This window comes from Carettochelys insculpta, chromosome 22 (genome assembly GCF_033958435.1).
Source record: "Carettochelys insculpta isolate YL-2023 chromosome 22, ASM3395843v1, whole genome shotgun sequence".
NCBI lineage: Eukaryota > Metazoa > Chordata > Testudines > Carettochelyidae > Carettochelys > Carettochelys insculpta.
In genome coordinates, this window is record NC_134158.1 from 7,453,650 (window position 1) to 7,557,680 (window position 104,031).

At 53.9% G+C, this 104,031-nt stretch overlaps 2 protein-coding genes across 4 annotated transcripts; both read right to left on the reverse strand.

Moving 5' to 3' along the window:
* Positions 1-4,940: 4,940 nt before the first annotated feature.
* Positions 4,941-29,673, reverse strand: LOC142024839 (butyrophilin subfamily 1 member A1-like). The gene is made up of 8 exons (XM_075017110.1): positions 29,461-29,673; positions 28,878-28,994; positions 26,629-26,976; positions 25,805-26,086; positions 22,050-22,166; positions 20,819-20,839; positions 20,690-20,716; positions 4,941-6,865 (listed from the first exon to the last, which is right to left on the reverse strand). The coding sequence occupies exons 1-8, from the start codon at positions 29,462-29,464 to the stop codon at positions 6,267-6,269; spliced, it is 1,515 nt and encodes a 504-aa protein (XP_074873211.1). The 5' UTR covers positions 29,465-29,673; the 3' UTR covers positions 4,941-6,266.
* Positions 29,674-45,547: 15,874 nt separating this feature from the next.
* LOC142024810 (butyrophilin subfamily 1 member A1-like) lies at positions 45,548-94,407 on the reverse strand. Of its 3 annotated transcripts, none has more exons than XM_075017057.1 (13): positions 94,193-94,407; positions 92,901-93,017; positions 73,956-74,303; positions 64,494-64,775; positions 63,278-63,394; positions 61,452-61,484; positions 61,326-61,358; positions 61,200-61,232; positions 61,074-61,106; positions 54,551-54,571; positions 54,422-54,448; positions 54,251-54,277; positions 45,549-47,812 (listed from the first exon to the last, which is right to left on the reverse strand). In XM_075017057.1, the coding sequence occupies exons 2-13, from the start codon at positions 93,004-93,006 to the stop codon at positions 47,214-47,216; spliced, it is 1,659 nt and encodes a 552-aa protein (XP_074873158.1). In that variant the 5' UTR covers positions 93,007-93,017; positions 94,193-94,407; the 3' UTR covers positions 45,549-47,213. The 3 variants fall into 3 exon arrangements, with proteins under 3 accessions (XP_074873159.1, XP_074873158.1, XP_074873157.1); XM_075017056.1 differs by having other exon boundaries at positions 92,901-93,103; XM_075017058.1 differs by lacking the exon at positions 61,326-61,358 and having other exon boundaries at positions 45,548-47,812; positions 92,901-93,103.
* Between the last annotated feature and the right edge of the window lie 9,624 nt (positions 94,408-104,031).

Genomic DNA, 104,031 nt, shown 5'->3' on the forward strand with positions numbered 1-104,031 from the left:
CCTTCCACGTTACACATCACCATTTCCTCCAAGTCCAGGATCCCTGGGGGCCTGAGCCCCTTTGCCAAGCCAGCGCCAGGCTCCCGGACCTCCCTGTAGTGTCTGCAGGAACCCAGCAGCACTTGTCCCTGTGCGACAGCCAGTGAGTGGGGCAGCGTCTGCACCTGCCGTCCCCTGCATGGGGAGACAGGAAGGGGCTTGTCATTTGGCTTGTCCATAGGAGTTTTGGGGCCTGTTTTAACTCGCGTTGATTGGCTGTGAGTTAATGTGTTAATCACCACAGCGGTCAGCGCTGGGGCTTGGCCACAAACTCACTCGCACCATTGTAACTAGAGGGGCTGTTTCCAAACTAGTGGGAGTGACCACACACACAACCACGCACCCAAACGCACACCCGGCACAGAGGCCGTTAGCTCCGTGTGTCTGTCAGTGCAGCTGTTCCCTGAGAGGGCAGTGACTCATCTCTACTAGGAGGCGTCGCTGTTGTACTGGTAGCCGTGCGGCTGCGCTATGGGCCGTGGGGCTAGAACTATGGAGTTGAGAAGTCACAACTTGGACCACAACAGCAACACTGGGACAGATGCTGTCTGCAGCCCAGGCCTGAGTGCGGCTCCCAGCAACTCGGCTGCAGTAGATTTCTCAGTGGCTGAACCCGTACCAGAATTAGCCCCTCTGCACCCAGCTGCGTCTGTCCAGGGCGGGTTTCACACGCCTTAAACTAAACTAGCGAACTTGTACTCTGGGCACAACCTCCGGCTTCATCTGCATCAGAGCGTCACTAGCGTCACTGAAATTGTTGTTAATCCAGTACAGTTAACCCAGAGCAAACCCCCGTGTGGCTTCTCCTCTTACTTCCTTTTCAGTTCGTCTTATGGAGCTTGGGACTGACCTAATTCCTCGTGGACTTGAGCTGAACTGAACTAAACCTGCTGGGGCTGAAATCAGGTGTCCGCACAGCCTGTTCCCCAGGTGGACTTCCTGGATCAATTAACTTATTTGCGGCTCGTCTCTAGGCCAGTTGTGTGTCTGGCTGAAGTCGGGCAGAGCTGGGTTTGGAGGCTTGGCCCCATCCCACACCAGACATGGGTTTGTCGGGTGTCGTTAGGGCAGACACCAATTAACAGAGCTTGTCGCCCGGCTCCTGCCAGCGGAAGCTCAGACACGCGGGTGGGGGCAGGCGGCGCAAGCTGCCAACCGGCATCCTCGGCACAGCCTGATCTCACACGTATGGCTCCGGCAAAGGGGAGGTGGGACGGGCGGGCGGCAGAGGGGCCTTGGCTGGGCCCCTCCAGGCAAGTGGGTTCAGAGGGGCCGGGGCAGTTCTCCACCCCAGGACCAGCCCTGGCTGTGCTGCTGACCCAGGCCAGGAGACAGAGTCACCTCCTAGACGGCTGGTGAGAGGGGCTGGGCGGCAGGGTGCGGGGCAGTGGGGCTTTGCGGGGGAGGGGGGGTGGGGCAGGGCAGAGCTGTGTGTGTTGGGCACTGGGCAGTGGAGGGCCTGTGTGGGGTGCTGGGCAGTTGTATGGCTGTGGGAATGGGGTGCTGGGTGCTGTACATTTATGGCAAGGTCTGGGGGGAGGCTGGGCACAGTGGGGCTGTTAGGCCAGAGGGAACGGGGGGGTCGTTCTGGTGGGGGGGGCTGTGTGGTGCGGTGCCCCCCCCGGGGGAGCGGCAGTACAGGCCATTGTGCACCTGACACCTGCTGGTGGGTAGGTAGAGCCCTGCCACCGAGCTGGGTGAGGTGGGGGCCTCACCTGCCATACCAGACCCCTGGCCAGCCCCTGGCTCCAGCGACCAACCCACCCGCCATGCTCCATTGCCCACGAATATGTCAGGGTTCAGGCCCACATGAGGTGAACATGGCCGCCATCCCTGCCCCAGCCGTGGCCCAGTCCCACCCTGCCGGGCAGGGGCTGTGACAGGAAGCCCAGGGCAGTGCTGGAGCATCCCAGGGCGGTGGGGGAGGGAGCAGTGGGGGAGGGGCCGGCTGTGGGTAGTGGGGGAGGGGTTTTGGTGGGGTGTTAAAAATGGTTTCTGTCTCTCATGGGCGGCTTGGCCCATTCCCAGGTCGCACCCAATGGGGTCGGTTGGCCCCTGTGACTGGGACCCCAGTGGGACGCTGGTGTGCAGGGAGGTCGGGCGCTGGTGGTTGGAACCGGAACAAACCGGTTTTTCCCGCCCTTTTCCCTGAGCATTCCGTCCCCTCAGCGCTGTTTGCCCCCCAGGGCGCCAGGGGCAGGTTCCCCCACAGGCGTCTGTCAGAGCCGGTGATGGACGGATGGACGTCCCTGGGCTGCTGTCCGGCACTGCCCCCCCACAGCAGCAGAACTGTCTGGCCCAGGGCAGAGCCAGCGCGGGCGTCGCGCTGCCCAGTGCCAGCCGGCTGCTGCCTGCCAAGGGAGGGGAAGGAGGAGCTCATCCTCCCACCCGCCCGTCTGTCCCCTCACGCCCCAGCCGCACCCCTGCCAGCGCTGCCCAGCCGCTGCCTCCCTCAGCTCCCACCGCCCAGGGACTCCTCAGTGCCCCCGAGGGCTCCCCGCAGTCCAACGGCCACAGGTCTTGAGCACCCGCCACCCTGACGGACGCCACCCGGCGCTCCCCGAGGGCAGAGCTCTCCAGCCAGGGGCTGAGCGTATGGGGTGTGCAGGGCGCTGGGCTGGGGCTGAGCTTCCTGCCCACTGGGACGTCCCTGTTTGATTCCATTGACTGTTGGGAGCTAATTCTCTTCCCCGCCGTAGACTAAATTAACCCTTCGGACACTGAATTCTGGCTGCATCCTATGTCTGACCCCTCGTTCCTGGGGACGGATGAAGGAGGGAACCGCCGGGGGGGCCCCACCGGGACAGACCCTAAGTTGGGGGTTTCACACACTCCCACACGTCCACCTCCCACTCCTGAGCTGCCTCTGAGCGGAGCTGGGCTGGGGGCAGCAAGCAGGAGGGGTCGCCTGGGGCGGGGCAGTTTCAGTTGGGGGGTTGTGGGGGTGGGGCAGAACCTGAGGGGGTGACAGCTCTGTACCCCTCGATGCCAGGGGGGACAAACGTGGCTCTCCTGACAATCTGCCCTGTCCCAACGCAGCCGGAGGGAATCTCTGTCCCCGACAGTGACCCCACGGCACAGACTGGCCCCTCCTGCCCCAAAGCTCACCCCGAGGCTGGGCCAGTGCCCTGGAGATGGGGCTGGTCCAGGGAAGACCCCTCTGGCTCACCCTGGGACTAGGGCCAGCACCATGCCCCAGCCACGGCCCCCCCACCCAGAGACTCAGTGATCAACGGCTTGGTGTCGGGATGGCGGTTGATTTCTAGTCGAGTGCCCCAAGATTCGGTTCTGGGTCCTCTTCTGTTCAACATGTTTATCAATGACCTGGATGAGGGGTTGGATTGCACCCTCAGCAAGTTTGCGGATGACACTAAGCTCGGGGGAGAGGTAGATACGCTGGAGGGTAGGGACAGGGTCCAGAGTGACGTAGACAAATTGGAAGACTGGGCTGCAAGAAATCTGATGAGGTTCAATAAGGACAAGTGCAGAGTCCTGCACTTGGGCTGGAAGAATCCCAAGCGTTGTTACAGGCTGGGGTCCGAGTGGCTCGGTAGTAGTTTTGCAGAAAAGGATCTGGGAGTTGTAGTGGACGAGAAGCTGGACATGAGTCAACACTGTGCCGGTGTAGCCAAGAAGGCTAATGGCATATTAGGTTGCATCATGAGAAGCGTTGCCAGTAGATTCAGAGAACTGATTGTTCCTCTTTATTCGGCTTTGGTGAGGCCGCATCTGGAGTACTGTGTCCAGTTCTGGGCCCCCAGTTATAGGAAGGATGCGGATACACTGGAGAGGGTCCAGAGGAGGGTGATCAAAATAATAAGGGAGCTGGAGCGTATGACGTATGAAGAAAGGTTGAGGGAATTGGGACTGTTTAGTCTGCAGAAGAGAAGACTGAGGGGGGACTTGATAACAGTCTTCAACTCACTGAAGGGAGGCTGCAAAGAGGCTGGAGAGAGGCTGCTCACAGTGGTCACGGATGGCAGAACACGGAACAATGGTCTCAAGTTGCGGTTGGGAAGGTCCAGGTTGAACATGAGGAAAAACTTTTTCACAAGGAGGGTGGTGAAGCACTGGAATGGTCCACCCAGGGAAGTGGTGGAGTCTCCATCCCTGGAGGTGTTTAAGTCTCACCTCGACAAAGCCCTGGCGGGACTGATCTGATGGGTTTGGTCCTGCTTAGAGCAGGGGGCTGGACTCAATGGCTTTTTCAGGTCTCTTCCAGCTCTATTGTTCTAGGATTCTATGACCAGCCCCCCACAAACCTGGGGCCAGCTCCCCACCCCAAAGCTGTGGCCAACCCCCACCCAAGAGCTGGAACCTGGGCCCCCAGCTCACCCCAGGGCTGGGCTCAATGCTGCAGGCTGGCCCAAGCCCCCAGACCACCTCCTCCTCCTCCCAGAGCTGGGCCGGCCCCAACAGCCCCCCACTCCAAAGTTGCAGATGGCCCCCCAGTAGCAGGTGCCAGCTGGCCCCCAAAGTAGGGCTGAAGTTGGCACCACCAGCTCACCCCAGGGCCGTGGCCAGTGCTGTGGCCTGTCCCTTTTCCGCAGACTGTGAAAGACGCCTCCCTGCAAGGAGCTCAGCCTGGGGCTGCAGAACCCAGCCGGGCCCAGCCGGCCTCCCCAGAGATGCTGGTGTCAGAAACCACGACATGGACCACCCCCAGCCCACACACATGAGGAGACGCCCCACTCCTGGTCAAATCCTGAGATCTCACCCCCTTCCCTGCACCAAACTCTCTGCCCTGAGTCCTCCACCCCTACCCTCACCCCACCAACCTCCACCCCTGGCCTGACCCCCCACGCCCAACCCCTGCTGTGAGGGCTCCCCCCTACACACACCAAACCCCAGGCCAACACGGCACACGAGCGAGAGTGAGGCACACAGAGACACTCGGTGGATCACTCTCGGGTTTATTGGTACAAACTCTGCTCCCGCATTTCCCAAAATCCCCTCAGTGACCTGGAGCAGCGACGTTTTCCACAACAGGACGTAACACCCACCAGCCACGCCGGGGAAATTGGCTGGTGGCGCTGCACAGCCCAGGCAAACGGCCCTGGGGTTTGGAGTGAACGAGCAATGTCGATGAGCCCGTTTACAAGACGTGCCTGGCGGGTGCGTGTAAAACCCAGTGAAGTGGGAATGAGAAGAGCGCTGGGGATGCACCTGGCACTGCTGGAGTAGAACAATTGCTCAGTTTTGTCCCCCCCGGACGTCACACGGAGATGTCGCAGGGCAGGAATTGGGACAGGAGCGACTCCCCCGCCCGGCGCCGTCTGCTGCCCCTGGGCTGGGGGCTGGGCGAGTCCCAGGGGCAGCACCAGGCACTCGGTGTGTGTCGGTATTTCCCACCCGCCTCGCCCGGCGCTGGGGCCCTTTGTCACCGCGCACGGGAGGGGCAAACCCACGGGAAGAGCCAGTGGGTTCTGCACGGCCCAGCTGGGCCCCTGGTCACACACCCTGGGGCTGGGCTCACACCCCCCCGGCTGGCCCAGCTGCTGAGCGCCTTCCCCAGCCCCCCGCATACACACCCAGCTGAGGCTGCAGCGCAGAGGGGCCGTACGCACAGCAGGGCCCCGGTGCTCTCACCTGCCCAGCGCTGCCCCTGGGGCCGCTCCTCCCCCCTCCGCAGGCAGAGACTCCCCCAGAGCAGGACATGTGCCACGTACCCAGGCCCCTCTCTGGGCCTCTCCCCCCTCCCTGGGCTCCTCTCCCGCCACCCTTTATCTCACAGGCTCTTCCTCCTGGGGCCTCTCACACGGTGGGGCCGGGAGAGGAGGTACAGAGGGGTCTGGTGGTGACCTGGCTCAGGGATTGGGGTGCAGGCCCAGGAGGGCGGCTGGGTGCAGGAGAGGGTGCTGGTGTGGGGGAGGGGTGCGGGGTGCGGCAGGGAGTTATGACTGAGGGGAGGGGGGCTGCAGAGGGGCTGGTGTGTGGGGTGCAGCTGGTGACCTGAGGCAGGAGGTTGGGGTGCGGGAGGGGTGGGGGCAGGAGCATCAGGCTCTGCCCTTTACTGACCTGCCTTTGAGTCACACCCAGGGAGCTGGAAGTGGAGCTGGGGGTGGGGGGAACAATTAACACATTTCCCACACTGCCCTGCCCCCCACAGCCCTGCAGCTGCTCCCCTGACTCCCTCCCCCCACAGCGCACAGGCCTGGGCACTGACGGTGGTGGGGGCAGGGGGGTGATGCCCTTAGACGTCCCCGTGGGAGCCGGGCTGGGGTGTGTCAGCGCTGGGAGGGGCCAGTCTGTGCCGCAGGGTCCCTGTCGGGGACAGAGATTCCCTGCGGCTGCGCTGGGACGGGGCAGATTGTCAGGGGAGCCGCGTTTGTCCCCCAGTATCTGTGACCAGGACAGAAATAAGGGCGGAGGGGCCCGGAGAAGGTGTCGGTGAAAGTGAAGAGATGGGACCTGTCGGTCACATTGTAAAATGAGACCTCGCCCGCCTCGTAGTCCAGGAAAATCCCCACCCGGCCAGGCCTGGCGCTCACGGGGAGGGGGGTCGTGGGGTCGGTGCGGGCCGAGTATTCCCTGTAACACAGACACACGGCCCAGTAGCCGTTCCCAGGTGAGAGTGTGACATCCCCCTTCCTGCGCACAGATTCCCTGCACACCCCCAGCTCCCACCTAGTCTTGTCTCCCACCTCCACCTCCCAGTAACACCTCCCGCCCGTGAGCCGCTCCGCGCCCAGCACACAGAGCCAAGGATCAAATCTCTCGGGGTTGTCGGGCAGATCCTGGCGGGTGCCTCCGTCGCTCACACGTTTCCGATCCTCAGACAGGACGAGTTGGGGATTTGCCGTGTCTGGATCCAGAGTCACGTCCACTGGGGAGAGTCACAGAGTCAGTGCGGGGGCAGGGGCTGGTCCCTGGGGTCAGAGGGAAATGAACCTGTGCCCCAGTGATCACTCTGGGGGTGTTGTCTGAGGGGGGTCAGGGCCCCTCTGCCTGTGAGGAGACACTGAGGGGGGAGGGCAGAGAGAGCGGGGGAGGGGCAGGGACCGGCTGACAGTTGGAGAGGAGAGGGGAGGGGCAGGTGATGGGAGGGTGAAGGTGGAGAGGGGAGGGGCAGGTGGTGGAGAGGGAAGGGGCAGGTGAAGAGGGAGGGTGAAGGGGAGGGGGGCAGGTGAAGGGAAGTGGTGAAGGTGGAGAAGGGAGGGTCAGGTGAAGGGGAGGGTTGAAAGGGAGAAGGGAGAGGCAGGTGGTGGAGGGGGAGGAGCAGGTGGAGAAGGGAGGGGCAGGTGAAGAAGGAGGGTGAAGGGGGGCAGGTGAAAAGAAGGGGTGAAGGGAGAGGGAAGGGGCAGGTGAAGGGGAGGGATGAAGAGGAGAGGGGAGGGACAAGTGATTGGGGGTGAAGGTGGAGAGGGCAAGGGCAGGTGAAGGGGAGGGATGAAGAGGAGAGGGGAGGGACAAGTGATTGGGGGTGAAGGGGAGAAGGGAGGTGCAGGTGAAGAGGGAGGGTGAAGGGGAGGGGAGGTGAAAAGGGATGGTGAGGGGCAGAGGGGAGGGGAAGATGAAGGGGAGGGGTGAATGGGAGAAGGGACAGGTAGGATGGGGGGTGAAGGGGAGGGGTAGATGAGGGGTGAAGGGGAGAGGGGAGAGGCAGGTGATGGGGAAGGGTGAAGGAGAGAAGAGAGGGGTAGCTGATGGGGAGGGGTGAAGATGGAGAGGGGAGGGGCAGGTGATGGGAGAGAGGTGAAGGGGAGAGGGGAGGGGTGAAGGGGAGAAGGGAGGGGCAGGTGATGGGGTGAAGGTGGAGATGGGAGGGGCAGGGGAAGAGGAGGGCTGAAGGTGGAGAGGGGACGGGCAGGTGAAGGGGAGGGGTGAAGGTGGAGGGGGGAGGGGCAGGTGAAGAGGAGGGGTGAAGGGGAGAAGGGAGAGGCAGGTGATGGGGAGGGGTGAAGGGCAGAGGGGAGGGGCAGGTGAAGGGAGGGGTGAAGGGGAGAAGGGAGGGTCAGGTGATGGGGAGGGGTGAAGGGGAAAAGGGAGGGTCAGGTGATGGGGAGGGGTGAAGGGGAAAAGGGAGGGGCAGGTGATGGGGAGGGGTGAAGGAGAAAGGGAAGGGTCCGGTGATGGGGAGGGGTGAAGGGGAGAAGGGAGGGGCAGGTGATGGAGAGGGATGAAGGTGGAGATGGGAGGAGAAGGTGTAGGGGAGGGTTGGAGGTGGAAGGGGAGGGGCAGGTGAAGAGGAAGGGTGAAGGTGGAGGGGGCAGGTGAAGAGAGGAGTGAAGGTGGAGAGGGGAGGGGCAGGTGATGGGGAGGGTGAAGGTGGAGAGGGAAGAGGCAGGTGAAGAGGTGTGAAGGGGAAAGGGTACGGTCAGGTGATGGGGGGGTGAAGGGGAGAGAGGAGGGGCAGATGAAGATGGAGGGGTGAAGGTGGCGAGGGGAGGGGCAGGTGATGGGAGAGAGGTGAAGGGGAGAAGGAAGGGGCAGGTGATGGGGGGTGAAGGTGGAGATGGGAGGGGCAGTTGAAGGGGAGGGGGGAAGGTGGAGACGGAAGGGGCAGGTGAAGGGGAGGGGTGAAGGGGAAGGGTTAAAGGGAGAGGGGAGGGGCAGGTGATGGAGGGGTGAAATAGAGAAGGGAGGGGCAGGTGATAGGGAGGGGTGAAGGGAAAAAAGGAGGGGGAGGTGATGGGAAGGGGTGAAGGTGGAGAGGTGAGGGGCAGGTGAAGGGGGGTGAAGGGGAGAGGAGGGGGCAGGTGAAAAAGGAGGGTGAAGGGCAGAGTGGAAGGGCAGCTGATGGGGAGGGGTGAAGGTGCAAGAGGGAGGGGCAGGTTATGGGGAGGGTGAAGGGGAAAAGGGAGGGGCAGGTGGTGGAGAGGGGAGGGGCAGGTGAAGAGGGTGGGTGAAGGGGGGCAGGTGAAGGGAAGGGACGAAGGGGAGAGGAAAGGGGCAGGTGATGGGGGGGTTGAAGGTGGAGAGGGGAGGGGCAGGTGAAGGGGAGGGATGAAGAGGAGAGGGGAGGGGCAAGTGATGGGGAGGGGTGAAGGGGAGACAGGAGGGGCAGGTGAAGAGGGAGGAGTGAAGGGGGAGGGGAGGGGCATATGAAAGGTGGGGTGAAAGGGAGAGGGGAGGGGCAGGTGATGGGGAGGGGTGAAGGGAAGAAGGGGGAAAGGTGATGGGGAAGGGTGGAGAGGGGACGGGCAGGTGAACAGGAGGGGTTAAGGGGAAAGGGAGGGGTAGGTGATGGGGGGTGAAGGTGGAGAGGGGAGGGGCAGGTCATGGGGAGGGGTAAAGGGGAAAGGGAAGGGTCAGGTGATGGGGAGGAGTGAAGGGGGTATGGGTGGGGTAGGTGATGGGGAGGGATGAAGGTGGAGAGGGGAGGGGCAGGTGAAGGGGAGGGGTGAAGATGGGGGTGGCAAGTGATGGGGAGGGGTGAAAGGGAGAAGGGAAGGGCAGGTGATGGAGAGGGGTGAAGGTGGAGATGGGAGGGGCAGGTGATGGGGGGCAGGTGAAAGGGAGGGGTGAAGGTGGAGCAGGGAGGGGGAGGGTGAACGGTAGAAAGGAGGGGTAGGTGATGGGGAGGAGTGAAGGTGGAGAGGGAAGGGACAGGTGATGGGGAGCAGGGAGGGGCAGGTGATGAGGGGTGAAGGTGGAGAGGGGAGGGGCAGGTGGTGGAGAGGGGCAGGGCAGGTGAAGAGGGAGGGTGAAGGGGAGGGGGGAGGTGAAGGGGAGGGGTGAAGGTGGAGAGGGGAGGGGCAGGTGAAGGGGAAGGGTGAAAGGGAGAGGGGAGGGGCACGTGATGGGGAGGGGTGAAGGTGGAGAAGGGAGGCACATGTGATGGGGAGGGTGAAGGGGAGAAGGGAGGGGCAGGTGGTGGAGAGGGGCAGGGCAGGTGAAGAGGGAGGGTGAAGGGGAGGGGAGCAGGTGAAGGGGAGGGGTGAAGGTGAAGAAGGGAGGGGCAGGTGAAGGGGAGGGGTGAAGGGGAGAATGGAGGAGCAGGTGAAGAGGGAGGGGTGAAGGGGAGAAGGGAAGCAGGTGATGGGGAGGGGTGAATGTGGAGAGGGGAGGGGCAGGTGAAGTGGAGGGCTGAAGCGGGGAAGGGAGTGGAAGGTGATGGGGAGGTGTAAAGGTGAAAGGGAAGGGTCAGGTGATGGGGAGGGGTGAAGGGGAGAAGGGAGGGGCAGGTGATGGGGAGGGGTGAAGGTAGAGATGGGAGGGGGACCTGTAGGGGAGAGGTGAAGGTGGAGATGGGAGGGGCAGGTGAAGGGGAGGGGTGAAGGTGGAGTGGGAGGGGCAGGTGAAGAGGAGGGGTGAAAGTGGAGGGGGGCAGGTGAAGAGGGAGGGTGAAGGGCAGAGGAGAAGGGCAGGTGAACGGAAGAGTGAAGGTGGAGAGGGGATGGGTAGGTGATGGGGAGGGGTGAAGGGGAGACAGGACGGGCAGGTGAACAGGGAGGTGTGAAGGGGAGAGGGGAGGGGCAGATGAAGGTTGGGGTGAAGGGGAGAAGGGAGGGGTAGGTGATGGGGAGGGATGAAGGTGGAGAGAGGAGGGGCAGGTGATGGGGAGGGGTAAAGGGGAAAGGGAAGGGTCAGGTGATGGGGAGGGGTGAAGTGGAGAAGGGGGTAGGTGATGGGGAGGGATGAAGGTGGAGAGGGGAGGGGCAGGTGAAGGGGAGGGGTGAAGGGGAAAGGGAAGGGTCAGGTGATGGGGAGGGGAGAAGGGGGTAGGTGATGGGGAGGGATAAAGGTGGAGAGGGGAGGGGCAGGTGAAGGGGAGGGGTGAAGGGGAAAGGGAATTGTCCGGTGATGGGGAGGGGTGAAGTGGAGAAGGGAGGGGCAGTTGATGGGGAGGGATGAAGGTGGGGATGGGAGGGGAAGGTGTAGGGGAGGGGTGAAGGTGTAGAGGGGAGGGGCAGGTGAAGAGGAAGGTTGAAGGTGGAGGGGGGAGGGGCAGGTGTAGGGGAGGGGTGAAGCTGTAGAGGGGAGGGGCAGGTGAAGGGAGCAGTGAAGGTGGAGAGGGCAGGGACATGTGATGGGGAGGGGTGAAGGTAGAGAGGGGAGGGGCAGGTGATAGGGAGGGGTGAAAGTGAGAGTGGAGGGGCAGGTGATGGTGGGGTGAAGGTGGAGAGTGGAGGGGCAGGTGATGGGGGTGAAGGGGAGAAGGGACAGGTGATGGTATGGGGTGAAGGGGAGTGGGGAGGGGCAGGTGAAGGTGAAGGGGGGCCGGTGAAGAGGGAGGGTGAAGTGCAGAGGGGAGGGGCAGGTGAAGCGAGGAGTGAAGGTAGAGGGGGAGGGGTAGGTGATAGGGAAGGGTGCAGGTGGAGAGGGGAGGGGCAGGTGAAGAGGAGGGGTGAAGGTGGAGGGGGAGGGGTGAAGGGTAATGGGGAGCAGCAGGTGATGGGGGAGGGGGGAAGGCCGGTGATGGGAGGGGCAGGTTCCCACAGGGATTTCCTAGACCCCCCAATTGGGTTATACACCCCACACCCCCGACTCCCCTCACCCCCAGCCCCAGGCAGCGCTGCCTGTTCAGTGGTGGGCTGGAAACGTGAATGGAAATTGGCTGGGTCAGACCCTGTCACAGAGCAGCAGAAAACCCTTGTGCCGGGGACGCAGACGGGGGACCCAGAGGGGCTCTCACCCGGCTGGTGTCTCTGCCAGTGTCGGGCGGTTGGGTCGGTGCATCGGCCGACTTGCCCCTGGCAGACGATGGGGGTGAGTAGAGGGGAAGGAGCTCTCCCCTCACCGCTCCAGAGGAGCCCGGCCTGGGGGAGGCGCCAGGCCCAGACTGGACGTCCAGGAACCCTCCTGCCCTGCTGGGACCCAGCAGACGGAGCTGTGTTGCCAGGGAGCCAGTCTGGCTGGTGCCGGGTCACACATCGCTGCGGTACTGATGGGGTCAGGAAGTGTCGCTCTCCTTGTGCGGGTAACGGGCAGCAGAGCGGAACTGAGCCGGCCTGAGTGAGGGGATCCCTCAGAGCTAATCTGTGCTGGGGCCGGCCAGGCTGAGCCCCGGCGCCTCTGCCACTGCAAAGGGAGCCCTGGTCACCCCACTGAGCTGCACCCCCGCAGCAGAAGGGGTGGGGGCCGTGTCCTAGTGAGGCGGGAGATGCGGGCGCGGGGGTTTTGCTGACACTCACAGGCACTGTCTGACCTGCCCCTCTCCCCTGGGTACAGATGGAGCTGATCAGGCCCCAGGGAGTCGCTGGGTTTGTTCAATGACCTCTAGAGCTGAGGTCCCTGCTGGGCAGGTGTAAGGTGTAAGTGCTCAGCCCGGCTGAGTTAACTCGTGTTGAGGGAAGGGATAAATAACAATTCTTCGTTCATTTTCTCCACAACTGTCAAGATTTTGTACGTTTCTATCATATTCCCTCTTCGTTGTCTCTTTTCCAAGCTGGAACGTCCTCGTCTGTTTCACCTCTCCTCACACGGAATTGGGTCCGTACCCCGAATTAGTTCTCTTGCCTTCTCTGTACCGTCTCCAACTCCAAAGAGTCTTTTTAGAGACCGGCTGACTAGCACCACACACAGGATTCGACATGTGGCCTCTCCTGGGTTTATAGCATGAAAGGGGAGTAACTTTGGTTGGCAGATGGATGAGCCAGGATGTGCCACGGGGACAGAAGGGTGTGAGGAGAGCGGGGTCAGTGGAGCAGAGGGGGGAACCATGTTCCCTGAAAGCTCAGCACTTGGGCGACCGCTCAGCAGAGATTCAGGTGCCGCCGAGCTGAATGGCAGAGCACCCACAGCCGGCAGCCCGTGTTTCTAGGAGTGGTGCACGTCCGTACACACCTCGGTGCACAGAACTAAATTCATTCCGCACATGGATGGACGAAATCAGAGGGACCCCTGGTGGTGAGGGGCTCGACACAAGGAGGGCGCAGTGGGGTGAGGGAAGGTGTCAGGGGGATTGAGAGGGTGGAGAATGGGGCAGACACAAGGAGGGCACGGGTGGGGGTAAGAGACAGGCCGATGGGGGGCAAAGGGGGCTGTCAGGGAGGGTGGGGCAGCACCACAGTCAGGGTGGCACTGAGGGCTGACTGCCCTTGGCCCCGCCTCTTCCTGGCACAGAGCCAGTCCCCCCCACATTGCCCCAGGGCCCGGGGTGCCCATCAGCACTGCTGGTAATGGGGGTAGGGAGGGGCGAGGAGAGAGGTGGGACCAGGGGCAGAAATGTGAGGAGAGCTCAGTGGGGAGCATGGGGCAGAGGGGTGAGGAGCGGGGCAGGAGCCAGGACAGCTCAGAAGGGGAGGTGGGGGCAGCGAGGGGCAGAGGGTGGGGGCTGTGCCAGGGTCTGGGGGACGGAGGAGGTGGGAGACAGGGCAGCAGAGGGGAAAGGGGCGAAGTGGCTGCCAGGCAGCAGAAGGGGTGAACTGGCGATGGCGTGAAGGGCGTGAGGGTGCCATCAGCAGGAGAGAGGGAGCCCTAAATCAGACCCCCACGGCCAAGTGGCACCAGACGATGGCGCAGGGCTGGGCCAATGGCAGGACGGGCACATGAGATGGGGCTGCCTCCCGGGATGAGGATGGGCCAACTGTCCGGGTTTACAAGAACTTGGAGAACAGGGGAGTCCAGGTTATTAGATGAAGTGAGTCTGTGCTCACGAAAGCTCATGCTCAAAACTTTTCTGTTAGTTTATAAGGTGCCACAGGACCCTTCATTGCTGTTACAGGTTATTGGAGATGCTCTGCCGGAGCTGGGAGGGGGATCAGGCCCAGGCTGCTGTTCAGTCAGAGGACTGCAGGAACCCCCTTTGGGGCAGGGAAGAGTGAGCCTCACCAGGGTCATTTGTTCCATCTGCAGGGAAAAGGGACATGTCAAATGTTGCTGCCCTGTGAGAACTTTGGATCGTGGGCACAGGGGTTGTTGCTATGGGGCAGTGAGTGTTTCTAGTGCTGCGTATGGTGGGTAGCTAGGAGAGCAGGCCCTGGGGTATAAGCATCACAGGGAGAGGCCTGCCACGGGCTCTGCTTACCAGGGACACCCTAGCTTGGGAGTCTGGGGAATTGGAGTTGTTTCCCCCGAGAGCCTGAAAGGACTCCTCTGCCAAAGGATCTCACCAGCCACTCTAGGGACAGCCGGCTGTCTGGGCCAGGCGGGCTGGGGCAGAGCTAAATGGGGTTCAGTATTTCTGAGTCCCAGCAGATGGGTGTGACACGAGCTCGGACAGTCCCGGGTGCCTGTTTTCTTACTGAAACTGGCCAAGCGACAGGAGCAGCCCAGCGACCAGAAGACAGGCCGAAAGAGCTACTCGCAGAGCAGGAGAGCAGCCACCAGGCTGTGACTACAGAGAGCAAATGGGTCACGGCACTGAAAAAGGAACAGAGCCTTGGGCAGATTAAATTCTGTTCTAGCTCTGGAGGAGCCCAGCAGACACTGAATACAAAGCTGCACCACCTGCGTAAGTCACGGACTGATGATCTTATCAAGGATCAAGGATCTTCATCAATGATGGATCACGGCACAGAGAGAACTAGTCTTGTGGATAAGGGAGAAGTGGTGCATGTGCTCTACCGAGTCTTTAGTGAGACATTCAATACAGTCTCACAGGATCTTCTTCCCAATAACCTCGGCAAATACAACTTAGATGGGGCAAGTAGAAGGTGCATCACTCGCTGGACAGCCATTCTCAGAGAGTAGTTCGTAACAGGTCACAGTTATGCACACTAATGATACTGCGAGGTGTGACGCTGAGCAGGTCAAGAGTGACTTCAGGGCTCTGGGGGCCCGGGTCAGGGAGTTTGGGGCGCAGGTGGTATTCTCTTCAATCCTGCCTGTCAGAGGTAGGGGCCCAGGCAGACACAGTTGTATCCTAGAGGTGGATGCTTGGTTGCGTAGATGGTGTCGCCAGGAAGGGTTTGGTTTCGTTGACCACGGGATCCTTTTCCGGGAAGGACTGCTAGGCAGAGATGGCGTTCACCTTTCGAGGAGGGGGAAGACCATATTCGGACACAGCCTGGCTAACCTAGTGAGGAGGGCTTTAAACTAGGTTCGACGGGGGCAGGGGAGCAAAGCCTGCAACTAAGTGGAGAGCATGGATACCTGGGAGATGAACTTGAAATGGGACGGAGTATGGGCTACACTGGGAGAGTAAAAAGAGGGCCAGGGCAAAACTGGGAGGCAAGACCAAATCAATGTCTGAGATGCCTATATGCAAATGCAAGAAGTATGGGAAATAAACAAGAAGAATTGGAAGTACTAATAAATGAATACAACTATGATATCGTTGGCAACACAGAAACCCGGTGGGATAATACTCGTGATTGGAATGTTGGTATTGAAGGGTACAGCCTGCTTCGGAAGGACAGACAGGGAAAGAAGGGAGGAGGTGTTGCCTTGTATATTAAAAATGTACACACTTGGACAGAGGTGGAGATGGACATAGGAGATGGACAGGTTGAAAGTCTCTGGGTTAGACTCAGAGGAGTAAAAAACAAGGATGAGGTCCTACTAGGTGTCTACTACAGGCCCCCTAGCCAGGTGGAAGAGGTGGATGAGGCTTTCTTTAAACAGCTAACAAAATCATCCAGGGCCCAGAATTTGGTGGTGATGGGGGACTTCAACTAGCCAGGTATATGTTGGGAAACTAATACAGCAGGGGACAGACTGTCCAATAAATTCTTGGATTGCATTGCAGACAACTTTTTATTCCAAAAGGCTGAAAAAGCTACCAGGGGGAAGCTGTTCTAGATTTAATTTTAACAAATAGGGAGGAAATTATTGAGAATTTGAAAGTGGAAGGATGCGTGGGTGAAAGTGATCATGAAATCATAGAGTTCACAGTTCTAAGGAAGGGTAGAAGGGAAAACAGTACAATAGAGATAATGGATTTCAGGAAGGCAGATTTTGGTAAACTCAGACAGCTGGTAGGTAAGGTCCCATGGGAAGCTAAACTGAGGGGAAAAACGGCTGAGGAGAATTGGCAGTTTTGCAAAGGGACATTATTAAGGGCCCAAAAGCAAGCTATCCTGCTGCATAGGAAAGATAGAAAACATGGCAAAATACTGCCTTGGCTTAACGAGATCTTGCACGATCTCAAAATAAAAAAGGAATCGTATAAGAAATGGAAGCTAGGACAAATTACAAAGGACAAATATAGGCAAACAACACAAGCATGCAGGAGCAAGATTAGAAAGGCTAAGGCACAAAATGAGCTCAAACTAGCTACAAGCATAAAGGGAAACAAGAAGGCTTTTTACAAATACATTGGTAACAAGAGGAAGACCAAGGAGAGGGTAGGGCCGTTGGTCAGTGAGGAGGGAGAAACAGTAACAGGGAATTTGGAAATGGCAGAGATGTTTAATGATTTCTTTGTTTCGGTCTTCACTGAGAAATCTGAAGGAATACCTGACATAGAGAATGCTAGTGAAAAAGGGGTAGGTTTAGAAGTTGAAAGAAGAAAAGAACAAATTAAAATTTACTTAGAAAAATTAGATGTCTGCAAATCACCAGGGCCTGATGGAATGCGTCCTAGAATCCTCAAGGAGCTGATAGAAGAGGTATCTGAGCCTTTAGCAATCATTTTTGGAAAATTGTGGGAGACGGGAAAGATTCCAGACGACTGGAAAAGGGCAAATATAGTACCCATTTATAAAAAGGGGAACAAGAATAACCCAGGAAACTACAGGCCAGTCAGCTTAACTTCTGTGCCAGGAAAGATAATGGAGCAGGTCATTAAAGAAATCATCTGCAAGCATTTGGAAGGTGGTAAGGTAATAGGAAACAGCCAATATGGTTTTGTTAAAAACAGATCATGTCAAACCAATCTAATAGCTTTCTTTGACAGAATAACGAGTCTTGTGGATAAGGGAGAAGCGGTGGATGTGGTATACCTAGACTTTAGTGAAGCATTTGACACGGTCTCACATAACATACTTATCAATAAACTACGCAAATACAACTTAGATGGGGCTACTATAAGGTGGGTGAACAACTGGCTGGATAACCATACCCAGAGAGTAGTTATTAATGGTTTTCAATCCTGCTGGAAAAGTATAACTAGTGGGGTTCTGCAGGGGTCTGTTTTAGGACCGGTTCTGTTCAATATCTTCATTAACGATTTAGATATTGACATAGAAAGTACACTTATTAAGTTTGCAGATGATACCAAGCTGGGAGGGGTTGCGACTTCTTTGGAGGATAGGGTCATAATTCAAAAGGATCTGGATAAACTGGAGAAATGCGCTGAGGTAAACAGGATGAAGTCTAATAAGGACAAATTCAAAGTGCTGCACTTAGTAAGGAACAATCAGTGTCACACATACAGAATGGGAAAGGACTGCCTAGGAATGAGTACAGCAGAAAGGGATCTGGGGGTTATAGTGGACCACAAGCTAAATATGAGTCAACAGTGTGATGCTGTTGCAAAAAAAGCAAACATGATTCTAGGATGCATTAACAGGTGTGTTGTGAACAAGACACGAGAAGTCATTCTGCCGCTCTCCTCTGCGCTGGTTGGGCCTCAGCTGGAGTATTGTGTCCAGTTCTGGGCACCGCAGTTCAGGAAGGATGTGGAGAAATTGGAGAGGGTCCAGAGGAGAGCGACGAGAATGATCAAAGGTCTAGAGAACCTGACCTATGAAGAAAGGCTGAAAGAATTGGGCTTGTTTAGTTTGGAAAAGAGAAGATCGAGGGGGGACATGATAGCAGTTTTCAGGTATCTAAAAGGGTGTCATAAGGCAGAGGGAGGGAACTTGTTCTTTCTTGCCTCTGAGGATAGAACAAGAGGCAATAGACTTAAATTGCAGCAGGGGAGGTTCAGGTTGGACATTAGGAAAAAGTTCCTAACTGTCAGGGTGATCAAACACTGGAACGAATTGCCAAGGGAGGTGGTAGAATCTCCACCACTAGAGATATTTAAGATGAGGTTAGATAGATGGCTTGCAGGGATGGTCTAGAAAGTGCTTGGTCCTGCCATGAGGGCGGGGGGCTGGACTCGATGGCCTCTCGAGGTCCCTTCCAGTCCTACTCTTCTATGATTCTATGCTGAAATGGCAGAACAAGTGGGGCTCCACAGGGGTCAATTCTGGGACCAGTTCTGTTCCGTATCTTCATCAACTATTGAGCTCCTGGCATAGAAAGTGCCCTAAGTAAGTCTGCAGATGACACCAAGCCGGGAGGGGTTTCAACTGCTTTGGAGGACAAGGTCAGAGTCCAAAATGGTCTGGAGAAACTGGAGAAATGGTCTGAGGAAAACAGGATGAAGCAGAATAAGGACAACTGCAAAGTGCTCCACTTGGGGAGGAAGAATCAGTTTCATGCTTCCAAAATGGGAAGAGACTCCCTCGGATGGAGCCTTGCAGAAAGGGAGCTGGGGGTCAGAGTGGACCACAAGCTGAGTATGAGTCAACAGTGTGATGCTGCTGCAAAAAGAGCCAATGTGATTCTAGGCTGCATTAACAGGAGTGTTGTGAGCAAGACACGAGAAGTTGTTCTTCTGCTCTGCTCTGCACGGATTAGGCTTCAACTGGAGCACTGTGCCCAGCACCACAGTTTAGGAAAGATGTGGAGGAACTGGAGAGGGTCCAGAGAAGAGCAAATAAAATGATTCAAGTTCTAGAAAACTTGTCTTATGGGAGAAGATTAAAAGAACTGGGTTGGTTTGGCTTGGAAAAGAGACGGCTGAGAGGGGACATGACAGCACCTTTCACGTATTTAAAAGGAGGTTACAAGGAGGACAGAGAAAAATTAGAAAAATTGTTCTCCTGGGCCTCTTAGGACAGGACAAGGAGCAATGGGCTTGAACTGCAGCAAGGGAGATTGAGGCTGGACATTAGGAAAAGCTTTTTGCCAGGGTGGTTAAACACTGGAATAAATTGCGTTGGCAGGTTGAAGAATCTCCATCACTGGAGATATTTAACAGCAAGTTGGATAAATATCTAGCAGGGATGATCTATAGGGTGCTTGGTCCTGCCATGAGGGCAGGGGACTGAACTCAATGACCTCTTCAGGTCCCTTCCAGTTCCATTGGTCGCGGGACAGCTGCGTACTCACGTCTCAAGTGTCCCAACTGTTTCTGGAAAACGGGTGAATTGTCCCACATGTTCCGTCACCCCCCACCCCGCCCCGCCCCTGCTTAACTGCCCTGCCCTGCCCAGCGCAGAGCCTCCTGCATGCAGCTGAAGTTCAGCCATTAGCAGGAGGCGCTGCACTGCCCAGGGAAGGAACACTCAGCTGGGGGGAGAAAGCAGCCAGGCTCCAGCACTACTGACTGGCCGGCAGCAGGAGAAGGAGCCAGCTCAGCCCAGAGGCCCGAGCAGCGTGTGTTGGGAGGCAGTGTCACCCCACCCATGTCCAAGGTGCCTAAGGGCAGTGGGGAGTTTGGAGCCAGCCTGCAGAGTGGCAGCCCCATTGCTGGTTCCTGCAGATGGGAAATGAAAGTCTCCAGGCTGCCAAGGCAGAAAATGAGCCCGGCAAGAGGAAAGCTGCCTGGGACCCAGAAGAGAAAGGACTTGAACAAGCCCAGGGCTTTGGGAACAAGGGGCCCTGGGAAGGGCTACAGGATGTCAGTATCTGCCCAGAAACCTAGAGATGGGTTTGCTGGGACCCAGGAACCTGCCACACGCAGCTGTTCTGGGCCTGGGCCAGTTCCCTGGGGCTCTAAGCATGGTGTGTGGCCACACGACTGAGTTAACACTGTTCAGGACGTGGCAGCTGGCAGCTCCAACTCCCTGCCAGTGGTCAGGGCTGGCATGTGGCTGCCTGTACCCGATTCGGCTGAGTGTTACGGGCCTGTGTGGGCAGGACCTGGGCTGGCACCTGCCCAGGTTTCTCAGGATGGTCCCTTTGCTCAGGTGACTGTCGTGGGAATTCTGTGAGCCTGCCCAGCCCACTGCAACCCTGGGTGTGTCAATGGCTGTAGCAGGGGAGCTGTCGGGAGTGGTGCATACACACAGGGAGCTCTGGCTCCAGAGTGTCTGGGAGCTCTTAGGATAGGGAAGCTTGTGGGCAGTGAGTGAGATGGGGAGCTTGGGGCAGCCCAGTCACACTGATCAGGTACCGGCTGTGGGACTCACCGCTGGGGATGTGGGGGCAGACCTGGCACCAGGCCCTGCTTGGTGAGGATGGTGCCTGAGGCAGCCCTAGGAACAGAAGCCCGTGTTCTGCCATCGCCATGTGGGGGGAATGTGCTCTGGGTGGGGGCAACAGGCACTGGGCACAAAGCATGCAGATATTCTGGGCTTTTTGCACCTCCGAGGTGGTGACGCTCCCAGGACCCCCAGTGGTGTTGGTGCCACTGCCCTGGGTGTTCCCCACCCCCCAGGTCTGTGCTATAAACTACCCCACAGAACAGGGACTGCTGGGCTAGTGGTGCTGCAGGATGTGTGCAGGGCCCCAGGTGCTCTGATCCCTGCCAGAGCTGCCCAAGCTCTCCCAGCATACACCAGGATAAACAGTCAGGCAGCAAGCTGGGAGCAAACTCACACACAGCTCAGCCAGGGCTGTGTGGCGGAAAATCTGCCCCAAGGGACAGTTTGGTGTAAGTGACAGTGCAAATGATGGACAGGTGAGAATGTCCATCCTGCAGAACCCACGTACCTCTCTGAAAAGGTGACATCGGAGGACATCAGTCCCTGGGCTGCAATAAACCTGGGGTGTCGTAGACTGAGAGTGAAGGTCATCGGAAAATGACCTGTGCAGGGAAAGGAGCAGAGAGCTCCCGGGAGGAGGTGGGGTCGTACTATAGATAAAATACCAGCGGTATGTACAGTACCTGCGTACAGCTGGGCACATCTCCACCCTGCAACCAAACACAGAGAGAAGGGTGAGAACGCCCCTGAGCACAGCCCCACTGAGCAGGAGACAATGTCACACAAGGGCTGTACCGGGGGATGGAACTTACTGAGCTCTGCCTGGAGTTTGTCTGAAAATAAAACACAGAGAAATGAGTCAGTGCCACATTATCCTGCGAAGGGAAGTGACTCCAAAAGCAGCTGGAAAGTACCTAAAAACTACATCAACAACAGAGCCTGACACCTCCTGAGCAAGTGTAAGGGGAAAAACAGTAACCCCACCTGGCCAGGTGCAAGGGGCTCTTAGAGCCAAACAGGGACCCTTCAGCGAATGGAAAATACTAATCCTGTGAAGCCAGGAGAAAGGAGCACAAAGCACATGGGGTGAGGTGTTTGATGGGAATTTATAGGCTAAAATGAAATCAGTAGAGTGAAGGCCAAATATTCATATTTCCTTTTCTGGTGCACGTCTCCAGCGCCATGAAGAACGATACTACAGGAGTCGCCCTGTATCGCTTGCTATTTGGATGAGAACCAAGACTGCCCACAGACGTGTGTGCTTTGGCAGATGTCAGGATGGAGCTGGCTGAGACACACCAGCACTGTGCTTTCTGGCAGAGAAAAAATCTGCAAGTCACTTATTGCTTAGCTGCAACAAAGGGTCCTGTGGCACCTTATAGACTAACAAAAAAGTTTTGAGCATGAGGCCACAGGACCCTTCGTTGCTGTTACAGATCCAGACTAACACGGCTACCCCTCAATAGTTATTGCTTAGCTGTGGCTTCTGCCTAAGTGAATTCAGAAAGCAATGTTGGTATGAAGCCAGGGTATGTTTGCAGGATCTCCAGCGAAGGGAAAAGGTTCTGCTGCAAAATGTGTGCTCCTGGCAATCACAAGCAGGGGCGGCTCATGTGGATGGATATAAGGGGGCACTTGCCATCTCACTGCCCCCCAGTGTGATTCCTCCCAATGCCACCTCTATCCCAGGAGAGGGCCGAGACAACCTCCCTCTGCTCCAAGCCCTGTCTCTGCCCCGATTATCCTCTTCCCAACCCCTGCTCCACCTCCTGCCTCTCTCCCACCCCTCCTCTGTCACTCACGGCCTCGGCTCCATCCTTTCCCTGCCTCTTCCTCTTCTGCTGGGCAACGGCCCAGGGGACTAGCAGGGGTCTGGTGTTAGAAAACTAATTAACTCAACCCCTTATTCTTCTTCAGCCTCTGCCCATCACCTAGTGTTCTAAGCTCATGGAATTAAGTAACTGAATTAGTTCCTTCCTGTGATTTGTTTTTAATTAAATTGCCCCTCTGGTCACACTCAGTTCACTCCACTCATAACTTTACCTTTTGTTCTGCGCTGCTGCCAGACACAGTAACTGGCCAGAGGGATGAGAACAGCCAGGAGAGCCAGGATCACAGTCAGAGCCACCAGCCAGGGACTGACCCTGGGGAAAAACTGCTCTGCAAGAGAAGATGATGTTAGTTTGGAGATACCGAGGCCCAGATTCACAATGATATTTAGGCACCTAAACCCCAATTTTAAGCACCACTGCAAATTAGAACTGTTCTCAAACCTGCAGCTGCGGCTGCCGAGATGCCAGTACTCAGTACTGGCAAGTACCAGCACAAAAAAAAGCACTGTGTATATATGACTTAGACGATTACAGTAATTAGATACATGAACTCTGCACAACTCTCTTCTTGCTCTTTTAAACCAAATCTTAAGGTTTAGATACCAAAGCATTGGCTGTCCGACTGGTGGTCTGGGTAAGATACAAACGAGCATTGATCAGACGATGTGGCTGGTACTTTGGGGTTGGAAGAACCCTCTGCATATTGAATAGTGTTGTACAGAACTTCTCACTTAATTAGCCTGAGGTGTTGACTGGAAGTCAAAGAACAGGATGGCAACAAATGGGCCTGTGTCATTTCTTTTTTCCAACTTTTGATAACCAGTAAAAACAACAAGAAATCCCGTGGCACCCTAAAGGCTTTCAGATTTATTGGAGCATAAGAGTTTGTGGGCTGAAGTTCATTTCATCAGGTGCATGAAGTGAAAGATTCAGATGACAAGGACTGTCAAAGCACATGTTCAGAGAGGGGAGTTTTACATCAATGCTCCTGAGGTTGAATCAGGTGGATGTGGCCCACTTCCAACAGTGATAAGAAGGTGATCCACCCTCCAGAAAAACTCAATGAATTCTTTGATTCTTTGATTCCCGGGAGGAGGTGGGGTCGTACTAAAGATAAAATACCAGCGGTATGTACAGTATTCTTTGATTCTTCATGGCTGAGGATGCTAGGGAGATTCCCAAATCTGAGCTCTCCTTTGTAGGTGACAAATCTGAGGAATTGTCCAAGGCTGAGGTGTCGTTAGAGGAGGTTTCGGAACTGACTGACCAACTTAAGAGTAACGTCACCGGGACCATATGGCATTCACCCAAGAGTTCTGAAATAACTCAAATATGACATTGTAGAACTGTTAATTGTCCTTTGTAACCTGTCCTATATATCAGCTTCTGTACCCAATGACTGGACAGTAGCTAATGTAACACCAATATTTAAAAAAGGCTCTAGAGGCAATCCTGGCAATTACAGACCAGTAAGTCTAACATTGGTACTGGGTAAATTAATTGAAAGCATAGTCAAGAATAAAATTCTCAGACACATAGAAGAACATAATTTGTTGGGTGAAAATCAACATGGTTTCTGTACAGGGAAATCATGTTTTACTGATCTATTCAAGTTCTTTGAAGGGGTCAACAAATGTGATTAAGGGAGACCCAGTAGATGTAGTGTACTTGGATTTCCAGAAAGCCTTTGGCAAAGTCCCTCACCAAAGGCTCTAATGTAAATTAAATTGTCATGAGGTAAAAGGGAAGATTCTTTCATGGATTGGGAATTGGTTAAAAGGCAGGAAGCAGGATACAAATAAATGGTAAATTTTCAGAATGGAAAAGGGTAACGTGGCGTTCCCCCAGGGTCAGTCCTAGGACCAATCCTATTCACCTTATTCATAAATGATCTGGAAAAAGGGGTAAACTGTGAGGTGACAAAGTTTGCAGACGACACTAAGCTTCTGAACATAGTTAAGACCAAAGCAGACTGAGAAGAACGTGAAAAAGATCTCACAAAACTGAGTGACTGGGCAACAAAAGGGCAAATTAAATTTAATGTGGATAAAAGCCAAGTAATGCAGATTGGAAGAAATAACCCTAACTATAAATACAGTATGTGAGGGGCTAATTTAGCTAGAAGTCATCAGGAAAGAGACCTTGGAGTCATCGTGGGTACTTTTCTGAAAACATCCATGCAGTGTGCAGCAGCAGTCAAAAAGCAAACAGGATGTTAGGAATCATTAAAAAAGGGATCGAGAATAAGACACAGGATATCTTCTTGCGATCATCTTGATATTAGAAAAGATTCAGAAAAGGGCAAGTCAAATGATTGGGGGTTCGGAAGAGGTCCCATATGAAGAGAGATTAACAAGACTTGGACTTTCAGCTTAGAAAAGAGGAGGCTAACGGGAGATATGATCGAGGTCTATAAAGTTATGAGAGGTGTGGGGAAAGTGAAGAAGGAACGTATTTTTTCTTGTTCCCATAACATAAGAACTAGGGGACACCAAATGAAATTAATGGGTAGCAGGTTTAAAACAAATAAAAGGAAGTTCTTCCTCCTTTTGGAACAGAACAGGACGAAAACCAACTGACATTCAAATGAAGAGCAGAAAGGTTGTCCTGGGGTCATCTAGAAGTTTTGTCCAGAGGCAGAGTGAAGTGGAAGAGACTTGTTGATGACCCATGCTCCATTCACAGTACAAGGGTTACGTAGTAGTAGTTTTCTTCACCCAGCATGCTTTCAACCTGTGGAACTCCTTGCCAGAGGAGGCTGTGAAGGCCAGGACTGTAACAGGGTTTTGAAAAGAGCGAGATAAATTCATGGAGCTTAGGTCCACTAATGGCTATTAGCCACGATGGGTAAGGAACGGTGTCCCTGGCCTCTGCTTCTCAGAGGTTGGAAACGGACGGCAGGAGAGAGATCACTTGACATGCCTGTTTGGTTCATTCACTCTTGGGCACTTGGCATTGGCCGCTGTCGGCCAACAGGATGCTGGGCTGGATGGACCTTTGGTCTGACAAAGTGTGGCCGTTCTTGTGTCTGAATTCACCTCACTAGCACTGATGTGACACTGCCATCTCTGCATGTATGTATAATTCCCCACCACCTGAATCTTTCGCTTCATGCATGTGACGAAGTGAGCTGTGGACCATGAAAGCTTATGAATATATTTGTATCTATGTTTGTTATAAGCGTATAAATAAATCAGTAAGTCTGTAAGGCGCCACAGGACTTTCTGTTTCCGTTGAGACAGACTGACACGACTCCCTCTCTGAACAGGGCAACCGCATCTCCCTGTCCCAAATACGGGACAGGTAGATATGCAGGGGAGGGACAGCTCCTCCAAGTCCTGGGGAGCCAGGAAGGAGGCAGCAGCTGCCAGCGCTCCCCGGGAGCCCCAGGGAAGAGGCAGCCACTGGCGCTCCCCTAGAGCCCCTGGGGAAGCTGCAGCCGCCCACGCTCACCCTGCTTCCTCGAGGCTCGTGGGGGGCAAATACGGGACAATTCGTCCCTTTCATAAAAAGAGTGGTGACTCGTTTTTGGTGTCCCAAATACGGAACCGTCCCACCCAATATGGGATGGATGGTCACCCTATCTCCGAATCTTGATAACCAGTGGGGGCCGTCAGGAACATATCTGGGTGGCTGGTTACTGAAATGTATTACAGTGTTAACCACCAGTTCTGGAAGACTCTGATCTCCTTTTTGCAGCCTGCCCTGACCGGGGCTTCCCTAGGCACCTCAGGTCACAAATATAATAGTGACAGTCGATTACTCAGAGCTCTCAGCTCAGCCAGTGGGAGCGTTGCCTACGTTTGGACAGCAGGCCTGGCTCCTTGGCCGTTCTGATTTAGTTTCTTGGCATTCACTACTTGAAGCCCACCTAGGAGCACATCTAGCAAATAAATATGCCTCAAAAATACACCTCCCCCCACCTGACTTCTGCCACATCCATTCCATCTCCGGACAGGCACTGACCTGCTTTGGAAATTGTTGATATTTTCTTTTCGTTGAGGATGAGGTTCCTGACAGAACAGGACAAGTTCTGGTTGGAATCTTTTGTTACAACAAGAGAAATCTGGCTTTGAAACAGTCCATTGTTGTTCTTGAATATTTTTTCAGAGGCAGATGGCAGCAGCTGCCCATGGGCATCTCTCCACTGAGCCTCGGGCTCTGGGTGCCAGCCAGCTGATTGACACGTAATCCTGATCCCTCCATCCTGGTGATCTTCAACACTGATGTGGGGGTCAGAGCCTGACACTGGAGAAAAATGGAATGAAGCTGTATTAATTCCATATAATCAGCAAAGAGAACAAGAGGAGGAGAAATTAATTTGATTTCATTGGCATCCAGAATTATCCGCCAGTGTCCCCCAATGTCTCTGTTCTGACCATTGCTTTCACCTCCACTGCTCCCACAAGCCACGCGCGACCGAAATGCAGCACTTTCGAAGTGCCATGGCTGGCAGCATGCTAATGAGGTGCTGAATATTCATTTCAGTGCCTCATTAGTATTCTCCAATTTGGCCATTAGGAAGGCCATTTCGAAGCTTTCCCCCAGCCTAGACACGGCCCTTCTGTTTAAAACAAAGCCAGTTTAGGAAAATAAGAATGAACAGTATGTGTGTAAAATTCCTCCAGTTCACTCTCAGAGAGCAGCCCCTGCCCCTGCTGTTCAGTAACTGGAGGCTCAAAGAGAATTCGGTGTCAAGATGTATGAGTGAGAAATATCCAGGGTGCTCTCACAGTGAGCTCTCCTGACCCATTTATTACACTGCTAGGAAGATAAAACAAGCTACAGACCTCCCACCTGCAGTTCCAGTTTGGCTTCTTCATAGGAATCTCCAGATTGAAACAAACACGTGTATTTTCCATGGTCAGAAAGCTGAACATTGTGTATTCTCAGGGAAACACTCCCACGGGTGATGTTGTCTTTCAGCAGCTCTGTCCTTCCCTGATATCCTGGCATCTGCTCGTCACGCTGATCCCGTCCATCCTTATACCGGTGCACAATTGCAGAGAACTTGAATCGGAACCATCGCACCTCCATGGTCTCAGCGCTCACCCTGGGGGAGAGGTGGCAGGGCAGGACGGCTTCCCCACCAAGAGAGACAACGATTGGGTGGTCAGGTCCAGCCACTGTGAACTGTGCTGTGAAAGGTATCAGAAGGTATCACAACTCAGCCTCAGTCCTTCCCCTCAAATCACGAGAGTGGAATGAAAAAAAATTAAAAAAAAAATCATAACACTGGCGTAGTTCTCTGCCTTCTGAGGTGTGAATCTTTAGAGTTGACGTGGGTCACATTCTAAGTTCCAACTTCCTCGTAAGCTGCCTGGTTCACAGCTGCCCACTAAATCTCTGCAGGGGCTCAGGGCTGCAGCTGGCAGAGATAGCTCTGCCTCAGCCCTCCAGCTGCTGGATCTGGCAGGAAGACACCACTCCCTGCCAGCCCTAGCATGGAGCCGCTGCAGCCAGGGCAAAGAGGCTCCTCCTTGCCTTCCCCATCAGGGAGCCACCCAGGTAAGCCCAAGCCCCAAGCCCCTGCCTCACCTGGAGCAGCGCCCATCAGCCCTAGGTCCATATTTCAGGAGGATGCTCATGCTGCTGTGGTACCTCATCAGTCTATAGCAGGACAGTCTGAGCACAGCTAACACAGGTACCCACCGGAGAGAGCCAGGAGCAGCATAAGGCACAGGGCAGGGGGCCAGGAGGAGGGGCTCAGGACAGGAGCTGGGGGCTCAGAGCAGGTGGAACATGGGGGAGGAAGGACTCAGGGCAGGGGCTGGGTGAGGGTGGGAGTGGGGGCTGAAGTCACACATACCAGTCCCTGGGTGTTGCTTCCTGTTTGCTGGGACTAGGGAGGGAGGGAAAAGCGCAGCTAATACCTTCTACACAGCGCTCACTTGCTGCTCCAGAAACTAGGGAAGTCCCTGAACACATTGTTGCTAATACAGCCTTGCGGTCCCCAGCGTATCTCGGGTCTGTCCAGAAAAGTCCGAGTTCTGAGCACCAGCAGATGCAGTGTTAATGGCCAAGCCAGAGAAACACCAACTCCCTGCCTTTTGTTAGAGTTAAGTTAAAATGTTACAGCTTCGTGCAGTCTCTTTACACAGACATCCGTTTCGCATTCTGTTTCAAAATGGATTCCCTGTGTGGTTTCCATTTTTAAAGATGGCCGAGAGCTCGTCTCCTTCCCCCAGGCAAGGCGGGGAGATTAAGGCGCGAAAATTAAGCGAGGGAAGTGATTTTAATGAGCCCGGAGAAAAGAGCGTACGTAAAGGGTAGGAGCCCTCCCTTCAGGGCCTTTTGCCTCAGCGTGGCAGCTTGCCCCGGGGCACTCACTGGGGCCCCCTGTCAGGGCTGGTAACTAGGGCTGCTAGGCCTCGTGGGCCAGTCTGAAAGGGAGAGCTAGAGAGAGGCCGGCTGATGGCTAGGGCAGCAACCTGCAGATTGCTAGGCCTCGTAGCTCAGTCTGCTTTGATATTCACTATATTTTATTTCCGAGTTAGAGACAATTTATACACACACACATCCATCCTGGAAGGTCATTTTCTTTCGGTATTCTGCACACAGGACCATGAGCCAAGAGCTGAACAAAGAGGGAAGAAGATCACGTCCTCACTCGGCAGTTCCTGTCTGCAGCCTGGAACATCCCTGAAGGCTAATTCCTGAACTCTCCTGTCACCTGGGAAAGGTCCTGTCCGATCCATCCTTACCCTGTGCTTTTCTTTCAAAGGTTAATTGAGCTGACAACCGATATTTTGTCTGCTCTAGGGAATCCTATTTTCTGTTACTGTATTGTATTAGAGTCAAATAAAACACCGTTATCTTTACTCCACGACCTTGTCATAACTACACATAAACCGATGATAGAGGCGGAGGTGGTAGAGCCTTGCAGAGCAGCTCATTGTCTGGCAGCAGGTGTGCCGGGGGGCGGAGGTCCCAGGAAGGGGCGGTATGGTTAGCTCTCTGTACGGGCCGGGAGCTGCAGGGCAGCTGGGCTCTGTGTGAGAGGAGGCAGCAAACCCAGTGAGGAGGTCGGAGCGCCTACCTGAGTCCAGCCTGGGAACCTGCAGCGCGAGGCAGAGGGCGAGGTAGCCGCGCAGAGCAGAGCTCACTGCGGAGCCGGGGGAGAAGGAGGGAACCGTCTCCGTCATTGTCACTGGGGCTGGGGAAGAGGAGAAACAACAAACCAGACAGTGTGTGAGCGGGAGGCAGTGCCAGTGTTGTACTGAGAAGTCCTGCACGGGATCTCTTTGGGGGAAAAGGCAAAACATCACATTCATTGGTCATAACCACATAGCAATCAGCACGTATCCTGCGGAGATGAGATACTGCACAAACACTCACACTCTCTCACACACACACACACACACACACACACACACACACACACACACACACACACACACACACACACACACACACACACACACACACAACGTCTTGGTGCTGTTACCAATAGTTGCCCCCCCCTGCCTGCACTGGCCAGGTGAGTTCGATGGGGGAGGGGTGGAGCCAGGCTCCGGCCGATCCAGTTCGATGCTCCAGTGCTGACAAGATGAGACCCGGGGTCCCCCGCAAAATGCCGTAGATTGAGTGTCCCCCCTCCCGTGCAGGTCGACACCAGTTACCCATCACATGCGTATGCAAGTCGACATCTGCGGTGTCCTCTTCTGGGTGGTGTCTCCTTCAACCTCAGCGAGTGTGCTGCTTCCAAAAGCAGGCGCCTGCTGGTGACTCCCAAGGCGTCCCTACGTCCAGTCTTCTCTCAGTGGGGCTGCGTCACAGGTCCCACTGCTCTTCTCATTGGTTTTGGATCTGGCTTTCACCCCTTCCCCAGCTAGAGCGACCATCTCTCCCTGTCCCAAATACATGACATGGAGATGTGGGGGGAGGGGCAGCTCCGTCAATCCCTGGGGAGCCAGGAAGGAGGCGGCAGCTGCCAGCACCCACAAGAGCCCTGGGGAAGTGGCAGCCACCGGCCCTGCCTGAGAGCCCCAGGGAAGCCACAGCCACCCACACTCCTCCCACTTCCTCAAGACTCAGCAGTTGCCTTTGCACAGCTGCTGGTGGAAAAGGTCAGGGCGGATGGCCGAAGTACGGGACAATTAGGCCCTTTTTAAAAATAAGTTGGGAGGCCTTTTTGGTGTCCAGCCCAGTACGGGATGGATGGTCGCCCTCTCTCCAACGCTTGCAAGTCCCTGGAGGTGCTGGCCTTCCACGACTCATCCATTCAAACCTCATTCTCTCAGCAGGGGAAGCAATCGAGCAAAAAAGGACAAAGGAAAAGGCAGGCTGCAGTGGGGCAAGACTTCTCTTTACCTTACTGAGTTCTAGGACCTGTCCTAAAGACACAACACTTCTGTGTAAAAAGACTTAACAGAAGGTTTCTGTGTTCAGGGACAGAGGCCCCCCACCTTCTGTATCCTGCAGGGGCACTTCCAAGCAGGGTCAGGGCCCAGGGGTGATCTCAGGTTTTCCATCATCCACAGGCATCCCCTGGGGAAAGTTCCTGGGTTTTCTGCTTTGCTGAGGCGGCTTTGTCCATTCGGCACAGGGGTCACACGGCCAAGGAGCGGGACTCTGTCCTCCTCATTTCTGTCTGTCTGTAGCTGAACCGGCTTGCTGCTATTTCTGCTGCACCCAGCAGCTTCAGAAATGAAAGTAACAACACAGCCAGTGCCGTTAGGATGGGAGGAGCCCTTCTCACACAGTGACTAAGCAGCAGGGACCAAAGCCCTCTTAAAGAAACCTGCTCTGCAGTGATAGCCAGCGACAAACATGGTGCCAACCCGCTCCTTTGGGCAGCTTTCGCTCAGTTCTTCCCTGTTTCTCCTGCTCTCTAAGAATCAGTAACATAAGAGGAGTAGCTGTGTTAGTCTGAATCTGCAAAAGCAACGCGGAGTCCTGTGGCACCTCATAGACTAACAGAAATGTATGAGCATCAGCTTGCATGGGCAAAGACCCACTTCATCAGATGCAGAAAGCTGATGCTCATACATTTCCGTTAGTCTATAAGGTGCCACGGGACCCTTCATTGCTTTTCCAGTAACATAAGAGACATGGTATTTAAAATCACCAAGTGCTCAGGCCCCAGTTCAACCAGTTCGGAAGCAATAGCCACTCCCACTTATTCTACACCTCACATTACTCTGAAATTATATTTATTGTTCTAGCCAACTAGCCACATGCCACCGGCCAAGTAGCCACCTGTGGCCAGTAGCTGGCATGTTGGGCACCATATCTGTCAGGCATCCAATGTGTGTAAGGGAAAGAAAGCCTCCATCAAATCATGAAAGCCCAGGGAATGCTGAAGACAAGCCATTAACCCCTCTGTGCCTCAGTTTCCCCTTCTGAAGTTTGGGATTAGAATGTTCATCCTCCTGTGAAAGCACTTTAGGGTTTGCTGTTGAAAAGCCTGACTGCCAGGGCTACAGGCAGTGATGCTTGCTGGGTTGCTTGGCAGTGCTCATTATTAGATCTTGTTTTCGATTTCTGACAACCCTGACAAACATTTACAGTTAGGTTGAAAAATCTCCCTGCTGGGTGTCTGCCTCAGGCTGAGCATTACTGGAGAATTTCAGCAAAAACGGTTCAGGCACTTATGAGAATAAGAACAGGGGCAATGCGAGTTACAAAACCTGACCTGGGAGGGGAGGTTTAAAAACAAGGGACGTGTTTCATCTTCAGGCTGTCTGTGGGCCTCTCCTTGGGTGAGGGGCAGAGAGCTTCAGGACACTGCCTCCTGGGTCTCAGTGCCTATCACCATCCTCTTCTCCGTGCGCTGGGTCCCACTTCCGGGCAATTGGTGTCTGTGGGTGGGTGACTGGGTGGGGAAGGAGGGAAAAGGGGAAGAGGCCGTACCAGAGGGACAGGGTGGAAATCTTGCACTTGTCCTGTACACACTCTGTCCAGCTCCAGCCAGAGCTCTTGCCCTCAACCTCCTCCCATCTTACAGGAATGTGCCAGCAGGAACTCAATGCTGCTGAAGACTGGGCGGAATGTGTCTCCCAGAGATCGTTTGCATGGGGATGAAAAGGTGTGCGTATGTGGTGCCTTGCAAACAAAGCCTGATGGGTAGCAAGGAGCAGTGAGATTTTGTCGTTTGTAAACACACTGCTGCAAAATCACAATTTATGCTACACTCAGTGTAAGAATTGTGAAATCTCATCAATGCCCCAAGTCCTTGTGGGGGACAGGGCAGTCCTCATAACTGAGTAAGACGTGGATTATAGAGGGTGTAAAGCATTTTAAAGCAAAAGAAGAGGGATATGAGTAGGATCAGCTAGTTTAATGTTTTTTTCCCTGCTTAGGTTTTGGCCATCTAGCTATAAGCCTGGTTTGATTAGTATTCTCCATCTATTAAAAAGTAGAGCTGGATGCTGGCGTTTGTATCTTGTCTCAGCAACGAAGGGTCCTGTGGCACATCATAGACCAACAGAAAAAGTTTTGAGCGTGAGCTTTTCTGAGCACAGACTCACTTCATCAGATGTATCTGATGTGCATCTGATGAAGTGAGTCTGTGCTCACGAAAGCTCATGCTCAAAACTTTTCTCTTAGTCTATAAAGTGCCACAGGACCCTTCGTTGCTGTTACAGATCCAGACTAACACGGCTACCCCTCCGATACTTGTATCTTGTATGGGACTCAACTTTGGTAGATGCTGTGAGCTGAAATGCCAGGATGGCAGCGAAGGCCACTAAGAGCTGAAATCCCAGAGTTGTGCTTCAGGCCAAATCCACAGTGGACAGCATGACTGGCAGATGGCTGGTAGGAACAGTGGGTGGCTGGGGCGGCCGGTCAGTGTGGCAGCTGGCAAGGAGCTATCGAGGATGTGAGTGACGTAAGAATAAATTTGAATATTGATTAGGCCAAGTCAGTCACACCAGAGCAATGGACTGGACTAAAACTGAGTCCTTACCAATGCTCCCAGGATTTTACCCCGCGACCCTGCTCGCCGTCTACGGTGGGTCTAATCACAACGGGGTTTCAGGGTGTGTGAACTGCGCTGCTGCGCTGTGTTTACCCAAGGAAGAAATACCAACAAGATGTCAGGTTCAAACAGGGAGAAAGGGTTTATTTTATAACACCAAAGTGTGCATTGTGGTAAGCTAAGCAACACAAAATATATGGACCCTTGTTTTTCTGAAATAAGCACAGGATTTGAATACTAATTGGCTTATAGCCTTAAACAATAGGTAACTGCTGTAACAACACTGCTATCTAACCCCTCAGCTACTTACTGCGCTTCCGGGACGGGCCGTGCAGCCTTCGATGCGTGCTGTAAAATGGAAAGATTAACTTCAGAGCTGAATATTGTATTTATTCATTCCTGGATCTTCCTGAGGTTCACCAGGTCACTCAACCCTTGGCCGACTACCGCGGGGAGCAGATTTTACTTAGAATAAGAATTTGCCTGCGCTAAGCTAGGTCAATTCTCTAGTTAAGTGGGTTGCCCTGCTGGCCAAGCAGGGGAGAGCCCAGTATATGTGGGGTTTCCTTCAGAGAGGTTATTCCCTTAGTTAAATAGTGGGGTTTTCCTACTTAAAGGTTATCCCCTCAAAAATGGCACTGCCTATTTCGACCACCTTGTTGTGGTAGCCCTTTATTGCAGACCTTTATTACCCTTAAAGGGTTACTAAGAACATCAGGTTTTCCCTTTATAGGGTTATCCCTGACCACTCTACCCTCCTAAATAGGGGGGAGCTTATAGCTCTGGATTATAATTATAAAGCAGTTTACCTAACTACCCTTTTGTGTGCATGTAATAGTTTTAGGCTAGACCAATAGCATTGGCCTCCTGTGCCTTTACAAAGAGACAAGGAGTACAAAATTTAAGATGCAGATCATGGACTTGGGGAAGTCCCAATCCACCTCCTGTTACAAAACTATATAAAAACATTAACTGTTTACCTAATTATTTATATTAACCTTAAACCCAGACCATAAATACCTCCTAATTCCTGCTCTGTGATCCAGGCGCTGGGCCTGTAGTTCTCTTCGAACTAGGAAGTTATGACCCTCACGGCGCGCTTGTACGGCAGCCGCGTCAGGTCAGATAGTAAAGGAGGAAGAAAAAGAGAGCCAGGAGGAAAACCGGCTTGGTTAACAAAACCTCCTGTGTTTTTTAGGAAGGACCGTGATATTTCAGACACCGGCCTGAGCTAAGGTCGGCAACTGGAAGGGCAGGGTCGCTGCTGCGGTTTCCCTGTGCAGGGCACCGTTGTTTAGGCGGTGCGGTCTGCCAGGCAAACCCTCCGGATAAAAGAACCGGAGCCTTACTAGTGATTTTCGCTCTGTATAGGCTGGAACTCTTCTGTTCTTCGTCAGCCCACGGTGGCTACCGAGCGATGACTGACACGCAGGTCAGCTTCAGCTCTTCCACCAGCGATGTCCAGCTCTTAGCTCAGTCCTTCTCTGTAGTCTTCTTTCTTTTGCTCTCCTCCGAGGTCTGGTCTGGAATGCCCCAAGCAGGGCTGCTCTCCTGAATATATGCAGCCTGGGTGGACCTGTTTGACAACTTCTGCCTGCTAGGTCCTCCCCAGTGCCACAATGTATCAAAGGGGCATTTGACTATTACATATGTATAAGGATTCTAAATTGACCAATCAGTTTGAAACATTTCAAACCATAACTTCATACATATTCATAGCCCGCCGAATATTAATTGCAACTGTCATTCTCTAACTGTCATTTTCCAGCGGCCATTTTGTGTATTTAAACACCATTTTAACAGTAAATATATTTTTTAATTTATCTAGTTTTGATGTGGTTTGTGAGGGAAATATGTCACCACTGCTGGTAAAGCAGATTATAAGTTTGAATGCTTAGCTTAAGAGCTGTTTGGTAAGGATGCAGGGCAACCACACAGACACCACAGCTCATGGACAGGGACATATAAATCACCTCAGAAGAGGATATTTCTACAGGAGCAAGCAGAACGCCTGACCAGCGCAAAGGTGTCATTGCCTCAGGTTCCATGAGGGGACGTGTCAGAGCCCACACACACCGGACTGAGTTGTAAGGGGGGCATTTGAATTGGGGGTGCAGAGAAAGTTGGGTGTGTGGATTGGCTGTTTACAGTATTGGACTGGTGAGCCTGAGAGGCCAAGGACATTGCTCAATGCAATTGAGCTGGGACAGTTACTTGAGGGTTGGTTATGAAAGGAGACGCCACCCAGAAGAAGGCGCCACAGATGTCTACTTGCGTATTCATGTGATGGCTAACTGGTGTCGACCTGCACGGGAGGGGGGACACTCAATCTAAGGCATCTTGAGGGGGACCCTGGGTCTCATCTTGTCAGCACTGGAGCATCGATCTGGATGGGGCAGACATTGGGACAGTGTGTGCTACCCCATGTCATGGAGAGCTTCTATTGTAAGCTCAGATGATTTCCTGGGGAAGAGGAGTTTGCACCCTGGCCAGAACACACCACTGAAATGCTGGAGCACTGGGCTGTATCAGACAGAGAGAAGCGAAGATGTTTAATAGAGAGTCTCAGGGGCCCAGCATTAGATGTGATTCACACCTTGAAGCTCACTAACCTCAAGCCGGTGTAAAGGATTGTCTAGATGCCCTCACTCCTGCCTTTGGGAGCGTAGAGAGCCCTGAAGACAGTTATTGTACCTTCCTTAATGCTAAGCAACACCAGGGAGAGAAGGTTTCGGCCTATACCAAAGGCTGGAGAGACTGTTACAGAGTCTCATTAAAATTAACTGGACCAATTTTACACACATACTGTTCATATCATTAGGGGAGCAGTTACTGTGGAGCAGATGGACCAGGCCAGACTGGCTCATACTGAAAGAGGAACTCAGTATTACAGCCCGATTCTACGTCATCTCGGGTTAAGAGAACAACAGGAGCCACCACCAAGCTACTCCCAGCTGATTAAAGAGGTCAGAGAGGAGGAAACCAGAGAAGCTGTCAGTGAGTTTTGGGAAGCCCACGTGCCTGAGCCAGCCAGCACAGCACCCCAACCTACAGCCAGTGTACTGATGGTGAACACCAGAGAAGACCTTGCTCAACAAATTCAGGTCCCGACAGGACAGATGGCTGAGTTGCAAAGCGCCATTCACCAGGCTAGGATTTACAGGGATGAGGAGCCACAGGCTGTGGTGATGGACATGTCGGTATCTGGAGCCACCGCCCCACCCAGGCGGAGGAGGAGAGGACAGTTTTTCTGCTACCGGTGTGGTCAAGATGGGCACCGTGCTGCCAATTGCCAAAATGAGGAAAATCTCGGCTTAGTTTACGGGAAGCTGAGGATTAGTTGGGAAAAAGTTGGGAAATGGCCACAGAGTTAGGACAAAGAGCTCACAGGAACTGGAGGCTCCCCTAGAAGAGACAGACCCACTTCAATCTCACAAGGACTGATAGGGTCACGAGCGGAGGTCACTGTGAATACAGAAAGGATGGAATGTAGAGCTGTGCTGGATACAGGATCTCAAATGACTGTTATATTCCAGTCATTCTACCAACAAATGTTTGGGCACCTGCACATTCGACCTCTGACGGGTCTCAGTCTATGTGGACTCAGCATGAATGAATATCCATATGCGGGATATATCATAGTGCACCTAGAATTCCTGGAGAAGGTGGCCAGGGTAAAACAGGAGGTAGACACAGCCGCCTTAATATGCCCTGACCCCAAGGGGATCCATGATGTGTCCGTACTAATAACCACCATCTCCAGTCTCTTTAAGGTACTGGCGGAATACTGCAGATGACGGGCTGGGGACCAATACCTGACCACCCTGATGATTCATACAATTTGTGCTGAAGCCTACAAGAAGATTGAGGATGCTAAACAGGAGTCACCTGAACTACCAATGGGTGCTCTCAGGTACGCGGGCACAACTCCCTTAGTAGTGCCTGCAAGGATACTACTAAGAGGTGCCTGCCCGGAGTAGCTGGCTGACAAGCGGTGGAGGAACTCTAGCCATAGGAGAGCATCCAATTGAAGGAGGTCTCCCTGAAGGACGGCTGGTTCCAGAGGAATCACAGTCTTACCCACTGAAGCCCAGGAGAAGGTGACTGTACTGACAGCTAATGAAACAAGTCATGACATTGTTGTGAAGCAAGGACAAAAGATATGTGTCATAAACACCACAGTGACCACGTGTGCAGCTGCTCTCTCGTTCTCTTGCCCTGACTGGTTCTCTCTGCAAGGCAAGGCACAAACACCCTCTCTTGCGCTCCAGCTTTGAAAATTCAGTGCTGAAAGAGTTATAGAATTAACCAACCAATATATTGAAATTAATCACAAGATTACATAATGCTCTTTGAACTTCTGCCATCATTTATTCATGTGATTTTTCATTTTCTCGCTACATATAATTGGTAATAAAGATATGACCCTTTCTTCTTGCATTGGCAACATTCCCCACCCATGAATGCTATTAACAGACATAGAAATATTCTCTTTGATACCCTTTTTTAGTTTGTTTTTCTTTAGAAATATTATTTGCAGTCAATGGCTTGTCAATGTCCCCAGCTGATCTCAGTGTGGACTCAGGCTATGTGCTTGGCTATAAAGATACCGCAGCTGTACAGAAATAAAGAGGGTTTGTGGGCTTTATGGAGTCATCACAAATTAACTTACTTGCGTTAAAGATGCTGGCACTGAATGACCCATAACATAAAATTTGGTGAAGCTTCCTTTATTCTCAGCCATAAATCAATCGAAGGGGTGAGATTTTTTTGGTGTCGTGTGAGGTTTAGAATGCAAAGAAAATAAATTTCCTCCAGGAAATTCAACTCTATTCCTCTGGGTTCTGGAATGCTCTGTAAAAATGGTGACTGGTTGGTCTAATTCCTTGAAATCAGTGATTTAATCTGGTTTCTTTAGTACCTCGCTGAGTGGAGTAAGGGGTCAGGGGTCACATCACAGGGCACTTCTCTGGCTGCTTTTTTTAAAAAAAAAAATGTGAAGTTCTACGAAAGTTTCCAATGTAATCATTCAATTTTGAAGATGTTTTCACTATATCCCATTCATGACAACGTGTCCTGAACTTACCTTGAGTCTCTGAACATAAAAGTCCTAAACTTACCTGTGATGAACTCAGCTGGGTATTTACCAGGCTGCTGCTGTGTGGATGGCAGGGCTGCTGAAGCTGTGTGGTTTTCCGAGTTTTTACACACAGGGAAATGTTAAATATAAGAATAAATTCTCCCTTCCGATTTCCTCAGAAATGTTTCTGTTTCTGTCCCAATTTCTCGCGAAAAGATGTATAATTGCTGTGATTGCTTATGCAACCTCATTGCGTTGTTACACAGGAAAGTATGTTGGCAAATATCCACTAGGGTATTTACTATTAAATTTTTGTATATTTACATATTATCACTAACAGTTTACATCCCAAACTGTCATCCTGAGAGCGCAGGGAAGGTTGACTTTTACATTTCTAACTACAACTGGGCAGGTGCCTGGGCTAGAACCCAGAATGAGTGGGTGGGGACTGGATTCCCCCCAGACTACCCCATCCTAGCAGGGGAATGGGGCCCTTCATTAGGGACAGTGAACTGAATAAGGGCCTGGAGCCCAGGAATGAGACTGACTGTACCAGAGAACCTAGAGATGATTTCTCAAAACAGGGAGACTAATATCCCCCCAGCGCTATGACACACAGGGAGGTGAAGAAGAAAATGTGTAAAATAATAGTCCAGCATGGCTGTCGAGAGCAGAGTTGGGTTCTGAACTGTCTAATGGGATAACAATTTACATTTGGTGTTAATTGTCACTAGATGGACCATTACACAACCATGGCTGTGTTACAGGGACAGGGACCAGCTAAGAACTGACGACACCTGGTTACTGAACATTCAGGGTGCCGTTAGCGTCGGAGGGGTTGAGTAACTTGGGTTTGGGAGGTTTAGAGAAGATCTTTTTCACCTTCTCAGCTCTGAGCTCAGAGCCCCAGGGAATCAGCAGCTGCCGGCCCTCACCCAGGTAAGGGGCAGCCACCAGTGCTCCCCAAGCCCCAGGGAAATCACAGCTACAGGGGCAGGGTGAGGGGCAGTGGGGCTTTGCGGGGGAGGGGGGGGGAGGGTAGAGCTGTGTGTGTTGGGCACTGGGCAGTGGAGGGCCTGTGTGGGGTGCTGGGCAGTTGTGGGGCTGTGGGAAAGGGGTGCTGGGTGCTGTACATTTATGGCAAGGTCTGGGGGGAGGCTGGGCACAGTGGGGCTGTTAGGCCAGAGGGAACGGGGGGGTCGTTCTGGTGGGGGGGGCTGTGTGGTGCGGTGTGCCCCCCCCGGGGGAGCGGCAGTGCAGGCCATTGTGCACCTGACACCTGCTGGTGGATAAGTAGAGCCCTGCCACCGAGCTGGGTGAGGTGGGGGCCTCACCTGCCATGCCAGCCCCCTGGCCAGCCCCTGGCTCCAGGGACCAACCCCCACCCACCCCATGCTCCATTGCCCACGAATATGTCAGGGTTCAGGCCCACATGAGGTGAACATGGCCGCCGTCCCTGCCCCAGCCGTGGCCCAGTCCCACCATGCCGGGCAGGGGCTGTGACAGGAAGCTCAGGGCAGTGCTGGAGCATCCCAGGGTGGTGGGGGAGGGAGCAGTGGGGGAGGGGCGGGCTGTGGGTAGTGGGGGAGGGGTTTTGGCGGGGGGTGTTAAACACGGTTTCAGTCTCTCATGGGCGGCTTGGCCGATTCCCAGGTCGCACCCAATGGGGTCAGTTGGCCCCTGTGACTGGGACCCCAGTGGGACGCTGCTGTGCAGGCAGGTCGGGCGCTGGTGGTTGGAACCGGAACAAACCGGTTTTTCCCGCCCTTTTCCCTGAGCATTCCGTCCCCTCAGAGCTGTTTGCCCCCCAGGGCGCCAGGGGCAGGTTCCCCCCAAGGCGTCTGTCAGAGCCGGTGACAGACGGACGGACGGACGGACGGACGTCCCAGGGCTGCTGTCCGGCACTGCCCCCCCGCAGCAGCAGCGCTGTCTAGCCCAGGGCAGAGCCAGCGCGGTCGTCACGCTGCCCAGCACCGGCCGGCTGCTGCCTGCCAAGGGAGGGGAAGGAGGAGATCGACCTCCCACCCGCCCGTCTGTCCCCTCACGCCCCATCCGCACCCCTGCCAGCGCTGCCCAGCCGCTGCCTCCCTCAGCTCCCACCGCCCAGGGACTCCTCAGTGCCCCCGAGGGCTCCCCGCAGTCCAACGGCCGCAGGTCCTGAGCACCCGCCGCCCTGACAGACACCACCCGGCGCTCCCCGAGGGCAGGGCTCTCCAGCCAGGGGCTGAGCGTATGGGGGGTGCAGGGCGCTGGGCTGGGACTGGGCTTCCTGCCCACTGGGACGTCCCTGTTTGATTCCATTGACTGTTGGGAGCTAATTCTCTTCCCCGCCATAGACTAAATTAACCCTTCGGACACTGAATTCTGGCTGGATCCTATGTCTGACCCCTCGTTCCTGGGGACGGGAGAAGGAGGGAACCGCCGGGGGGGCCCCACCGGGGACAGACCCTAAGTCGGGGGTTTCACACACTCCCACACGTCCACCTCCCACTCCTGAGCTGCCTCTGAGAGGAGCTGGGCTGGGGGCAGCAAGCGGGAGGGGTTGCCTGGGGCGGGGCAGTTTCAGCTGGGGGTGGGGCAGAACCTGAGGGGGTGACAGCTCTGTACCCCTCGATGCCAAGGGGGGGACAAACACGCATCCCCTGACAATCTGCCCTGTCCCAGCGCAGCTGGAGGGAATCTCTGTCCCCGACAGTGACCCCATGGCACAGACTGGCCCCTCCTGCCCCAAAGCTCACCCCGAGGCTGGGCCAGTGCCCTGGAGACGGGGCTGGTCCAGGGAAGACCCCTCTGGCTCACCCTGGGACTAGGGCCAGCACCATGCCCCAGCCACAGCCCCCCCACCCAGAGGCTCAGTGATCAACGGCTGGATGGTGGGATGGTGGTTGATTTCTAGTCGAGTGCCCCAAGGTTCAGTTCTGGGTCCTGTTCTGTTCAACATATTTATCAATGACCTGGATGAGGGGTTGGATTGCACCCTCAGCAAGTTTGCGGATGACACTAAGCTAGGGGGAGAGGTAGATACGCTGGAGGGTAGGGACAGGGTCCAGAGTGACTTAGACAAATTGGAAGACTGGGCTGCAAGAAATCTGATGAGGTTCAATAAGGACAAGTGCTGAGTCCTGCACTTGGGCTGGAAGAATCCCAAGCGTTGTTACAGGCTGGGGTCCGACTGGCTCGGTAGTAGTTTTGCAGAAAAGGATCTGGGAGTTGTAGTGGATGAGAAGCTGGACATGAGTCAACACTGTGCCGGTGTAGCCAAGAAGGCTCATGGCATATTAGGTTGCATCATGAGAAGCGTTGCCAGTAGATCCAGAGAAGTGATTATTTCTCTTTATTCGGCTTTGGTGTCCAGTTCTGGGCCCCCAGTTATAGGAAGGATGTGGGTACACTGGAAAGGGTCCAGCGGAGGGCGATCAAAATAATTAGGGGGCTGGAGCATATGACTTATGAAGAAAGGTTGAGGGAATTGGGACTGTTTAGTCTGCAGAAGAGAAGACTGAGGGGGGACTTGATAACAGCCTTCAGCTGACTGAAGGGAGGCTGCAAAGAGGCTGGAGAGAGGCTGCTCACAGTGGTTGTGGATGGCAGAACACGGAACAATGGTCTCAAGTTGCGGTTGGGAAGGTCCAGGTTGAACATTAGGAAAAGCTTTTTTACAAGGAGGGTGGTGAAGCATTGGAATGGTCCACCCAGGGAAGTGGTGGAGTCTCCATCCCTGGAGGTGTTTAAGTCTCGCCTTGACAAAGCCCTGGCGGGGCTGATCTGATGGGTTTGGTCCTGCTTAGAGCAGGGAGCTGGACTCAATGGCTTTTTCAGGTCTCTTCCAGCTCTATTGTTCTAGGATTCTATGACCAGCCCCCCACAAACCTGGGGCCAGCTCCCCACCCCAAAGCTGTGGCCAACCCCCACCCAAGAGCTGGAACCTGGGCCCCCAGCTCACCCCAGGGCTGGGCTCAATGCTGCAGGCTGGCCCAAGCCCCCAGACCACCTCCTCCCCCTCCCAGAGCTGGGCCGGCCCCAACAGCCCCCGACCCCAAAGTTGCAGATGGCCACCCCGTAGCAGGTGCCAGCTGGCCCCCAAAGTGGGGCTGAAGTTGGCACCCCCAGCTCACCCCAGGGCCGTGGCCAGTGCTGTGGCCTGTCCCTTTTCCCCAGACTGTGAAAGACGCCTCCCTGCAAGGAGCTCAGCCTGGGGCTGCAGAACCCAGCCGGGCCCAGCCGGCCTCCCCAGAGATGCTGGTGCCAGAAACCGCGACATGGACCACCCCCAGCCCACACACATGAGGAGACGTCCCACTCCCGGTCAAATCCTGAGATCTCACCCCCTTCCCTGCACCAAACTCTCTGCCCTGAGTCCTCCACCCCTACCCTCACCCAACCAACCTCCACCCCTGGCCTGACCCCCCACGCCCAACCCCTGCTGTGAGGGCTCCCCCCTACGCACACCAAACCCCAGGCCAACACGGCACACGAGCGAGAGTGAGGCACAGAGACACTCGGTGGATCACTCTCGGGTTTATTGGTACAAACTCTGCTCCCGCATTTCCCAAAACCCCCTCAGTGACCCGAAGCAGCGACGTTTTCCACAACAGGACGTAACACCCGCCAGCGACGCCGCGGAAATTGGCTGGTGGTGCTGCACAGCCCAGGCAAACGGCCCTGGGGTTTGGAGCGACCCAGCAATGTCGATGAGCCCGTTTACAAGACGTGCCTGGCGGGTGCGTGTAAAACGCAGTGAAGTGGGAATGAGAAGAGCGCTGGGGATGCACCTGGCACTGCTGGAGTAGAACAATTGCTCAGTTTTGTCCCCCCCGGACGTCACACGGAGATGTCGCAGGGCAGGAATTGGGACAGGAGCGACTCCCCCGCCCGGCGCCGTCTGCTGCCCCTGGGCTGGGGGCTGGGCGAGTCCCAGGGGCAGCACCAGGCACTCGGTGTGTGTCGGTATTTCCCACCCGCCTCGCCCGGCGCTGGGGCCCTTCGTCACCGCGCACGGGAGGGGCAAACCCACGGGAAGAGCCAGTGGGTTCTGCACGGCCCAGCTGGGCCCCTGGTCACACGCCCTGGGGCTGGGCTCGTACCCCCCCGGCTGGCCCAGCTGCTGAGCCCCTTCCCCAGCCCCCCGCATACACACCCAGCTGAGGCTGCAGCGCAGAGGGGCCGTACGCACAGCAGGGCCCCGGTGCTCTCACCTGCCCAGCGCTGCCCCTGGGGCCACTTCTCCCCACTCCGCAGGCAGAGACTCCCCCAGAGCAGGACATGTGCCACGTACCCAGGCCCCTCCCTGGGCCTCTCCCCCCTCCCTTTATCTCACAGGCTCTTCCTCCTGGGGCCTCTCACACGGTGGGGCTGGGAGAGGAGGTACAGAGGGGACTGGTGGTGACCTGGCTCAGGTATTGGGGTGCAGGCCCAGGAGGGCGGCTGGGTGCAGGAGAGGATGCTGGTACATAAGAACATAAGAACGGCCATACTGGGTCAGACCAAAGGTCCATCCAGCCCAGCATCCCATCTGCCGACGGTGGCCAATGCCAGGTGCCCCAGAGAAGGAGAACAGAAGACAAGTGATTTATCTCCTGCCATCCATCTCCTGCCCTTGTTCTGAAGGCTAGGGGCACCATACTTTATCCCTGGCTAATAGCCATTTATGGACCTAACCTGCAAAAATTTATCAAGCTCTTTTTTAAACCCTAATAGAGTCCTGGCCTTCACAGCCTCCTCGGGCAAGGAGTTCCACAGGTTGACTGAGCGCTGTGTGAAGAAAAATTTCCTTTTATTAGTTTTGAACCTACTACCCATCAATTTCATTTGGTGTCCCCTAGTTCTTGTATTATGGGAAAAGGTAAATAATTTTTCTATATTCACTTTCTCCACACCATTCATGATTTTATATACCTCTATCATATCGCCCCTCAATCGCCTCTTTTCCAAACTGAAAAGTCCCAGTCTCTCTAGCCTCTCCCCATATGGGACCCGTTCCAAGCCCCTAATCATCTTAGTCGCCCTTTTCTGAACCTTTTCTAATGCCAATATATCTTTTTTGAGGTGAGGAGACCACATCTGCATGCAGTACTCAAGATGTGGGCGTACCATAGTTTTATATAGGGGAAGTATGATATCTTTTGTCTTATTATCGATCCCTTTTTTAATAATTCCTAACATCCTATTTGCCTTACTAACTGCCGCTGCACACTGCGTGGATGTCTTCAGAGAACTATCCACTATAACTCCAAGATCCCTTTCCTGATCTGTCGTAGCTAAATTTGACCCCATCATGTAGTACGTGTAATTTGGGTTATTTTTTCCAACGTGCATTACCTTACACTTACCCACATTAAATTTCATTTGCCATTTTGCTGCCCAATCACTCAGTTTGCTGAGATCTTTTTGTAGTTCTTCACAATCCCTTTTGGTTTTGACTGTCCTGAACAACTTGGTGTCATCTGCAAACTTTGCCACCTCACTGCTTACCTCATTTTCTAGATCATTGATGAACAAGTTGAACAGGATTGGTCCCAGGACTGACCCCTGGGGAACACCACTAGTTACCCTCCTCCATTGTGAAAATTTACCATTTATTCCCACCCTTTGTTTTCTGTCTTTTAACCAATTCCCGATCCATGAAAGGATCCTTCCTCCTATCCCATGACCACCTAATTTACATAAAAGCCTTTGGTGTGGGACCTTGTCAAAGGCTTTCTGGAAATCTAGGTATATTATGTCCACTGGGTGCCCCTTGTCCGCATGTTTATTAACCTCTTCAAAGAATTCTAACAGATTAGTTAGACACGACTTCCCTCTGCAGAAACCATGCTGACTTTTGCCCAACAATTCGTGCTCTTCTACGTGCCTTGCAATTTTATTCTTTACTAGTGTTTCTACTAATTTGCCTGGTACTGATGTTAAACTTATCGGTCTATAATTGCCAGGGTCTCCTCTAGAGCCTTTTTTAAATATTGGCGTTATATTGGCCGTCTTCCAGTCATTTGGTACCAAAGTGGATTTAAAGGATAGGTTACAAACCACTGTTAATAACTCCGCAATTTCACATTTGAGTTCTTTCAGAACCCTTGGGTGAATGCCATCTGGTCCTGGAGACTTGTTACTCTTCAGCTTATCAATTAACTCCAGAACCTCCTCTAATGTCACTTCAATCTGAGTGAGTTCCTCAGATTTGTCACCTAAAAAGGCTGGCTCAGATTTAGGAACCTCTGTAACATCCTCAGCCGTGAAGACTGAAGCAAAGAAATCATTTAATCGCTCCGCAATGGCACTGTCTTCCTTGATCGCTCCTTTTATATCTTTATCATCCAAGGGCCCCACTGCTTTTTTAGCGGGCTTCCTGCTTCTAATGTATTTAAAAAACATTTTACTATCGTTTTTTGAATTTTTGGCTAGCTGTTCCTCAAAATCTTTTTTGGCTTTTCTTACTACATTATGACACTTAATTTGGGAGTGTTTTTGTTCCTTTCTATTTTCCTCACTAGGATTTGACTTCCACTTTTTAAAAGCTGCCCTTTTCTCTCTCACTGCCTTTTTAACATGGCTGTTTAGCCATGGTGGTTCTTTGTTAGGTCTCTTACTGTGTTTTTTTATTTGGGGTATACATTTAAGTTGGGCCTCTAGTATGGTGTCTTTAAACAGTTTCCATGCAGCTTCCAGGGATTTTAGTTTAATTACTCTACCTTTTAGTTTCTGTTTAACTAGCTTCCTCATTTTAGTGTAATTCCCCTTTTTGAAATTAAATGCCAGAGTGTTTGACCGCTGCGGTGTTCTTCCCAACACAGGAATATTAAAAGTTATTATATTGTGGTCACTATTTCCAAGCGGTCCAGTAACAGTTACCTCTTGGACCAGATCCTGCGTTCCAGTCAAGACTAGATCGAGAATTGACTCTCCCCTTGTGGGTTCCTGTACTAGCTGCTCCAAGAAGCAGTCATTTAAGGCATCAAGAAATTTAATCTCTGAATCCCGTCCTGAGGTGACATGCACCCAATCAATATGGGGATAATTGAAATCTCCTATTATTACTGTGTTTTTTATTTTGATAGCCTCTCTAATCTCCCTTAACATTTCAGCATCACTATCACTGTCCTGGTTAGGTGGTCGGTAGTATATTCCTAATGCCATATTCATATTAGAGGAATGAATTGTTATCCATAATGATTCTATGGGACATTTTGATTCCTTTAGGATTTTTACTTCATTTGATTCTATATTATCCTTCACATATAGTACCACTCCGCCACCCGCACGACCTGTTCTGTCTTTCCGAAAATGTCCCGGAAAGTCTCATCAACAAACACCTCTGCCTTCCTTAGCTCCTCCAGTTCAGCCACCCTGGCCTCCAAAGCACGCACTCGGTCTCTGACGGCCAGGAGCTCCTTGCATCGCACGCACACATACGCCACCCACCCACAGGGTAGGTAGTCATACATGCTGCACTCGACACAATAAACAGGATAGCCCCCACTCTGCTGCTGGGCTTCTGCCTCCATTTCCTACTCTAATTATATATGAGGGTTAATTAAATGTTTCACATAGAGGTTGTTATAAAGGATTTAAAGTTTAAGGGCAATAGAAGTCACTGGCTCCCTCCAAACTCCCCTCTCAAAACTCCCTCCTGTTAGTACGCACCCTGTTCGCGAGCACCCGGTCGCAAAGCTCCCTGGTCGCTTACTAGCGGGGTTTAAGTGCTCGGCCTCCCTGATAGCTCCTCCCTCTGCCTACAGCTCAGCCAATCAGCACACGGTGTTTCGATTCAAACCTAATCAAGACTCACAGCTTCCAACTGCCTGCCTGAGCACACGGCCTTTCAAACAAACACTCAGCTCAGCACTCCAAACTCCAAACAAACAAACACACACAAGCCCAAACCCCCAAATATAAGCAGCCACTTACCCCAAGGTGCTTTACTTTGCTCCTTCCTTCTCCTCCTCCAGGAGAGCCTCTCAAAACTCCCTCCTGTTAGCACGTACCCTGTTCGCGAGCACCCAGTGTGGGGGAGGGGTGCGGGGTGCGGCAGGGAGTTATGACCGAGGGGAGGGGGGATGCAGAGGGGCTGGTGTGTGGGGTGCGGCTGGAGGGGCTGGTGACCTGAGGCAGGAGGTTGGGGTGCGGGAGGGGTGGGGGCAGGAGCATCAGGCTCTGCCCTTTACTGACCTGCCTTTGAGTCACACCCAGGGAGCTGGAAGCGGAGCTGGGGGTGGGGGGAACAATTCACACATTTCCCACACTTCCCTGCCCCCCACAGCCCTGCAGCTGCTCCCCTGACTCCCTCCCCCCACAGCGCACAGGCCTGGGCACTGACGGGGGTGGGGGCAGGGGGGTGATGCCCTTAGATGTGCCCATGGGAGCCGGGCTGGGGGGTGTCAGCGCTGGGAGGGGCCAGTCTGTGCCGCAGGGTCCCTGTCAGGGACAGAGATTCCCTGCGGCTGCACTGGGACGGGGCAGATTATCAGGGGAGCCGCGTTTGTCCCCCCAGTGTTGAGGCCAGGACAGAAGAAAGGGCGGAGGGGCCCGGAGAAGGTGTCGGTGAAAGTGAAGAGATGAGACCCGTCAGTCACATTGTAAAATGAGACCTCGCCCGCCTCATAGTCCAGGAAAATCCCCACCCGGCCGGGCCTGGTGCTCACGGGGAGGGGGGTCAGTGGGGAGGTGCAGGTCGAGTATTCCCCGTCCCACAGCCGCACGGCCCAGTAGCCGTTCCCAGGTGTTCGTGTGAGCCACCACTTCCTGCGCACAGATTCCCTGCACACCCCCAGCTCCCACCCAGTCTTGTCTCCCACCTCCACCTCCCAGTAACTCCTCCCGCCCGTGAGCCGCTCCGCGCCCAGCACATCGATATAGTTCTCAAATCTCTCGGGGTTGTCGGGCAGACTCTGCCATGTGCCTCCGTCTCTCACACGTTTCCGATCCTCAGACAGGGCGAGTCGGGGATTTGCCGTGTCTGGATCCAGAGTCACGTCCACTGGGGAGAGTCACAGAGTCAGTGCGGGGGCAGGGCTGGTCCCTGGGGTCAGAGGCAAATGAACCTGCGCCCCAGTGATCACTCTGGGGGTGTTGTCTGAGGGGGGGTCACGGCCCCTCTGCCTGAGAGGAGACACTGAGGGGGGAGGGCAGAGAAAGCGGGGGAGGGGCAGGGACCGGCTGACAGTTGGAGAGGAGAGGGGAGGGGCAGGTGATGGGGAGGGAGTGAAGGGGAGAAGGGAGGGGCAGGTGATGGAGAGGGGTGAAGGTGGAGATGGGAGGAGAAGGTGTAGGGGAGGGGTGAAGGTGGTGAGGGGAGGGACAGATGAAGACGGAGGGGTGAAGGTGGGGAGGGGAGGGGCAGGTGAAGGGGAGGGGTGAAGGGGAGAAGGAAGGGGCAGGTGATGGGGGGTGAACATGGAGAGGGGAGGGCCAGGTGAAGGGAAGTGGTGAAGGTGAAGAAGGGAGGGGCAGGTGATGGGGGTGAAGGGGAGAAGCGAGGAGCAGGTGATGGGGAGGGGTGAAGGTGGAGGGGGGCAGGTGATGGGGAGGGTGAAGGGGAGAAGGGAGGGGCAGGTGGTGGAGAGGGAAGGGGCAGGTGAAAAGGGAGGGTGAAGGGGAGGGGGGCAGGTGAGGGGAAGTGGTGAAGGTGAAGAAGGGAGGGGCAGATGATGGGGGGGTAAAGGGGAGAAGGGAGGGTCAGGTGGTGGAGAGGGGTGAAGGGGAGAAGGGAGGGTCAGGTGAAGGGGAGAAAGGAGGGTCAGGTGAAGGGGAGGGGGGCAGGTGAAGGGGAGGGGTGCAGGTGGAGAAGAGAGGGGCAGGTGATGGGGAGGGTTGAAAGGGAGAAGGGAGGGGCAGGTGGTGGAGAGGGGAGGAGCAGGTGCAGAAGGGAGGGGCAGGTGAAGAGGGAGGGTGAAGGGGGGGCAGGTGAAAAGAAGGGGTGAGGGGAGAGGGAAGGGGCAGGTGATGGGGGGTGAAGGTGGAGAGGGGAAGGGCAGGTGAAGGGGAGGGATGAAGAGGAGGGGGAGGAACAAGTGATTGGGGGTGAAGGGGAGAAGGGACGGGCAGGTGAAGAGGAGGAGTGAAGGTGGGGAGGGGAGGTGAAAAGGGATGGTGAGGGGCAGAGGGGAGGGGCAGATGAAGGGGAGGGGTGAATGGGAGAAGGGAGGGGTAGGATGGGGGGTGAAGGGGAGGGGTAGATGGGGGTGAAGGGGAGAGGAGGGAGGCAGGTGATGGGGAAGGGTGAAGGAGAGAAGGGAGGGGCAGCTGATGGGGAGGGGTGAAGATGGAGAGGGGACGGGCAGGTGATGGGGGAGAGGTGAAGGGGAGAGGGGAGGGGTGAAGGGGAGAAGGGAGGGGCAGGGGAAGGGGAGGGGTGAAGGTGGAGAGGGGAGGGGAAGGTGAAGGGGAGGGGTGAAGGGCAGAGGGGAGGGTCAGGTGATGAAGGGGGGGAAGGTGGAGAGGGGAGGGGCAGGTGAAGAGGAGGGGTGAAGGGCAGAGGGGAGGGGCATGTGAAGGGAGGGGTGAAGGGGAAAAGGGAGGGTCAGGTGATGGGGAGGTGTGAAGGGGAAAGGGAAGTGTCCGGTGATGGGGAGGGGTGAAGGGGAGAAGGGAGGGGCAGGTGATGGAGAGGGATGAAGGTGGAGATGGGAGGAGAAGGTGTAGGGGAGGTTTGGAGGTGGAAGGGGAAGGGCAGGTGAAGAGGAAGGGTGAAGGTGGAGGGGGGGAGGTGAAGAGGGAGGGTGAAGGGCAGAGGGGAGGGTCAGGTGATGAAGAGGGGGGAAGGTGGAGAGGGGATGGGCAGGTGAAGAGGAGGGGTGAAGGGGAGAAGGGAGAGGCAGGTGATGGGGAGGGGTGAAGGGGAGAAGGGAGGGGCAGGTGAAGGGAGGGGTGAAGGGGAGAAGGGAGGGGCAGGTGATGGGGAGGGGTGAAGGGGAGAAGGGAGGGGCAGGTGAAGGGAGGGGTGAAGGGGAGAAGGGAGGGGCAGGTGATGGGGAGGGGTGAAAGGGAGAAGGGAGGGGCAGGTGATGGAGAGGGGTGAAGGTGGAGATGGGAGGAGAAGGTGTAGGGGAGGGGTGAATGTGGAGTGGGGAGGGGCAGGTGAAGAGGAGGGGGGAGGTGAAGAGGGAGGGTGAAGGGCAGAGGGGAGGGGCAGGTGAAGAGAGGAGTGAAGGTGGAGGGGGAGGGTCAGGTGATGGGGGGGTGAAGGTGGAGAGGGGAGGGGCAGGTGAAGAGGGAGGGGTGAAGGGGAGAGAGGAGGGGCAGATGAAGACGGAGGGGTGAAGGTGGTGAGGAGAGGGGCAGGTGATGGGAGAGAGGTGAAGGGGAGAAGGAAGGGGCAGGTGATGGGGGTGAAGGTGGAGATGGGAGGGGCAGGTGAAGAGGGAGGGTGAAGGGCAGAGGGGAGGGGCAGGTGATGGGGAGGGGGGAAGGTGGAGAGGGGAGGGGCAGGTGAAGGGGAGGGGTGAAGGTGGAGAGGGAAGGGGCAGGTGAAGGGGAGGGGTGAAGGGGAAGGGTTAAAGGGAGAGGGGAGGGGCAGGTGATGGAGGGGTGAAATAGAGAAGGGAGGGGCAGGTGATAGGGAGGGGTGAAGGGAAAAGAGGAGGGGGAGGTGATGGGAAGGGGTGAAGGTGGAGAGGGGAGGGGCAGGTGAAAAAGGAGCGTGAAGGGCAGAGTGGAAGGGCAGCTGATGGGGAGGGGTGAAGGTGGAACAGAGAGGGGCAGGTTATGGGGAGGGTGAAGGGGAAAAGGGAGGGGCAGGTGGTGGAGAGGGGAGGGGCAGGTGAAGAGGGTGGGTGAAGGGGAGGGGGCAGGTGAAGGAAAGGGATGAAGGTGGAGAATGGAGGGGCAGGTGATGGGGAGGGTGAAGGGGAGAAGGGAGGGGCAGGTGAAGGGGAGGGGTGGAGGTGGAGAAGGGAGGGGCAGGTGAAGCGAGGAGTGAAGGTAGAGAGGGGAGGGGCAGGTGATGGGGAGGGGTGAAGGGTAGTGGGGAGCAGCAGGTGATGGGGGAGGGGGGAAGGGCAGTGATGGGAGGGGCAGGTTCCCACAGGGATTTCCTAGACCCCCCAGTTGGGTTATACCTCCCACACCCCCCGACTCCCCTCACCCCCAGCCCCAGGCAGCGCTGCCTGTTCAGTGGCGGGCTGGAAACGTGAATGGAAATTGGCTGGGTCAGACCCTGTCACAGAGCAGGAGAAAACCCTTGTGCCGGGGACGCAGACGGGGGAGACGGGGGACCCAGAGGGGCTCTCACCCGGCTGGTGTCTGTGCCAGTGTCGGGCGGTTGGGTCGGTGCATCGGCCGACCTGCCCCTGGCAGACGATGGGGGTGAGCAGGGGGGAGGGAGCTCTCCCCTCACCGCTCCTGAGGAGCCCGGCCTGGGGGAGGCGCCAGGCCCAGAATGGACGTCCAGGAACCCTCCTGCCCTGCTGGGACCCAGCAGACGGAGCTGTGCTGCCAGGGAGCCAGTCTGGCTGGTGCCGGGTCACACATCGCTGCGGTACTGATGGGGTCAGGAAATGTCGTCTCCTTGTGCGGGTAACGGGCAGCAGAGCTGAACTGAGCCGGCCTGAGTGAGGGGATCCCTCAGCGCTAATCAGTGCTGGGGCCGGCCAGGCTGAGCCCCAGCGCCTCTGCCACCGCAAAGGGAGCTCTGGTCATCCCACTGAGCTGCACCCCTGCAGCAGGAGGGGTGGGGGCCGTGTCCTAGTGAGGAGGGAGATGGGGGCGCGGGGGTTTTGCTGACACTCACAGGCACTGTCTGACCTGCCCCTCTCCCCTGGGTACAGACGGAGCTGATCAGGCCCCAGGGAGTCGCTGGGTTTGTTCAGTGACCGCTGGAGCTGAGGTCCCTGCTGGACAGGTGTAAGTGCTCAGCCCAGCTGCAGGACAGGGTCTCTGGCACACAGCCCAGCAGCACCAGCAGTTCCCCTCCGCAGCTGATATGACTGGGAGCTGGTGGAACCTCAAGACTCGCAGGGGTCACTGGGGCAGGTGGCAGCAGCAGGAGGGTTCAAGGCCATTGGGGACGGAGCAGGGGAGTGAACGGTGGCACAACAAACAGCAGCCAGGACACGTGTGTGTTGGACAATGTTCCAGTGGCTGCGCTCCAGCACACTAGGTCTGTGACTGGGAAGCCCATAAACACGTTTCCTTATAGCCCAAGAGTTTCAAAACGCATCATTTGGCAGGACTGTTCTTGCACACCCTCCCTGTCCCCAGAGGTCGTTATCTAGGGGAGTTTTTCCACTAAACCTTTTCATTCGTATAATTAAATAGTTTGCAAAAATGGCCATATTGGGCAAGACCAATGGTCCATCTTCCCCAGTGTCCTGCCTTCCAGCCCTGGCTACTGCAGCTGCTTCAGAGGGAATGGACAGAACAGGGAACTGTCTTCTCATCCATGCCCTGTCATCCACTCCCAGCTCCTGGTGCAGGGAGGCTGGGGACAAAAGGGGTTTGCATCCCTGCCCAGCCTGGCTAACAGCCATGTACGGACCTGCGCTCCACACACACGTCTCGCTCTAGTGCTTGTTTGAGCCATGTTAAGCTCTTGGCCTTCACAACAGCCCGGGCAGAGCGTTCTGCAGGTTGCCTCCGTGTGGTGTGAAGAGAGGCCGTCGTGTTTGTTTGAAGCTCACTGCCTACTAACCTCTTTGGGTGACCCCTGCTTTGTGCGCTGAATGAAGGGGAACGCTGCCCGGCTCATTTCTCCACACCTGGCAAGATTTTAGGAGCCCCTTTGACCAGGGCTGGCAACCCCAGCATGGGTGCCAAAAGTGGCACATGATCCGATTTTCACTGGGAGCTCAGCCCTGCCCCTCCTGCCCTGCACAGCTGGGAGTTTGGTCACAGGCATCTGCAGTATTTCCTCTGGCCCCTTGCTGGGAAAGCCCCAGCTCTGTGCTGGGAAATGCAAGGGAGTGTGCATAAAGAACAGATCCAGGTTGGAAGACAATTAAGGCCTCTATTGTCTTTGAAATTGGTTCAGCACTTTGTGCACGCTCCCTTGTATTTTCGTGCCCAGAGCTGAGACTTTTGCAGCAGCCCTCACACCCAGCTTCACATGAGCTCAGGGGCACCAGGCCCCCCACTAATCCTCCAGACCAAGGAGCCGGGGGCTGGAGCAGGCCCCTTGTCCCATGCAGGGGAGCCTACAGGAACACTGGGCCCCTGTGCAATGTATGGGGGGGTTTGACGTTATCACCCCTATTTTGAGAACAGCAGGTATCGGTACCAGTTAGAAAGTTTACGTTAGTTTCACCCCTAGACTGGAGAGCAAACGAGGACAAGGCAAATCATGTGTCTGGGGACAGGCTCTTAAGTGGGAAGGGGCAATGTTTGAATCAACCCTCCAAACACCACCCCCCATTCCCAGATTCTGCCCCCTTGCCCCACAAACTGGCCCCCATCTCCAGGCTTAACCCCTCTCAGCCCCAAGCCCGAAGATTAACTCCTCCTAGCTCCAACCCTACCCTCCTCCACCCCCCATCCCCAGGATTAACCCCACTCAGCTCCAAATCCTCCCCCATCCTCAGGCTTTATCCCCCAGGCCCATGATCTCCTCCAGCTCCCTGCACTGCTGCTGCTCCATCCACCAATAGCCCCCCCGACCCCACCTCCTGCCCCTCTCCCCCTCCTTTCAGCAGGGCTGTGGGGCTCCAGCGGGGGCAGACTCGGCCTCCCCTCCCCCCAGCTCTCCTGCAGGCTTAGCACTTCTCCCATCCGCAGCCACTGAAATACTGGCACTCGATGTAATTGGTTTCCTGGCTGAGTATCTCCTGCCGGCCGTTAAACCAATTAAATTTAGATCCATTATTTCAGTGCGGCCGGGCCAGGAGCCACAAAAGGAGTCGGCAGCAGCAGCACCGGGATCTGCAACTGACTCCTTAAAGAGCCACATGTGGCTCTGGAGCCGCATGTGGCCAACCCCAGCCTGGTCCCAGGTCTCACCTCCACCTGGGAATGTCCCTGCTGAGAGCAGCCTGGGGTGGGGGTGGGGAAATCCACACTGAGCATGTAGCTAAGGCATCACACCCCCGGCTGCTCCAGCTGTCCAGTGTCCTACGTGGCTGTGTGTTAAGGGTTGATAGGGTCACCCTTATTGAACCATCTGCCCCAGCAGCGGGGACCCTCCTCACCCAGCTCAATAGAGACACTGAACAGCTCTTAACCCTTCATGTTATCGTAGAGGGAAATTGCACGTTTCATGGTGTGCAGACCCTGCTGTGGGGAGGGGAGGGTTCAGCCGTTCAATGCCTACTAAGGGCACATGAGATGAAGTGTATCGGGCAGCACCCAGGTGCCTGAGAAGGTGAAGCCATCGAAAATAATCTTTCACTACTAAGCACTTTTCTAATGCCAAGGAGCAGAGAGCTTTCAGGGACTAGGGGGTGCGGATTGACAGATCACATTTCAGTGGAGTTTACAGCACAGTTACCTGCGTATTGTCGGACTTTCTCCCAACCTGAAATGAAGCAAATATGGGAGGTGAAAATTGCCCTGAGCACAGACTTGTTGAACAGAAAACTCTTTTAATAAAGTTTATAACAACAGCAAACATATAATCCACACGGTAACTGTCAATTGGGGAAAATGCGTATTTATTTACCTGCATTTAATAAGGCTCTTCTCCACTCTGCAACCAAACACAGACCGAGAGGTGAGACTTGAACACGGACACCTCAAATAGGAGACAAGTTTGTAGCCAGGTTTACATTAGCAATAAAAGACGACTTACCGAGTTCACCCTGCAGCTTCTCTAAAAGCAAAGAAACGAGAAACAAGTGAATGTGTGAAAAGAATAAAGAGGCTGTTCAGTAAGATCCCACCCAACCCACATTGACTCTCGGTTCATAGGGGCTGCGTCTACACGTGCACGCTACTTCGAAGTAGCGGCGCCAACTTCGAAATAGCGCCCGTCACGGCTACACGTGTTGGGCGCTATTTCGAAGTTGAAATCGCCGTTAGGCGGCGAGATGTCGAAGTCGCTAACCCCATGAGGGGATGGGAATAGCGCCCTACTTCGACGTTCAACATCGAAGTAGGGAACGTGTAGACGATCAGCGTCCCGCAACATCGAAATAGCGGGGTCCTCCATGGTGGCCATCAGCTGGGGGGTTGAGAGATACTCTCTCTCCAGCCCTTGCGGGGCTCTGTGGTCACCGTGTGCAGCAGCCCTTAGCCCAGGGCTTCTGGTTGCTGCTGCGGCAGCTGGGGACCCATGCTGCATGCCCAGGGTCTGCAACTAGTTCTCGGCTCTGTGTATCTTGCACTGTTTAATAAAAGTGTGTCTGGGAGGGGCCCTTTAAGGGAGCGACTTGCTGTTGAGTCTGCCCTGTGACCCTGTCTGCAGCTGTGCCTGGCACCCTTATTTCGATGTGTGCTACTTTGGCGTGTAGACGTTCCCTCGCTGTGCCTATTTCGATGTTGGGCTGCGCAACGTCGAAGTTGAACATCGACGTTGCCGGCCCTGGAGGACGTGTAGACGCTATTCATCGAAATAGCCTATTTCGATGTCGCTACTTCGAAATTAGCTACTTCGATGTAGCGTGCACGTGTAGACATAGCCAGGGAGAGCTCTGAACATCTCCCATGGGGGTCTGTGACAGGGCGGTTGATCTGCACTGGTGAAGACAGGTTAAAACAGACCATGGGCAAGGGTTGTCCCGGGAATCAACCAGGGAAGTCTTGTGGCGGCCAGTCAGAGCTGGGGGACCACATCTCCCCTGGCCAAATACAGGACATAGGGAATGACCCCCATCCTTGCCAAAGCAGGACGGATGGTCGCCCTATCTGGGGCACCGGGAACAGGGCTGCTGCCCCACCAGTGAAACTCCTGGCTTCCCCGAGCTGTGGGTGGCAGCCCCCACCACTGCACAGTCAACCCCCACACTCAACCCCCGAGGCTGCGGCTCCAGCCCCCCGGGCCCTGGCCCCAGCTCTGGCAGCCCTGCTCCACACCCCCGACCCCTGCTCCGGCCCCTGCTCCAACCTCCGCAGCCTGGTTCAAACCCGCCATAGCTCCAGCTCTGCCTCCCGCCGTCCCCATCCCCGTCCCTGTCCCCGGCTCCAGTAGCCCCACTGCAATCCCACCTCCCCCGCCCTGGGCTCCTGCTCCAACCTCCACAGCCCCCTCAACCCCCCATGGCTCTGACTCCACTCCCGGCTCCCGCTCTAACCCCTGACACCCAGGCCCTGGATCCAACACACTGAAGCCCCAGTTCACACCCTCCGCAGCTCCCGCTACAACTCCAGCAGCCCCGGCTCAGCTCCAGCCCCCGCTGGCGGAAACCCGGCAGCAGCGGAGTTACCGCGCACTCTGGCTCCCAGCTCCCTTAGGTGGGGGAGGCCAATGAACCCTGTGAAATACGGGGCAGTTAGCTCCTTGTGCAAAATAAATCAGAATGGCACCCGAATTACAGGGCTGTCCCGCTGAAAACGGGACGGATGGTCGCCCCAGTCCGAGCCCAGGCGGGCCGTATAAAAGAGATGGCTGGCCAGGGTGAACACGCTCTCGGCTCCAGCCCTGGCTGGAGGGGCGTCTACCTGTTTGCTGGAGCTGGGTATTGTGGACAGAGCAGCACTGGGGAAGGGCAGGTGAGCCGGGGGCATTCTGATCAGGCGAGCTCTAGGCCACCTCTCTGCCCATACGAGCAGCCACTTCACACTGCAGTGTGCCCCGGAGGTAAGGGCTAGATGAAGACTATCCGTGGGTCACTGAGACAAAGTGAGGAAAAGGGGCTTGAGGGTCCCTGGGAGGGGAGGACCCCAGAGTGAGGCAGTAGCAGAGAGCCAGGCTCTGTGGTCAGGGAAGGACGTGGGTCTGAATGGAAGGTGAGCTGCGGGCCAGAAGAAGGCTCTCGGAAGCTGGGTGAGCTGATTCCCATGCCACCAGCTAGAGATGCTACACTGGCGAGTTCTCCCCATTACAGGGTCTACTTGTTATAAAATCTGGGATTCTCCCTTCCAGTGCATGAACACAGGGGCCTCACAGCTCGGCGTGCGGCTGGAAGTGAATGACAGCACAGGGGAGTTACAAGGCAGAAGATTTAATTCTATTATTGCAAATTCGTTGGAGTCATTGTTCTACCGGCAGAAAGCAACACACACACTGGGGCGCTCGGCTGAGCTCTTTCATGGCCAGTGTTGTACTGGGGACATAGAAATCCTGAGTAAGCTAAAGGGGCTGTCTCCCTTCCCTTTCCCCTGAGTGAAGGGGACCCCCCCACCAACTGAACTCAGTGATGTTCCTGTCCCTCTGTCTGCACCAGGATAGCTACTGACAATCAGGTACATCAGCCCCAGCATTTGAACGCACGTTCTAGACATCAGTGGCAGAAACCTCCTGGCTTTGTGACAAGTATAGAAGCCTGACTGCCCCTGCAATCTCCATTTGATCCCTCAGGACCCAGGCCGAGGCAGTGATCTCAGGCAGAGGATTTAGGGGTAAGGGTGTGGTTGGAGTCGGGGTTAGCAGTCCCTCGCCACGCTTCAGTGAGCCAGGCTTCTTGCTTACTCTTCAGCCAGCTGCTGCCATCAGGGTTCTCACCCTCCCATCCCATCCCAGGCCAGCCCCAGTCTGGTCAGAACCCTGTTGGGTCAGTTGGGTGAATAGCCAGAGTACGTGTTTGGAGTGGGGAGGGGGAAGGAAGGGGGCTGGAGGCATTTGAAAGTGGTGGTGATTGCGATCCCTGCTGGATACAGCATGAGCTGTATGAAAGGAAAGCAACATGTGAACCTGTAGTTACACATTCCATGATGGCAGTGAGTTTTCCTCATTTAGCTGATGCCTTTAGTTACAGCAGCCTTTCCCTGGGTGCCTGTTAGCAGCAGCCCAGCCCAGAATCTCAGCAGTGCTGGCATGTGTGGCCCTGCCCTGACATATCCTCTTTGTTCCCAGACCATCTCCTTGTATAACCCCTGCAACAGTGGTTCTCAAACTTGTGGGCCAAACATGCTCCATGGAAACCTTTCGGTGTCCCGCTCAAGATGACAAAAATGCCTCCTCCTACCTCTAAATACCTAAATACTCGTATTGGGTTACTGGAGTTACAACGTAAGGAAACACAGATAACCGGTAAGAGAGGAAATATTGTTCAGCAAAATGATTAAACAGAGTAAGAGCTTTAACTTCATCCTGTTGGCTACCAAACTTCCTTTTTAATTAAAGTAAAATATTAATGTGTGCCCCAAACCAGGTTTCAATGTTCTATTTATGGCAGGGGTGGGGAATCTTTTTTGGGTTGGGGGCCACTCCTCTCTACTGATGTGGGCTAGTACTGATTCACCTCACTCCCTGGTGCTCCAGCCTCACGGGAGGGGACGCAGGGACAGGAGGGAGGGAAGAACAAGGTCCATGGCTTCCCACAGGCCTGAAACTCTTTAGCTGTGTCTACACGTGCACACTACTTCGAAGTAGCGGCACTAACTTCGAAATAGCGCCCGTCGCGGCTACACGCGTCGGGCGCTATTTCGAAGTTAACTTCGACGTTAGGCAGCGAGACGTCGAAGTCGCTAACCTCTTGAGGGGATCGGAATAGCGCCCTACTTCGACGTTCAACGTCGAAGTAGGGACCGTGTAGACGATCCGCGTCCCGCAACGTCGAAATTGTGGGGTCCTCCATGGCAGCCATCAGCTGGGGGGTTGAGAGACGCTGTCACTCCAGCCCGTGCGGGGCTCTATGGTCACCCTGTGCAGCAGCCCTTAGCCCAGGGCTTCTGGCTGCTGCTGCTGCAGCGGGGAATTCATGCTGCATGCACAGCGTCTGCAACTCGTTGTCGGCTCTGTGGATCTTGTGCTGTTTAGTGCAAGTGTGTCTGGGAGAGGCCCTTTAAGGGAGCGGCTGGCTGTTGAGTCCGCCCTGTGACCCTGTCTGCAGCTGTGCCTGGCACCCTTATTTCGATGTGTGCTACTGTGGCGTGTAGATGTTCCCTCGCTGCGCCTATTTCGATGTGGTGCTGCGCAACGTCGATGTTGAACATCGACGTTGCCAGCCCTGGAGGACGTGTAGACGTTATTCATCGAAATAGCCTATTTCGATGTCGCCACATCGAAATAGGCTACTTCGATGTAGGCTTCACGTGTAGACGTAGCCTTTGGGTCCCAGGTCAGATTTTGTGGGCCTCTGGGATGAGGCCAGCAACGAGGGGTTCGGTGCCTGGGAGTGGAATGGGGAGGGAGGCTGAGTGCTGCAGGGGGTGTCTGGCCAGAAGGGCCGGCGCAGGAGAGCACTGAGGGTGGGAAGGGGAGAAATGTGCAGCTGTGGGCTGGGCAGAGGGTGTATGGCAGGAGGAGGGTGCTGGAGCAGGCTGGAGGTTGGGGCTTTGGCCAGGGCGGGTGGGTGCAGGAGCAGGCTGGAGGTTGGGGCTTTGGCCAGGGTGGGTGGGTGCAGGAGCAGGCTGGAGGTTGGGGATTTGGCCAGGGTGGGTGGGTGCAGGAGCAGGCTGGAGGTTGGGGATTTGGCCAGGGCGGGTGGGTGCAGGAGCAGGCTGGAGGTTGGGGATTTGGCCAGGGTGGGTGGGTGCAGGAGCAGGCTGGAGGTCGGGGCTTTGGCCAGGGTGGGTGGGTGCAGGAGCAGGCTGGAGGTCGGGGCTTTGGCCAGGGTGGGTGGGTGCAGGAGCAGGCTGGAGGTCGGGGCTTTGGCCAGGGTGGGCAGGTGCAGGAGCAGGCTGGAGGTTGGGGATTTGGCCAGGGTGGGCGGGTGCAGGAGCAGGCTGGAGGTTGGGGATTTGGCCAGGGTGGGTGGGTGCAGGAGCAGGCTGGAGGTCGGGGCTTTGGCCAGGGTGGGTGGGTGCAGGAGCAGGCTGGAGGTTGGTGCTTTGGCCAGGGTGGGTGGGTGCAGGAGCAGGCTGGAGGTCGGGGCTTTGGCCAGGGTGGGCACGTGCAGGAGCAGACGGGTAGCAAGTCTGGCGGGGGGAGGGGAGGCTGTGGGAGTGAGGGGGGAGCACAGTCTGGCGGGGGGAGGGGAGGCTGTGGGAGTAAGGGGGGAGCACAGTCTGGTGGGGGGAGGGTATAGACACGGGCTGGGAGGCAGGGGCTCAGTGGGAGGGGTGTACATCAGGAGGATGGAGGTGCAGGGTCTGGGCACAAGGGGGATGGGGGAGCACCTACCTGGCATCACACCCCCCTGCTATTCCCAGGCACCGTGTCCCAGGCATGGACTCCCGCTGTTCCTATTGGTTGTGAGTCCAGAACTGCAGCCAATGGGAGCAATGGGGAAAGCCTCCAGGCTGCACATCTGTGCCTGCTGCTCCCCTAGCGGGGTGAGGGGCACTGGCAGTGCACAGAGCTGCTTGCTCCCGCCATGACCTGAATCCAGCCAGGCTCAGGGCTGTTTACACGCCTCCCACACCCCAGCAGGAGGCCACTGCTGGCGCTCTAAGCTCACAGGGCCGGGGCCCAAGGCTGAAGTGCCAGTGCAGGTTCTCCATTGTTGGGGGCAGGGGGAATCCCTGAGCTCACGGCCCACTTGCAAGGTGGCTGTGGACCATTAGTGGTGCCAGGACTGAAGTTTGAGACCCCTGAGCTACAAAAGGGCTTGAGGGGGATCTCAGAGGGCAGCCGGCAGCAGTTTTCTGCTCTGCCTGCAGAGGAGGAGTCTGCCCCCGGCTGGAGCCTGTTACACTGCTCTGGGCCTTCAACCCAACACAAAAGTGTGCAGCCTCTCTGGGTCTGAGGAGGACACTGAGCAAGTGATCTGGGTGTAGCCAGTGCACCAGCCCAGGGAGATCTGCCTGAGTCTGCAGGCAGTGACGCTGGCTGCTCACACTCAGCACGGTGAGGTTGGGATGGTGACACTGAAACCTTTCCCAGGACAATTTGTCACTATTTGCACTTTTGTCAATCAGAGTTGTTAAGAAAAACACACACTCCCGAACCAGAGACATTTTGCCAATGGAAAGCACTGGTGCCACAGCCCTTTGTCAGCAGAAAAGCCTCCTGCTGCCAAAGCCGCTGCAGCTAGTTGGGGATGGAAGTTTCTGACTGGCAGGTGAGCTCTCTCCTGCCAGCTAACAGCAGACACGCTGCCTTCCTTTCAGCGGCAGAGCTGTAGCACAGCCTCTAAGGCCATGGGTTCAACCTTTGCTCATTTCCAGACCCCTAACTTTGAACAGAGATGCAGACCCCTTTGGAAATCTTCAGCACAGTCGCAGGGGCCCCATGGACCCACAGGCTGCACATCACCGAACTGTGCTGAGAAGTGTGTTATGTTTACACGGATAACTTAATAGCAGTTACTGTAAGTGGTCCAGACACTGACCTTTCTCTCTCCTGTGCTCAGACAGCAGGGTCTCTAGAAAAAGAAAAGCAGGAGAGGTAAGATTTCACAGTCGGGTTTATGGCAACCACCCCTGCATCAGTTAATATAACTGGCCCAGACACTGACCTTTCTCTCTCTTGTGCTCAGACAGCAGGGTCTCTAGAAAAAGAAAAGCAGGAGAGGTGAGATTTCACAGTCATATTTATGGCAACCACCCCTGCATCAGTTAATGTAACTGGCCCAGACACTGACCTTTCTCTCTCTTGTGCTCAAACAGCAGGGTCTCTAGAAAAAGAAAAGCAGGAGAGGTGAGATTTCACAGTCATATTTATGGCAATCACCCCTGCATCAGTTAATGTAAGTGGCCCAGACACTGACCTTTCTCTCTCTTGTGCTCAGACAGCAGGGTCTCTAGAAAAAGAAAAGCAGGAGAGGTGAGATTGCACAGAGTCATATTTATGGCAACCACCCCTGCATCAGTTCATGTAACTGGCCCAGACACTGAGCTTTCTAGCCCTCCCATTCAAATTGCAGAGTCTCTAGAACAAGAAGGGTGAGAGGTGAGATTTCATTGCATCTTCTTGATGGTGAGGTTTACGTTACTGTTTCATGCAGCTCTGCTGTAGCTGTGAAATACAGAAGCAATAGATGGGCAAATGAAGAGACGTGGTCAGGTCCATCTGTGGAGGTCTCTGCACCCCCAGCCCAGGCCAGTTCCCAGCCTTGTGGGTGGTACATGCTCCTTGGGAAAGTGAAAGCTAGGAAGAAACAGGTCCCCCGCCATGTACCCAGCACAGCCTGAGCTAAACCATCGTGTGTCCAGACTGACCAGCATCCCCGATCAGTTGTGCAGTTCCTATGTGTGTTTGTGTTACAGCAATGCAAGCCACAGCGCTCACCAGTACAGGTGGGGTGGAGAATTCCCCGAAAAGTCCAGGGACCAAGACAGTGACAGTTCATTGTTCTGAGTGCTTAGTGTTCGGAAATGAGCCCAACCTGGTTCTCTAGGCACAGACACAAACTTTACACACCACTCAAAATGAGTGAGTCCTGGTACCTAAAGTTGGACTCAACCCAAATACTGTATTTGTAAAGCCTCCAATAGACCTGTCCAATTCTGGTGCTGACAGGATGAATAGGTGACAATTCTAAAGGTACCAAACCCAGTTCCCCCGTTCACAGGCACAAAGCACAGCTCCTCTCTGCTCCTCTGAATTACCTGCTTTCGTCTTCACGGGGAAATCCTTGTAACAGGCACTTCCCCTTCCCAGTCCTGCCGACAGTGGTACATTTTGACATAAAGCTCACAGTGCTTCAGGAAAGAGAATCCTCTGGGTAGGACTTTCACAGCTGCCTTAGGGAGTTTCTATATTCGGTGCCAATGAAGTTAAACAGAAATTGCATCCAGACCCCTAAACCAACTTTCAAACCCCAGCTCCCTATAAACACCCAGATCACTAAAGGCCAATTTCTGGCCTCTGTGAGTTAAAAAACCCGCATCTGAGCACTTATGCTGCAGCAGAGAGTTCATTGTCCTACTCCTGTCGCAGGTGTAACCCAGGTAACTCCTAACCTTTGCATGGGCACAGCCACTGCTTTCCTCACTCACAGCTCCTAGCTGCAAGCCAAATGGGGGAGTGGGGCTGGGCCCTAAGAAACACATCTTACACTTTCTGGCTTCCTGCAAGAACTTAAGTTCCACATGTTAGTGCTCCAAGCACTGTTTCCGCTGACTTTTTCCATCCCTGGGTGGAAGAAATTTTGTTCTGTGCACCAAGGTGTGAGTGGATGTGCACCACCCATACCAACAAAGGCTGGTGACTGTGAGCACTCTGCTAATCAGCTGCGTGGCACCTGACTCTCACCTGAGAGGCCACCCAAGTGCTCAGCATACAGGCAACACCAGCTCCAAGCCCAGCCCACTGGGCCCAGCACAGCATTTCACACTCAGCAATGCTGATCCCCAGGGAACAGTTCACACTCACATTCAGTTGGACTCTCCAGTGAGAGCTGAGGGGTGAAACCACTTGATTCAGTTCAGACAAAGTCATAATTTATTCAGGTCCCCCATCACCCTCAGCCCAGCTCCTGCTGCCTGCAACTCCTCCGAACAACATCAAAACCCACTAATCCCAACGCCGCTACTAATCTCTCTCGCCCCCCACACGTTCACCCTCCTGCCTGCCCGACTCTCCTTACTTCACCTTTTGCTCTGTGCTGTCTCCAGAAGCAGTAACTGGCCAGGGAGATGAGAACAGCCAGCAGAGGCAGGATCACAGCCAGAGCCACCAGCCAGGGATTGATCCTTGGGAAAAACAGCTCTGCAAGAGAGAGTGCCCTTGACTTGGGAGCAAATATGTGCAGCATGAAGGCAGGACACTGGGCCAGTGGGGACTCTGACTACACAGGAAAATACACAGGTAGATGTGACACCTTTATGTTATTAATCCAACATGGTTCCTCAATGGGCGGGGGCGTGTTAGGGGGACAGGAGAGGACTCTGCTGTGCCAAACCTACCTCCAACTGGTGTCAATTCGAACATCCCCGAGGCCAGGGATAGACAGTAGGTGGAGTGTGAACCAAATGTGGGTGACCAGAAACTTTTGAATACACCCCACACTCTTTATTTACTTATTTTACCTTATGATATTCTCTGGAGTCTGGACTGTAACTCCTCCTGGACCAAGAAATTTGGAATTTGACAAAAAATAATGTACCTCGCACTACTCTGCTGTGCACTACCTGGGTGCAGGGACCCTGCAGTAGTGATCGAACACTTCGCTGGTGCATGTTGATCAGTTCGGGTTTCAAAGCAGGGTGGACTGAAGCCCAAGACAGAACTGTCGGTGCAGGCAGCAGTGCCCAGCAGGCCAGTGAGAGGCAGAGTTACACCCCAAATTGCCATGAATTGACCAGTGGACCAGCCCTGATCCTGATCGCTTTGCTGCAGAGCCCGCTAGTCTGCAAACACGACCTGAAAATCCCACCCCTAAACAGACGCGGGTTTGCTCAGAACTTTACCAGACATGCTCAGCACCTTGAAGATTCAGGCTACTAACGAGGAGACATGATGATAAATACAGGCTGCACCCCCTAAAACCAGCACGTTCTGGTTTGACAACATTGCTCCTGCACCAGAGAGCCCAGGCAGGAGGGCAAGCTGGGGCTGCAGCCAGAGCCAGAGCCAGCAGCCACATGGGTTCAGACGGCTGGGAAGCCAGTGGGAGCCGGGATCTGTGACCACAAGGGCAGCCAGGGAGTGGGAATCAGAGGACATTAACCTCCCTTGGTCGAGCAAAACACCTGGCTTGGGACCATGCAGGTCCCAAGGGTGCTGGACCAGGGAGGTGCAACCTGTACTCTCGGCTCCTGTCTGCAGCATCTCAGTCTATCTATACACAGCGCGGATGGCAACTGACCTGCTAAGGAAATCGCTGACTCTTTCTCCTGGTTGACACGGTGGTTCCTCACACAGCAGGACAGTTTCTGATTGGACTCTTCTGCTATAACAATGGCAATCTCTGTTTGAAACAGGCCGCTGTCCTTGGGGGAGATAGTTTCAGAGGCCGATGGTAAGCGCTGCCCCTGGTGATCTCTCCACTCAGCCTCAGGCTCTGGGTACCATCCGGATGATCGACACACCAGCCGGATCCCTCCCTCCTGATGTCCCTCCACAGAAATGACAGGAGCAGGGCCCAAACCTACGGAAGAAATAAATAAACTTCTGATAATTCTACAGTGTCCAGTGTTGAGCCAAAAGCTTTATTATACTGTTATCAAAAGCCATTTCCTGTTAAACAGAGACCTGAATGTGATTTCATGCATGTGTTTGATTAGTTACACTAGGTGGGTTCCAATCTGATAGAATTAATCTTAATGTTGGGGCTGTTGTATGCACAAACTTGGTCCAATTTAGTTGAGTGGTTCAGTAAATCCAGTGCAAATCCCTGTGTAGACACTCTGAATTCAAGCAATCGACTCAAGTAAAACTAAGGTAAGTTATTTGCAAACCTTTTAAGACTGTGCATACAGGGTCTGCACTATTTCATGAAACCTCTGGCACTTCTACCTACAGACAAATCATACATTAATTCACAAGGAAAACCAGACACTAGGGAGTTCAATGTCATCTCCATTGGAACATGGAACATCCGAACACTGTGGGCAACTGGAACGTAGAGCTGCTGCGGAAGGATATGGAGAGATACCAATGTGATACACTTGGACCGGCAGAGATGCGTTGGACGGCATCAGGAGAGATATGTGGTTGCAAAGTCATTTGGTCAGGAAACTAAACGCAGCATAAAGCAGGAGTTGGTTTCCCTCTTAGCAAAACAGCTAGAAGAGCATTATTAGGATACAAACCAGTGAGTGCAAGAATGATAGTCGTGCAATTCGAAGCAAAAACCATTCAACATCTCAGTCATTCAGAACAAAAAGCAGTCAAGTAGCACTTTAAAGACTAGCAAAATAGTTTATTAGGTGAGCTTTCATGGGATAGACCCACTTCTTCAGACTCAGTCATTCAGGTGTATGCACCCAAGTCAGACAGGACGGAGGAAGAGATTGAGCTATTTTATAAAGACTTGACAAAGACGGTGGGGGAGATACCGAAGAAAGATGTGCTGATCATCGAAGGAGATTGGAACGTGAAGATTGGAACAGATAATGAAGGTTGGGAGAGAGTCACGGGAAGGTTTGGATGTGGAGAAAGAAATGAACCAGGTGAGAAACTGTTACAGTTTGCTACAGAGCATGAGATGGTGATTTGCAACATGAGATTCCAACAAAAGGACTGTAGGAAGTGGACCTAGTGATCGAATGAGGGGAAGTCCAAGAACATGAGAGATAGGATTTTGATAAGAAGATGGATAACATCAGTACAGCAGTGCCGAACTTTCCAAGGAGTGGATATAGACTCAGACCACAGTCTAGTGGTCGCAAACATCAAGATAAAACTCAAAAGAAAATGTAAGACACAGTGTAAGAAAAGAAGAGATGTGGTGAGGCTACGTGAGGAAGAGACAGGGAATGCATACAGAGCAGTGCTCGAAGAGAAGAATAAGAATATCGGCACAGAGAAAGAGCTACATAAGAGAGTCGCAGGGATAGTCACTGCTATAGAAGAGGCAATTGAGCAGACTGTTCCAGAGGAAGAAAAGATCAATAAGAAGTGGATTACCCAGAAGACACTGAAGTTGGTTCAAGAGAAAAGAGCGTTGAAGATCAGAAGAGATGTGTCTGAGATGGCAGAACATCAATATAGAATGAAATGCAAAGAGGTAAGGAAAGCAGCCAGAAAGGATAAGAAGAAATGGTTAGAGGAGCAATGCGAAGATATCGAGAGGTATTACGGCGAGTGTAAGAGCAGGGAGGTGTATAAGACAATTAGGAATATTAATAGGAAATGGAACCGAAGCAGATGGCGATCAAAGATGAGAACGAAGAAGTGCTCATGAACAGAGAGAAGATTGTGCAGCGATGGACGAGATATTGCACTGATCTATACAAAGAACAGTTGGACCCGAGTGACTCAGAAGAGACTCACTGAAGAATTGAAAGAGAGATCTCCCCCGAGCATCGAGAATGAAACGAATATTTCAAAGGAGGAAGTAGAAAAAGCAGTGAAATGACTAAGAAAGGAAGTACATTGGAGTGCAAGAACTACAGAACGATTGCCCTAACGAGTCATCTAGGTAAGGTGCTGATGATCATACTGACTGAGAGATTAAGATCGCAGATAGGAGAACAGATAGAAGATGAGTAAGTGGGTTTCAGAAAAGACAGAAGTATCATATAGCAGATATTGGCACTCAGACTGATAGCAGAGAAAGCTTGACGAAAGAACAAAAACGTACACGCTCGCTTCGTTGATTTTCAAAAGGTATTTGACAGTGTAGATCAGAAAGTGACTTGCGCGGTGTTGGAGTCATACGGAGTGGATAGCAGACTAATATGGTTGTTGGAGTATATCAATGATAATGCGGAGGCAGTGGTGAAAACATGCAGGGAGTTAGGAAGTTGGTTTAACACAAGTGGAGGTACGAGACAAGGAGATCCAATATGGCCAAGTATCTTCATCGCACATCTGGAGAGAGTGACGGGCAAGATCAAGGAAGAGGTAGAAGGGATATCTGTGCACAGGAAAAGAATTAACAACTTGAGGTTCGCGGATGATATAGTTATCATTGAGGAAGACGAGGAGAAGCTAGCGAAAACAGTGCAGGTACTAAACAAAGAAGAGAAGTGGTACAGACTGATTGTGATCATCAATAAAACAAAAACAATGGTATTTGCAGATAAGGAAATAGGAAGGAAGATTAGTGTGGATGGTATTCAACTAGAAACTGAAGAGAAGTTCACATATCTGGGGAGCAACATAAGGTATGATCTAGACTGGAAGAAGGAAATAGCGACTAGAATAGCGAAAGCAAGAGCGAGTTTGAAGGCGATGGATAAGATCTGGAAAACCAAAGCGATTTGCTTAAGAATGAAGCTGAACATTTTGAAAACGTGTGTATTCAGCAGCATGTTGTACGGATGTGAGACGGGTGACAATGAAAGATTGGAAGAGAGGAATATTGGCATTCAAAACGAGTTGTTATGGAAAGATTCTGAGAATAGGATGGATGCAGAAGGTCACCAATGAGGAATTATATAGAAGATACGCCAAAAGAGAACCTGCTGCAGAAGGTTATAAAACAGAAGCTACAACTATTTGGACACATTTGCAGAATGGACGACGAACGAAAAATCAAGACCCTGGTATCCGGCATAATGGAAGGTTCGAATAGGAGAGGCAGACCCCACAGAGAATGGGTAGATGATGTAGTAGATTGGTGCGGAGCTAGTCTACAGAAACTAAGCCACTCGGCACTGGACAGGGAAAGATGGAAGGCAATAGTGAGAGAGACATCAGACACCAACGGGCGCTGAGCCCATGGTTATTGATGATAATGATATACGACTGCCAAGGGCGACAGCGAAAAACTCTCACTCCTCTGAGAGCCAGGAAATACATCTACACCCACAAAATACTAGAGCTTAGATAACAAGGAAATCCAGGGTTAAGGTAATGCCTTCTACAGCAGGCCACACCTTTACTGATGAGCTACACTGAAGTGAAATGAACTTAATGTGGAAAAAGAGGCTTCAATTTATCCCAGTCTGTGAAGTCAAAGTGATTGTTATTTTGATTGTGGCTGCTGTGCAGAGAAGGCCTTACACTGTTTGGAAATTTAACACAGAAGATCCTCCATGGGGTGGGAGAGAAGGGGCAGCTGTCTGGAGCCTTCTCTTGTCAGGATTCTGTTTTTAAAAACTCAGATTTGGTTGTCTTTATATAAAATGTAAATCCATAACAAACAAAACATATGCAATCAAATGATGCAAAAACATGCACTTCATTGAAGTTGCATGTAAATAACAAATACAACATGCATTCTCATCAAAATCAGAACAAAAGCAAAACAGAAATAAACAAAAAGCCTGACCCACAGAAGTCACACAGGGCATCAGTTATGAAAGTGACTCATAGCATAGGGGATATGGCCATCTGCTAGGCCAGACAGAAAAGAACTGCAACATACCCCCTTGGTGTGTGGAGCCAGGAAAGCCATGCTCACCCCACTGGAAGCAGAGGGGTGGGGCACAAGGTTTAAAAGACGGGCCTTCATTTCACTTGGGCAGGAGCCAGCAAAGGAGACAGATGCCTCCCGTTCTCTGCAGGGACTTGTGCCCAAGAGGGTCCTCTGTAGCACTGAGGATTGAAAGTCACTGCCAGGGCTGCCAACCAACAAGGACACTGAAGAGCTGCTGGGACTGCCAATAGCTGGGCAGCCTGGGAAGATGGAGGATACCCACAGGATAAAGGTGGGTGGCCACTTACCCATCTTAGGTCAAGAGGCCTGTGTTTGCTTGGCCTCAGCCTCAGCCATGACAACAGGCAACAGACTCTTCCATCCTGCCTATGGGCCCAAGCCCCTGATACTTATGTTCTGCCCTTCCCAGAGGGCTTGAGCTCCAGTGACTGCTCAATTCTCATTAAGGGAATTAACCTTTACAGACACATGGTAGCAGGGGATGTGTCCTCACTCCAAGGCTGATGGGGAGGGATGTCCATCGATGCTTACTTGACTACACAGATAAATAAGGGAGAATAGAATCGAAGCAAACAAGGAGATTACTGTATACTGCAGGTTGAATCTCTCTAGTCAGGCACCCGCGGGACTTGACTGGTGCTAAACCAGAGAATTTGCCAAACCATAGGGGATCAATGTTGTCTAGCAGCATTACCAACACTTCCACTGCTTCCTGGGCTCTTAAAAGACATTTAGAGGAAAAGTAGAGCTAAGTAACAGCAAAGGGCACTGGGAGTCAGGACTGGTGGCTGTCAAGAAACTTTATGGGACTGCTGGAAACTTGGCCACAGCCAGGAGAAGTGGGCATCTGGCTACTTAAAACTATGCTGGACCATAGATGTTGCCAGACCAGAGTGTGCAGGATCAGAGATGTTTACCCTGTAAACTGTGTCATCAAGAATGCTGGTCTATACAGAAAGTGACTGAAAAACAAGTACATTCTTTCTGCACCAGATGATTCCAGTGATGAATTCCGACAGGCCTATAGGAGCCTGGGAAACTGAGCCTTCCCCATTCTACCAAGGCTCATGAAGCCTTACATGGAAAACCTGGACAGCAGTAGACAAGGATTTGACACTAAGGCTATCAGCTGCAGCATGACCTGGAATGAGCCTTTGGCAGATCAAGGGTGTGCTGGTGCTGCCTTTGTGGCAGTTTAGCCATAAATGAGGAAAATATTCCCATGGTCATGGCAGACTGCTGTGTGCACCATAATATTTGTGAAGGCAAGGGTAAAAAGTTTCCCTGGGGTGGAGCACTGACACAAATCGTACGAGTGCTGAATCTGAGTAACAGAGACAACTGCTAGTAGAGGGGCACAAGGAAGGACTGGGAGAATCAGGGAGGTTTTGAAGCAATATTTGAGCAATGAACAACAGTAATATGTATTATACATCACACTGCCATGATTAACTCATTTCAGTTATCTTGTTTGGTCTCAACATTCTAGATTAAACTACTTCTGTGGTATTTCTACCAGCATCAATGACTTCAAGTAGGATGCAAATGACGAGTGGTTCTCCTGCAGAGACTGCTTTTACTAAACAACAATTAACACACACAGAAGGATTGGTGGGAAGGGAGATAACAGGGAAGGGCAGTGGAGACTCTCAGAGCTCTGCGTAAGTCCAGTTGTCCTTCTGAAAGTTGTGCAAATGGATGGGGTGAACAGGGCACAGAGAGATGCAGGAAGTTGTAAGGAATGTGTGAGCAGAACTAGTGGAGGGCACGGAGAGTCATTTTGCGTTGGCAGCAGGGGAAGGCAAGCATGCACATGCTCCAACTGAAGTGTGAGTAGGGATTTCAGCATCTCCGCTTGCTCCTCCATCACATTAATGGCTCACTCCTGTCCCTTTAGGATGTCCTCCTTACTTTCTCTCCTGCCTTTCCCTTTCACTCCACTTCCTGCCTTCCCTTTTCTCTGCTCCTGAGGACTGGAGCACTGCCTGGAACACGTCCTCCTCGCTACGCCTCGGTCATTTCCTTAGCTGGTGCTGGTGTGCTGCCAGTGTGAAAAGGAATCCCCCGAAAGGCCTCGTCAGCATTAGCACGGGAAACAGTACCAAAAAGTGTGATGATTAGTTCACACACAGCATCAATCCCTTCAGAAAAATTCACCTGCTGGTACATATCTCTAGAGGGTTCCTGTGAAATCTCAGTGTGAATTAACATACTCCTGTACCACACTTCTTCTCTTCACTGGGAAATGTGGAGCCCACTGCAACACAGCTAATCTTGCAGATTTGTATCCCTTCATCCACTTCTACAATACACAGACCAAAGAAGAGCTGAACAGCACAGAATGGAGCGGCACGACCTCAGAAGATCAGTTGCCTGGGCTTTCCTTTCCTGCATCATGCACACCAGAGACAACCTGCTGGACTGGCTGAATCTCTGAAAAAGAGAAGCTTTCTTGCCATGTCACTGGCAACCCTGCTGTGCGCTCCAAATCATCCTCCGCCTCCTTGACCATGACCTTGTCACCATGTTTGAGCCTGGTGTCCGATGTCTCCAGCCCCACCAAAGTAAGAACCAGGCACTTGCAGGTGGAAGCGGGGCCACTGCTGAGGATGGCGCCTAGCTCCTAATAGAAGTGGCAGGTCTTTGGTGCAGCACTGGAGACATGGTTTCCCCCGATGCCTTTTGGAATACCTGCCTCAGCTCCTTCATCTTTGCTTTGTGCTCTACTGTGTTGTATTCATAGCCTTGTCCTTCTGGTGCCCTTGCACTGCAGTTCTGGGGAGAGCTCTGCACACAGCTCCAGGAAGGTGGCTTTCCCCATCTGAAAGTTCAGCAACCACTGCCCATCATCCCAAAAGTGCACAGCAGTGTGACCCCACCACTGAGTGCTTGTTCCCCGAACCCCAAAACGCCGGCCCATTGAGCACTGCTGCTCCTCGAACGCCAACAGTAATCTGGTGTTTCTTCCACTACCACGCACAACATTGGCAGCTCTGATTCCTGCTCAGATATGGTGCTCAGGACATACTGCACGACTGTCCACAAGAGTGGCCTCAGCAGAGCAGAGCAATGCAGGTTCCATCCTTTCCGGCCGAGATGGGAGACTCTCAGTAAACTGGGCCCATTCAGAAATGCCCTGAATTGCAGTCCAGAGCCCATGGACCGCTGAGGCAAAAAATGCATCATGTGACGTTGACACCACACCACTGATACTCTGCGACCGACTCGGCCGTCTCACGCCGCTTAGCTACAGAGGGTGATGACGAGCACAGTGGGATAGTTACCCCCATTGCACTGCTTGAATGACTGATGCGAAAGCACCAGCTGTGCACGCCTCCTGCTGCCAGAGGGCGCGTGCTGTGAAAATGCACTGCCGAAGTTACCACAGCACTTCTCCGTCACTGGCAGAACTTTTGGTGACGGACGTGACATTTGTTGATCCTGCGCCTGTGTTGGCCACAGTACGATTACGACAGGATTGCACAATCACGATGCATTTCGTACTAGATGCTCTCAGAAGGCGTCGTTTTCCAAGTTGTAAGTATCCCATGTGTGTGCATGGAGTGGTCTGAGCCGGGGGAAGGTCACAGCACCCAACTAAAGTCTCCGTGGTCTGTAAGTTCAGTGCTTTTCAGCAGGGCTGCAGACTGGGTATAAGCCCTGGCCCTAGGGCAGGATGGGGCATCCGTTAATGAGGTCCAGCTCCCTTTCGGATGGCTCAGCAGTCAAACAGTACACCAGTGGCTGCCCCGAAGCAGGGCAGAGCAGCAGGCACGCCCAGGGCCATAACGAGCGTGAGGAAAATGAGGCGCTCACCTGAGGTGCCACACCTCAAAGCCGACTGGGTTACACAGCTGAGCAGCTCCCTCTGAGCTCCATGTTGTCCTTTAAGAGCCATTTGCAGCTCATTTAGCTGCTGGCAGTGGCAGCTGCTGCTCCTGCTGCTGCGGGGGCCGGGGGCAGATAACACAGAATAAGCTGCATGTGGCTAATTACACCCCTGCAGCTGCTGTGGGTGCTCATGCAGTGCCCCCTCCCCTGCCTGGGGACTTGCCAGCTGGGATTGTGACGGTGTCAGGGGGGCTGCAGGGTGAGTGGGACTCTGGGGACAAGTTGGATTTGAGGGCCTGGGGTGGACGTGGAGGGGCGGAGCAGGCTGGGGTCAGTCTGCCTCCTGCCCCTTCCTCCTCTTTATCTCTGCTACCTGTTCCCCTGGCTACTGCTCCCTGCCCTGATCCATGTTGGGGGGCAGGGTGAAGCCCTCCCAGCTGCTGGGTGCCAATCTGTGCAGCAGGCGTGAGGGGGAAGCAGGCACCAGGGTCACCTGAGCTGCCTCCTGCTGGGTGTGGCTGATGCCTCTTCCCGTCACTCACTTTCCCTCCCTGCCTCCTCACCTTTGTCCTCCAGCAGCAGCTGCCACCTTACGAGCCATGTACAGCTGGGACACAGATGTGCCCTGAGGTGAGTGCGTCGTCGCCCCACCCTTATTACAGCAGGTTGTGTCAGGAGCAGAGAACAGACTCCCTGCCATGGAGACTGGCAGAACCCTTGGGTCAGACATGACAGTGATCACCAGGGTGTGTGAAGGTGACAGCCCAGGCCACCCACAGAACAAGGGTGATGGGATGAGAACAGTTGGGAAGTCAGGGATGGTTCGTGAGGACCAAACTCAGTGTTTGAGCATAAGGCAGCTGTTCGCTTCACCGGCTCTAAACCTCAGGTCCTGGTTACAGAACTAGCTGTGCCTCTCCTGATCTCTCTGACAGCACCTGCAGGGCTCAGGCCTCCTGCCTCTACCTGTCCTGGGGGTGGGAATGTCTCAATTGTCCCTCACACAGACCAGGGCTCTGTGTATCAACATCTGTTACCCTGAACGGGCCAGAGGTGAGCCCAGATCAATCCGTCAGGGCGGGTGGGATCACAGCCACTGTTTGAGCCCCAAGTGCACACAAAACAGTTGTAATTACCCCAACATCTTCATGCCACCTGACTGTTGGAGGTATTTGTGTGTCTCTTTAACCCCTTGCTCAAATTACCTCACCTTTGGGCCACTAAACCCACCCGACTCCAATGAGTCACAGCAGTTTTTAGGATAATTGAGCGCACGTCCGGAGCTTAGAAAATTGAGAAAAAAAAGGATATTAAACAATAAACTAGAATCAAACTTGACCAGAGCTACTGCCCCAGGATGAGAAAAATCAGGTGTCATCTCACAATGAGCCCTCTGAATCCCCTCATTACCCGGTTGCAGATGTCAAAGTATCAGAACAAGTTACTGACCTGCCACCTGCAGTTCCAATAAAGCTTCTTCATAAAAGTCACTGGACCGAAAAAAACAGGTGTACCGCCCATCATCTGATAGCCGTATGTTGCGTATTCTCAGGGAAACTCTCCCACTGGTGATGTCGTCTTTGAAGAGCTCAGTTCTCCCTCGATATTCCAGCATCTGTTCTCCGTACTGATCCTGCCCGTCACCATAGAGGTGCACAACTGATGAATACCTGGATCGGAACCATCTCACCTCCATGGTCTCAGCGCTCATGTTGGGGGAGAGGTGGCAGGGCAGGACGGCCTCCACGCCTACCAAGGCAACGACTGGATGGTCAGGTCCAATCACTGTGAATTGTGCTGTGAAATATACAACGGAAATTAAATCAGCGAGAGTCTGGGGGCAGGTGATAGGAATAAGGGGATTTCAACGTTCTCAGGATCATTTCGAAAAGGACCTCAGTGTAAAGAAGCCATGCGCAAGCAAACCATGGCACTTTTGAAGTGTCGTTGCTGGCGGCATGCTAATGAGGCACTGAATATTCATTTCAGCATGTCATTAATATTCTTCGATATGGCCATTAGCATGGCCTTTTCAAAGTTTTCAGTTCGTGTGGACACAGCCACAGTGAAGCCTTGTCTATACTACCACCGGCCGTTAACCTACGTTACACAACGTCAGCTGCACAAACAATATAGCTGATGTAGACATGCCAGATTTGATTTTAACAAATAGGGAGGAAGTGATTGAGAATGTGAAAGTGGAAGGCAGCTTGGATGAGAGTGATCATGAAATCAGAGAGTTCTCAATTTAAGGAAGGGTAGAAAGGAGAACAGCAAAATAGAGACAATGGATTTCAGGAAGGTGGATTTTAGTAAACTCAGAGAGCTGGTAGGTAGGATCCTGTGGGACGCAAGACTGAGGAGAAAAGCAATGAAGGAGAGTTGGCAGTTTTTCAAAGGGACATTGTTAAGGGCCCAGAAACAAGCTATTCCACTGCGTAGGTGTGATGGAGTGGGGGATACCTGTGTGTGTGTGTGTGGCTCACAGAGGGTGTGAGGCTCCTGCTGAGGGTAACCCTGACGACCAGGTAACACCTTTGTACTGCAGACAAAGGAGGAGGTGGAGCCTGAGGGGTTTGAATTGGAACTGGGAGTTGGAAAGCAGTTAGTCTGGGCTGAGGGAGAGAGAGACAAAGGAGGGGGCAAGGCCCCAGCTCTGGGGGCCCCTCGGGGCCTCCTCTCCTCAACATGGATTGGACTGGCTGTCTCTGCCTGCTGTACTGACTCCTCTGCACGATGCTGTGTCCTGTCAGCTAATAAACCCGCTGTTTTCCTGCTGAGTGAGAGACTCTCCTGCCTGCAGACAGGGTGCAGAGCTTGGGGGACCCCAGAACCCTATCACACTGGTGTCAGGAGTGGGATGTTCTGCACCCCGAGGATGGAGCATCCATTAGTAAGTGACGGGCACCACGGAAGAAGAAGAGGGGCCTGTGAGACCCAGGTGTGCTGACGGGCAGTGAGGTGCAGTTTCCCAAGGTGGAGGGGCCTGCGGCCGAACCCAAGCAACTGTGGTCATGGTTCTCAAGAGGGGGTGCCGCACCCGAGCAGGGGTTACTCCTGGGAATCTGTTGGAGTCGGTCCCAGAAGGTGGAGGGGCCGAGGGCCCAACCCCAGAAACAAGTGACCCACAAGGAGGCTGACGCTGAATGAGTTCTTCCCAAGACAGTGTGCTCATGGTCCTTGAGAGCGGGTGTCACACTGAAGAAGGGGTTCCTCTGAGAGTCTGTTGGAGTCGGTCCCAGAGGGCAGAGGGGCCTACGGCCTAACCCCAGGGAGCTTGTGATCCGCAAGGAGCCTGGCACACTGAAGGGATTCTTCCAGGAATCGTGGGGTGCAGAGGGCATCAGCCTGAGAGCCTGCGACCACGCTCAGCAACTCCGCTGTGAAGTGGCAGCACCTGGAAACCGAATCGAGATTAAAGAAGCTGGACAAGGCAGCGTGGATGTGCAGTGGCGGAGCTGAGGGTTGGGGACAATCCTGCAGAGGTGAGCCCGGATCGGGGCAGGGAACCCTGGACTGCATGGAGCTCTGAACCGAGTGGCCTGCCAGAGCTCAAGGAGGGAAGGAGCGATTCCAACCCATCATCTACTAGTGGCCAAGACAGACCTGCGAAGAGTTTTCCAGGCCTGGGCCGAGGAAGGTGCCTGTGTGTCTGTACAGGAAAGCAGCTGATCCACTGGGAATGGCAAGTTCTCTGTGAGAGAAGCTGCTTCACCTTCTGTGTGTGTGTGGAGACCAGCCGGGGAGCTGGGGCAGGGACAAAGGAGAGAGTGTCTCCCATTGTCTATCTGTGTTGAACAGCAGCAGCAGCCTGGGGAGAGAGCAGAGCCTGCATTTGGAAAAGGTGCCAATGAGGAAACTAGCCCATTGTCTGAGGAAGACTTCCCCAGCCTAGGGTGGCTGGAGAAGGAACCACCAGGAAAGAGCATTCCAGGTGTGTCTCTGAATCCAGCCATGGGGGCTGGAGCAGAGGGAATGGCTCTGGGATGGGCAGTGGTATCCCTGCTAAGGACACTGGTTCTTGGTGCAAGAAAAGTGCTTCTGCTTCTGGGGAAGTGAATCCTTTGCCTGAGCCTGTGGGGGCTCGAGATGGGGCCAAGATCCCAGAGCTGGATCTGAGGGCAGATGAAGCCCAGATGGGAAGTGGGCCTACCTCTGTGTCTCTCAGGGGGGATGATGCATTAACTTGGTCTAATCCAGTTAGTATCATCAGGGAATCCCAGAGACCAGACGATTCTGGTACTTGTTCTTTGCCTGATGCTGAGGTGTTACTGGGAGGGGGTGAGAGGACTCTGTCCTACCAGAGTCATCCTCTCGCCAGGACACAAGAACAGACGGGCAATGGAGTTCCGCTGACTGATGAAGATAAAGGAGCTGGTAGCAGAAGGGAGGAAAGGGATCCTAACCTTCTGTCCAGTGGTACTGGCTGTCTGCCTGGAGGGGGATTACGTGGGAATCTGCCTGATGGGCCAGAAGTGATCCTGGGTGTAGGTGAACCCCAGAAGCTGGTTGTGGCTCAAGGGAGCAGTGCCCCCGTGGAGGCAGACGGGTGAGTTGCTGTTTGGGGGAGCTCTTGAGGAAGAGAATTTCCCTGAAACTTTTCCTGAACCGTCTGTGGGGACTGCAGAAAATGGGAGTGAGGTGAAGGAGAGTGAACAGGAAAGGTGCTTGTCGTGAGAGCCGGAGCAGCCCTTTGCCTGGGGAGAAGTTTGTTTCAGCTCCTGATGGCCAGGATCTGCCTGAGTGTGAAACCACTGGCTGTGCTCTGGAAGGGTCCAAAGCAGGCAGGGTAAAAGTTTCTCAGGAACTGGAAGTTGGTGCAAGTAAAGTGAAAACTATCAGGGAATATGAGCAGCCCTGTAAGAACCAAGTAAAAACAGCTGCACAATCAGTCTCTGTAGGATGCAGGAGAGCGCCAGCAATTCCCCATCTCCAGATGGTGGAAACACTTATATTCTCATACTGGATTCGACTTCTGATTCCATGGGGAGGCAGTAGTTGGAGGTGGAAGGACAAAGGAGCTGTGGGCCTGGTGGGCCAGTAAGGGATAAACAGGGATTCCTCCATGTGGATTCTGTGTCTGGGACTCACAAAACAACTTTCAGAAAGCAGTTTGGTTTGCAAATTTCCAGGCTGGCTGGGAGGGGGAAGTCTCCCTGAGATCATCAATGGCCCAGCTCTTGTTAGAAGGGAGGGCACAGACAGAGAGATCAGATTTCCACCCCAGGGGGCAAGGGAGAAGATTAGAATTTGATGGTGCTAAGAAAGGCCTCAGCCATTTATCCCCAAAATACCAGATTCTCAAGGATGTTGCACAAAGGTTGTGGTCTACCAAAGAGCAACGTAAATGTACAGTTGCAATGGGTTTGTTCTGTTACTCACGCTGACTGCTGTAACCAAGGGGTGCTGCTACCAAAAGCTGTAGAATTGTACCATGTACTGAATGTTTGGAAAGAGCCATTTGACATGATGACATTGATGTAGAAGCATGAATTGTATGTTGAAGGAGTCTGTAACTCTGAAATGTCACCATTGTTCCCTGTAACTAGTCTTGCAACCTCTCACATGAGGAGGAACATTCCAAACCTATTGTGTGGCATGGAAGGGGAAACTGAGGCACACAACCATTTTGGTGGTCTGGTTAAATGTCAAGGGTGGAAAGCATTTGTACCTTCTTTTACTGGACTGTAACTGAATTCCAGATATTGGCCGGCGCAGCTGTATGGGCTGGTGGTCAGACAGGGGAAGGCCCAGACCAGAAAAGAACCATTTGATCTGTTGGTGCTGCAGCATCTGTATGGGCTCTGCCTGCCTGACTTGAGAACGTGGCTGATGGACCAGAGACAGAGGCAGGGAGACCGACCAGCCTGAGGGAACTAAAGGGACTTGTCCGGCTGCATCACATGAAAAGGGCCAATTCCACGCTCCTGAGTTGAAGCCTCCTCCAGCAGGATTATGACATGGAGGTGGTGCACATCAAGGGGAGCACTGAGGGTACAGCCAATGCCCAATCACGAGGGGAGGGCCCCGAACTTCCCCAGGTCACTGGCTGAGTGACCCCGCTCAGTTCGGTCTGGAAGGGGGGAGAGATGTGATGGAGTGGGGGATACCTGTGTGTGTGTGTGTGGCTCACAAAGGGTGTGAGGCTCCTGCTGAGGGTAACCCTGACGACCAGGTAACACCTTTGTACTGCAGACAAAGGAGGAGGTGGAGCCTGAGGGGTTTGAATTGGAACTGGGAGTTGGAAAGCAGTTAGTCTGGGCTGAGGGAGAGAGAGACAAAGGAGGGGGCAAGGCCCCAGCTCTGGGGGCCCCTCGGGGCCTCCTCTCCTCAACATGGATTGGACTGGCTGTCTCTGCCTGCTGTACTGACTCCTCTGCACGATGCTGTGTCCTGTCAGCTAATAAACCCGCTGTTTTCCTGCTGAGTGAGAGACTCTCCTGCCTGCGGACAGGGTGCAGAGCTTGGGGGACCCGAGAACCCCATCACAGTAGGAAAGATAGAAAATGTGGCAAAAGATCACCTTGGCTTCACCAGGAGACCTTGCATGATCTCAAAATCAAAATGAAATCGCATAAAAAATGGAAACTAGCACAAATTACAAAGGATGAATATAGGCAAACACCACAGAAATGCAGGGGCAAGATTAGAAAGGCAAAGGCACAAAATGAACTCAAATTAGCTCTAGGCATAAAGGGAAACAAGAAGACTTTTAAAAAATATGTTAAAAGCAAGAGGAAGACCAAGGATAGGGTAGGCCCATTGCTCAGTGAGGGGAGAGAAACAGTAATAGGAAACTTGGAAATGGCAGAGATGACTGCTTTGTTTCGGTCTTCACCGAGAGGGCTGAAGAAGGAATGCCTAACATAGTGAATGCTAGTGGGAAAGGGGTAGGGTTAGAAGATAAAATAAAAAAAGGACAAGTTAAAAATCACTTAGAAAATTTACTCGTCTGCAGGTCACCAGGGCCTGATGAAATGCATCCTAGAATACTCAAGGAGCTGATGGAGGCGGTATCTGAATCATTAGCTATCATCTTTCGAAAATCATGGGAGACAGGAGAGATTCCAAAAGACTGCAAAAAGGGCAAATATAGTGCCCATTTATAAAAAGGGGAACTAGAGACCAGTCAGTTTAACTTCTGTGGCAGGAAAGATAATGGAACAAGTAATTAAGAAAATCATCTGCAAACACTTGGAATGTGGTAAGCTGATAGGGAACAGCCAGGATGGATTTGCAAAGAACAAATCATGTCAAACCAATCTGATAGCTTTCTTTGATAGGATAATGAGCCTTGTGGATAAGGGAGACGCGGTAGATGTGGTGTACCTCGACTTTCTTAAGACATTTGATATGGTCTCGCATGATAGTCTTATCAATAAACTAGGCAAATATGACAGGTGGGGCAACTATAAGGTGGGTGCAAATCTGGCTGGGTAACCTTACTCAGAGAGTAGTTATTAATGGCTTTCAATCCTGCTGGAAAGGTATAACAAGTGGGGTTCTCCAGGGGTCTGTATTGGGACCAGTTCTGTTCAATATCTTCATCAACAATTTAGATATTGGCATAGAAAATAGGTTTATTAAAGTTTGCAGATGATACCAAGCTAGGAGGGGTTGAAACTGCTGTGGAGGATAGGGTCAAAATTCAAAATGATCTGGACAAATTGGAGAAATGTTCTGAGGTAAACAGGATGAAGTTTAATAAAGACAAATACAAAGTGCTCCATTTCGAAAGGCACAATCAGTTTCACACATACAGAACGGGAAGCGACTGTCTAGGAAGGAATATGACAGAAAGGGATCTAGGGGTTATAGTGGACCATAAGTTACATATGAGTCAACAGTGTGATGCTGTTGCAAAATAGGCAAACGTGATTCTGGGATGCATTAACAGGTGTGTTGTGAACAAGACACAAGAAATCATTCTTCCGTTCTACTCTGTGCTGGTCAGGCCTCAGTTGGAGTATTGTGTCCAGTTCTGGGCACTGCATTTCAAGAAAGATGTGGAGAAGTTGGAAAGGGTCCAGAAAAGAGCAACAAGAATGATCAAAGGTCTAGAGAACATGACCTATGAAGAAAGGCTGAAAGAATTGGGCTTGTTTAGTTTGGAAAAGAGAAGATTGAGGGGGGACATGATAGCGGTTTTCAGGTATCTAAAAGGGTGTCATAAGGAGGAGGGAGAAAACTTGTTCATCTTGGCCTCTGAGGATACAACAAGAAGCAAGGCAGCTTAAACTGGGCTTAAACTGCAGCAAGGGAGGTTTTGGTTGGACATTAGGAAAAAGTTCCTAAGTGTCAGGAGCTGCGTCTACACGTGCACGCTACTTCGAAGTAGCGGCACCAACTTCGAAATAGCGCCCGTCGCGGCTACACGCGTCGGGCGCTATTTCGAAGTTAACTTCGACGTTAGGCGGCAAGACGTCGAAGTCGCTAACCTCATGAGGAGATAGGAATAGCGCCCTACTTCGACGTTCAACGTCGAAGTAGGGACCGTGTAGACGATCCGCGTCCCGCAACGTCGAAATTCCTGGGTCCTCCATGGCGGCCATCAGCTGGGGGGTTGAGAGATGCTCTCTCTCCAGCCCCTGCGGGGCTCTATGGTCACCGTGGGCAGCAGCCCTTAGCCCAGGGCTTCTGGCAGCTTCTGCGGCAGCTGGGGATCTATGCTGCAGGCACAGGGTCTGCAACCAGTTGTCAGCTCTGTGTATCTTGTGTTGTTTAGTGCAACTGTGTCTGGGAGGGGCCCTTTAAGGGAGCGGCTGGCTGTTGAGTCCGCCCTGTGACCCTGTCTGCAGCTGTGCCTGGCATCCCTATTTCGATGTGTGCTACTTTGACGTGTAGACGTTCCCTCGCTGCGCCTATTTCGATGTTGGGCTGAGCAACGTCGAAGTTGAACATCGACGTTGCCGGCCCTGGAGGACGTGTAGACGTTATTCATCGAAATAGCCTATTTCGATGTCGCAACTTCGAAATAAGCTATTTCGATGTTGGCTGCACGTGTAGACGTAGCCAGGGTGGTCAAACAGTGGAATAAATTGCCTGGGGAGGTTGTGGAATCTCCATCTGTGGAGATATTTAAGAACAGCTTAGATAAATGTCTATCAGGGATTGTCTAGACAGTACTTGGTCCTGCCTAGAGGGCAGGGGGCTGGACTCGATGACCTCTCAAGATTCCTTCCAGTCCTAGTGTTCTATGATTCTATGATTCTACAGTGGTAAGTGAACGGCTGAGGCTCTCGTTTTGACTCTTCTGATTTTGGTAGGCTACCAGAGTCAACGGGAGAGTGCTCGGCATTTGATTTTTCTCATCTATGACTATGTCTGTACTGCAGCATAAAGTCAATTTTAAGGCACTTAGCTTGATTTTAAAATTGGACTCTCTTCACTGCAAAAGCCATGAGGTCAATTTTAAGGAGAGCTAAGGCTGACATTCTTGCATCCACCACCCAATAAGGCGTAACACCAAGTTCAACTTTAAAATGTCAGATTAATGCTAGTGTGGAAACAGCTCCTACGCATGAAAGGGATTTCCATGAGAACCTCCGTCTTCACTGACAGGTGCAAGAGGGAGCACATTGCCACTGGTTCAAATGGCTTTCCCATGACAGCTATTAGAACAAGATTTAGTTCCCATGCTGAGGTGGGGGATCTAATGGGTGGGAAGGTATTCTGTAGTCCCTTCAGGAATTTAACAGCTCAGTGCTTAAAAATGGAAGAGCTGGTGCTTGGAGGGTCTCATGCTCTGATATTTGCTAAATGAACTTTTACAGAGCTGAGGGAGAGGCCTGACTTCTTTAGATGGAGGAGGTACTGTAGGATTTCTGAAACTGAAGTAAACGCAGGAGAGAGATGTCGAGAACTGTGCTAGGTAGTGAAGCAAAGTCATTTCTGATGATAGGTTTTTTCTCATAGGTTCTCTACAAGAGTTGAGAAGAATCTGCTGTATCTCGGGTGAGAATGTACTGTGTAATGAGCCATCTAGGAGCCAAGCCATGAGGTATTACTTGTGCTTCTCTGGAATCTGTGGATTGGATGCTGGGAAGAGGAGCAGAGCAGTGACCGGAAGGAACCTCCAGAATGGGTCTATTTCTAGAATGTAAGAGTACCAGGGTTGTCTGGGCCAGGTGGGAGTTCTGGAGATAACTTTGCCTGCCTCCTGCCTTATTTTTACAAGGTTGCAGAGAATGAGTGGGATTGGAGAAAATGCGTAGAACAATGGGGCTGCCCATAGAATGGAGAAGGCATCCCCTCGGGAGCCCAGGCCCAGTCCCACTCTCAAGCAGCCGAGGCAGCATTTGGCATTGTAGCAGGATGCAAGCAGGTCTGTGGTGGGGTATCCCCACCTCTTCAACACAGGTTTGAGATAGCTTGTGTTGATCCCCCACGAGAAGAAGTGGAAACTACAGCTGAGATTATCAACAAGAGTTTTCACCTTGCCTAGAAGGTAGTTGGCAAAGAGAGTAACGTGGTACGGGACGCACCGTGGTCCAAGTCAGGTTATCTCCATGCACAGTGGGAAGGATCAGGCTCCGCTCTGTCTGTTGATGTAAAACACTTTAGAAATGTTGTTGGTTAACACCTGTACCGTCTTTTTTTAAGACGTAAGGGATAAGACGTGCTGGCATGCTCTGCGCACCAGGAGATTTATGTGGATCCTAGACTCCTCTGGAGTCCACAGGCCTGGGGCAGTGTGTTCTGGGAGGTGAGCTTCCCAGACAAGGAGGGATACAACTGTTGTTAACGTTCTAGCTGGAGTCAGTTTTCGAAAAGGTAGGCCCCGAGTAGGTTGTGGGGTGATAGCCACCATGAGAGAACATGTATGACCTGGAGGGAAACACTGAGGCATGTGGGAGCACGAGCACCTGGTGGCCGGGCCTCACTCGCAAGGCAGAATGACCATACACTCCATCTTGGAACGCTATCATACAACGGCGGGAAGGTCTGAAGTCAGGCCAGGAGAAAGAAATCAGAAAGTTGACAAGTAGTTGGAGAGTCCCCAAACAGAACATCCTGACAAGCAGATAGCAGCCCCCAAAGAGAACAGCTGGGGCTAGTAGCTGGAAGCCCCCCAAAGAGAACATCTTGGTTGTACAACATCAGAGGGTCCCAGGGGAGGTTCAGAAAAAGACCAAGGACAGAGGAAATCTTGTAACACGTTCTGACAGGCCGGGAGGATAGAAAGCCCAAATTAGGTAACAAACGCTTTAATTGGCCAGGTATCGAACCCCCAAGTAAGAAACAGTATAAAAGGTGATTTAGCAGGAATAAGGGGGTGGGCTCCTGGACACAAGGCGGAAGCCAGCAACTTCCAGTCCAGACAGCAGACCCCGGCCTGATCACCCGGACGTCACCACCACGAAAAGTCCCAACCCAGCCGTATCTCTGACTTGAAGGGCCGCTGTAACGTAGTTGTTGGTGAGATGTGGGAGCATTGGATGTTATTGGTAAGTCACATGTAATTATATACAGCTATATGTAACCTAAGCTGCGTCTACACGTGCACGCTACTTCGAAGTAGCAGCAGTAACTTCGAAATAGCGCCTGTCGTGGCTACACATGTTGGGCGCTATTTCGAAGTTGAAATCGACATTAGGCGGCGAGACGTCGAAGTCGCTAACCCCATGAGGGGATGGGAATAGCGCCCTACTTCGACGTTCAACATCGAAGTAGGGACGTGCAGACGACCCGCGTCCCGCAACATCGAAAGAGCGGGGTCCTCCATGGCGGCCATCAGCTGGGGGGTTGAGAGATACTCTCTCTCCAGCCCTTGCGGGGCTCTGTGGTCACCGTGTGCAGCAGCCCTTAGCCCAGGGCTTCTGGCTGCTGCTGCTGCAGCTGGGGGTCCGTGCTGCATATACAGGGTCTGCAACTAGTTGTTGGCTCTGTGTATCTTGCACTGTTTAATGAAAGTGTGTCTGGGAGGGGCCCTTTAAGGGAGCGACTTGCTGTTGAGTCCGCCCCGTGACCCTGTCTGCAGCTGTGCCTGGCTCCCTTATTTCGATGTGTGCTACTTTGGCGTGTAGACGTTCCCTCGCAGCGCCTATTTCGATGTTGGGCTGAGCAACGTCGAAGTCGAACATCGACGTTGCCGGCCCTGGAGGACGTGTAGACGTTATTCATCGAAATAGGCTATTTCGATGTCGCTACTTCGAAATTAGCTATTTCGATGTAGCGTGCACGTGTAGACGTAGCCCTAGTGTTTAGCCTATGCCAAATAAATAACTATATATAGATAGATAGATAGATATAACAAGTGTTAAGTAATTGTAGTTACGAATAAATGAATAAATCACTATCGGTAAATACCACTAGCTGGACTAGCTGGGTCTGTATAGAGAATTATTGGGACTTAGAACAGCCACAGGGCATTGTGGTGCTCACAATCGGAGTGTTATTGTTCCTGGTGCTCATAATACTGTGGAAACCTAGGTTTTAAAGTGGATACACTGAATCACATATTGCTGCTACACTATATCAGGCTGCTTTAAAGGTGGGGTGGTCGGTCCCGGGCCACCCGACTCCCCCGGCTATATCACACCCCACGCGCACCCACGGGACCCGGAGTAGGTCGGCACATCGTCAAGGCAGAGCGACCAGAGGAGTGAAGCGAATAGGGGGCTGCAGACAGGGGAGTTTAAGAGGGAGTTTGACAGAGGGAGGCCTATGATGGCCAGGAAGACTCGCAACACCTGTGCCAGCACTACTACTGTCTCCTCTGCCTGTAGCCAGACTGACTGCCTGACCATGGACGCCTCTACCCAGATCCTGGTGTCATTTTGCACAGACTGTGGCTTGCAATTCCCACTTACTGATATCCGGGCTTGGGGGGACCATCCAGTGTGAAAGGTGCCTGCTGGTGGAATCCCTCAGGCGGCAGGTGGGAGAGCTACAGGAGGAGGTGACTAGGTTGAAGACTATCTGAATCCACGAGCAATTCCTGGACAGTATTCATGTGGAGACAGCTGAGGTAGCTGTCCCACTACACAGGACTGCTGACACACCACTGGTGGAGGAGGAGATGGCTCAGGGTGGACACTGGCAGCTGGTAACTTCTGGCACTAGGCAGTGCTCCACCCCTGCTCCCAACCCTCCCACCGTGGTACTAGGAAACTGTTATGCTCTACTCCATACAGGAGACAAGGCACACCCTGTACAGCAGAGGAGAAGCCTCGTACCCCCAAGGCTGGGAGGTCAGCTGCCACCACTGTGAGGAGGAAACGGAGCTGTTGGTGTTATGGTAGGTACCGTTGGTGCCGTGTCTGGCTTTCCAGGTGATTTGCTCTGCACTTCTGGTGCTGACAAAGGGGGCATAGAAACCTCTAGGAGCATTGGTGCTGCCCGCGTGCTCAGGGCCAAAATGGTTCTAGTCATTGCCAATGGTCTGCTTGGTGGTGCCAGAGTTTTTAGTGCTGGCACTGCTGATTGTGCCAAATGCTTAGAGCTAGTTTTAGCCTGGGCTGTAGCTGCTTGGGTAACCTCAGTGCCAGAGGTGCCCAGAGCCTCCTGGCCCAGTGATATATGCTGGTACCAGGGTATGTTTATCTCAGTAGGACGACTTCTGGTGAGGCAATTTGTCCCTTCATTCTGACGGCCTCTTGTTGGCCATTGAGGAACCTGGACCTGGTTTGGTGAAGGCTTATCAAGTGGGACGGGTGATTCCAGCGAAGCCCTAGGAGAATGCTCTAGAGGTGGGAGGAAACGTCCAGGGTCTGATACAGGCCTCGTAGAGGTTTCAATGAGAGTTTCAGGCGGAGCGCTCTAGCCTTCCTTGTTCTGGCCGTGGCCTGTCTGAAGTGGGGACCTCTGGAGGTGCAGTGTCCTTCTCCCAAGCTCCCTCACACATTGAGAATGTCCATCCGAAACCAGCACGGACATTCTACATGTCACGCAGCTTTTAAAGCCTCCAGATCTGGGCATGTTGCCAAATGACAACCTCAAGCAAAAGTGTTTTGTTTTGTTTTTTCTTTAGTGTAGACCACGGGTGTCCAACCTTTTGGCTTGCCTGGGCCGCACTGAGTGAAGAGGAATTGTCTTGGGCCGCATATAAAATATATAATATAGTTAATGTATATAAATCATATAATAATGTTAAAAGTTTACGATCTTGTGGGGCTGCATTACTAGCTGTCCAGGGCTGCATGCGGCCTGCGGGTTGTACACACCTGGTGTAGAGTAACAAGTAATACTAATTAACTGAACTCTGCCCGTAACTATAAAACCAGTAAACTAACTACGATAGAGAAATGGATTTCAAGGGAACAGCAATGGGTTCCGGCCAGTGCCAACGGCAGCAGAGAAAGAACTGAGGGGTTGGTGGGTTGTGCGTGTGCAGTAGGTGTCACGCTTGGCGCCTGTCAGTCACTGCACAGCTGCAGCCTGCCAAGGGAACTGCTGCAGTAAATCTCCAACCCTGGCGCATCAGTACTACAGTAACTACGTGGTGCAGCCATGGGGACACTCCTCGAAAAAGACGTTACCATAAACCCATTGAAGATCTGGTCCCATTACATTCTTATTCTGGATTCTTATCTGGGACAAGAGACTCTCGGGTAAGGAGAAGGGTCCAAAGTCTGTCGGACCTTTCCCGAAGACAGTGGTTCTCAATCGTCTTGGCTCACAGCCCACCCCGCGGAACACAAACCTTTCCATGGACCACCAGCCAGACACTCAGGACGACAAAATGCATTTGTGCATTTCTAAATACCTTACACACTAAATTGCTCCTATTCATCTTCTGCCGCATCAAAACACAGCTATACCGCTGTAACATGGAAGGGTGACCACGGGGCTGGGCAGCCAGGGTGAAGCTCCACACTGCATGGTGGGAAATGAGTCCCAAGCCCATGACTCACCTGCAAGATTGTCCTGGACAGCTAGTGGTCCATGGACCGTGCTTTGAGAACCACTGCTCTAAGCTTCCGCTCTCGAGTAACAGGCTCTGTCCGTTTGTAACCCAAGATCCCAGTGTGACAGGTTGTATCACAGAAGTCCCCTTGGGATTGTTCCCTATTATGATCTGGACACTAATGTCCACCTACTTGCTTTCTGGGGCTCCCAACAGCCCTGAACCACTGGGCCAGATCCTCTGGTCTCCCACAGACAAGGCACAAAGTTGGAGTTGCCACCTCCTGGCAAAGCAACACACACCTGAGCCACCTGAGTTCTGGAAAGATTCAGATCAAGGGCTCAGCACCCCCCAAACCAACCCCTAAAAGGAATCAAACCCCCCAAAAATGCAGCTTTCTCTGGGTAAAAGACACTGACAGTTCATCAGGTAAGCTCCCTTTCTCAATGAAAGAGAGATATGCATAGTGGTTGCTCCCCCCAGGAAACAATTATTTACACGGGGCCTGATAGGAAGCAAATGAAAACAGATCCAAGTAAGTTACGAAATAGAAAAACAGATAACTTGTTTGAATTCACTTAAGTACATACTACAGCAAATTCTGACCCTGTGCAGCTGTTTCTGTTTCAGGTAATAAGCTACAAGACAGAGATGATCTTTTCTCTGACTTGGGTCTCCAGACCTCTTTAAAGTTCTTTTTTCCCCTTTGTTGTGCAACTGATGTCGCTTTGCCAGGCCCTAAAGGCTTTCCTTTTAGCCTCAATCAGGTGTTCATTTTCCACATTGTTCTCATCAAACCACTTCTGATGCTTCTTGGCCTGGTAGCCAATGGGTTCTCCATAAGCTACAATTACAGCATTTTTCAGTTGACAACAGTGTTCTTCTACATCTTCAGGGTGTGCTGTCGGTCGCTTCTTTTGAAGCGCTATCTGGAAGTCACTTCATCTGATGGGGTCTTTCGAGCCCCGTCGGATCTGTTTCCTCTGACTTCTCCATTTGGTGACAATCCTAATTGCCCCTGTGGATTGAACAAGGTGCTAATCAGCCCAGTCATCCGCATTAGTCATTGCACGTGTGGGAAGCACATGAGGCCCATCCTGAGCGCAGACGATGACCTGGTCTACGAGGTGATGGTGCTTCAATCGAGGATGTTGCTGTGAGGTCCTAAATTTGTTTTTCTGCCGGAACAGGGTGTTCGTGATGACAAGCTCATGTTCCGCACATTTTGTAAGGGGGAGAACTCCACGGGAGTTGCTGTTGCTGACTCCTTCTTTCCCAATAGTAGTCTGCCAGAGATCTTTGTCTCTTCCAGCCCTGGGCCCCGCCCCCAGTGGAGTTGTGAATTAGTAATTAAAGGGTCACTGAGGCAAGGAGCTGGATGCTGGCTCCCATGTGGGGCCAGACCCACTGGGCTGCAGAGCCAGTCTCACTCCCCGGCTTGGGCCCAGGGCATGGGGTGCCATCAGCCGGACACATTGAAGGAGCCCCAAATCAGTCCCCACAGCCCAGTGGTTCCAGTCCTCACCGGGGGTGGGGGGCAGGGAGACCACCTCCTAAGTCCTGCCCCAACTCACATACGGGACAGAGGGGGACCTGAGGCCCCCCCTGCTGAGGCTCAGCCACGGGTGTCAAGGGGGCAGGGGAAGCGGTGACACATTGAAACTAAGCAGTAAACATGACACAGAAACTCAAACTGTCCCCCAGCTCCACCCAAACCTCTCTGAGCCCCTAAGGAGCCCAAAGCCCAGTGACTGGCAGGGAGTGACTATCTGCATCCCCAGCAGTGCAGTTACGGGCAGGCTGTGCTAACGGAGATGGTCCAGAGAAGAGCAACAAAAACGATTAAAGCTCCAGAAAATATGACCTCTGAGAAAAAATGAGAAGAATTGGGCTTGATTAGTTTGGAAAAGAGAAGGCTGGGAGGGGACATGACAGCAGCTTTCAAGTATTTAAAAGGAGGTTACAAGGAGGAGAGAGAAAAATAGGTTGGAGGAGGTTCAGGCTGGACATTAGGAAAAGCTTTTTGCCAGGGTGGTTAAACACTGGAATAAATTGCCTTGGCAGGTTGCAGAATCTCCATCACTGGAGATATTTAACAGCAGGTTGGATAAATATCCAGTAGGGATGACCTATAGGGTGCTTGGTCCTGCCATGAGGGCAGGGGACTGGACTCAATGACCTCTCCAGGTCCCTTCCAGTTCCATTGGTCGTGGGACAGGCCTGTGCTCAGGTCTCAAGTGTCCCCACTGTTTCTAGAAAAGGGGTGAATTGTCCCGCATGTTCCGTCACCCCCCGCCCCACCCCTGCTGAACTACCCTGCCCTGCTCAGCGCAGAGCCTCCTGCATGCAGCTGAAGTTCAGCCATTAGCAGGAGGCGCTGCACTGCCCAGGGAAGGAACACTCAGCTGGGGGGAGAAAGCAGCCAGGCTCCAGCACTACTGACTGGCCGGCAGCAGGAGAAGGAGCCAGCTCAGCCCAGAGGCCCGAGCAGCGTGTGTTGGGAGGCAGTGTCACCCCACCCATGTCCAAGGTGCCTAAGGGCAGTGGGGAGTTTGGAGCCAGCCTGCAGAGTGGCAGCCCCATTGCTGGTTCCTGCAGAGAGGAAATGAAAGTCTCCAGGTCGCCAAGGCAGAAAATGAGCCAGGCAAGAGGAAAGCTGCCTGGGACCCAGAAGAGGAAGGACTTGAACAAGCCCAGGGCTTTGGGAACAAGGGGCCCTGGGAAGGGCTACAGGATGTCAGTATCTGCCCAGAAACCTAGAGATGGGTTTGCTGGGACCCAGGAACCTGCCACACGCAGCTGTTCTGCGCCTGGGCCAGTTCCCTGGGGCTCTAAGCATGGTGTGTGGCCACACGACTGAGTTAACACTGTTCAGGACGTGGCAGCTGGCAGCTCCGACTCCCTGCCAGTGGTGAGGGCTGGCATGTGGCTGCCTGTACCCGATTCGGCTGAGTGTTACGGGCCTGTGTGGGCAGGACCTGGGTTGGCACCTGCCCAGGTTTCTCAGGATGGTCCCTTTGCTCAGGTGACTGTCGTTGGAATTCTGTGAGCCTGCCCAGCCCACTGCAACTCTGGGGCTACGTCTACACGTGAAGCCAACATCGAAATAGCTTATTTCGATGTAGCAACATCGAAATACGCTATTTCGATGAATAACGTCTACACATCCTCCAGGGCTGGCAACATCGATGTTCAACTTCGACGTTGCGCAGCACCACATCGAAATAGGCGCAGTGAGGGTACGTCTACACGCCAAAGTAGCAGACATCGAAATAGGGATGCCAGGCACAGCTGCAGACAGGGTCACAGGGCGGACTCAACAGCAAGCCACTCCCTTAAAGGGCCCCTCCCAGACACAGTTGCACTAAACAACACAAGATCCACAGAGCCGACAACTGGTTGAAGACCCTGTGCCTGCAGCATGGATCCCCAGCTGCCGCAGCAGCAGCCAGAAGCCCTGGGCTAAGGGCTGCTGCCCACGGTGACCATAGAGCCCCGCAGGGGCTGGAGAGAGAGCATCTCTCAACCCCTCAGCTGATGGCCGCCATGGAGGACCCGGCAATTTCGACGTTGCGGGACGTGGATCCTCTACACGGTCCCTACTTCGAAGTTGAACGTCGAAGTAGGGCACTATTCCGATCCCCTCATGATGTTAGCGACTTCGACGTCTCGCCGCCTAACGTCGAAGTTAACTTCGAAATAGCGCCCGACGCGTGTAGCCGCAACGGGCGCTATTTCGAAGTTAGTGCCACTACTTCGAAGTAGCGTGCACGTGTAGACACAGCTTGGGTGTGTCAATGGCTGTAGCAGGGGAGCTGCCGGGGGTGGTGCATACACACAGGGAGCTCTGGCTCCAGAGTGTCTGGGAGCTCTTAGGATAGGGAAGCTTGTGGGCAGTGAGTGAGATGGGGAGCTTGGGGCAGCCCAGTCACACTGATCAGGTACCGGCTGTGGGACTTACCGCTGGGGATGTGGGGGCAGACCTGGCACCAGGCCCTGCTTGGTGAGGATGGTGCCTGAGGCAGCCCTAGGAACAGAAGCCCGTGTTGTGCCATCGCCATGGTGGGGGGGATGTGCTCTGGGTGGGGGGAACAGGCACTGGGCACGAAGCATGCAGATATTCTGGGCTTTTTGCACCTCAGAGGTGGTGACGCTCCCAGGACCCCCAGTGGTGTTGGTGTCACTGCCCTGGGTGTTCCCCACCCCCCAGGTCTGTGCTATAAACTACCCCACAGAACAGGGACCGCTGGGCTAGTGGTGCTGCAGGATGTGTGCAGGGCCCCAGGCGCTCGTCTCCCTGCCAGAGGTGCCCAAGCTCTCCCAGCATGCACCAGGATAAACAGTCAGGCAGCAAGCTGGGAGCAAACTCACACACAGCTCAGCCAGGGCTGTGCGGCGGAAAAGCTGCCCTAAGGGACAGTTTGGTGTAAGTGACAGTCAGTGCAAATGACGGACAGGTGAGAATGTCCATCCTGCAGAACCCACGTACCTCTCAGCAACGGTGACACTGGAGGGCATCAGTGCCTCACCAACCAGCCCTTTCCCAGACGGGACATGTCCCTGCTCTGCAATAAACCTGGGATGTCGCCTGCTGAGACTGAATGTCGTAGAAAAAGGACCTGTGTAGAGAGTCACACGCCTGCTCCTGGCTACGGCAACCCTTGTTTTGAGGGAGCTCCGCTGGTGAGGATCTACCCCCCCGCATGCCCACTGAACTGAGGGGCTGCCCTCCCACAGCCCCACATTACAAGCCCTTCACCCCCTTCAGCAGCCCCCTCACTCCCACTCCCAGCATCCCCTCTGGCACAAGTCGCTCCCTTACCCATCAGTGACCACAGACAGCCCCTGAGCCCTGCTAGGGACGTAGCCACAGAGCGCCGTGCTGCCCTGAGCGGTGCAGAATCCCTCGCAGTGCACTGGGGCCTCTCTCCTTTCACCGCACTCCAGGGGCAGCTCAGACGCACATCTCCTCACAGCCCCGTCACACGTATCTCCCCACTCATTCCCGCTACCCCTCGCAGCAGGGGGCCGGCCCGGAACTCCCCGTGCCCAGCTCTGGGGAGGAGGCAGGCAGTGCGCAGGGGTAAGGGTGTAAGGCCAATCAGCCTGTCCTGGTTTTCAGCACCGAGTGTTACCGAACTCGATGCTCTGGAAGGGCAGGCAATACACCCGTAACTGTAGCTCTGTCTCAAAGCTGGCTCTCGTCAGTGACTGTGCTAGCTGGCAGGAGGAGCACAGGGGAAGCTCTCCCACCAGCAGAAGGGGCAGAGAGGTGACTGGAGCTCGATTAAATCAAGGGAAAAAGGACAACAAATCCAGGGGAACAACCCAGGCCCCACTGAAGTCCATGGTAGTTTTCACTCAGAGTTTCATCTATTTGCCAAGGAATATTCCAGGTGTGACCTGAGCAGCAGGTGTGCCGGGGGCTGGGGGTGTCCCAGGAAGGGGCGGTACGGTTAGCTCTCTGTACGGGCCGGGAGCTGCAGGGCAGCTGGGCTCTGTGTGACAGGAGGCAGCAAACCCAGTGAGGAGGTCGGAGCGCCTACCTGAGTCCAGCCTGGGAACCTGCAGCGCGAGGCAGAGGGCGAGGTAGCCAGGCAGAGCAGAGCTCCCTGCGGAGCCGGGGGAGAAGGAGGGAACCGTCTCTGTCATTGTCACTGGGGCTGGGGAACAGGAGAAACAACCAACCAGACAGTGCGTGAGCGGGAGGCGGTGCCAGTGTTGTACTGAGAAGTCCTGCACGGGATCTCTTTGGGGGAAAAGGCAAAACATCACATTCATTGGTCATAACCACATAGCAATCAGCACGTATCCTGCGGAGATGAGATATTGCACAAACACTCACACTCACACACACACACAACGTCTTGGTGCTGTTACCAATAGTTGCTCCCCCTGCCTGCACTGGCCAGGTGAGTTAGATGGGGGAGGGGTGGAGCCAGGCTCCGGCCGATCCAGTTCGATGCTCCAGTGCTGACAAGATGAGACCCAGGGTCCCCCGCAAAATGCCGTAGATTGAGTGTCCCCCCTCCCATGCAGGTCGACACCAGTTACCCATCACATGCGTATGCAAGTCGACATCTGCGGTGTCCTCTTCTGGGTGGTGTCTCCTTCAACCTCAGCGAGTGTGCTGCTTCCAAAAGCAGGCGCCTGCTGGTGACTCCCAAGGCGTCCCTACGTCCAGTCTTCTCTCAGTGGGGCTGCGTCACAGGTCCCACTGCTCTTCTCATTGGTTTTGGATCTGGCTTTCACCCCTTCCCCAGCTAGAGCGACCATCTCTCCCTGTCCCAAATACATGACATGGAGATATGGGGGGAGGGGCAGCTCCATCAGTCCCTGGGGAGCCAGGAAGGAGGCGGCAGCTGCCAGCACCCACAAGAGCCCTGGGGAAGTGGCAGCCACCGGCCCTGCCTGAGAGCCCCAGGGAAGCCACAGCCACCCACACTCCTCCCACTTCCCCAAGACTCAGCAGTTGCCTTGGCACAGCTGCTGGCGGAAAAGGTCAGGGCGGATGGCCGAATACGGGACAATTAGGCCCTTTTTAAAAATAAGTTGGGAGGCCTTTTTGGTGTCCAGCCCAGTACGGGATGGATGGTCGCCCTCTCTCCAAGGCTTGCAAGTCCCTGGAGGTGCTGGCCTTCCAGGACTCATCCATTCACACCTCATTCTCTCAGCAGGGAAGCAATCCAGCAAAAAAGGACAAAGGAAAAGGCAGGCTGCAGTGGGGCAAGACTTCTCTTTACCTTACTGAGTTCTAGCACCTGTCCTAAAGACACAACACTTCTGTGTAAAAAGACTTAACAGAAGGTTTCTGTGTTCAGGGACAGAGGCCCCCTACCTTCTGTATCCTGCAGGGGCACTTCCAAGCAGGGTCAGGGCCCAGGGGTGATCTCAGGTTTTCATTCCTCCACAGGCATCCCCTGGGGAAAGTTCCTGGGTTTTCTGCTTTGCTGAGGCGGCTTTGTCCATTCGGCACAGGGGTCACACGGCCAAGGAATGTGACTCTGTCCTCCTCGTTTCTGTCTGTCTGTAGCTGAACAGGCTTCCTGCTACTTCTGCTGCACCCAGCAGCTTCAGAAACGAAAGTAACAACACAGCCTGTGCGGTTAGGATGGGAGGAGCCCTTCTCACACACTGACTAAGCAGCAGGGACCAAAGCCCTCTTAAAGAAACCTGCTCCGCAGTGATAGCCAGCGACAAACATGGTGCCAACCCACTCCTTTGGGCAGCTTTCGCTCAGCTTTTCCCTGTTTCTCCTGCTCTCTAAGAATCAGTAACATAAGAGGAGGAGCCGTGTTAGTCTGAATCTGCAAAAGCAACGAGGGGTCCTGTGGCACCTGATAGACTAACAGAAATGTATGAGCATAAGCTTGCGTGGGCAAAGACCCACTTCGTCAGATGCAGAAAGCTGACGCTCATACATTTCTGTTAGTCTATCAGGTGCCACAGGACCCTTCATTGCTTTTCCAGGAACATAAGAGACATGGTATTTAAAAACATCAAGCGCTCAGGCCCCGGGGTCCAACCAGTTCGGAAGCAATAGCCACTCCCACTTATTCTAAACCTCACATTACTCTGAAATTATATTTATTGTTCTAGCCAATTAGCCACATGCCACCGGCCAAGTAGCCACCTGTGGCCAGTGGCTGGCATGTTCGGCACCATATCTGTCAGGCATCCAGTGTGTGTGAGGGAAGGAAAGTCTCCATTAAATCATGAAAGCCCAGGGAATGCTGAAGACAGGCCATTAACCCCTCTGTGCCTCAGTTTCCCCTTCTGAAGTATGGGATTAGAATGTTCATCCTCCTGTGAAAGCACTTTAGAGTTTGCTGTTGAAAAGCCTGACTGCCAGGGCTAGCCAGGGTTACAGGCAGTGATGCTTGCTGGGTTGCTTGGCAGTGTTCATTATTAGATCTTGTTTTCGATTTCTGACAACCCTGACAAACGTTTACAGTTAGGTTGAAAAATTTCCCTGCTGGGTGTCTGCCTCAGGCTGAGCATTACTGGAGAATTTCAGCAAAAACGGTTCAGGCACTTATGAGAATAAGAACAGGGGAAATGCGAGTTACAAAACCTGACCTGGGAGGGGAAGTTTAAAAACAAGGGACGTGTTTCATCTTGAGGCTTTCTGTGGGCCTCTCCTTGGGTGAGGGGCAGAGAGCTTCAGGACACTGCCTCCTGGGTCTCAGTGCCTATCACCATCCTCTTCTCCATGCGCTGGGTCCCACTTCCGGGCAATTGGTGAGTGTCTGTGGGTGGGTGACTGGGTGGGGAAGGAGGGAAAACGGGAAGAGGCCGTACCAGAGGGATAAGGTGGAAATCTTGCACTTGTCCTGTACACACTAGCTGCGTCTACACGCGTCGGGCGCTATTTCGAAGTTAACTTCGACGTTAGGCGGCGAGACGTCGAAGTCGCTAACCTCATGAGGAGATAGGAATAGCGCCCTACTTCGACGTTGAACGTCGAAGTAGGGACCGTGTAGACGATGCACGTCCCGCAACGTCGAAATTGCTGGGTCCTCCATGGCGGCCATCAGCTGGGGGGTTGAGAGATGCTCTCTCTCCAGCCCCTGCGGGGCTCTATGGTCTCCGTGGGCAGCAGCCCTTAGCCCAGGGCTTCTGGCTGCTGCTGCTGCAGCTGGGGATCTATGGTGCAGGCACAGGGTCTGCAACCAGTTGTCGGCTCTGTGTATCTTGTGTTGTTTAGTGCAACTGTGTCTGGGAGGGGCCCTTTAAGGGAGCAGCTTGCTGTTGAGTCCGCCCTGTGACCCTGTCTGCAGCTGTGCCTGGCTCCCTTATTTCGATGTGTGCTACTTTGGCGTGTAGACGTTCCCTCGCTGCGCCTATTTCGATGTCGGGCTGCGCAACGTCGAAGTTGAACATCGACGTTGCCGGCCCTGGAGGACGTGTAGACGTTATTCATCGAAATAGACTATTTCGATGTCGCAACATCGAAATAAGCTATTTCGATGTTGGCTGCACGTGTAGACGTAGCCACTCTGTCCAGCTCCAGCCAGAGCTCTTGCCCTCGACCTCCTCCCATCTTACAGATGTAAGGAATGTGCCAGCAGGAACTCAATGCTGCTGAAGACTGGGAGGAATGTGTCTCCCAGAGATCGTTTGCATGGGAATGCAAAGGTGTACATATGTGGTGCCTTGCAAACAAAGCCTGATGGGTAGCAAGGAGCAGTGAGATTTTGTCTATTGTAAACACACTGCTGCAAAATCACAATTTATGCTACACTCAGTATAAGAATTGTGAAATCTCATCAATGCCCCAAGTCCTTGTGGGGGACAGGGCAGTCCTCATAACTGAGTAAGACGTGGATTATAGAGGGTTTAAAGCATTGTAAAGCAAAAGAAGAGGGATATGAGTAGGATCAGCTAATTTAATGTTTTTTCCCCTGCTTAGGTTTTGGCCATCTAGCTATAAGCCTGGTTTGATTAGTATTCTCCATCTATTAAAAAGTAGAGCTGGATGCTAGCGTTTGTATCTTGTCTCAGCAACGAAGGGTCCTGTGGCACCTCATAGACCACCAGAAAAGGTTTTGAGCATGAGCTTTTGTGAGCACAGACTCACTTCATCAGATGTATCTGATGTGCATCTGATGAAGTGAGTCTGTGCTCACGAAAGCTCATGCTCAAAACTTTTCTCTTAGTCTATAAAGTGCCACAGGACCCTTCGTTGCTGTTACAGATCCAGACTAACACAGCTACCCCTCCGATACTTGTATCTTGTATGGGACTCAACTTTGGTAGATGCTGTGAGCTGAAATCCCACGATGGCAGCTAAGGCCACTAAGAGCTGAAATCTCAGAGTTGTGCTTCAGGCCAAACCCACAGTGGACAGCATGACTGGCAGATGGCTGGTAGGAACAGTGGGTGGCTGGGGCGGCCGGTCAGTGTGGCAGCTGGCAAGGAGCAAGCAGAACGCCTGACCAGCGCATAGGTGTCATTGCCTCAGGTTCCATGAGGGGACGTGTCAGAGCCCACACACACCGGACCGAGTTGTAAGTGGGGCATTTGAATTGGGGGTGCAGAGAAAGTTGGGTGTGTGGATTGGCTGTTTACAGTATTGGACTGGTGAGCCTGAGAGGCCAAGGACATTGCTCGGTGCAATTGAGCTGGGACAGTTACTTGAGGGTTGGCTATGAAAGGAGACGCCACCCAGAAGAAGGCGCCACAGATGTCTCCTTGCGTATTCATGTGATGGGTAACTGGTGTCGACCTGCACGGGAGGGAGGACACTCAATCTAAGGCATCTTGCGGGGGACCCTGGGTCTCATCTTGTCAGCACTGGAGCATCGATCTGGACGGGGCAGACGTTGGGACAGTGGGTGCTACCCCACGTCATCGACAGCTTCTATTGTAAGCTCAGATGATTTCCTGGGGAAGAGGAGTTTGCACCCTGGCTAGAACACACAACTGAAATGCTGGAGCACTGGGCTGTACCAGATAGAGGGAAGCGAAGATATTTAATAGAGAGTCTCAGGGGCCCAGCATTAGATGTGATTCGCACCTTGAAGCTCATTAAGCCTCAAGCCAGTGTAAAGGATTGTCTAGATGCCCTCACTCCTGCCTTTGGGAGGGTAGAGAGCCCTGAAGACAGTTATTGCACCTTCCTTAATGCTAAGCAACACCAGGGAGAGAAGGTTTCGGCGTATACTAAAGGCTGGAGAGACTGTTACAGAGTCTCATTAAAATTAACTGGACCAATTTTACACACATACTGTTCATATCATTAGGGGAGCAGTTACTGTGGAGGAGATGGACCAGGCCAGACTGGCTCATATTGTAAGAGGAACTCAGTATTACAGCCTGATTCTACTTCATCTCGGGTTAAGAGAACAACGGGAGCACCCACCAAGCTACTCCCAGCTGATTAAAGAGGTCAGAGAGGAGGAAACCAGGGAAGCTGTCAGTCAGTTTTGGGAAGTCCAGGTGCCTGAGCCAGCCGGCGCAGCACCCCAACCTACAGCCAGTGTACTGATGGTGAACACCAGAGAAGACCTTGCGCAACAAATTCAGGTCCCGACAGGACAGATGGCTGAGTTGCAAAGCGCCATTGTCCAGGCTAGGATTTACAGGGATGAGGAGCCACAGGCTGTGGTGATGGAGATGTCGATATCTGGAGCCACCACCCCACCCAGGCGGAGGAGGAGAGGACAGTTTTTCTGCTACCGGTGTGGTCAAGATGGGCACAGTGCTGCCAATTGCCAAAATGAGGAAAATCTCGGCTTAGTTTACGGGAAGCTGAGGATTTGTTGGGAAAAAGTTGGGAAATGGCCACAGAGTTAGGAAAAAGAGCTCACAGGAACTGGAGGCTCCCCTAGAAGAGACAGACCCATGACAATCTCACAAGAACTGATAAGGCCATGAGCGGAGGTCACTGTGAATATAGAAAGGATGGAATGTAGAGCTGTGCTGGATACAGGATCTCAAATGACTGTTATATTCCAGTCATTCTACCAACAAATGTTTGGGCACCTGCACATTCAACCACTGATGGGTCTCGGTCTGTGTGGACTCAGCATGAATGAATATCCATACGCGGGATATATCATAGTGCACCTAGAGTTCCTGGAGGAGGTGGCCGGGGTAAAACAGGAGGTAGACACAGCCGCCTTAATATGCCCTGACCCCAAGGGGATCCATGATGTTTCTGTACTAATAGGCACCATCTCCAGTCTCTTTAAGGTACTGGCGGAATACTGCAGGTGACGGGCTGGGGACCAATACCTGCCCACCCTGATGATTCATACAATTTGTGCTGAAGCCGACAAGAAGATTGAGGATGCTAAACAGGAGTCACCTGAACAACCAGTGGGTGCTCTGAGGTACGCGGGCACAACTCCCTTAGTAGTGCCTGCAAGGACAGAGCGAGAGGTGCTCGCCCGGAGTACCTGGCTGACAAGCAGTGGAGGAACTCTAGCCGAGGGGAGAGCAGCCAGTTGAAGGAGGTCTGCCTGAAGGAAGGCTGGTTCCCAGAGGAATCACAGTCTTACCCACTGAAGCCCAGGAGAAGGTGACTGTACTGACAGCTAATGAAACAAGTCATGACATTGTTGTGAAGCAAGGACAAAAGATAACAGACCTTTTTGAGCCCAGATCGGTGGTAAGGCCTCAGTGTGGTACTCCGGCCCCAACGATAGATCCAGAGAGATTTGGCTTCGGAGATTCACCACTGTCTGAAAAGTGGAAGATGCCGCTAAGCAACAAGCTTTGCAAGAGATCATAGGTATTCTCACTACATGAGTGGGATGCGGGATGAGCAAAAGGGGTCGGCACTGCTGCACACACCCAGGGGACCCATTGCAGCAGGGTGTGGGTGATGCTACTTCTCTGACAGCCCTGCCCAGCCCTGCGATGGGCAGGACCGAGGGGCAGGTGCCAACAGCCCTTTGGGTGCCAGCCTGGGGCTCTCATGGGTGTTGGGCTCCCAGTGTATTGTCAGAGCTGGCTGTGGCCTCACCCAGCCTGGCCAAGTGTCCTGTTCCCATGTGCCCAGTGCCCAGCCAGTGTCTGCCTCACTCGCCCTGTGCTGCTGAACCAGCACAGCCATTTCCCCTGTGGGTTCATCCCCCGGCTACCGACAAGCTCAGGGCAGGTCACAGGCACAGCAGCAAGTGACCGGGATGAGGTGGCCACAGGAGGGCAGCAGAGGCTGTGAGGTGACTGGGCTCAGCCTGGCTGTACACAGACGGACCCTGGCTCTGCTGGCTCAGGGGTGTCCCCCTGCCATGGAGGTGTCACAGCACCACGTACAGAGTCACGCCAGTAGCTGCACCTGGGCCTGCACAGCTGCTGGTGGAAAAGGTCAGTGGGGGACAGCCCAAATATGGGACAATTGGTCTCTTTTAAAAAATAAGCCTTTTTGGCGTCCCAAGGACAGGACAGTCCAGCCCCACACACATCAGATGGTCACTGGAAAGCTAAGAGGGACCCAAACCAAGCAGGGGAAATGAGCTCCCTGATGCACCCAGCACATGAGATTTGAAAGGTTGTGAAATGCTGCAGCTCTACACAGTTTCTTATCCTTAAAGCAGCCACACCTATTTAATCCCTCCTGAGCCTTAGGCCAGACCCATACCCAGTAGCCCAGGCTGACTTCTGGGGAACATGGTGTCTTTACACCCTCCCACAAGTCTGTGGTGTCTCTGCTTCTTTCCCCAGCCCTCCCGGAGCCACCCCCCTTTCCACACCCCTTTCTCCTGTGTTCATGTCTCTGTGCACTTATCCTGTGTGACAGTCTCCTTGGCCAAAGGTTGTCACAGCTATGGGTGCGCCCCAGGGCACGTACGTGGCTGACTCTCTGCAGGGATTGCGCTCAGCGTGGCAGGCTGCACGATCAGCGCATGGACAGAGGAGAGGACACAGGCAAACAATTAATTGCTCTGAAGCTGCCCGGTGGCTGTCTCCGTACTCCCCAGCAGCAATGGGGGCTTCCTGCAGTCAGGGAATATTGGGGGGTTCTCAAACCCTGGCTGCTCCTCCGCTCTGCCTTCCAGGCAAGCCCAGCTCTCCCTGCAGCTGAGGTTCTCACCTTCCACGTTACACATCACCATTTCCTCCAAGTCCAGGATCCCTGGGGGCCTGAGCCCCTTTGCCAAGCCAGCGCCAGGCTCCCGGACCTCCCTGTAGTGTCTGCAGGAACCCAGCAGCACTTGTCCCTGTGCGACAGCCAGTGAGTGGGGCAGTGTCTGCACCTGCCGTCCCCTGCATGGGGAGACAGGAAGGGGCTTGTCATTTGGCTTGTCCATAGGAGTTTTGGGGCCTGTTTTAACTCGCATTGATTGGCTGTGAGTTAATGTGTTAATCACCACAGCGGTCAGCGCTGGGGCTTGGCCACAAACTCACTCGCACCATTGTAACTAGAGGGGCTGTTTCCAAACTAGTGCTAGTAACCACACACACAACCACACACCCAAACACGCACACCCGGCACAGAGGCCGTTAGCTCCGTGTGTCTGTCAGTGCAGCTGTTCCCTGAGAGGGCAGTGACTCATCTCTACTAGGAGGCGTCGCTGTTGTACTGGTAGCCGTGCGGCTGCGCTATGGGCCGTGGGGCTAGAACTATGGAGTTGAGAAGTCACAACTTGGACCACAACAGCAACACTGGGACAGATGCTGTCTGCAGCCCAGGCCTGAGTGCGGCTCCCAGCAACTCGGCTGCAGTAGATTTCTCACTGGCTGAACCCGTACCAGAATTAGCCCCTCTGCACCCAGCTGCATCTGTCCAGGGCGGGTTTCACACGCCTTTAACTAAACTAGCGAACTTGGACTCTGGGTACAACCTCCGGCTTCATCTGCATCAGAGCGTCACTAGCGTCACTGAAATTGTTGTTAATCCAGTACAGTTAACCCAGAGCAAACCCCCGTGTGGCTTCTCCTCTTACTTCCTTTTCAGTTCGTCTTGTGGAGCTTGGGACTGACCTAATTCCTCGTGGACTTGAGCTGAACTGAACTAAACCTGCTGGGGCTGAAATCAGGTGTCCGCACAGCCTGTTCCCCAGGTGGACTTCCTGGATTAATTAACTTATTTGCGGCTCGTCTCTAGGCCAGTCGTGTGTCTGGCTGAAGTGGGGCAGAGCTGGGTTTGGAGGCTTGGCCCCATCCCACACCAGACATGGGTTTGTCGGGTGTCGTTAGGGCAGACACCAATTAACAGAGCTTGTCGCCCGGCTCCTGCCAGCGGAAGCTCAGACACGCGGGTGGGGGCAGGCGGCGCAAGCTGCCAACCGGCATCCTCGGCACAGCCTGATTTCACACGTATGGCTCCGGCAAAGGGGAGGTGGGACGGGCGGGCGGCAGAGGGGCCTTGGCTGGGCCCCTCCAGGCAAGTGGGTTCAGAGGGGCCGGGGCAGTTCTCCACCCCAGGACCAGCCCTGGCTGTGCTGCTGACCCAGGCCAGGAGACAGAGTCACCTCCTAGACGGCTGGTGAGTGGGGCTGGGCGGCAGGGTGCGGGGCAGTGGGGCTTTGCGGGGGAGGGGGTGGTGGGCAGGGCAGAGCTGTGTGTGTTGGGCACTGGGCAGTGGAGGGCCTGTGTGGGGTGCTGGGCAGTTGTATGGCTGTGGGAATGGGGTGCTGGGTGCTGTACATTTATGGCAAGGTCTGGGGGGAGGCTGGGCACAGTGGGGCTGTTAGGCCAGAGGGAATGGGGGGGGTTGTTCTGGTGGGGGGGGCTGTGTGGTGCGGTGTGCCCCCCCCGGGGGAGCGGCAGTGCAGGCCATTGTGCACCTGACACCTGCTGGTGGGTAAGTAGAGCCCTGCCACCGAGCTGGGTGATGTGGGGGCCTCACCTGCCATACCAGACCCCTGGCCAGCCCCTGGCTCCAGCGACCAACCCACCCGCCATGCTCCATTGCCCACGAATATGTCAGGGTTCAGGCCCACATGAGGTGAACATGGCCACCGTCCCTGCCCCAGCCGTGGCCCAGTCCCACCCTGCCGGGCAGGGGCTGTGACAGGAAGCCCAGGGCAGTGCTGGAGCATCCCAGGGCGGTGGGGGAGGGAGTAGTGGGGGAGGGGCCGGCTGTGGGTAGGGGGGGAGGGGTTTTGGTGGGGTGTTAAAAACGGTTTCTGTCTCTCATGGGCGGCTTGGCCCATTCCCAGGTCGCACCCAATGGGGTCGGTTGGCCCCTGTGACTGGGACCCCAGTGGGACGCTGCTGTGCAGGGAGGTCGGGCGCTGGTGGTTGGAAGCGGAACAAACCGGTTTTTCCCGCCCTTTTCCCTGAGCATTCCGTCCCCTCAGCGCTGTTTGCCCCCCAGGGCGCCAGGGGCAGGTTCCCCCCAAGGCGTCTGTCAGAGCCGGTGACGGACGGACGGATGTCCCAGGGCTGCTGTCCGGCACTGCCCCCCCACAGCAGCAGCGCTGTCTGGCCCAGGGCAGAGCCAGCGCGGGCGTCACGCTGCCCAGCGCCAGCCGGCTGCTGCCTGCCAAGGGAGGGGAAGGAGGAGCTCATCCTCCCACCCGCCCGTCTGTCCCCTCACGCCCCAGCCGCACCCCTGCCAGCGCTGCCCAGCCGCTGCCTCCCTCAGCTCCCACCGCCCAGGGACTCCTCAGTGCCCCCGAGGGCTCCCCGCAGTCCAACGGCCACAGGTCCTGAGCACCTGCCACCCTGACGGACGCCACCCGGCGCTCCCCGAGGGCAGAGCTCTCCAGCCGGGGGCTGAGCGTACGGGGGGTGCAGGGCGCTGGGCTGGGGCTGGGCTTCCTGCCCACTGGGACGTCCCTGTTTGATTCCATTGACTGTTGGGAGCTAATTCTCTTCCCCGCCATAGACTAAATTAACCCTTCGGACACTGAATTCTGGCTGCATCCTATGTCTGACCCCTCGTTCCTGGGGACGGATGAAGGAGGGAACCGCCGGGGGGGCCCCACCGGGACAGACCCTAAGTTGGGGGTTTCACACACTCCCACACGTCCACCTCCCACTCCTGAGCTGCCTCTGAGCGGAGCTGGGCTGGGGGCAGCAAGCAGGAGGGGTCGCCTGGGGCGGGGCAGTTTCAGTTGGGGGGTTGTGGGGGTGGGGCAGAACCTGAGGGGGTGACAGCTCTGTACCCCTCGATGCCAGGGGGGACAAACGTGGCTCTCCTGACAATCTGCCCTGTCCCAACGCAGCCGGAGGGAATCTCTGTCCCCGACAGTGACCCCACGGCACAGACTGGCCCCT

What these genes read in the sequence shown, in the direction of transcription:
- LOC142024839 (XM_075017110.1), bottom strand. An exon ending in ACTGGAACTGCAGGTGGGAG is followed by an intron (nt 26,087 to 26,628) that starts GTCTGTAGCTTG and finishes ATTTTTCTCCAG; the next exon opens with TGTCAGGCTCTGACCCCCAC. An exon ending in ATCAACAATTTCCAAAGCAG is followed by an intron (nt 22,167 to 25,804) that starts GTCAGTGCCTGT and finishes CTTCTCTTGCAG; the next exon opens with AGCAGTTTTTCCCCAGGGTC.
- LOC142024810 (XM_075017057.1), bottom strand. Translation starts at nt 93,006, where the DNA reads ATGACAGAGACGGTTCCCTCCTTCTCCCCCGGCTCCGCAGGGAGCTCT. An exon ending in ATTGGAACTGCAGGTGGCAG is followed by an intron (nt 64,776 to 73,955) that starts GTCAGTAACTTG and finishes TTTCTTCCGTAG; the next exon opens with GTTTGGGCCCTGCTCCTGTC. An exon ending in GAAGCTGCAGGGTGAACTCG is followed by an intron (nt 54,449 to 54,550) that starts GTAAGTCGTCTT and finishes GTTTGGTTGCAG; the next exon opens with AGTGGAGAAGAGCCTTATTA.